The 144,179-nt window shown below is 37.3% G+C and overlaps 1 non-coding gene across 1 annotated transcript; it reads left to right on the top strand.

Moving 5' to 3' along the window:
* The first annotated feature begins 119,794 nt into the window (after positions 1-119,794).
* On the top strand, positions 119,795-119,866 carry TRNAS-GGA (transfer RNA serine (anticodon GGA)). Its single transcript has one exon. It is a non-coding gene; the product is annotated as a tRNA-Ser (tRNA).
* Positions 119,867-144,179: the final 24,313 nt, after the last annotated feature.

Here is a 144,179-nt window from a genome sequence, read left to right as displayed (position 1 = left end):
GATTACCCAGACAGGAATACTAGAAGGGTTTGCCATTTCCCACTTGCACGGAATTTTCCCAACCCAGGGGTCAAAATCGCTCCTTCTGTTTGACAAGTTAATTTTTTACCACTGAGACATGTAGGAAGCCCAGATATATGAATATGCATAACTAAATCACTTTGCTGTATACCTGAAACTAATACAATAATGTAAATCAACTATACTACAATATAAAATAAAAATATTAACAAAAAGAAAAGAAAATAGCCACGAATGTTAGACTATGATTTTTGGAACTCAAGAAGACTTGAAGCCTGAACACTTTGTAGATTCTTCACCAATTAATTGGACAATAATCAAATGATCATGGACCTGTGAAATCTGTAATCCATTTTTTGAAGTCAAATTGCTTGTAGAGAGCAAGGTCTCACCGAAAAATATTTGTCAGGGACCATACATACACTGGAAGCAGCCTTGACTGAAAATTATGGTGATAGGTAGGCCCAGTCATCCCACCATATCTTAGGACAAATATAAAGGCAATTCTAGCTTGAGAACTCTACACAGGCTTAGTGAGACACCTACTAAACTATATCACAACCAATCTTATCCATCTGCACAAACCTGCTTCCTTCCCTCTCCTCTTCCCTTCCTTTAAAACAGGGGTGTTGGTCACAAGCCCATTCGCTATCTGATAAATCTCCAGGATGCCAATCTGGGTCAGAATCTGCTTCCTAAACCACCTAACCTGTGATGACACATTCTCATCTTGTTCAACAAGGGTCTGAAAGAAAACTGAGTTTTCATAATTTGTGGAGGCTTTGAAGTTAGAACACTTATTTGGATTAGAAAGCATGTGCATATTATTGAATTTTACTTCTGAGATTTTGGTGTTTCAGACTGCACTAGTTTATACAGACAGAAAGGCCTTTGACAGTTTACTAAAATGAATGTTCTTTCTTAAGTCTGTTTCCAAGGACCTCCTGAAATGGTATGAAACAAGAAAAGTTGAAGAAAGCTAAAATTATAAACATATAAAAAAGAAAAGAATATGAACTGAATCCAGAAATTTTCAAAGATTAATTCATAGTAATCGTTACATTTACCATAGAAATGAAAGATTAGATCAATATATGAGCCAATTAATGTAATCCACATTAACAGAAAAAAGAAAATATATGACCAACTTAATGGATGTAGAAACAAACATACATGATAAAATGCAACATCTAATCACAATAAAGACACTTGAAAACTAGGAGCAAAAAAAATGTAGCAAAACTCATGGAAAATATTAATTTTATTGGTATATTATTATCAACTTTTCTCCTGGGATCAGGAAAGAGACACGATGTCATTAATACTATTTTTATTATATGTGCAATAGATTAAAGCAAAGTTATCAGAATTAAAAGGAGCAAAAAAAAAAAAAACTGTTATTCTTTTCAAACAGCATAATTATATATGCAGAAAATCCAAAAGAAAGTAAAATAAAATTATTAAAGTTGACAAATAATCTTAAGATGGCTGGATATGAGGCAAATATAAAATAGAAATAAATTGCATTTCTCTTCACCAGAAGCAATGGAAATTAAGCATTTTTAGTAGATTACTTAAAAGTAGCAGAAAAATATCAACATTAATACAATCATTTTGGAAAACTGCTTGGCAAAATCCACCAAAAGAATCACATGTTCTTAATAGTACTATTCATAATAGCCCCAAAATGGAAATCTCACAAATGTCCATCAATAGCTCATTTCAGTTCAGTCACTCAGTCGTGTCCGACACTTTGCCACCTCAAGGAATGCAGCACGTTAGGCTTCTCTGTCCATCACGAACTCCTGGAGCTTACTTAAACTCATGTCCATAGAGTTGGTGATGCCATCCAACCATCTCATCCTCTGTTGTCTACTTCTCCTCCTGCCCTCAATCTTTCCCAGCATCAGGGTCTTTTCCAATGAATCAGCTCTTCACATCAGGTGGCCAAAGTATTGAAGTTTCAGCTTCAGCATCAGTCCTTCCAATGAACACCCAGGACTGATCTCCTTTAGGATGGACTGGCTGGATCTCCTCGCAGTCCAAGGGACTCTGAAGTCTTCTCCAACACCACAGTTCAAAAGCATCAATTCTTCGGCACTCAGCTTTCTTTATAGTCCAGCTCTCACATCCATACATGACCACAGGAAAAACCATAGCATTGACAAGATGGACCTTTGTTGGCGAGGTAATGACTCTGCTTTTTAATATGCTGTCTAGGTTGGTCATAGGTTTTCTTCCAAGTAGCAATTGTCTTTTAATTTCATGGTTGCAGTCACCATCTGAAGTGATTTTGGAATCCCCCAAAATAGTCTCTCAGTGTCGCCATTGTTTCCCCATCTGCCATGAGGTGATGGGACCAGATGCCATGATCTTAGTTTTCTGAATGTTGAATTTTAAGTCAAGTTCTTCACTCTTCTCTTTCAAGAGGCTCTTTAGTTCTTCACTTTCTGCCATAAGCGTGGTATCATCTGCATATCTTAGATTATTGATATTTCTCCTGGCAATCTTGATTCCAGCTTGTGCTTCATCCAGCCTGGCATTTCACCTGATGTATTCTGCATATAAGTTAAATAAGCAGGGTGACAATATACAGCCTTGACGTACTCCTTTTCCTATTTGGAACCAGTCTGTTGTTCCATGTCCAGTTCTAACTGTTGTTTCTTGACCTGCATACAAATTTCTCAGGAGGCAGGTCAGGTGGTCTAGTGTTCCCATCTCTTTAAGAATTTTCCACAGTTTCTTGTGATCCACAGTCAAAGGCTTTGGCATAGTCAATAAAGCAGAAGTAGATGCTTTTCTGGAAATCTAAAATGTTGATGTTTTCTCTTGCCATCTCCAGTTTGACTACTTCTAATTTGCCTTGATTCATGGGCCTAACATTCCAAGTTCCTATGCGATATTATTCTTACAGCATCAGACTTTACTTCCATCACCAGTCACATCCACAACTGGGTGTTGTTTTTCTTTGGCTCCATCTCTTCATTCTTTCTGGAGTTATTTCTCCACTGATCTTCAGTAGCATACTGGGCACCTGCTGACCTTGGGAGTTCATCTTTCAGTTTTCTATCTTCTTGCTTTTTCATACTGTTCATGGGGTTCTCAAGCCAAGAATACTGAAGTGGTTTGCCATTCTCTTTTCCAGTGGGCCACATTTTGTCAGAACTCTCCACCATGACCGATCTATCTTGGATGGCCCTACATGGCATGGCTCATAATTTCATTGAGTTAGACAAGACTGTGGTCCATGTGATCAGTTTGATTAGTGTTCTGTGATTGTGGTTTTCATTCTGTTGGCCCTTTGATGGATAAGGATAAGAAGCTTATGGAAGCTTCCTGATGGGAGAGACTGACTAAGGGGGAAACTGGGTGTTGTTCTGATGGGTGGGGCCATGCTCAGTAAATCTTTAATCCAATTTTCTGTTGATGGGCAGGGCTGTGTTCCCTCCTGGTTTTTTGACCTGAGGCCAGACTATCATGGAGGTAGTGAAGATAATGGGACCTCCTTCAAAAAGTCTTATGGGTGCACTGCTGCACCGAGTGCCCCAACATCCCTCGACTCTGCCAGAGACTCCTCAACACTCATGGGCAAGAATGGGTCAGTCTCTTTTTTCATCACTGCTCCTTTCTTCTGGGTCCTGGTACGCACAAGGTTTTGTTTGTGCCCTCCAAGAGTCAGTTTCCCCAGTCCTGTGTAAGTTCTGGTGACTCTATGGTGGTGTTAATGGCGACCTCCTCCAAGATGGTTTATGCCATACCCAGGTCTGCTGCACCCAGAGCCCCTGCCCCTGTGGCAGGCCACTGCTGAACCATACCTCCGCAGGAGACACTCAAACACAGTTCTGGCTCGGTCTATGTGGGGTCTCTGGGTCCTGGTGCACACAAGATTTATTTGAGCCTTCTGAGTGTCTCTGGTGGATATGGGGTTTAATTCTAAATGCAATTACACTCCATCTACCATCTTGCTGGGCTTCTCCTTTGCCCTTGGATGTGTGCTTGTGGTGTCTTTTTGTGGTGGGATTCAACATTTTCCTGTCGATGGTTGTTCATCAGCGAGTTGTAATTTTGGGGTTCTCACAGGAGAAGATGAGTGCACGTCCTTCTAATCTGCAATCTTCCTCCGCCATGTAATATTTAACTTATATTAAACCCAAATTCGTCTGCACTCCCCAAGGAGGCAGATGGGCACAAGTGGTCGCTGCTGGTACCAAAGCTCTGGTTCCTCATGGAGTCCAGTCGAAGGAAGGAAGTCCACTCTGGGTCATTTTGTCAGTCACCATAACTATTGACTAAAAAAAGATGTACAACTTGAGAGTTGTGAGTTAAGTTTTATTTGGTGCAAAATGAGGACTGCAGCCAGGGAGGCAGCATCTCAGATAGCTCTGAGAGACTGCTCCAAAGTCAGTCAATATATAAAATTATTTTATCCATCAATAGTAGGATGGATAAAATAATTCATGTGTTCACAAAATGCAATGTATATAGTGATAAGAAAGAGTGAATAAAATATTCACTCTTCCAAATTTTTTATAAATTTCAAAAATACAATGTTGATCAAAATAAATTAGCTATAAAAGAATATTTTCTGAATGATTCACATTATTTAAAGTTCAAAAGTAGATTGGAAGAGGAGAGTAGAGTGGCTTCTGGGATGTTAATAGTATTCTATTTCTTGACCTGGTGCTGGTTACAAGAATATTTTGTGAAAATATATTGAACTGTTCACTAATAATTTATGTGCTTTTTTCTGATATTATATTCATATATAAGCTATAATAGTAGATGGGCAAAATTTCTTTAAGAAAATTATATAAAACATGGATTAAAAAATAAAATTATAAAGATGTTATAAAGATGCCATTCTCTGCAACTAATATACAGATTAAATATAATCTCAATTTTGTGGAAATGGACAGTGTCTCTAAAATTTATGAGGAAGTGCAAGGGGTCAAGAACAATAAGGACAATCTTGAATAAGAAAACATGGTATAAGAACTTTTGCTACTGGATGTCAAGATTTAAAAAACTATAGTAATTAAATATGTAAGCTATTTATTTTTGAATGTTCAAATAAATGAATAGAATACAACAGAGAGCACAGAAACATCATCATTCTATGACACTGTAGAATTACAGAAAAATGATGTCTTATTAAAAATATTGCTAGAAAATAAAATGTTCACTTGAGAAAAAATAAAACAAAAACCATTCTAGGTGAGTTTTAAAAATAAAGATAAAATAAAACCAATAATATTTACAGAAGATAAAAACGGAACAAAATTACATAATCTTATGACATAGAATCACTTTTAAATTGTTGATATAAAAACTAATTATTGAGAAAAATTTAAATATTGGACTATACTAAAGTTCAAAATAATAAAACTAGAAGTAGAAATTAAAAATTTCCATCAATAAAATAGCTCATAGGAAATACATGGAATAAAAGAAGACAACATACACTACTTAGCAACAAAGGAATTCTATTTAAAATATATAAAGAAATTTTAAAAATAAAAAACAAAACTACAGACAACTCAATAGAAAAATGGGCAAAACATCTGAATATGCATTTCACAAAAGTGGCCATAGTTTGCTTATATCTGATTAATCAAATAAAAATGGAGACAGTAGGATATCATTTAATATACAAGAAAATGGCTAAAATAAAAATATCATATGTTAGCAAGAATGTAGACAACTGGGAACTTTCAGATAGTTTATAAGAGCATAAATATATGATTTTGAAAAACTATTAAGTATTATAAATTAAATCTGAAGATCTTCCTAGCAATTCCACTCTTTGGTACATCCTAAAGAAATGTATTTCCATGTGTGACATATACAGATCAATATATTTAAGTATCCTGTGAATTTTAGGAGGGGAGGATAGGTGAAGTATATTTAGTGTATATGTACATATATAATTCTCTATATTCTGTTACCATTGACTGAAAATCACCCTACTTCTCATTACCCTGGTAATTAATCTTCACTGAAGTCCAGCTACTTCAAATTTATTTGACTTTGTAAGGGCCTTAGAAGCCCATAGCTGGGTCCAAGCATCCCCCATAATTAAAAAATACTGAATGCATGACACCACAGTTACTTGTGAGCATGGGCTGATTAGTCATTAGTCCATTGTGATGTCTTTATTTAAGAGGAAGGAATGGGCAGTTTTAGGTGAGATGGCTCAGAAGTAAGAATCAGATCTTTGATAAAGTTTCACTAATAGAAACCCCCATAGATCATGGGCCCAGTGCAAGAGGAGGTGCACCAAGTTGGTTGATGGTTTCACATGGTCTGGTGATGAACCTTGTGATCTATTGGATATGATATGCATGTTGACAAGGACTTATTTAATAAAATGTACTATGTACAGTTAACAATTATATGCACATGTAATATCAATAATATTATGTACACACTTATAAGCATGGGGTAAATAATTAAACGTACAATTATGCATGTGATATATTATGCATGGTATAATATATATGTAGTTGTAATGTGGAGATACAGGTTTGCAAGTACATAGGGGGTTGGTGAAATTGGGCTACCTTAATAACTGATACAGTACTTAAAAATCTTGTAAATGTACTATAACAAAATTCCAGGGAATCATTTAAGTAGGATTTCAGCTTTGAGTGCTGAGAGTGGAGCTATAGCTTCTTCCTTGGGTCTTAGGGAGATTTATTATTCTCCTTTTCTGATTTACAAGACCAGGGTAACAAATATGCCACAAAAACTCTTCATTTTAGGATACTATTTCTGATGGTACTAGTTACTGGTATTAGTAATAGAATTAGGAAAAAATATAGGGTTGATGCTAATTGTCTGATGATAATGAAGGGGTGTTCTAATGGTTGCCTTCCAATTCATATTAATGTTGATAGGTCTACTACTAGAACTCAGAATAGACATTGGCAAAGGTGTTGGAATGTCATGATTCCTTGTTTAGATGTATGGAGTAATGGTATTTAGTATTAAGATTAGGATAGAAAAGATTAGGGATAAAGCCCCTCCTAGTTTACTAGAAATTGATCAGAGGATTGCATATGCAAATAGGAAATATCATTCTGGGGTAGTACGGGGTGGTGTATTGAAGGGATTTTTCAGGGTCTCCTAACAAGTCAGGTGAAAACAGGACTAAACATTATTAATATTGAAACTAGTAATAAGGCACCTAAATATCTAATTGTGTAATATGGATGAAATGGGATCTTTTCTATGTCAGATGAAATTCTTGTTGGATTACTAGATCCTGTTTCCTGGAAAAACAATAGGTGGAGCAGCTAGTGCTGCAACAATAAATGGAAGGATAAAGTGAAAGGCTAAGAATCATGTGAGAGTTGCTTTATCTACTGAAAATCCACCTCAGATTCACTCAATAAGTTCTGTACAAACATATGGGATTGCTGAAAGGAGATTAAGTCATTACTGTTGCTTGTTCCTCAGAATGATATTTGTCCTTAAGGCAGTAGGTAACCCGTAAGTGCTGTGGCCATGACTAAATAATAGAATAACTTCAGTGTTTCATGTTTCTAAGAAGTCATATGACCCACAGTATAGGCCACATCACACATGGATGAATAGGCAGATAAAGAATATGGAAGCCTCATTTGCATTATGTATTGGATAATTCACCCATAATTTATGTCTCAGCAGATGTGTGTGACTGATAAGAAGGTGGTTATCATATCTGGTGTACAATGTATCACTAGGAACAAGCCTGTTAAGATTTTCAGAATTAAACAAATACCTAGCAGAAAACCAAATTTCCATCATGATGACATGTTTGATGGAGCTGGGAGATCAATAACTATGTTGTCAATAAATTTTATTAGGGGTGTGATTTCAGAATGTTGGTCACTAGTGTTGTAGTTGAATAATAATAGTTTTTCAAGTCATGAGTCATGGTTAGAGTCCATGTAAGAATAATGATAACACATTATTTTAAGCATTATTTTTGTGATTGGTTTTGTGTAATTTTTTCAAAACCTTCAACTGTTTATGGTGGGCTTGGGCTAATTGTAAGTGGTGGTGTTGGTTGTGGTACTGTATTAAATTTTGGTGGATCATTTCTAGGTTTAATAGTATTTTTAATTTATTTATGGGGGATATTAGTGCTGTTTAGTTATGCAATATCTATGGCTACTGAGCATTACCCTGATGTTGGGGTCTCTAATAAGACTGCACTGGTGGCATTTCTTTCTGGTTTAATTATGGAATTTTTTCTAGTTTTTAATGCTTTAAAGGATGAGAACGTGGAGATTATGTTTACATTTAATGGTTTAGGGGATTGAGTAATTTAGGATATGGGGGATTCTGTATATTTTAGTGAAGAGGCTAAAGGGACTGTGGTGCTATATAATTATGGTACTTGATTTGTGATTGTCACTGGCTGGTCATTGTTAATTGGTGTTATGGTTATTATGGAGATTATTCATGGAAATGAAATAGAATCATGCTAAGGAGCAGGGTGATGAAGAATTAAAGGGAATATAATTTAATTAAGCTTTTCTGATCTGATACTAACATAGACATTTTTAATTGAATAAGGAAAGTGGTTTTTGGTAAAATGTTTTCTAATCAGATTAAGGAGGATGGTGATTTTTGGCTTGTTGATTTATGTAAGGCACTAGACAGTGAATAATAATGGGAAAATATCCTAAGAGACTGGAGAATTTGAATATACTTGATACATAACTGAATTTTAGATTTTATGTAATGCTATTGATTTCAAGTGCTAGAGTGAAGCCTAGAATGATTACAAGAAGGACAGTTAACTTTCAGTAGTAAGGTATAGTTATTTACGGAATTGTTGTTGGAGGAATATTCTTGGAAATAAAACCAGTGAAAATGCTTCAAATTTTAACAGGCATTTAACAGAATTAATAAGAAAGGAATTGTTTTCATTAATTATAGCTAAGGCAGAGAATTGGGGTTGTCCTAGCAGTGTAAAGAAGATAGTGCAGGTACTGTACAGGGTTGTGAGGGAGGTGACAATTAGAGTTATTAAAAGGGCTCAGCATTGGTATAAGACATGTTGGCAGTTTCAATGATTAGGTCTTTAAAATAAAATCCAGTGAGGAAAGGTATCCCTGTAGATGCTAGACTGCCAATGATGAGGGCGTTGTGGTAAAGTGCATTGTTTAAATAGACCCATTTTTCGGAAGTCTTGCTCATTGTTCAGACATTGATCCAGAGCATATGAATAAGATAGCTTTAAAGAAGTCATAAGTACAAATAAGAAGGAATGCTAGGTAAGGTTGGTTAATGCCAATTGTTACTATCATGAGGCCTAGTTGACTAGAGGTAGAAAAGGCAATTTTTTTTTTAATCATTTTGGGTAATAGCACATATTGTTATAAACAGTATTGTAATGGCTCCTAAACATAATTGTTTGAATAAGGTGGTTATTTTCTGTCAAAGGATTAAAGCAAACAAGTAAAATGATACCTTCTCCCACTATTGTGCTTGAGTGGAGCAGGGCTGAGATAGAAATAGGGCCTTCTATTGCTGAAGACAATCATGCTGCTGCTGCTGCTAAGTCGCTTCAGTTGTGTCTGACTCTGCGCAACCCCACAGATGGCAGCCCACCAGGCTCCCCCATCCCTGGGATTCTCCAGGCAAGAACACTGGAGTGGGTTGCCATTTCCTTCTACAATGCATGAAAGTGAAAAATCAAAGTGAAGTCTCTCAGTTGTGTCAGACTCTTAGCGACCTCATGGACTGCAGCCTACCAGGGTCCTTCGTCCATGGGATTTTCAAGGCAAGAGAACTGGAGTGGGGTGCCATTGCCTTCTCCAGAAGACAGTCATGGGTGAAGGCCAAATTGGGCAAATTTTCCAGTTGTGGCTAGTATGAGTCCTATTAGAGGTAAATTTGAATTATTTAAATTGAGTATAAAAATTTGTTGTAAACCCCATGCATTTAAGCTGAATAGGAATCATGCTATTGCTGTAATAAATCCAATCTCCAATATGGTTATATAAGATTACCTGTAGGGCAGCAGCTCATCTATATAGTCATCTGATAAGTAGGAAAGATGTAATTCTTACTCCTCATCTGATGTGGGAGAACTGGTCTTGATCCCTGGGTCAGGAAGTTTCCCTGGAGAAGGGAATGGCTACTCAATCCAGTATTCTTGCCTGGAGAATCCCATGGACAGTGGGGCCTGATTGGCTACACAGTCCAGGGGGTCACAAAGAGTCAGACACAACTGAGCAACAAACACTTACTCTTCTGATGAAGAGTTGGAAGAGGTTGTTAGCAGTAACAAGAATTAATACTGCAATGAGGAAAAGGAAAAGACATTTAAAAATCAGTTGATATTAGCATCTGAATGCATGTATCATATTGAAAATTCTATGATCATGTGACAAATAGTTACAAATATTATTGTGAAATAATCTATTTTGAAGCTGAATGATAATTTACGAGTTTGAGCAGTAATTCAGTGTCAGTTTGAGACAATTATTTCGTGGCCCGTATAAAATCAATATTGGGCTTCCCTGGTGGATCAGTGGTAAAGCTGCCTGCCAATACAGGAGACGGAGTTCTATCCTTGGGTCAAGAAAATTCCCTGGAGAAGGAAATGGCAAGCCACTCCAGTATTCTTGCCTGGGAAATTCCATGGACAGAAGAGCCTGGTGGGCTACAGTCCATGGGATGGCAAAGGAGTCAAATGTGACTTAGCAACTAAACAACACATGAATAAATATTATTATTGAAATTAGACCCTTAATGAAGGCATTATGAAATAGTTTTTACATGTGACTTATATGTTAGTTACTTTACTTATATGTTAGTTTTATAGATATTGGTGCTTGTTATTATAATTGGTATAATTAATATAAATAGGGGCTTCCTGGGTGGCATGGCCAGTGTGAAAGCGGAGAATGAGTTTATTACTTTTATTTGGAGTTGCACTGGTTTTTTTGTTTCCTAAGACCAATGGATAACTATCATCCTTTAAAAGTTTGAAAAAACCATGTTGTTAGACATGGGAGCATTAGTTAGCTTTCTTGATACATTTTCAGTAAATAAGAAGGGTATAATCTCCTGTTACTAGATTCAGACTCTAGTTTTTTTTTTTTTAACTACATTTACAGTATAAAGGGCCTAAAATAAATTTGAGGTTTAATGATAGGAGTAGGAGGGATAAGATGTGGAGTGATATGAAGGCGTTTTCTTATGTAAAGGATGGTGAAATATTGATATGGTGTGTCTATTTACCTCTGAGTTATAGTTAGTATGTATAGGGAGTATAAGGCAGCAATTACTATATTAATTCCTATTAGAATAATTATGATGTTTGATTATCAGAAGGATGATATTACTACAAATAATCCTCTGATTAAATTAATAGTTGGGGGCAGGGCTAAGTTTGTCAGGCTTGCTAGTAATCATCAGGTTGCTATTAATGGGAGAAATGTTTGTAGGTCTCAGGCTAGAATTATTGTTCAGCTATGAATTCATTTGTAATTTGAATTTGCCAGGAGGAATAATATAGATGATGTAAGGCTATGAGCAATTATTAGAGCAGTAGCCTCTGTGTAGATTCAAGGTGTTTGGAAAAGGATAGCTACAATAACAAGTGCTATATGGCTGACAGAAGAATATGTGATGAGTGATTTTAGGTCTGTTTGAACTAGTTATGATTATGCCTTATAAGGATAATATAATAAAAGGATATCCTATAAAGTCCGTTAGTGGATTTAGTATTATTGTAAATCATAATATGCCATAGCCTTTAAGTTTCAGTAATAACGGCTAGAAGTACTATGGAACCTGCAGTAGGGGCTTCTTACAAGTGCTTTAGGTAATTGAAGATGAAGACCGTATAGTGGTATTTTTACTATAAAGGTATTTTACACTATTACATATGCTGCCAATTCCTGGGACTCTCCAGGCAAGAACACTAGAGTCGTTTGCCATTTCCTTCTCCAAAAGGAACTACAGAAAGAAAGAAAGTGAAGTCACTCAGTCATGTCTGACTCTTTGCAACCCCATGGACTGTAGCCTACCAGGCTCCTCCCTCCATGGAATTTCCCAGGCAAGAGTACTGGAGTGGGTTACCATTTCCTTCTCCAAATCATACAAAAACATTGGGTCAGGAGTTGGATATTATTTGGGTTCAGGAGATCAGTGGAGAAATAACTCCAGAATGAAGGGATAGAGCCAAAGCAAAAACAATACCCAGCTGTGGATGTGATTGGTGATAGAAGCAAGGTCCGATGCTGTAAAGAGCAATATTGCATAGGAACCTGGAATGTCAGGTCCATGAATCAAGGCAAATTGGAAGTGCTCAAACAAGAGATAGCAAGAGAGAATGTCGACATTCTAGGAATCAGCAAACTGAAATGGACTAGAATGGGTGAATTTAACTCAGATGACCATTTTATCTACTACTGTGGGTAGGAATCCCTTAGAAGAAATGGAGTGGCCATCATGGTCAACAAAGGAGTCCAAAATGCAGTACTTGGATGCAATCTCAAAAACGACAGAATGATCTCTGTTCGTTTCCAAGGCAAACCATTCAATATCACAGTAATCCAAGTCTATGCCCCAACCAATAACGCTGAAGAAGCTGAAGTTGAACGGTTCTATGAAGACCTACAAGACCTTTTAGAACTAACACCCAAAAAAGATGTCCTTTTCATTATAGGTGACTGGAATGCAAAAGTAGGAAGTCAAGAAACACCTGGAGTAACAGGCAAATTTGGCCTTGGAATACGGAATGAAGCAGGGCAAAGACTAATAGAGTTTTGCCAAGAAAATGCACTGGTCATAGCAAACACCCTCTTCCAATAATGCAAGAGAAGACTCTACACATGGACATCACCAGATGGTCAACACCGAAATCCAATTGATTATATTCTTTGCAGCCAAAGATGGAGAAACTCTATCCAGTCAGCAAAAACAAGACCAGGAGCTGACTGTGGCTCAGACCATGAACTCCTTATTGCCAAAATCAGACTTAAATTGAAGAAAGTAGGGAAAGTAGACCATTCAGGTATGACCTAAACCAAATCCCTTATGATTATACAGTGGAAGTGAGAAATAGATTTAAGGGCCTAGATCTGATAGCTAGAGTGCCTGATGAACTACGGAATGAGGTTCGTGACATTGTACAGGAGACAGGGATCAAGACCATCCCCATGGAAAAGAAATGCAAAAAAGCAAAATGGCTGTCTGGGGAGGCCTTACAAATAGCTGTGAAAAGAAGAGAAGTGAAAAGAAAAGGAGGAAAGGAAAGATATAAGCATCTGAATGCAGAGTTCCAAAGAATAGCAAGAAGAGATAAGAAAGCCTTCTTCGGTGATCAACGCAAAGAAATAGAGGAAAACAACAGAATGGGAAAGACTAGAGATCTCTTCAAGAAAATCAGAGATACCAAGGGAACATTTCATGCAAAGATGGACTCGATAAAGGACAGAAATGGTATGGACCTAACAGAAGCAGAAGATATTAAGAAGAGACGGCAAGAATACACAGAAGAACTGTACAAAAAAGATCTTCACGACCCAGATAATCATGATGGTGTTATCACTGACCTAGAGCCAGACATCCTGGAATGTGAAGTCAAATGAGCCTTAGAAAGCATCACTACGAACAAAGCTAGTGCAGGTGATGGAATTCCAGTTGAGCTATTCCAAATCCTGAAAGATGATGCTGTGAAAGTGCTGCACTCAATATGCCAGCAAATTTGGAAAACTCAGCAGTGGCCATAGGACTGGAAAAGGTCAGTTTTCATTCCAATCCCAAAGAAAGGCAATGCCAAAGAATGCTCAAACTACCACACAATTGCACTCATCTCACACGCTAGTAAAGTGATGCTCAAAATTTTCCAAGCCAGGCTTCAGCAATATGTGAACCGTGAACTTCCTGATGTTCAAGCTGGTTTTATAAAAGGCAGAGGAACCAGAGATCAAATTGCCAACATCTGCAGGATCATGGTAAAAGCAAGAGAGTTCCAGAAAAACATCTATTTCTGCTTTATTGACTATGCCAAAGCCTTTGACTTTGTGGATCACAATAAACTGTGGAAAATTCTGAAAGAGATGGGAATACCAGACCACCTGTTCTGCCTCTTGAGAAATTTGTATGCAGGTCAGGAAGCAACAGTTAGAACTGGACGTGGAACAACAGACTGGTTCCGAATAGGAAAAGGAGTACCTCAAGGCTGTATATTGTCACCTTCCTTATTTAACTTATATACAGAGTACATCATGAGAAATGCTGGACTGGAAGAAACACAAGCTGGAATCCAGATTGCCGGGAGAAATATCAATAACCTCAGATATGCAGATGACGCCACCCTTATGGCAGAAAGTGAAGAGGAACTAAAAAGCTTCTTGATGAAAGTGAAAATAGAGAGTGAAAAAGTTGGCTTAAAGCTCAACATTCAGAAAACGAAGATCATGGCATCTGGGCCCATCATTTCATAGGAAATAGATGGGGAAACAGTGGAAACAGTGTCAGACTTTATTTTTCTGGGCTCCAAAATCACTGCAGATGGTGGTTGCAGCCATGAAATTAAAAGATGCTTACTCCTTGGAAGGAAAGTTATGACCAACCTAGATAGCATATTCAAAAGCAGACACATTACTTTGTCAACAAAGGTTCGTCTAGTCAAAGCTATGGTTTTTTCTGTGGTCATGTATGGATGTGAGAGTTGGACTGTGAGGAAGGCTGAGCGCCGAAGAATTGATGCTTTTGAACTGTGGTGTTGGAAAAGACTCTTGAGAGTCCCTTGGACTGCAAGGAAATCCAACCAGTCCATTCTGAAGGAGATCAGTCCTGGGATTTCTTTGGAAGGAATGATGCTAAAGCTGAAACTCCAGTACTTTGGCCACCTCCTGCGAAGAGTTGACTCATTGGAAAAGACTCTGATGCTGGGAGGGATTGGGGGCAAGAGGAGAAGGGGACAACAGAGGATGAGATGGCTGGATGGCATTACTGATTTGATGGACGTGAGTCTCAGTGAACTCCGGGAGTTGGTGTTGGACAGGGAGGCCTGGTGTGCTGCAATTCATGGGGTCGCAAAGAGTCGGACACGACTGAGAGACTGATCTGATCTGATGATCTGATATGATTGAAGTATCAGGAAATAGAGCGATTCTGTGATATGCTGGATATAGACTAGTTTTACTAAAAGGGGGAGGGATACAAGTGTATAAAGTAAGAAATAATGCATTAAGGCATTCTGTTTGATTACCTCATTGGGTAACAATGTAAGTGTTTGACTTGTGTTGCTTTAAATAAAATGTAGAAAAGAACTAATTCTATAGCAGTAAATGTTATAATTAGAAATAATTGTAGTATGATTAATATAGTAATATATAATTTTTTCAGGTTAATTATTCTTTTAATACATGATATTGTCTAGCTATTAATATAAGAGGTAACAATCATGTTGTTAAAATTAGTAGTGGTGTTGATAAGAAGTCAAAGAAAAAAATTAATGAAATATTAAGATGATTAGTGTTAAATTGGTTAAGGAGGAGTAGGTTTGTAAGGCTAATTAGTAAGCTGTAAGTTGTATTGATATAACATTATACTATTTTTTGAGAATCAAGTTAGGGGTATTAGTATAACTGTGGGAATAATAATTTTTAGCATTAAATTTAGGTTTTATATATAGTCAATGTCATATGTATTTGATAGTATTACTAGGAGAGACAACCCAACTGCTGCTTTGCAGGCTGAAAATACTAATAATACAATTGGCCTTATGCTAGTTAAAGTGTGTGTTTAAGATTATTAAGGTTGTTATAATGGATAGTGATAATATCATGCCTTCTAAGCATCATAAAGATGATATTAAATAAGATCAATATATTAATAGTCCTATAAGGGAAAATGTAAATGCTATGATAATATTTATATATACTGAAGCCACTTGGTAATTATGCATTTAATCATAATCTAATGAGTCAAAATCATCTGTCTTGAACTAAATACTATATTTGGCTCATTTTAGTCCTTTTTGAGTTCATTTGTAGGCTCGGCTTACTGTAATAATAATATTAGAAATAGGGCTATAATGAGTATAGTGTTTAAATTATTTGTGATGATCAAGGGAGTGGTAAGAGGAGTGCAATTTCTAAATCAAAAAGAAGCAATGTAATGGCTACTTAAAATTATTTTACAGAGAAAGGAAGATGAGCTGATCCTATAGGGTCAAATATGCACTCATAAAGGCTTGTTTTTTTCTGAATAAACATTTAGTTGAGGGAGTCAGAAGGCAATAAATACAAGTAATATAGCTAGAATTATATTTGTTAATAGGGTTAATATCAGGTTGATTATCCTTTTTCACGTTTTACCAAAACTAATTGATTAGAAATCAGTTGTACTGTGTGTGCGCTTAGTCACTCAGTTATATGTGACTCTTTGTGACCCATGGATTGTAGCCCACTAGGCTCTTCTGTCCATGGGATTCTCCGAGCAAAAATACTAGAGTGGGTTGCTCTGCCTTTCTCCAGGGGATCTTCCTGACCCAGAGATCAAACCCAGGTCTCTGGGATTACAGGCAGATTCTTTACCATCTGAGCCATCAGGGAAGCCACCATCAATTATACTACTTAATACTAGAAGAAAACAAGCCTCATCAATACATTAAGTATATAGATAAGAATGTGCCTCATCATAAAATTCTTATTAACTCCAAAATAAAAGTAACTCAATTTCTGCTAATATTAGAAAGCACAAATAAATGAGGTGGAATCATACAGTGAAATAGTATGCAGCAATGAAAATAAGCGAAAAACAGCTACATGAAGAAACATGAATGAATCTCATAAACATAATGCTAATGAAAAGAGTTTCAACACAAAAGAATACCAATGGTGAGATTTCATTTACACAATAGGATACAAGATAAACGCAATGTGTAATATCCATATTTATTTGAAAAAATTATATAGAAATTCAAGTAAAGTGTAATCAAAGATATCAGGAGGTTTTTTACCTTTGGCAGAGACAGAAACTAGTGAATGAGGGGAGGCATGAAGATGGAACTGAGTGTTTATGCTGCTAGTAAGATTTTTTTTTCCACTATTTTAAATACTCCCAGGAAAAGATATGTTAATCAGAAAATAGGGTTGTCACATACTGTGCAATCACTAACTCTAAGATACTCCTCATAGAAGCCACACAGACAAGGCGCCTTCTGATGTTATGTAGACAAATCACCCTACCAGAAAGTCCAGATAAACAAAATAGCCTTTTCTCTCTTGAATATTGATTTAATCTCACAATTCCCTTTTATCATAGTCCTGGCATGACTAAAACGTTTGTAAGAGCTCAAATTACTTGAACAGCAATAGATCTCAATAGGATTCTACTCACCACTTATATTTAGTTATATTTTCTATCTTGGAAAAAAAAATTGTGTGACGTTTTAATCCAGTCACCAAGCAAACATAAGAGAATTCACAATTTATGTGGGTAATTCTGTGTTGTTTTGACAGTTCTCTCAAGTTTCTTATCATGTCCCATGTAGAGTTTACTATACAGTATACTGGAAAATTGAGTTAGCATTTTCTTCTCCATGACCACCTAATCTAAGATGATGACTTGCATTTATTTACTACTTTTTTCAACATCTTATAGGGTAAATTTTAAACACATAGCTAAATTGAAAGGATTTTATATTAAACATTCGTGTGCCTACCTTCTATACTCTTATCATTAACGTTCTATATAATTTGCTTTATCACTTAGTTATCTACCTATCTGTCTCTTTATCCAACCATCAATTCACCTAATCATGTGATTATTATTTTTAGGAGCTCAATCATTTATCACAAGGTAAAACCACAATGAAAGCAGCACTCAAGTTAAAAAACAAAATTTAGAATAACAAAAAATAAATAAATAAAAAACAAAAATAGAAACAAAATTTATCCAACAACAATTCCCATCTTTTATGTTTTCAGTCCTTGGGAAAGTAAATGATCCTAAAAGGAGGATTTTTTTTTTTTTTTAATCCAGGTTCAATTTTAAAGAAATTAGCTCACTTTACCATCCTTCCTTGTTATCTTCTTTTTTGGTAGGTTTATCTACAGGTTGAAAATAAAGAAAGATAGGATTTCACACAAAAAATTTGCACATATAGCTTCTTCGTAAGTACTAGTACTTTCCTAGTACTTTCTCTAACATATATTAGAATTTCTTAACACTTTCAAAACCTAAGAGGTTAAAAAATTTTAAATCAACAAATACACTAGACTGTGTCAGTAAACAAGTTAGAACTGTGTCACAAGAGATGTTTACTAACGTAAGTTTTCTAAACATGTGCAATTTAGAGCACATATTTGTCATTATCAAGTAAAACAGTTTGCACTGAACAAATACAACCTGATGTTTTTTAATGTATGATTTTTCTGAGTTCCCCTTAGACATGATTGCAGCAAACTGCACAGTGAAGAAAGCTTTCCATTTTTCACTATGCAGTGATTTGACTTCTCACATTTCGGTTGGAATGAAAATTAGATTCAAAGACAGCTTTGTACCTGATAACTCTGACAAGGTGTGAAATGCTAAGCTTTATATGGCTGTAATGAACATATGCAAGTTTTTTTTTCCTGTCTTTTGTCTGAAGGCTTCATGCTGTCTATCCTGGAGTAAAAAATTTCTTTCTAATATTGTATATCAGCTATCTTGCCTATAATGCCCACATTTTCCAAATGCCAGCTATATGGGGGAAATGCCAGTTTGTTTAGGGCTTCTTAGTCCTTAGATATTTGATTAGGAGAGTGAAAAAGTTGGCCTAAAGCTCAACATTCAGAAAACGAAGATCATGGCATCCGGTCCCATCACTTCATGGGAAATAGATGGGGAAACAGTGGAAACAGTGTCAGACTTTATTTTTCTGGGCTCCAAAATCACTGCAGATGGTGACTGCAGCCATGAAATTAAAAGACGCTTACTCCTTGGAAGGAAAGTTATGACCAACCTAGATAGCATATTCAAAAGCAGAGACGTTACTTTGCCAACAAAGGTGGCAGCCATGTCTTGCAGCCATGATTACTCTTTTGGGCTCCAAAATCACTGCAGATGGTGATTGCAGCCATGATTACTCCTTGGAAGGAAAGTTATGACCAACCTAGATGACATATTCAAAAGCAGAGACATTACTTTGCCAACAAAGGTCCGTCTAATCAAAGCTATGGTTTTTCCAGTAGTCATGTATGGATGTGAAAGTTGGACTATAAAGAAAGCTGAGTGCCAAAGAATTGATGCTTTTGAACTGTGGTGTTGGAGAAGACTCTTGAGAGTCCTTTGGACAGCAAGGAGATCCAACCAGTCCATCCTAAAGGAGATCAGTCCTGGGTGTTCATTGGAAGCACTGATGTTGAAGCTGAAAGTCCAGTACTTTGGCCACCTGATGTGAAGAGCTGACTCACTGGAAAAGACCCTGATGCTGGGAAAGATTGAGGGCAGGAGGAGAAGGGGACGACAGAGGATGAGATGGTTGGATGGCATCACCGACTCAATGGACATGGGTTTGGGTGGACTCCAGGAGTAGGTGATGGGCATGGAGGCCTGGTGTGCTGCGGTTCATGTGGTTATAAAGAGTCGGACACGACTGAGCGACTGAACTGAACTGAACTGATGTGGAAATATTACTATTTATGATTATTGACACTTTATATACACTAAAATTCAGGTTTTAAAGTAAATATGATTTCAACTTTATGGTGAATTTAAGACAGTAAAGTAAGGTCTATAGCTCTCTGCATGTAGGAAGAAGTGAAGAAGTGAAATGAAGTCATTCAGTTGTGTCCAACTCTTTGTGACCCCATGGACTGTAGCCCACCAGACTCCTCCATCCATGGGATTCTCCAGGCAAGAATACTGCAGTGGGTTGCCATTTCCTTCTCCAGGGGATCTTCCCGACCCAGGGATCAAACCCCGGTCTCCCGCATTGCGCGCAGACGCTTTATCCTCTGAGCCACCAGGGAAGCCCTGAAGAAATGTAGGAAGCATGTAGGAAGACAATTATGATTATGTGGCCAACAAAGGCTGGTATTTATTTTCAAGAGAAAAATGAAGCCCTGGAGATGTGGACACAGACAGCTTAGAGACATGGACAGACAAATTCCAGTTTTGGGACAAACTTTAAATTCCAAATCAAAAGAATAAATTAAATTTCTATTGGGTGATACAAGGTCAATATACAAAAATCAATTTATTTCTACATGCTAGCAATGAACAATTTGAAAATGAAATTGAGGGAAAAAATCCCATTTAAAATAGCATTAAAAAGAACAAAATACTTAGAAATAAATTTAACCAAAGAAGTGTAAGATTTTTACACTGAAAATAGTATTGAAAGAAATTAAAGAAAATGTAAATAAATGTAAAAACATTCTTTATTCATGCCTTGTAACACAATATTGTTATCATGGCAACATTCCTTGTTTTAGTTTTCATTTTGTTGCTATAAAAATTTACTTCACTTCAGTAGTTTAGAACAACAGAAATAAATTCTCCTATAGTTCTAGAGGTCATAAATCCCAAAAGAACATCAAGAACATGGGTCTTATGGGCTAAAATCAGAATGTTGGCAGAGATGGTGCCTCTGGAGGCTCCTGTGGAGAATCCCTTCCTTGTCTCTGGAGCCACATAAGACTGACTGCATTCTTCAGTTTGTGGCCACATCATCTCAATCTCTGCTTCCTAGGGTCAAGTCTCCCCCTGGGTCCCTCTTATAAGGACACTTAGGATTATGTTGCGCTCACCTCTTGTAATTCTTAACTGAGCCAAACCTGCAAAATGTAAAAGCTGATTCTGAAACTTATTTGGAGATACAAGGAACTCAGGATAACCAAAACAATCTTGAAAAAGAACCAATTTGGGGGATGCATATCTCCCAATTTCAGAAGTACAGAGCTTCAATCAGGATGGTGTAGTACTGTCATAGACATATAGATCAATCGAATAAAACTGAGATTCCATAAATAAATCTGTACATTAGTACACACTGAATTTCAGCAAAGAGGTCATGACCATTCACTGGGAGAAGAAGTCTTTTTAACAAAGGATGGGAATATAAGGATGTACACATGCAAAAGGATGAAATTGGACTCTTTATTTCATGTGATATTAAAAAATTACCACAAAATGGATTAAAAAATAAATTCAAGAGCTAAAACTGTTTGTGTGCAATTTTTTGTGATTTGGGGCTGGGAAATGTTTTCTTAGATATGACACCATAAGCACAAGTAACCACAGAAAAATTTGATAAATTGGACTTCATCAAAGTTAAAAACTTCTGGTCATCAATAGATGCTATGAGAAAAGTGAAGAGTCACCAAAAGGAAGAAAATATTTGAAATCATGAGAATCTGGTATCCAGGATATATAAAGTAACCATACAGTCCAAAAATATAGAGACAAATAGCCTAAGTTAAAAAGAGATAAAGGATTTGAAGAGACATTTCTCCTAAAAAATGAATAAATAGCCAATAAGCCCATGAGAACATACCCAATACCATTAATCATTAAGGGCATGCAAATCAAAATGACAATAAGACATCACTTCATGTCTACTGGGGTAGATTTGATAAAAATTTTAAAAGGAAAATAAGTGTTGTTGAGAATGTGGAGAATTTAGCACCTTCATATACTGCTGGTGGGAGTGTAAAACGCTGTAACTGCTGTGGAAAAGTTCGTTTTAAAAAATTTAAACATAGAATTATCACATGACCCAACAATTCCACTCCTAGTTATATACCCAACAGAACTAAAAACATATGCTCAAACAGTATTTATAGCAGAATTACTCATAAGAGCCAAAATATGGAAACAATCTAAAGGTCCATCAGCTGATGAATGTCTAAACAAAGTATGGCATACACATGCAATGGAATGTTATTCATCCATAAAAAGGAATAAAGTACTAACACATGCTACAGAATGGATGAACCTTGAAAACATTAGGCCATGTAAAGAAAGCCAAAAACAAAATGCCATATAACATATCCAAAACTGGTAAATCCACCGAGAAAGAAAATAAATGAGTGGTTGATAGGAACTGGGGAGAAGGAGGATGGGAAATGACTGGTAATGGGTATGGAATTTCTTTTTAGGGTGATGAAAATATTCTGGAATTAAATAATGGTGATGGTTGAACAGCATTGTGAAATACTAAAAACTACTGAATTCTTAAAAATTAATCAATCCTGAATATTCATTGGAAGGACTGTTGCTGAAGCTAACTCCTGTATTTTGGCCACCTGATGTGAAAAGGCAACTGATTAGAAAAGACCATGAAGTTGGGAAAGATTGACGGCAAAAGGAGAAGGGTGCATCAGAGGATGAGATGGTTAGGATGAAATTCAACAGAAATTTGAGCAAACTCTGGGAAATGGTGGAGGACAGAGGAGCCTGGAGTGCTGCAGTCCATGGGATCACAAAGAGTCAGACATGACTTAGCAACTGAACAACAACAGAAAAAAAAAAAAAAAAGCAGTATACTTTATAGATACATTATAGATAGAAGGATAGAATTTAGAGATTATCTTGACACAGGAAACAAATAATCTCTCTAGTCTCATAATTTGAAGGATGTTAATAATTTGTTGTTTTACTCTGCATGACTCTTTGAGAAAAGATCAGAGATATTGAATATTCAGAGTTTAATCCATTATGTGTTCTAAAGGATGGTAAAGGTATCTTGTGTTTTCATTTAACAGGATAGGAAATTGATGTCTCTGATATTAAGTCTGTGTGTCCAAACTGAGTGTTAACATGTGACACAGTAGGAAGGGGCATGGAATGGCTGATATAGAATAATGTAGTTATGTGTTATGGACTGAATGCTTATCACCCCTCAAAATTCATATATTCAAACCCTAATCCCCAATGTGGTATTATTTGCAAGTGGAACCTTTTGGAAGTAATCAGGTTTAGATACGGTCTTGAGGATGGAGCCTCTGTGATAGAATTAGTATTCTATAAGAAAAGAAAAAGAGATCACAACTCTCTCTTTCTCTCTACCATGTGGCTACACTGTTAGAAGGCAGTGGTTTGAAAGCCATCAAGGTCCTTACCAGGAACTAATGTATCCACACCTTGATCTTGGACTTACCGGCCTCCAGAATGTGAGAAATGTCTGTGTTTAAGTCACTCAGTCCATGGGATTGTGTTATAGTGACCTGAGCTGACTAAAACATCATGGAATGAGGTAGGAAAAGGAGAATGGGACAAGAGGAGGTCAGGGAATAAGAGATATATTTGCTTAATAAAACAGAAAGCAGATCAGAGATAGATTTTATAAAAGGGCTCATGTAATATTATTTTAGTTCTTTGATTTTTTAATTAAAGATACTTCCATGGATCAAAAACTAGACTGTAGATGGACCATAACAACATTGCTCTGTTGATCAAAGTCTCTAATTCTTTTTAAAAACAAAGCTATAGTAGAATAGATATGTCTATCAGTTTTTATTTATGCAAAAGTCATAGATTATTGTTTTAATTTTATATATTATGATTAACTATGTGCACAAAATTTATAACATCTTTTAGGAAAATACAATGAAGCTGGAAAAGAAAAGGATCTGTTGAATTATTTCAACTTGAAATGGTTGTTTAATTTTTATTTGTTTGTAATGAACTAGGTCATTCAGAATGAGAGTTCAGGGTGAGTAAGAAGTAAAGATTGGTGATTAATGAGACATAAAATGAAAATATAGGACAGAACAAGAACCTTTTAATGATAAGTGATATGACCCAGTGTGATAAGATGAATTCTCTCTGTATACTTGAGAATCAATGCCCCTTCTATAATGAGCTATACAAAACATCACCCTACCCACCAGTTTTACCGAGTGTCATTTTGCTATTTCCGAGTCTCCTTCAGCGGCATATCATTGTACAGGCTAGCAAAGAACAGCAATAAACTCCAATGACTCAGTAAACAAATAGAACAATATGTTACTGCTGCTGCTACTGCTGCTAAGTCGCTTCAGTCGTGTCCGACTCTGTGCAACCCCATAGACGGCAGCCCACCAGGCTCCCCCGTCCCTGGGATTCTCCAGGCAAGAACACTGGAGTGGGTTGCCATTTCCTTCTCCAATGCATAAAAGTGAAAAGTGAAAGTGAAGTCGCTCAGTCGTGTCCACTCCTAGCGACCCCATGGACTGTTACTAGGCCTTTGCAAATAGTAAACTTTCAAACGAAGTGAAGGGAAAGTCACTCAGTCATGTCTGACTCTTTGTGACCCTATGGACTGCAGCTCACCAGGCTTCTCTGTCCATGGAATTCTCCAGGCAAGAATACTGGAGTGGGAAGCCATTCCTTTCACCAAGGGACTCTTCCCAACCCAGGGATCAAATCTGGGTCTCCTTCATTGCAGGCAGCTTTTTCACCATCTGAGCCACCAGGGAAGCCCAATCTGACTCCTTCTCTAAATATATACTACTTTACCCTCATGTCAACTACATTGTTTTCTAGTCTTCAAAGGGAGCATGTCTTTTCAGCTTTAGTTCAAAGTTCCATGAAGCACTGCTTAGGAGTTTGCCCTAGATTTGGCTTTTAAACTCATAGCTGTGTGAACATGGGATAAGTGATTTATCTTCCCAAGCCGTATTTACTCATCTGTAAAATGTAAACCTGGAGAAGGAAATGGCAACCCACTCCAGTATTTTCGCCTGGAAAATCCCATGGGCAGAGGAGCCTGGCAAACTACAGTCCATGGAGTCGCAAAAGAGTTGCACAGACAAAATGTAAACAATAATGTTTGCTTTGGAAGCAAAGACTTGTAAAGATTAAATAGTATCTAGACAGCATATTACTCTTGCCTGGAAAATCCCATTTAGGAGGAGCCTGGTGGGCTGCAGTCCATGGGCTCGCTAAGAGTCGGACACGACTGAATGACTTCACTTTCACTTTTTACTTTCATGCATTGGAGAAGGAAATGGCAACCCACTCCAGTGTTCTTGCCTGGAGAATCCCAGGGACGGGGGAGCCTGGTGGGCTGCTGTCTATGGGGTCACACAGAGTCGGACACGACTGAAGTGACTTAGCAGTAGTAGCAGCAGCATGGTTTTTCTAGCAGTCATGAATGTATGTGAGAATTGAACCATAAAAAAGACTAAACACTGAAAAATTGATGCTTTTGAATTGTGGTGCTGGAGAAGATTCTTGAGTGTCCATTGGACTGCAAGGAGATCAAACCAGTCAATCCTAAAAGTGAATCAACCCTGAATATTCATTGGAAGGATTGATGCTGGAACTGAGGGTCCAATAACTTGGCCACCTGATGCGAAGAGCCAATACACTGGAAAAGACCCTGATGCTGGGAAAAATTGAAGGCAAAAGGAGAAAAGGGTGGCAGAGGATGAGACGGTTGGATAGCATCACCGACTCAATGGAGATGAACTTCAGCAAACTCCAGGAGATAGAGGAGGACAGATAAGCCTGGCATGCTGCAGTTCATGGGGTCACCAAGATCAGACATGACTTGGTGACTGAACAACAACAACAAATGGAGTCCTTCATACAAGACCTGAAAGAGTAAGCACTCTATTAATGATATTACCCAGCTAGTATTTCTTTAATTCTGAGGTTTCATAACCAAAAATCATATTTCTTTTTATCCTTATGCATTAAACCTAGCTAACTTTCCTATGTTGTTCTCACCATGAGCTTTCATAAACAACTTAAGTCTTTTTCTTTTCCAGTAACAGCTGTAATCTCTCAAATTCTTTCCACTCACCTTCTGAACTTTAGTCTCTGCCTTTGAATGTGTACTGATATCTCATTTCCTTCTCTCCTTCTAATTCAGTTCAGTCGCTCAGTCATGTCCAACTCTTTGTGACCCCATGGACTGCAGCATGGCAGGATTCCCTGTCCATCACCAACTCCCAGAGTTTACCCAAACTCATGTCCATCGAGTCAGTGATGCCATCCAACCATCTCATCCTCTGTTGGCCCCTTCTCCTCCTGCCTTCAATCTTTCCCAGAATTAGGGTCTTTTCAAATGAATAGGTTCTTCACATCATGTAGCCAAAGTATTGGAGTTTCAGCTTCACCATCAGTCCTTCCAATGAATATTCAGGACTGATTTCCTTTAGGATGGACTGGTTGGATCTCCTTGCAGTCCAAGGGACTCTCGAGAGTCTTCTCCAACACAGCAGTTCAAAAGCATCAATTCTTTGGTGCTCAGCTTTATTTACAGTCCAACTCTCACATCCATACATGACCACTGGAAAAACCATAGCTTTGACTAGACAGACTTTTGTTGGCAAAGTGATGTCTCTGCTTTTGAATATGCTGTCTAGGTTGATCATAACTTTCCTTCCAAGGAGTGTCTTTTAATTTCATGGCTGCAGTCACCATCTGCAGTGATTTTGGAGCCCAGAAAAATAAAGTCTAACACTGTTTCCACTGTTTCCCCATCTATTTGCCATGAAGTGATGGGACCAGATGCCATGTCTCAGTTTTCTGAATGTTGAGTTTTAAGCCAACTCTTTCACTCTCCTCTTTCACTTTCATCAAGAGGCTCTTTAGTACTTCTTTTTTCCCTTACAATAAAGTCTGATCTTCAGGCTTTACATGTAAGAAGGACTCAAGGATTGGGGCAGATTCTTTTCAAATTGAAAAAAAAAAAAAAAAAAGCAGCCATGTACCTTGGAATACTTGTGCTTAATTTTTGGACAGGAGAAACTAGAAGCCTAGCAATGGGACTCTAGGAAGTGCTGAGGAGGGTATCTCCAGACAGGAACTGTCAAGGCCTCACCCTCCTTGCTGATGTCAGTTGTTGCCTGCTCACACAGTCATCCATGCCACAAACATGACTCCTCAGAAATTGGCTTTTTATCAAAGTCTGATAAAAGGAATCTTCAAACTCCAAATTAGGATTTTAATTTCACTGAAATGTAGATTCTGTGTCAAATACTGGTATTATTTATGTACTATTGCTTTTCTAGCGAATTCCTTAAATTTCAATGCTTAATCACTACCTGAAGTTATGTATTGAAAAGGCAGATTCCCAGGTTATTTGTTCTGATCATAATAGCAAGTGAATTTAATGGAGATAGTTCACGCCCCACACTTCAAGAAACGCTGCCTACAAAATGGAGAGACAGTTCACACCTTAAGGAAAGAAAGTAAAACCCATGAAGATGCACTAATCCATAAGCAGAATATGCTATATAACCAATTAATGCATTTGCAAAAATAAAATACCTTTTGCTCTACCTTAAAAAATTTTACTCTGTATCTTGAGCATTTAATTTTCACTTAAATAAAGTAAAATAAAGCAATTCTTTGCTTAACTAAAGGAATGCATTCTTGGCTGTGCTCAGAATGAAAATGCTATAATTAGAAGTGAATTCTCTCTGAGAAATGATATAAAATCTGGGGATGCATACTTTTTTTTTTTCTTTAATGAATTACAACCCACTGGTGGCTTTGCTCTTATTAGCCTTAGGAAATGGTCGGCTTTTGCCAAGATTTTCAGAGAAAACTCTGAGAGATGGATTCTCAAGACATCCGAAGAAAATATCATTAACCACTCAGAAACTTCAGGCAATAGGCAAAGTCCACTAAAAGGGGAAAGTTTTCCCTAGGAAGAATCTCATTATAGTGTTTCATGTAGGGGCTTCAAGGAAGAAAGAGCTAGGTGGCAAAATGATTTTATGGAAGTTCATTAAAAAAGGATTCTGTCTATAATGAAATGGGGATATATGACCCATGGAAGGACGAGAAGCAGGAGCTGAAGAATAGATGATGGCAAAGAGGAAACAAAATAAAAACAAAACTATGATGACAACCTCAAGCAACCAGTAATGTCTCTGGAAATTGAGAGAATGAGATAATCAGGAATAATGAGAAAAAGATAGGACAAAACATTTAAATCATGTTTTTATTTAACTCCTTTCTCCCCTGCCCTGCCAGCCCACATACTCCAGAATAGGTCATGTTTCCATTAAATAATTAGTTAATTGTTGAGATGTACAACCTAATTTTAGAGAGTTTAAACTCCCATGCTTCTTTAATTGTATTATTTTTTATTTTATTATTTGCTTTTTTTTCATGGAATAAGGCATTTTATTTTAAATATAGCAGTGTGTGCATAATAAATCAGTTAATTTCTTTCTGTTTTTGCTTTAAAATCCAAAATAGACATACAGATGGCTAAAAAGTACATGAAAAGATGCTCAACATCTCTAATTATTAGATAAATGCAAATCCAAACTACAATGAGGTATCACCTCAGACCATCAGAATGGTCATCATGCTGGAGAGGGTATGGAGAAAAGGGAACCCTCCTACACTGTTGGTGGGAATGTAAATTGGTACAGCCATGATGGAGAACAGTATGGAGATTCTTTAAAAACCAAAAACTTGAACTATAATGCTGTGCTGTGCTGTACTGTGCTTAGTCACTCAGTCATGTCTGACTCTTTGCAACTCCATAGACTGTAACCAACAGGCTCCTCTATCCATTGGGATTCTCCAGGCAAGAATACTGGAGTGGGTTGCCATGCCCTCCTCAAGGGGATCTTCCCAACCCAAGAATTGAACAGGGGTCTCCTGCATGCAAGAACTTTAACAACTGAGATATTAGGGAAACCCTGATCTACCATCAGTTCAGTTCAGTTCAGCCACTCAGTCATGTCCAACTCTTTGCGACCCCATGAACCATAGCACGCCAGGCCTCCATGTCCATAACCAACTCCTGGAGTTTACCCAAACTCATGTCCATTGATCGGTGATGCCAACCAACCATCTCATCCTCTGTTGTCCCCTTCTCCTCCCGCCCTCAATCTTTCCCAGCATCAGGGTCTTTTCCAATGAGTCAGCTCTTTGCATCAGGTGGCCAAAGTATTGCAGTTTCAGCTTCAGCATCAGCCCTTCCAATGAACACCCAGGACCGATCTCCTTTAGGATGAACTGGTTGGATCTCCTTGCAGTCCAAGGGACTCTCAAGAGTTGTCTCCAACACCACAGTTCAAAAGCATCAATTCTTCTGTGCTCAGCTTTCTTTATAGTCCAACTCTCACATCCATACATGACCACTTGAAAACCCATAGCCTTGACTAGACGGATCTTTGTTGGCAAAGTAATGTCTCTGCTTTTTAATATGTCATCTAGGTTGGTCATAACTTTCCTTCCAAGGAGTAAATGTCTTTTAATTTCATGGCTGCAATCACCATCTGCAGTGATTTTGGAGCCCATAAAAATAGTCAGCCACTGTTTCCACTGTTTCCCCATCTATTTGCCATGAAGTGATGGGACCGGATGCCATATCTCAGTTTTCTGAATGTTGAGTTTTAAGCCAACTTTTTCACTCTCCTCTTTGACTTTCATCAAGAGGCTCTTTAGTTCTTCTTCACTTTCTGCCATAAGGGTGGTGTCATCTGCATATCTGAGGTTATTGATATTTCTCCCAGCAATCTTGATTCCAGCTTGTGCTTCCTCCAGCCCAGCATTTCTCATATTGTACTCTGCATATAAGTTAAATAAGCAGGGTAACAATATACAGCCTTGACATACTCCTTTTCCTATTTGGAACCAGTCTGTTGTTCCATGTCCAGTTCTAACTGCTGCTTCCTGACCTGCATACAGGTTTCTCAAGAGGCAGGTCAGGTGGTCTGGTCTTCCCATCTCTTTCAGAATTTTCCACAGTTTATTGTGGTCCACAAAGTCAAAGGCTTTGGCATAGTCAATGAACCACATGACCCAGCAATTCCACTCCAGGCATACCCAGAGAAAACAATACCTCCAAAAGCTATATACACCCTAATGTTCATTGAAACACTACTTACAACAGACAGGACATGGAAGAAATCTAAATGTCCATCAGTAGAGGAATGGATAAAGAAGATGTGGTACATATATGTAATTGAATATTATTCAACCAAAAAAAAAAAGAATGCCACTTGCAGCAACGTGAATGGACCTGCTGCTGCTGCTGCTGCTAAATCGCTTCAGTCGTGTCCGACTCTGTGTGACCCCATAGACGGTAGCCCACCAGGCTCCCCCATCCCTGGGATTCTCCAGGCAAGAACACAGGAGTGGGTTGCCATTTCCTTCTCCAATGATGAAAGTGAAAAGCGAAAGTGAAGTCGCTCAGTCGTGTCCGACTCTTAGCGACCCCACAGACTGCAGCCTACCAGGCTCCTCCGTCCATGGGATTTTCCAGGCAAGAGTACTTGAGTGGGGTGCCATTGCTTTCTCCGTGCCATTACAGATAGTCAAACTGAGTGAAGTCAGACACACACAAAAAACAAATATCATATGATATTGCTTGTATGTGGAATCTAAAAAAAGGTTACAAATGAACTCATTTACAACACATAAATAGAGTTACAGATGCAGAAAACAAACTTACAGTTACTGGGGGATAAAGGGGGGAAGGATAAATTGAGAGACTGGGATTGACGTTTCATATTACTATATATGAGGTAGATAATGAATATGAAACGTCAATCCCAGCTCAGGGAACTCTACCCAATACTCTGTAGTGACCTATATGGGAAAAATCTAAAAAAAAAAGAGTGGACATATGTATATGTATAACTGATTCACTTTGCTATACACCTAAAACTAACACAACATGGTAAATCAACTATATGACAATAAAACTAAAAATAAATAAATGAAATATAACAGAACCACTGAAAATTTGACTTTTCAAATAGCACTCTTTTACTGTCAATATTTCCATATAAAATCTTAAATTATCAACCTGGCTTTTATTTTCATCTGTCTTTCAAATCCCCCTAATGTTAGCTAATATTCTTTTTCTAAACAATATTAATATTTATATTTTTTGTTAAGTTCTACCCTTATGCATTTTTAACATATATTTCACAACCTCAGTCCTTCTAAAAACTAATTTTTAATTTTGGTATTTTTCATCTTTGATTCACTTAGCTTTCTTCTCTTCATTGGAATACCTTGCTCTTTCCTTCATTTTTCTTATCTCTATTCCCTTTTTCCCTCTTTCCCTCCTTCTCTTTTTCCCTTCCTTCCTTCTCCCTTCTCTCCCACCCTTCCTTCCTCCTTTCCTTCCTTCCTCCTTTCCCCTTTTGTCCATTCTTATGGACATTCTTTTCTTCCTTTTTCTTTCTTTTTTTCTCCTATCTTTTCCCTTTCTCTTTAAGGTTCCCTGGGAAATTTCTATTCATCCCTTTCTGTACCCATAAAGAGCTCAGTTAATTCACAGGACTTCCAAATAATCATTTCTACTTTGACACTTCACATCTCACATGTCTCTAGGCTTATCATCTTCAGTTTATCATTAAAAAGTTGTCTTCATTTTTCTATCTAATCAAAGTCTGGTGAGGTGAGGTGTTAGTCTCTCAGTCATGTCGTACTCTTTGCGAGCCCACTAGGCTCCTCTGTCCATGGAAATCTCTAGGCAAGAATAATGGAGCGGGTTGCCATTCCCTTCCAGCAGATCTTCTCAATTCAGGGATCAACCTGGGTCTCCTGCACCGCAGGCAGATACTTTACCACTGAGCCACCAGGGAAGCCCCAAAGTCTAAAAATGAGTCAAATACAAGTTTTAATCTGTGCATAAAATAATTATAACATTCCACTCTTTCCCCATTCTGATTTTGGCATCACCATTATCCAGATTTTTAATATCTAAAGTCTTGGTCATCTTTACATGTTTTATTTCTTCCATGAATGAAATACTTCACTAACAAGTATACTGACTTTTAAAAATTTTGAGTGTCATTGCTATCTCCATTACTTTTCTGTTTTTGGATTTATGACTAAATCTCTAATTCTTATCAGTTCACACTAAGCCATCATATGACATTTTTTTTTTTCTGATTTCTTTGCATGTAAGAGTGACAAGTCCAAAAACCAAGTATTATGAAGACACACGGAAGTAAATGAGACTATCAAGAGAAGAGCTGATTAAGGGAAATGATATTACTTCTCTTTTCACTCCCAACTGTGGCATCCCATGGCACCTACTTTTCTTTCTTAGGTTCCTGCTTTTACTATATTTATATTTTTCTCTAGTATTACTTAATTTTCCTAACCTACCAGAAAACAAAAAAGAAAGACGACAGTATTGTGAGGTATTGTCAAATGATGGTTTCTACAAACATCACTAAAACAACCTACTGATAAGACAAAGTTGGGTTCATTGCTTACCAATGCAGGGAAGGCACAACCCTGACAGTCTTACTAGTGTACCAGAGGTAAAGAGCAAACACTTGGCTTTTTGAAGTCTGGTTTAAAATCTTCTAATCCAGGGATGTGGTTTATATTGAGTAGAAATGATAAAACAGTAATTTAGGATTTATAGATAGGAAAAGAATACAGTTTTGAGTCAAGGAGTTTCAAGAATTAGGATATAAACTATCTTTCAAAACTTTCTCTTAAATAATTGATTTTTTCAAAAAATTCCTTAGAAGAATAACAAATCACTTGTAGCTTTCATCTTCCAAGGCAAGAGTTTCCTAGGATAATAAAGATGTCGAACTTTTTTCATAAAGAAATTCCTTGTCTTCATAGAGAAGAATTTAAAGCATACAAGGTTTTAACACTTATACTACAACTGCAAAAATAAAATTTTATGAGAAAAATAGAGTATAAAACCTTTTACTTCTTGGAAACATGTACTTCTGCTTTTTTTCCAAACTCAAGAAACCTGTGTTTTTAGTAGTTTCACTTTAGAGAAAAATCACAAATCTAAATCAAAGTCACAAGCTCAAATGCCTAGATGGGCCAGGACCAAAACATCAGTGGGTCAGAATGTGGGTTCCCAAGGACTGTGAAACCAAGAAGTTGGTAAGAACTGGAGGAACCAAGAATTTGAAAGCTTTCTCCATTTAAAAGCATTTATATCCAAATCAAAACATTTTAAACCATGTCATAGTTGAACAGAATCTATCTTCAGGCCACCATTTTGCAATCTTTCTACAGTCAAAAAGACTGTGAAGATTTATCAGATGTTTCATGTCTATTAGAAAATCGGGAAAATGCTTGAAAGTGTCCATTCAGCCATTTGGCTCAGACGGTAAAGAATCTACTTGCACTTCAGGAGACCTAGGTTCAATTACTGGGTTGGGAAGACCCGTTGGAGAAGAGAAAGGCAACTCACTCCAGTATTCTTGCTTGGAGAATCCCATGCTCAGAGGAGCCTGGCATGCTATAGTCTGTGGGGTCTAAAAGAGTCAGACACAACTAGTGACTAACACTTTCATCCAGCTGTTTAGCATCAGATATGTGCAGCCCCAAAGTGTAGATAGAGCCTTATGACTAACCCCATCCAGTTCATGGAAAGGATTAAGTATCTCAAAGTTCTATAGTGACATGGAGAAGCATAATGCTAATCCTGGCTGTTCAGACCAACATGAGAGGATAAAAAGCTACAACTAACTTGGGACAACTTCAGCTCTTTTGATTATGGAAGAGACTCTTTCTTTAGTAAAGCAAACAAAATTTGACAAGTGCTTTTATTTTCATATATTTTCGTTTGTTTTTCAACATTGATAAGTATTTAAAAGCATTTAAAAGCCTGTCGTTTTTCACAAAATCATTATCCTTCACTGGAGTTTTGAAAGAAGAAAAGTAATTGAGGGAAAAAAATGCTGGCAATCCTTGTCACTAGACTGATGAAGTCAGCTATTATTCTCCAGCATGACTCCTGGAGTGACTACTTAAATGATCATTTGGTTCTTGGTGTCAATGAGTTTTCATATCTGGCTCTTTTGGTGTATGCAGCTTCAGAAATTATATATGACATGTTGATTATATTCTGTAGCAGGAAATGCTGTAGTGATCTACTTTGCCCAAAGCTCAGTCTCATTTCCATCAGCAAGAAAAATCTCTCAGAGCCTTTTAAAGGACAAGCTGCCAGCCAAAACCCCAAACACAATTAAATTGTGGCATAAAAAATATAGTACACCCAATTAAACCAGGATAGTTAGTGAAGGTAATTTGTCAGTCATGTGAATGCCCTTTGTCTCTGATCACTCTGTTTGTTTATGGGCTGATCTAGAAAATCATACAATTCATACTTCTGTTAAGAAACTCAATCACTGGGCTCCATGTGGTTTAAAGTGTTTTAGTATTTCATTTAAGATAATCTGTTTCAGGCTAAGTCATTCCTTCAGGTATATCTGCCAGTTGAGCAGTCTGCATCTTTTGGACACCACTACCTTAGCATTTAGACAACCTAGACAGCATATTAAAAAACAGAGACATTACTTTGCCAACAAAGGTCCATCTAGTCAAGGCTATGGTTTTTACCAGTGGTCATGTATGGATGTGAGAGTTGGACTGTGAAGAAAGCTGAGCACAGAAGAATTGATGCTTTTGAACTGCGGTGTTGGAGAAGACTCTTGAGAGTCCCTTGGACTACAAGGAGATCCACCCAGTCCATCCTAAAGGAGTTCAGTCCTGGGTGTTCATTGGAAGGACTGATATTGATGCTGAAACTGCAATACTTTGGCCACCTGATGCGAAGAGCTGACTCATTTGAAAAGACCCTGATGCTGGGAAAGATTGAGGGCGGGAGGAGAAGGGGACGACAGAGGCCGAGATGGTTAGATGGCATCACTGACTCGATAGACGTGGGTTTGGGTGGACTCCAGGAGTTGGTGATGGACAGGGAGGCCTGGTGTGCTGCAGTTCATGGGGTCGCAAAGAGTCAGACATGACTGAGTGACTGAACTGAACTGAACCTTAGCATTTAGGTGGCATAGTGGTAAAGAATCTGATTACCAGTGCAGGAAAGGCAAGAGACGCAGGTTCAACCCCTGAGTCAGGAAGATCCCCTGGAGTAGGAAATGGCAACCCACTGCAGGACTGTTGCCTGGAAAATTCCATGGACAGAGAAGCCTGGTTGGCTACACTCCATGGGGTGGCAAAGAGTTGGACATGACTGCATGACTGAGCAAGCATCTTAGCATTTGCCACTGGCCTCCTTGAAATGTGGAAAGAGCAATATGCGCATCCTCCATAATGACAATGAAAGTCACATAATTGATTCATCACTATTCATTTCCAGAAGAAAAGGTAACTGTCACTGAACTCTAATCACACAGCACGACACGAGCTAACCTTTAAGTGTAGAGGGCAGTAGAAAGGTGGGTAAGGGTTGGCAGCTGTCATTCTAAGCCAAGGAAAATCTCTTAGAGATGCATACATTCTCTAATCTGACTGCTTTCAGAAGGCTGCCTGGTGTCTCCTGACTAATGTACAAAGGAAGCAGAGACACTCCTTCTTCATGATGCTCCCCTAAATTGATCTGTCATCTGAAGTCACTTCTGTTTCATACTGGGTCTCCTCACAGTGCTGGCTACGGTATCCATAACATAAAGTCACTTCAGTCTGTTGAACGCATTCCTCACTTAACTGCTTTTTGGTGATACAAAGGATCCATATGTTTCAGACAATTTAGAGCCAGGTGGAAGCATTTTATCATTGAAAAGAAATTGTAGTGAATAAGAAGTGAACCAGGGGATCTTGGTGTTCTATCATTTATGAATAGGTCAGAACAACAACAACACAAAAAATGCATACACAATTGTTAGGAAACTGAGGGAGATAAGATGATTTTCTATTATTTTTATTTATTTATACATTTATGTGCTAGATATTTCTTTTGGACCACAGGTCTGAAACTAATCTATTTTACTTTTATTTTTTATTTGACCAACTTTATTGAAATGTACATACTGTAAAAGGCGCCCATTAAGTATTCCTACCTTTAGAATATTTGTAGATACATATGTTCATTACCACAGTCAAAGGGTGTTGTCACTTCTAAACAAAACTCCTCTACTCTTTAGATGTCATTGCTAATCTTCCTATCCTCCTCTAGTCTCCAGCCTTGGAAAGTCACTAATCTTTCTAGTTCCTTGTCCTGGTCTTTCAAATGAAAAGAATTAGATAATATATGGTCTTTTGAAAAGCTCAGCATAATTTTTTCAAAGGATAACTGTGAATCAATATTTTCTTTAACATCAGAATAACATACTACTGATCGGATAAAACGTTGTTTACTCATTCATCTGTTAATATACATTTAAATGTTACTGCCTTTTGGCTACTATGATTTATATTACTATAAAATTCATGCATAAATTTTGGTCAAACACGTGTTTTAATTTTCTTGGACTAAATGCCCCCGAGGAGTGGGAATGAGGGTCATATGATAATTCTAGGTTTACTATTTGGTGATAGCCTAGACCTCATTCCAGAGTGGCTTTTCCATTTTGTATTCATTCCACCCTGTATGAAAGTTTAAATTTTTACATAAATCTTTGATAAAATGTACTATTTTTGATTTAAAAACTTGAATTTTTATTTTCTACCTCATTTTTATTTTGGTCATCGTAATTGTTATCAAGTGGTATCTCATTGTAGTTTTGATTTGCAGCTCCTCGATGGAACTAATCTATAATAGATCTAACCTAGAATAATGTAAGTTTTAGAAGTTAGAGAGTTGATCTATCAACTAACAGTTTACAGCACACATCAATGGAGGAATCCAGTGCTGTCATCCTAGAGAAGTACACAACTGGCCTACCCTGGAATCTCCGGCTTGGTCCCTTTACCCCTACCATACTTCCCAAACTCCACTATTCTGAAGACCAAGGATCTTTGTTCTCTCAATACCAAGCCTAGTGTCTGGCCCAAAGTAGTTTTTCTGAAAGAAACCAGAGAGGAAAAATTCTTAACTGTAATAAAAATCATGAAGTTAAAATTATGAAAGTGAATTATCAGTTTAATTATGGCATGACTGAAAATCAAATTCCTATTAAAACAGATATTGCATTGAAAAATAACCACTCAATTCAGATATCTCAAAGTATAATTTGGGAATTATCTGCATCAGATTTCCCTTAGTGTCCCCATTTCAGCCTTACTGAAGTTGAACATCTAGGATTAGGCCTTGGTAATTTAAATGTTTAATACAATTCATAGATGGTTCATATTACTTCATATTCACACTGAAGTTGGAAAAAAAAAAAAAAAAACTACTGTTGTTAAGGCTCTAGCAAGGATCTTCAAATAATTTCTAGTGGGATGCTTCTTTTGTCTTACCTAAATAACTAGAGGTAGGTCAAAATTTTTTGGTACTCCCTGATGGCTCAGACATTAAAGAATCCGCCTGCAACACAGGAGACCCAGGTTCAACCCCTGGATAGGGAAGATCCCCTGGAGAAGGGAATGGCTATTCACTCCAATATTCTTGCCTGGAGAATTCCATGGACAGTGGAGCCTGGTAGGCTGTAGTCAGTGGGGTTGCAAAGAATCAGACATGACTGAGCAATTAACAACACATAGGCAGGTCACAGTAATACTGAGTGCCTGTGTTGACAGGGAAATCTCAACCAGCTAGAATCAGGAATGTCCACGGGAGTCACAAAGAGATGGACAAAACTTGGCAACTGAACAATAATAGCAACAACAAAAGGGAGCAGATAAAAGAGTTGTCCGGTTGTCTCCCTGTCTGGGCCTGATATTCTAGTGAGCCATAGAAATTTGGACATAGCACTAACCCTCATCTGTAAGAGTTGCTATCTTCCCTATTATTTCAAACAGAGGTTTTTCTCAGAGGGAACTTATTTTTCCTTTTTTTTTTTTTCCAAATCAACAACAACAAACTTATTTCTTACTGGCAGTTAGACTTTGTAATCAGTTAAGTTCAGTTCAGTTGCTCAGTCGTGTCCGACACTTTGTGACCCCATGGACTGCAGCATGCCAGGCCTCCCTGTCCATCACCAATTCCTGGAGTTTACTCAAACTCACGTCCATTGAGTCGATGATGCCATCAAACCATCTCATCCTCTGTCATCCCCTTCTCCCGCTTTCAATCTTTCCCAGCATCAGGGTCTTTTCAAGTGAGTCAGCTCTTCGTATCAGGTGGCCAAAGTATTGGAGTTTCAGCTTCAACATCAGTCCTTCCAATGAATACTCAGGACTGATTTCCTTTAGAATGGACTGGGTGGATCTCTGTGCAGTCCAAGGGACTCTCAGAGACTTCTCCAACACCACAGTTCAAAAGCATCAATACTTCACTGCTTAGCTTTCTCTATAGTCCAACTCTCAAATCCATACATGACTACTGGAAAAACCATAGCCTTGACCAGATGTACCTTTGTTGGCAAAGAAATGTCTCTGCTTTTTTTTTTTTTTTTTACTATTGAATATCTTTGTGTGGAATCTCAGAATTATGCATAAGGTGCATAAGGGTATGTCCCACTCAGACATTCTCTGTACTGTGTAATGGCTCATAAGAGCAAGAAATGCATCTGACTCAGTAATATTTAAAGAGTGAATTTATAAATACAAGAAGTGCTTTCTTGTATCGTACAACATGAAGAATATAGCCAATATTTCATAATAACTGTAAATGGAAAGTAACCTTTAAAATTGTATAATTTTTTTAAATAAAAGAAAATAATCTTAATCACTAGAGTCAGAGAAGTTAAAAAATTTTAATTCTTTTATTAAAAAAATGTAGTGCTTTCTGCCTTTTCCCACCGCAACTCCATTTCTGCAACCACAAATTTGGAGGTACATACACAATGAATAGCAGAGTTATGGAAGAAAGGAGAGAAGCCTGCTTTACAGCTGGTGAGCTTTATGCTGTCTAGTTTGGTCATAACTTTCCTTCCAAGGAGTATCTTTTAATTTCATGGCTGCAGTCACCACCTGCAGTGATTTTAGAGCCCCCCAAAATACAGTCTCACTGTTTCCATTGTTTCCCCATCTATTTGCCATGAAGTGATGGGACCAGATGCCATGATCTTCATTTTCTGAATGTGGAGCTTTAAGCCAATTTTTCACTCTCTTTCACTTTCATCAAGAGGCTTTTAAAGTCTTCTTCACTTTCTGCCATAAGGGTGGTTTCATCTGCATATGTAGACTTTGTATTATAGATTTCAATTTATTTCATAGTCTGTGTTAAAGGAGTAATTAAATTAAAATATGAGTCACTCTAAAGGTAAGCCTGTACAAAGTCTGAAAATACATAGTGTTTTTAAAAATTGTGGTATTTATTCATTTAGTCATGTGTACTTTTCTAACATATTTTAAGTTTCATTGAGTATAATTGACACAATAAACAGCACATATACAAGTATACAATTTGATAAATTTTTACATTGCTATACACCCATGAAACCATCAGCACAATCAAGGTAGTGAACACAGCCATCAACCTGCAAAATTTTCTTGTGTATTTTTGTAATTTTTCCCTTCTCTTCTTCACTCATTCCAGCCTACCTCCACTTCCATAACTTCATTCACTCATAAGCTTTCTGTCACTATAGAGTAGTTTATCTATAGTTTTTCATAAATGAAAGCATATAGTATGTTCCTTTTGTTGTCTGGCTTCTTTCACTCAACATAATTATTTTGATATCCATCCACTATATGTCAATGGCTTATTCCTTTTTATAAGTGAGCAGTATCCCATGGTATAAATATACCACCATTTGCTTAAATATTCATCTCTTGATAAATTTGGTTTTCAGTTTTTGCCTATTACAAATAAAGCTGTTATGAACATTTATGTACATCTTTAAGTGAGTATTTTGTTTCTTTTCTCTTGGGTAAATCCCATGTTGTTTTTAGTTGCTAAGTCATGTCCAACTCTTTTGCAACCCCATGGACTGTAGCCTGCCAGGGTCCACCATCCATGGGATTTCTCAAGCAAGTATACTGGAATGGGCGGCCATTTCCTTCTCCAGGTGATCTTCCTGGATCATGGATCAAACCCACATCTGCTTTAGCAGGCGGATTCTTTCCCATTGAGAGACCTGAGAAGCCCTAGTCTGGATCCCTAGCCTGGATCAAATGGTAGATGTATATTTACTATTATAAGAAGCTGTCAAATTATTTCTTCAAAGTGATTTTACGGGAGCATTGTATGAGAGTTTTAGTTTTCCCACATCCTCACCAACATTTGAAACAATCTTATCTTCTAATTTTAGTTATTTTAATAGTTGTATAGCAATATCATATCATGACTTTCATTTGCATTTTCTTCATTAATGGTATTGAGCATCTTTTCATTTGCTTATTTCTTATCTATGTATCTTATTTGGTGAGGTATCTGTTCAAATCTTTTTTCTATTTATTTACTGGGTGTCTCATTTTCCTATTAAGATTTGAGAATTTAAGCATTTTGAATAAAATCCTTTATCAGATATGTGTCTTGAAAACATTTCTCCTATACTGCAGCTGTCTCCTCATTGTCCTAACAGTATTTTTTGGAAGCAATAATTTTAGTTTTGAGGACACCCTTTTTATTAATATTTTCTTTTGGGGGCTGATATACTATTTGTCAATATTTTCGTTTGGGGGCCATACTTTTGGTGTTATATCTAAGAAATTGCTTGCATCGCCAAAAGTCACCTATATTTCCTCTGTTTTCCTCTAGTTTGTGTTTTTGTCTATAATTATTTTTAACGGTGTCTCTTTTGTTTTGTTTTGGTATATTATATAAGTTATGAACCAAAAAAAAGATGACTTCTTCAGAGTGCTGTCTCAATGTCCACATTTCCTAATTAGAACCGGCGGTATTGTTATGATGAAGAACATTAACAAAAATCTCTATGCGGTGACAGAGGCCGAATCCAAACCACAACAATGGAGCTTATGAAGGCAGGGACAGAGGAACACAGGCTGACAGCTGTATAAGCTCTTTCAAGTCATAGTTTCTCCTTCTTTTACACTCCTACTGAGAGACAGACTTTCTACATTCTCTTGCCCTGACCCTATGGAAGTATTTGGAGAAGTCTGAGAACCAGGATTTGGAAGAATGTGCACAGAATTGCTCCTTGGCACTCATTATTAATATACATTTTTTTTTTAATCTTCTACACTTCTGAAACAGAAACAGCTCCCCATTCTCATCTCTTGTCCTTTTATCTCCTCAGTCTGCCAATCTTCACAATGAGAAAATCATGGGGAAAAAAGCCAGTAATCAGGGCCAGGGGTATTAGTATATGTGTTTGTGATATGAAACAAAGAGAGGGCATGAAATACTTCCTACCACAATTATGAAAATAAACCTAGCAATCTATAAATTATTTCTGACTTTATTTTAAAATATTTAACTTTGCACCGGTATTCAGCTGCAGTTTCTATGCATAAACATTCAGCCAAAATAGCATTTTCATTAACAAGATTGACTGCTAATGGGAAAATGTTCATACTACATCATTAAATAAAAAAATTTAGTTTTGCAAAACAACATGTAGTGTTATAAGACTGCTCTGTTAAATTTTGTGTATATTAAAGGACTGAAAATAAATATACAGAAATGATAAAAATATATCTCCTGGATGTAAGAAAGTAATCTTCAAAATTAGTTCTTTGTATTTTCCCATTATTTAAACATATTTTTATAACAAATATTTTCTTTTATAAAATTACATTATGTAAAGTAACTAAATAGCCTTAAAAATCATACTGGAAAACCATAGGCATTTATGTAACCAGAAGTCTATGAAAACCTGCTAAGCTGAGAATTTTCTCTAATAAAATGAATGCTACTCATATCAGCAAAGTCGAGCAACTGTGGGCTAGTAACAATGATATAAAAAACAGAATGCTAAAAACATATCCATTAAAACACTGAATTCTACAATGGATAGATTCAACATTTATTGCTTGTTATTTGGATTGCCCAGTTCACTTTAGGTCCCTTTTAGAATTCCAAAGGATTGCCACAGGAGGACAAGTGCTCCTGCATCATTATTTAATACGCCTCTGTCTTCACATGTTTGAGTCTGTAAAACAATTTTGTTCTATGATACCGAAGATAAACTTCTGAAGTTGAACAAAAGGATTCACTTGTCTCACCAGAAATTCAAAGTCATTATGAAATAGAAATCTCACTTTCCCTCAATAATAGAGTAGCCATGAATCACAGTGTCATGCTGGCTGGATCATAATCTAACACTTCATGCTTCAGACAATAACTTGATTTGTCAAGAGAATATCCCTGTGAGGGCTGCCAATAGTATTGGTGCCTACTGAAGAGGATATAATTAAGCCTTTGGTGAACTAATTTCATTTTCTTTAAGAACTTGAAGTGCATAAATGTAAAACATAAAATAGAGAAATAAAAGGTGCTAAAAAAACTTTCGGAGAAGGCAATGGCACCTGACTCCAGTATTCTTGCCTGGAAAATCCCATGGACAGAGGAGCCTGGTAGGCTACAGTCCATGGGGTCTCAAAGAGTCGGACACAACTGAGCGACTTCACTTCCACTTTTCACTTTCATGCATTGGAGAAGGAAATGGCAACCCACTCCAGTGTTCTTGCCTGGAGAATCCCTGGGACAGTGGAGCCTGGCGGGCTGCCGTCTATGGGGTCGCACAGAGTTGGATACAACTGAAGCGACTTAGCAGCAGCAGCAGTAGCAAAGAAACCTTGCTTTGCCCAAATCTGTTTTTCACCTCTCTGATCTGATAAAGGATGTTTCATGGTGGTGGTGGTTTAGTTGGTAAGTCATGTACGACTCTTGTGACCCCATGGACTGTAGTCTGCCTGACTCCTCAGTCCATGGGATTCTCCAGGCATTAATACTTAAGAACATTCAAAACATCCTTTCCTCAAATAGCCCACGTTTACAGCATATCTGTTTGTTTCTACTAACTAAGTACCATCAGGCTTTCTCCAGGTATACCAGTTTCTTCCAAATTAACTGCAGAAAAGCTCAGTGCATCATGTTTGTTATCTGCTTCTATTATGGCTTGAGGACAGAGAAATTGATTCTGATTCACTTTACCACTCACTGTGAGAAGTTTGGAGTAAAGGTATTTGTCGATTAGGGTAATTTCTTAGAAGCTTGTTATTTGCTAGGGAATACATTCATTACCCAACTGGAAGTATAAGGAGCTGAAACAGCCTTATTTTTAGTTAAAGTAAAAATTTTATGTTGAGACAGGTGAGTAGCAGATTAATAGTAATCTTAATCATTCCTATATTGGGATAAACTCTGAAGTTGCATGAGGCAAGTGTTCTATTATGACAAAGAAATAACCTCTACATCAAAAATTCTCTTCATCTTTGACCTTTAAGCACCTTTCATAACTAAGTATAATTCCTTTCAAAATACAGGGAATAGAGCTCATTATGTATGTCTTGGTCTTATATGCCTTGGTCACGGGCATTATATTAGTTGGGATATTAAGAGGGCTACAGGGATTATCTTGAGTTCTTCCCCAAACTGATAACCAATAAGATTTATCAGTTTGTAACTCCCTAAATCCTGGGCCCATCCTGGTGGGAGGTACAGGCTAAAATGCATGTCAAAGCCTATATCAAGAGTAGGGTGGAGAGTAGCCCATGCATAGAAGCTCTGGCAGCATGGTAGGCAAAGCTGGATAGCTTAGTAGGTAAGAGGACAAAGAATGTAACTGAAATGTTTTTAAATTGTCACTTTATGATGAGAGCCTAACCAGATGGTCACTTTCACCACTTTCAGGCTCCAGAGGTTCCAATCAGTCAGGGCTAGTAAACAGAGCAAACCAAGGTTGAATTTGTTCATAAAAAAGGGCACAACAAAGTGAATTTAATGTATACATTCTCACTTGGCCTTACTGGCTATTTTTTTCTTTTTGCCCTGTCTGCCAATATTCCCAAATTCCTAGAGTTTTCAAACTATGAGGTTCTCTCATTCCAAGAGGAAATATTACCCCATAATCCACATGTGCATGTGCTTGCTGTTTCATCTGAGAATCATTGAAATTTTCAAAAGCAACAAATGGAGAAAAAAAATGAATTCAGACTTGTAGCATCTGGGTTTTGGAGAATTTGGGGGGCAAAGGATCTTTCTCAGACTTGCACTCATGATACATGAGGATTTTTCTTGTTTCCTCCATGCATGAGGTCAGATGTAACACCCTCACTGATTCTCTGTCGTGGTATAGTCTAAAAGCTAAATCAAGTTTTGGGAGACCAGGAGTGTAATACATAGAGAAAAATAAGCTAGTGGTTTTCTCTGTCATTGGTCCAGAATGTCAGAATAAATGGGAATCCTTTCAAAGTTCCCTTTCTAGTAATAGAATACCAGACTAATAGTGTTTTTAAGCAAATAGTGATTTGTTTCTCTAACAACAAGGAGTTCAGAGGCAGTTTCAGGCATTATTTAAGCAACTCAAATGCACATATAAGTAGATCTTTCATTGTCATCCTTCTTCTTCTAACATCACCTCTTTTTGTTTTTCCTTAATCACAGACCAGTCCTGGAGGCTTACAAATTAGCCCTAACCATTTCCTACATTTTTATATTTGTCTCTCTCTTCCTGTATCAGCAAGATACTAATCAATAATGCTAGATTTACCCCCCATCCCCCTGAGGGACTAACAAAGTAAACAGGAAGGAGAAGCAGTGGTAAATCATAATTAACTGACTGAACATGGGCTGCTTCTCATTGTAGCTGGGGCTCCTTGGTCAGTGTATATTGTTGGGAATGGGTTTTTGGAGTCTACAGCACCCTCTTAGGTAAATAGTAAATGGAGCATTATTATTCTAGCCCAGTGAATCCCTTTGGCCACTCTTACTTAGCAGAGTAAAGAATAGCAGGTATATAGGCTTATCCCCTAGACTTTCCTTAGTCTCTCTATGCAAGAACCTAGTTTTGAAAGATGCTTATAAATGAATGAACTATTTTCAAGTGTGAAAACCTGAACCTTCAGATGAAAAAAATATATATCTGTTCAGGAAGTGTATCTAGACTGATTTAAAGAGGAAGGCACCTCCTCTTTATCTGGGCAATTCCTTTCATTAACTTTGGATCTAGACTGCTGTAGTTTCTGTATTTCTCAGGTATGTCTCACTGGAAACTTGTCTTACTTATTTGTGATCCCAGCATCAGACACTCTTCCTCACAAACTACTTTCCACTCCTATTCCAACTAGATTTCCATAAATTTTGAAGTTTTAGGATTTTGAAGCTTTAAAAAACATAACCTTTTTACTGTTTCCATGACAGCTCACCCCAGCTCTTCTATGATTTCTCAGGTTTTATGATTCTCCACGCCCTTAAATACTGGCTTTATCAGAGATTTCTCTTTTTCTTACCAAACTTTACACATATTCTGATTTTCTCTTTAAATTATCTTGACCCATCCAACCACAAACTCTCTGTTGGTCCACTGCATCCAAATTTCTATCTCTAGCCAACTTTTTTCTCCTGATATGGGGAATGCTATTGATAATTTCCTTGTATACATCCCAGACCAAAAGATCCATCAGTAGGTTGTTTTCAAAGTTTCAAAATGTAACTGATGGCAACCTACACTAAAAATATGTTTAACGTCATTAGCTGTTAGGCATGTGCATATCAAAACACAATGAGTTATCACTACACACCTATCAGAATTGCTTGAGGAAAAAATAAGTGCTGGTGTGGATGTAAAGAAACTGGGTCATTTGCACCTTGCAGGTGGGAATGTAAAATGGCATATCCACGCTAGAAAATGGTTTGAAAGTTTTTTTAAAGCATGTAAATACAGTATGACCTAGATTGCCCTCTTGGGAATTTATCCCAGAAAAATGAAAAATTATATTCACACAGAAACTTACAGATGAATGCTCATAGTAATTTTAATCTGTTCTTGCCTTGAGAATCCCAGGGACGGGGGAGCCTTGTGGGCTGCCGTCTATGGGGTTGCACAGAGTCGGACACGACTGAAGCGACTTAGCTGCAGCAGCAGCGATTTTAATCATAATAGCCACAAACTGAAAATGACCCAGACGACCTTTAATAGGTGAGCTGTTAAAGAAACTGGTACATCCATATCAAGGAATAATACTTAGCAATAAAAAAGTATGAAATATTGACATATGCAAAATCTTGGGCAAATTTCTAGGAAGTTAATTATAGTAAGTGGAAAAATAACAATTCCAAAAGGTATGACTATACTTATATAACATTCTTAAAATGACTAAATTTTAGAAAGAGAGAGCATATTAGAGGTTCGCAGAAGTTGGGAGCTGGGTGAGGTGGGGAGAGGTGGGTTGGTATGGCTTAATAAAATGGCCAGATGAGGAATCTTTTGGGACTGGAAACATTGAATGTATCAATGTCAATATCATGGTTGTGATATTGCAGTTTTACAAGATGTAACTGTTAGGTCAAACTATGTACAGGATGTGTGGAACCTCTCTGAATTATTTCTTATAACTATGTGTGAATCTATAATAATTTCAAAAATTTAAATATAATGAATATTTTAATCATATTTGTTTCAGGTAGTACTTAATAAATTATAAGAGCAAAATAAAAAGAAACTTTAGTTTCTAGAATTAGAAAATTGCTCTTAAAAATTAAGTTTCAAGAAAATTACATTCTTAAATTCCTAATGAGTTGAGAAAGAATGGATAGAGGTCAGATGATTCTGGGACAATATGTGAAAATTTTAGGGGAAAAATGTTAAGGTTCAATTCCATCCTTATGCCATTCATCAAAATTAATTCCATAGGATCTACGGAAATAAACTGGAAAGAAAAAGAAAAAAAAAACTAAGTTTCATAGTGTAACAGCATCCTTCCTTCTAAATTTTTAATTAAACTTTGCATTAATCATATTCTAAAAGACTTAATTTTCCCTACCTTGCTAAGACAAAATTTGTGTGATTCTTCTTTCCTGTCAGAAATTCTACATATAATCAATTCATTTGGGGTAAATCATGTCCTTTGAACCATAAAGCAAAAAACGTAGGAAATGTTCTTAAAAGGCACTTTAAATATTTCAAAGATGTCTGATTCTAAACAGATACCATTTAATTTGTATTTTTACTGACTTCACACACCTCAGATAAATGTACTTTTTTGAAAAACGTTGCTTTTTTGAGTTGATACTATCGAATATTTATAATTGAGAAAGGGACAAAGCCACAGATAGAATCCTAGAAAGTACCAAAAGTAAGGAAATGAGAAGAAGCCAGTTAAAGGGGGAAGGCAGAAGAACTGAGAAAGATTACTATGAAGTGCAAGGGGAAACATACTCTGTATTCAGTATAATTTCTTCAAATATGTCTTCCCCTTAACTGATTCTCTTTTCAACTTTATTTACACTGCTCTTAAAATTATTCATTGAACTTATTTTTAAATTATGTTTAAATAAATAAATTATATGAACAAGTATACAAATTGAAAGTGAGCCAAGCCATGTAACCACCACCCAAATCAAGAAATATATCACTAGAACCGCAGAGACCTTCAATGTGCTCTGCCCAAATCACTAAGCATGCTCTTACCAAAGTTAAATAAAATTCTGACCTTTGTGACCACAGATTATTTGTGCTTGTTTTTATACATTATTTAAATGGAACTTTAACATATTTTTTAAATGAAATTATCTTCCCCACAATATATTCTTCGCTTTAAGTGTTTCCTATTTTAGCCTCTGAAGAAGGAAATGGCAACCCACTCCAGTGTTCTTGCCTGGAGAATCCCAGGGACGGGGGAGCCTGGTGGGCTGCCGTCTATGGGGTCACAAAGAGTCGGACACGACTGAAGTGGCTTAGCAGCAGCAGCAGCATTTTAGCCTTCTAAATTAGAATGCTTAAAGTCCTCTTCTTCTCCCTCTCCTATTCCCTTATTTCATCAAGTATTATCTCTAGTATTAGTTACCCAGACATTTTTCAAATTTCTGCTTGACTCTTGATTACTATTGGCACTGAGGCTATTAAAAACTTTTTTGGAAATCAATAGTAAACACCCAAACTGTCTCCTGGCCCTTAATAGTACCCTCTCTTGCTTAAAATTTTCTCGCTACTTCTTGCAACATAGTCTTTCTAAAATATAAATATCATCAAACATATTTAAGAGCAACTCAGATCTTTGTTTCATCTTCAGGAAAAAACAAATGTCCAATAATTTCAACTGGTTTACAGATGCCTTGAAGATCTGTCTCTGGGATATTTTTTCATGTGTACTCTGCCTATAAGTCTTGGCATGCATTGTACTCCAGGTATGTGGTATTATTTGCAATCTCCAAAACATACTCTTTCACACACCTCTAAGTATTTGCATATTCTCTGCCTTCCCAGGATGCTTTCCTACCTCTTTATCCTCACTATCCCTCATCTCACCCTCAGTGACAATTAGTAACTGTATGACACTCTTCGCAGTGTAATCTACAACTGCTTATATGTAACACTTTTAGCATAATGAACAATTATTTCTAGGCATGTCTTTCTGTTCCACAAATTGAGGGGTTTTTCTACTTTTCCCTATATTCTCCATGTTTAGAAAAATATACAATAAAGTAATAGGTCTAATTGAATGAAGAACAGTAAATAAAAAAAAGAGAAAAATAACAAAAGTCAAGTAATTAATATTCTCTAGAAGCATCAAGGAAGGAAGGAGATGCCCTTATACAAAAGGGACTTTTAAGCTCAGTCTTCAAGAATGTGTATAATTTAGGTAGGCAAATATTGATCACTCATTACCCAGAGCAGTAATACTTCTTTGGAAAAGGTGTACCTGGTGGATCTCAAGCACTTAGAAAGGGTTCAGAGAACTTCAGAAAATAAACTACTTCACCGGGTCTGACCAAGACCCAGACACTCTGACACAGACACTGTCTCCTGGATGTATTTTGAAAAACTAGAAATCATGAAATAAGCATTGGCCTGGGATTTGAACAGTCCTAGGTCATATCCCTGCTGCTTGTAGAATTTGTTAGGTACTCTCATGCATTATCTGTATGATAGGGGTAACACATTCCTTTTCAAGTGGATTAATGAGAGCATCACAGGAAGCAATGTTTATTAAGTACCTCGCACAATATTTGGCAAATAGTCAGTGCCCCAGAATTTTGTTTCCCTTTTCTGTTCACTCAATGTACGATTGTGATATTTTCCTATTTATACATTAACTGTATGTTGCATACTGTATATTGAACTAGGCTGAGAGGGTAGAGGTGCAATACTGTGTATGTTAACTATGTAGCAAACTGTGGAGGATACTGTAACCCCAGCCAGGGCTGAGTATCAGCAGTAAATCCTGCCATATGAAGTGTGTTCTGTTGACCTCTGAGATTCCCAGGAGGCTCAGTATGGCCTGGATTGCTGACACAGGCATGATGAGAACTGTGCTGCTCAGTGCAAAACAGCTAGCTTACTTCTGATTTTGCACAGATTCAGAGCACCACATTCATTTCATCTGATTTGTGCTTAAAAGAGGTAAAGGGAAACAAATATCTGAAAACAAAACCCAAATGCTAAGTCAGCCAGTTTTGAAGCTCCAGTCAAGATCGCACATAAATGAATCTATTTTTGCTAGACAGCTTCTATTCCTGTGCCTTTCAGCAACATTGTATAAGCAGTAGTGTAGAAACAGCTATATCTTACACTGTGAGGACAGAGGGACTCATAAAAGCAATGGGATGACCATGATTTAGCTGCTCAATACATCCATTGCTTGAAAAAAAAAAAATACTAGTTTAGTCACTACATGTTTTCCTCTGTATAATGACACTTACATTCATATATTTGACACATACTTTTTAAGCATCTACTAAGTGCAAGACACATAGTGTTTGTAGTATGCTAGAGATTCAGTGGAAAACAACACAGATGTCGCCTGTGATCACAAAGCTTAGTGTTGATCAATCAATTCAGTTCAGTCGCTCAGTCATGTCCAACTCTTTGCAACTCTGTGGACTCCAGCATGCCAGGCCTCCCTGTCCATCACCAACTCCTGGAGGTTACTCAAACCCATGTCCACTGAGTTGGTGATGCCATCCAACCATCTCATCCTCTGTTGTCCCCTTCTCCTCCCATCTTCAATCTTTCCCAGCACTCAGGGTCTTTTCAAATGAGTCAATTCTTCACATCAGGTGGCCAAAGTATTGGAGTTTCAGCTTCAGCATCAGTCCTTCCAATGAATATTCAGGACTGATTTCCTTTAAGATAGACAGGTTGGACCTCCTTGCAGTCCAAGGGACTCTCAAGGGTCTTCTCCAACACCACAGTTCAAAAGCATCAATTCTTCCATGCTCAGCTTACTTTGTAGCTCAACTGTCACATCCATTCATGACTACTGGAAAAACCATAGCCTTAACTACATGGACTTTGTTGGCAAAGTAACATCTCTGCTTTTTAATACACGGTCTAGGTTGATCATACATTTTCTTCCAAGGAGCAAGCATCTTTTAATTTCATGGCTGCAGTCACCATCTGCAGTGATTTTGGAGCCCAGAAAAATAAAGTCTCTCACTGTTTCCATTGTTTCCCCATCTATTTGCCATGAAGTGATGGGACCAGATGCCATGATCTTCGTTTTCTGAATGTTGAGCTTTAAGCCAACTTTTTCATTCTCCACTTTCACTTTCATCAAGAGGCTCTTTAGTTCCTCTTCACTTTCTGCCATAAGGGTGGCATCATCTGCATATCTGAGGTTATTGATATTTCTCCTGGCAATCTCGATTCCAGCTTGTGCTTCATCCAGTCCAGCATTTCTCATGATGTACTCTGCATATAAGTTAAATAATTAGAGTGACAGTATACAGCCTTGACGTACTCCTTTCCCGACTTGGAACCAGTCTGTGTTCCACGTACAGTTCTAACTGTTGCTTCTTGACCTGCATACAAATTTCTCAGGAGGCAGGTCAGGTGGTCTGGTATTTCTATCTCTTTAAGAATTTTCTAGTTTTTTGTGATCCACACAGTCAAAGGTTTTGGCATAGTCAATAAAGCAGAAGTAGATTTTTTTCTGGAACTCTCTTGCTTTTTTGATGATCCAATGGCTGTCAGCAATTTGATCACTGGTTCTTCTGCCTTTTCTAAATCTAGCTTGAACATCTGGAAGTTCATGGCTGTAACTTGGCTTAGATAATTTTGAGCATTACTTTGCTAGCATGTGAGATGAGTGCAATTGTGCATTTTGCACTAAATACCACAAAATATTTCACTAATATATTTTTACATACATACTAATACATTTTACATACATATTTTACATACATACCAATACATTTACATACATATTTTACATACATACTAATACATTTTTCATAACTTACATGCACTAATACATTTCAATTTGTACTAAAGACCACAAAATATTTCAGTGTATAGCACTAATAGACTCAAATTTGTTAAATTAAGTGACTGAGTCTATAAACATTAGACTGCTGCCTGCAGTGAGCAGGTCTTCAGAGTAACTAAGCCAATATAAAGACAACCTATTCTTTTTACACAAAACTTTGGATGGATGGGATAATAAGGAATATATCCCTTTTTTTAATGTCTTTGGAGAAGTGTAGCTAAACTATAATTATAAGCTAGTGTAACTTAAGTAGGTATCTTGATAGTTTTGAAGACATACTTCATCCTGGTTCAGTTCTTGGTGTCATCCAATAAATGACTCTGATATCATCCTCCAGGAGTCACAGTCTTCACATCTAACAAGAACCACAGATTTCAAAGATGGAAACCTGGACTGTGAACTTGTCCTGTTTGGGGACATGGGTTATATACTTGGAAGACCTATAAGTGATGTCACTGCACCCTTATGTACCTTCTACATCTGAAATCTTTCTTTTTTGAGAGACTAAATTAAAATGCTCAGTCAAATGGTTCTACATAGGAATATTAATGAAAAATTAGCTATGACTTTGTATTCTAATGGAGAAACCCAAGGAAGCTGCAGTGTAGCAGCTCTTTTGATAATGTATGAAAGTGAGTAGTTCTAGAGCATCAGTCTTCAATCTTTGGTATGCAGGTTCTCATACACAGAACTCTGGTGAGGCTCAACTGACTTTAAGGTAAGTGGTCTTAAAACCATACTTTAAGAAATGCTCTTCTACAGTAACACAATAACAGTGAGAGACTTTAATACCCCACTCACACCTATGGATAGTTCAACCAAACAGAAAATTAGCAAGAAAACACAGACTTTAAATGGTAGAATGGACCAGTTAGAACTAATTGATATCTATAGGACATTTCACCCCAAAACAATGAATTTTACCTTTTTCTCAAGTGCACATGGAACATTCTCCAGGATATATCACATCCTGGGCCATAAATCTAGCCTTGGTAAACTAAAAATAATTGAAATCATTTCAAGCATCTTTTCTGATCACAATGTGGTAAGATTAGATGTCAACTACAGGGAGGAAAAAAACTAATAAAGATACATACATATAAAGGCTAAACAACATGCTTCTGAATAAACAAGTCAAAGAAGAAATCAAAAAAGAAATTGAAATATACGTACAAACAGATGAAGATGAAAACACGACAACTCAAAACCTATGTGATTTAGTAAAAGCAATGCTAAGGGGAAGGCTCATAGCAATACAAGCTTACCTCCAGAAATAAGAGAAAAATAAAATAAATAACCTAACTTTACACCTAAAGCAACTAGAAAAAGAAGAAATGAAGAACCCCAGGGTTAATAGAAGGAAAGAAATCATAAAATTTAGGGCTGAAATAAATGAAAAAGAAACAAAGGAGACTATAGCAAAAATCAACAAAACTAAAAGCTGGTTCTTTGAGAAGATAAATAAAATAGACAAACCATTATCCAGACTCATCAAGAAAAAAAAGAGAAAAGAATCAAATCAACAAAATTGGAAATGAAAAGGGAGAAATCACTACAAACAACACAGAAATACAAAGGATCATGAGACTACTATCAGCAACTATATGACAATAAAATGGACAACTTGGAAGAAATGGACAAATTCTTAGAAAAGTATAACCTTCCAAAACTGAACCAGGAATAGAAAATCTTAACAGACCCATCACAAGCACAGAAATAAAACTGTAATCAAAAATCTTCCAACAAACAAAAGACCAGGGCCAGTTGGCTTCCCAGGTGAATTCTACTAAAAATTTAGAGAAATAAAATTGCAGAATTTGTAAACTGCCAAACTCATTCTATGAGGCCACCATCACCCTAATACCAAAACCAGACAAAGATGCCCCCCAAAAAGAAAACTACAGGCCGATATCACTGATGAACATAGATGCAAAAATCCCCATCAAAATTCTAGCAATGGAAACATGCCATAATCTTATATTTCATTAATGCAGCCAGTCACATTGAATGGGTTCATATGACTGTAAGAGATGTTTCCCTATCCATCTCTTCCACCCAACCCACTCAAAATATAGGCATTGGCCCTGTGGGAAAATTCAGCACTTGGTGACAATACTTGTCTCTTTAGCATGATGTGAAGGGCTCATCCATGTGTCAGAAGACCTTCCTTCCAAGGCTGCTTCCCCATCACTCTGCTGCCCTTGCCTTTTCAAATAGGGTGGGCTTTCTTTTTCAAATTGCTGATTTGATTTCTGTCAAACTCATGGACTGTCCAGAGTCAGGGCTGTCCATAGGAGTGAGTGCTCCAGCCTGGGGGTTAGGTGAGGGATTGGAGAGTTCAGTAGTTCAGACACCCCTGAAGGTCAGGCATGGGTCTGGCAAGCCTTGAAGGGTGGTGGTCCTGAAGCACACTGATGGGATGCAAGATTTCCAGGGATTGAATGTGATAAAGAATAGTCTTTCCTGAATGATAATTACCCCTATGGTATTGATAGATTCCTTAAAGGTTTATGAAATTACAGGCCCTAGGATTTCTACATTTGATTTGTGCCATCAAGACTCCATAATGTTTTCGCATATACATGAGTGGGATATATATATGTAGCCACTGGAACCTTGTGAGAACCAAGTAATGTATCTTGAAATGAAAAGAGGAGCTCTGTGCAGCAAATCTTCTAAATGACACCACAAGTGTGTTGGAATGACAGCACTGACTTCCTTCTCAACTTAAAAGGGGGAACCACAGATGCATTTTCTCTTCTTGAAAGGATGAAAGAAGAACCGAAATTTGCATCACTACAGAAAGAATGATAATGATCACACTACATTAAATGTACAATGTATTTCTCATTAAAACACTTAAAAATTAAAAAAAAAAAATCTAGCAAACAGAATCCAACAGCATATTAAAAAGAGCATACATCATGACCAAGTGGGCTTTATCCGAGGGATGCAAAGATTCTTCAGTATTCACAAATTAATCGATGTTATACACCACATTAACAAATTGAAAGATAAAAACCATATGATTATTTCGATAGATGCAGAGAAAGCCTTTGACAAAATTCAACATCCATTTATGATTAAAAAAAAAAAAAACCCTCTAGAAAGCAGGCATAGAAGGAAAATACCTCAACATAATAAAAGCCATATATGATAAACCCACAGAAAACATTATCCTCAATGGTGAAGAACTGAAAGATTTTAAAGTCAGGAACTAAAAAAGGGTGCCCATTCTCACCACTACTATTCAACATAGTTTTGGAAGTTTTAACCACAACAATCAGAGAAGAAAAAGAAATAAAAGGAATCCAGATTGAAAAGGAAGAAGTAAACTCTCACTGTTTGCAGATGACATGATTGTCTACATAGAAAACCCTAAAGATACCACCAGAAAATTACTAGAGCTAATCAATGAATATAGTAAAGTTTCAGGATATAAAATTAACACACAGAAATCCCTTGCATTCCTATACACTAACAATGAGAAAACAGAAAGAGAAATTAAGGAACGAATCCCATTCACCATTGCAATGAAAATAATAGAATACTTAGGAATAAATCTACCTAGAGAAACAAAAGACCTATATATAGAAAATTATAAAACACTGGTGAAAGAAATCAAAGATGACACAGACATATGGGAGAAATATACCATGTTCACGGATCAGAAGAATCAATATAGCAAAAATGAGTATACTACCCAAAGCAATCTATAGATTCAATGCAATCCCTATCAAGCTACCAACGGTATTTTTCACAGTACTAGAACAAATAATTTCACAATTTATATGGAAATACAAAAAACCTTGAATAACCAAAGCAATCTTGAGAAAGAGAATGGAACTGGAGGAATCAACCTGCCTGACTTCAGGCTCTACTACAAAGCCACAGTCATCAAGACAGTATGGTACGGGCACAAAGACAAAATATAGATCAATGGAACAAAATAGAAAGCACAGAGGTAAATTCACACACCTATGGACAACTTATCTTTGACAAAGGAGGCAAGAATACACAATGGAGAAAAGACAATCTCTTTAACAAGTGGTGCTGGGAAAACTGGTCAACCACTTGTAAAAGAAGTGTTAGAACACTTTCTAACACCATACACAAAAATAAACTCAAAATGGATTAAAGATCTCAACGTAAGACCAGAAACTATAAAACTCCTAGAGGAAAACATAAGCAAAACACTCTCTGACATAAATCACAGCAGGATCCTCTATGACTCATCTCCCAGAGTAATGGAAATAAAAGCAACAATAAACAAGTGGAACCTAATTAAACTTAAAAACTGCAAAACTAAAGAAACTACAAGCAAGGTGAAAAGACAGCCTCAGAATGGGAGAAAATAATAGCAAACAAAGTAACTGACAAAGAATTTATCTCAAAAATATACAAGCAGCTCATTCAGCTCAATACCAGAAAAATAAAGGACCCAATCAAAAAATGGACCAAAGAACTAAACAGACATTTCTCCAAAGAAGACATACAGATGGCTAACAAGCACATGAAAAGATTTTAAACATCACTCATTATCAGAGAAATGCAAGTCAAAACCACAATGAGATACCATCTCACAGCGGTCAGAATAGTTGCTATCAAAAAGTCTACAAACAATAAATGCTGGAGAGGGTGCAGAGAAAAGGTAACCCTCCTACAGTCTTGGTAAGAATGCAAACTAGTATGCCACTATGGAGAACAGTGTGGAGATTCCTTAAAAAACTGGAAATAGAACAGCCATATGACCCAGCAATCCCACTGCTGAGCATACACACTGAGGAAACCAGAATTGAAAGAGACACGTTTACATCTACTCCAATGTTCGTCACAACACTGTTTACCATAGCTAGGACATGGAAGCAACCTAGACGTCCATCGGCAGACGAATGGAAAAGAAAGCAGTGGTACATATGCACAATGGACTATTACTCAGCTATTAAAATGAATGTATTGAATCAGTTCTAATGAGATGGATGAAACTGGAGCCTATTATACAGAGTGAATTAAGTCAGAAAGAAAAACACCAATACAGTATACTAATGCATATATATGGAATTTAGAAAGATGGTAATGATGACCCTATATGTGAGAGAGCAAAAGAGACACAGATGTAAAGAACAGATTTCTGGACTCTGTGGGAGAAGGCGAGGGTGGGATGATTTGAAAGAATAGCATTGAAACATGTATATTACCATATGTGAAATAGATCACCAGTCCAAGTTCAATGCATGAAGCAGGGTACTCAAAGCCAGTTCAATGGGACAACCCTGAGAGATGGGATGGGAAGGGAGGTGGGAGGGGGTTCACGATGGGGGACACATGTATAACCATGGTTGATTCATATCAATGTATGGCAAAAACCACTTCAATATTGTAAAGTAATTAGCCTCCAAATAAAATAAATAAATTAACTTTAAAAAATGCTGTCTAAAAGACAGTAGACAAACTAGGTTGCTGCATCTATGTAAAAATTATTCAGGCCTAGATTATAGTGATGTGGGAAAGGGAGTTGGGATAAAGCTGGAATCCTTTCTTTCTTTTTTTTGGTGTTTGTTACCTTAGACTCTACTTTTGAGGCAACAAAATATCATGCCACTCAGAACAGATATTTAGCAGAAAAATATTCTCTCCCTCTCAGTCTCTTTCAGCTTTGAGAGCCTGCATTTTATCATTTAGACAAATAACATCGGAGAATTCTATAATACAAGGTAACAACATAATGCAACTAAATGACATGGTAACAACTCCCTTAACATGTATTTGTAGGATCACTTATATCTATGTTCAGCTGCGGTGGGGGCTGTGGAAGCCACTCAAGTCACAGAAAAACTTCTCAGTTTACAAAATGGCAACAAATTATGAGTGAACTACAAATTCTTAAGAAATATACATTACCACAAAAATAAGAAATTAGCTTATTTTGTAATGAAAGTATTTTTATTCATCAACTAGAGAGAAGTTGACTGTCCATGACAGTCAGCAGCAGCAGTTGACTGTCCATGACAGTCAGCAGCAGCAGCTGACTGTCATGGAGAAGGAAATGGCAACCCACTCCAGTGTTCTTGCCTGGAGAATGCCAGGGAATGGGGAGCCTGGTGGGCTGCCATCTATGGGATCGCACAGAGTCGGACATGACTGAAGCAACTTAGCGGCAGAGAGAATTCAATAGCTTCTTGTATTTCTCTCGGCAGTAAAATTTTCACTTTGAGAAGACCTTGAGGAAGTTGGTAAGTTATAGAACAGAGCAAAAAGTAAAAGTGAGACTTTATAACTTCAGTCTTTTCTTTGTGGTGAGATGCGCTACGAGGGCTCCCTTAAACATAAATCTGATGTTTATCTCCATAAGAGGGGATCTTTTTTCCTAGAGACTGGAATTCCTCTGTGTCCCCAGAGGACTGGCCATTTGGGCATCCCAAGGAGGCTGGTCCAGGGGAGAGGGGGATAACAGAATGACCCATGGGCCCTTTGTTAGACTATCCCTTCAGGAAGCAGTCCCTTCTGAAGCCACTGGAGTCTTAGTGACTGGCAGTGTCATGTGTGAAGAAGGGCAGTGTTCAAGTCTGGAGAACTTGGTTCTTGACCCAGAGCTGCCTTGTACAACTTTAACCTACCTAGGTAACCATCCTGCACCTCATTTTCTTCAACTTGAAATTAAAGCAATTAAGCTAGATGAGAGCTCAAGCCTTCCATCTCTGCCATTATCCTGACATTTAAAGCTAAAGTTTAAATATGGGAAATCAGAGTAATCAAGAATCACAATATATATTGTTATAATAAAAGCCTCAAATTCCTGTGTAATCTTGTCTCTGCCTACCCAGGCAGCTCATTTCTAGACATTCTCTTCTTGCTCCATATATTATCCATACTCCAATTATTTTCCCAGCATAAAGTCTCTTCATATTCTATTGCCTTCTCTGTAAGATCCTGCAGAGTCCTTAGCTTGGCTGTTCTCTACAGTCTAGCAAAATGTCACTTTCTCAGGGAGGCTTTTCCTGACTCTCCCAATCTAAATTAGATTCTCAGTAAGCATGACTTTCTATAACAATTCCTTTCCTTTACACCATTATTGAAGTGTGTCATGTATATCTGAAAGTGAAAATGTTGGTTCCTCAGTGTTGTTCAGCTTTTTGCAACCCCATGGACAGTAGCCCACCAGGATCATCTGTCCATGGAATTCTTTAGGCAAGAATACTGGAGTGGGTAGCAATTCCCTTCTCCAAGGGATCTTCCTGACCCAAGGATCAAACCCAGGTCTCCTGCATTTATGGCAGATTGTTCACCATCTGAGCCACTCAGAAATTATTAAATATTTTTTTTTCTTGAGAAGACTGCTCCAGAAGGAAAGAGATGGTATTATCAATACTGGCACTTGAAACATAGTAAGTTATCTAAATAGATGTCAAGTGAATGAATGAATGAATAGATCAATGAGCCACTGCAATTCCATTCCCCATTCCAACATCTTCATCAAAATACACTCACCTTCCATCAATGAATGAGATGTGCACCTACATGTCTTTTATCTCTGCTCATTTGGGTGGTCTGTGATCTCACTTCCTTTGATGACCTCCCTGTAATTTATGTATAACAAGTTGGAATTTTAAAAAAAGGAGATATACCTCTTCTATATTCTCCTTATGTATTTCATGGACAAACCAGATTCCCTGTTGTATTAACTTCTCATTGATGCTGTAATAGGTTATGAACTTGCTGGCTTCAGTTCAGTCGCTCAGTCGTGTCCAACTCTTTGTGACCCCATGGACTGCAGCACACGGGGCCTCCCTGTCTGTCACCAACTCCCGGAGCTTGGTCAAACTTATGTCCGTGGAGTTGGTGATCCCACCCAATCATCTCATCCTCCATCGTCCCCTTCTCCTCCTTCCTTCAATCTTTCCCAGCATCAGGGTCTTTTCAAATGAGTCAATTCTTCACATCAGGTGGCCAAAGTATTGGAGTTTCAGCTTCCAGTACTTGCTGAACTTAACACAGACTTGCTGACTTAACACAGCCTTATTATTGTGTACTTCTGGTGCTCAGCAAATCCAAAATGGATCTCAATGGGCTACAGTCAAAATGTCAGCAGAGGTGCTTTCATTCTGGAGGCTCTCTGTAAGAATTGTTTCCTTTCTCTTTCCCTATTTCCAGAAGCTGCCTATATTCCTGGGTTCAAGGCCCTCTTCCTCAATCTTCAAAGCTAGCAAAAGCAGGTTGAACCCTTCTCATCAACTCATTCTGACTTCTATTTCTTTAGTTACATTCCATGTAAGGTAACATTCAGCAGTTTCAAGGGGTGAGGGATGAGGTGGCTTTGTTCTATATACCACGCCTGCACTTTCTCCCATCTACCACAATATTCATACCTGACTGAACATTCCAAAGACTTACTTCTTCTCCTTTTCCCTTTCTATCTCATAAGATTTTCTCAAGAGTGTTACTACACCACAAAGGAGACTATGCATCACTCACTTGTAATTTACATATATAACTTTAATACTTTTAACTATTTGCTAAAAATCTATAAAGTACATTACATTTTGCATAATAACTTTGCTGAGGCACAAATTTTAATCACAAGATTTAGAAATAAGATTCTTAGTGAAAGAGTGAACTAGTCTCTACATTCAATGTTTACATTTTACATTTAATATGACTCTGGAACAATTATTGTAATGTTACATGACAAAAATTATATTCTGTAATGTAACCATATTTGCAGCATTCCAGAAAGTCTATTATTATTTGTGAATATCAAAGATGTAGTTAACAAAAATATAATTATCAATGTCTAATAAGTACCAGAAATACCAAATCTTACGAGTTATAATCCACATTTCACCTTATCATTTATTATCACAGCAACTCTGCTGGAGAAACTTTACAGGCAAGAAACAGAGATTCAGAGATCACCTGTACTTTACCAAATGTCAAACACCTAATAAAGGATAGATTCAGGACTTGAAAAATTTTGGTATAACAGTCAAGTTATTTCCATGACTTCAAATCTCCAAGTGTATGTTTGTGGTTTCCTTTTGTTGCTGCTGCTGCTAAGTCACTTCAGTTGTGTTCGATTCTGTGCAACCCCATAGACGGAAGCCCACCAGGCTCCCCTGTCCCTGGGATTCTCCAGGCAAGAACACTGGAGTGGGTTGCCATTTCCTTCTCCAATGCATGAAAGTGAAAAGTGAAAGTGAAGTTGCTCAGTCGTGTCCGATTCTTAGCGACCCCATGGACTGTGGCCCACCAGGCTCCTCCATCCATGGGATTTTCCAGGCAAGAGTACTGGAGTGGGGTGCCATTGCCTTCTCTGTTCCTTTTGTTAACCTGTCATATAAAAGAGTTGCAGTTTCCAGGTGGTGGAAGCTGTCAGCTCAGCAGATCAGGCCCTAATTAAAGCCTATTGTATGTTACACACTCTTTCTCTGGAGACCCAGATAAAGATCTCAGGCAACTTTAAAACCTGCCCATATGGGACAGGGTTTCCCAAGAGATGCTAGTGGTAAAGAACTAGCAGGTGGTCCTTTACCACTTGCCAATGCAGGAAACATAAGAGACAAGAGAAATGGGTTTGATCCCTGAGTTGGGAAGATCCCCTGGAGAAGGGAATGGCAACCTGCTCCGGTATTCTTGCCTAGAGAATCCCATGGACAAAGGAGCCTGGCAGGCTACAGTCTATGGGGTCACAAAGAGTTGGACTCGACTGAAGTGACTTATCAGGCACATACATGGAACAACCGGAACCTATTTTTTAAATTTTTAATGGCATTTATTATTTTCTTTCTAATTTTACAAACAATACATGTTCATAGTAGACAACTAGAAATACAAAAAAGGATAAAGTAAAAATTAACAATCACTCATAATCTCCACCCCCTGAAGGTAACCATCATTAGCATTTTGATGTATTTCTATCCAGGGTATACACTTTTAAAAATTGAAATGTAACGGAGCTACATCACTATGTTAGTTCTAGTTAATATAAATGACTATGATATGTTAAAACAATTTGTTTAGAAATGTATAAACTCATTGAGTACAGGATCCTTGTCTATCTTATTCTGATTGGAAACTTATAGGAAAAAATCTCACATCTTTGCCAAAAGGCTTTTACTCAGGACATCAAGATGAAGGGAGAGCGGGATATAGGAAATAGATCCAATGCTATTTGAACTTTAGTTTACAGTTAAGAATAAAAGCATTGTGGCAGGAGGGGGGAAGGTATCTTTTTAGCATAAAATGTAGGGCAGTTACCTGAGTAGGAAGATAAGTTCAGGGTCAAAGAATTGCAGAATCTAATTAGCAATGATACCTGCAACACCCGAAATAACTGGTGAAAATCAACCTACTTTAAGTAACACTGACCATGGCAACATCTGACATTTCACCGTTTCCATGAAAGCCAAAGGAGTACATCAAAGCTGTATACTGTCACCCTGCTTATTTAATTTATATGCAGAGTACATCGTGCTAAATGTTGGGCTGGATGAAACAGAAGCTGGAATCAAGATGGCTAGGAGAAATATCAATAACCTCAGATATGCAGATGACACCACTCTTATGGCAGAAAGTGAAGAGGAACTAAAGAGCTTCTTGGTGAAAGTGAAAGAGGAGAGTGAAAAAGCTGGCTTAAAACTCAACATTCAGAAAACTAAGATCATGGCATCCTGTCCCATCACTTTATTGCAAATAGATGGGGAAATAATGGAAACAGTGAGAGACTTTATTTTCTTGGGCTCCAAAATCACTGTAGATGGTGACTGCAGCCATGAAATTAAAAGATGCTTACTCCTTGGAAGAAAAGCAATGACCAACCTAGACAGCATATTAAAAAGTAGGGACATTACTTTTTACAAAGGTCCAACTAGTCAAAGCTATGGTTTTTCCAGTAATCTTGTATAGATGTGAGAGTTGGACCACAAAAGAAAGCTGAGCGCCAAAGAACTGATGCTTTGGAACTGTGGTGTTGGAGAAGACTCTTGAGAGTCCCTTGGACTGCAAGGAGATCCACCCAGTCCATCCTAAAGGAGTTCAGTCCTGAATATTCATTGGCCAATACTTTGGCCATTTAATGCAAATAACTGACTCATTGAAAAAGATCCTAATGCTGGGAAAGATTGAAGGCAGGAGGAGAAGGGGACAACAGAGGATGAGATGGTTGGATGGCATCACTGACTCGATGGACATGATTTTAAGCAAGCTTTGGGAGTTGGTGAAGGACAGGGAAGCCTGGTGTGCTGAAGTCCATGAGGTTGTAAAGAGTTGGACATGAATGAGTGACTGAACTGAACTGAACTGAACTGAATTGATGAAAGCCAAGCAATATACTAAATTCACTTATGAAGTTTTCCGCACTTCTAGCTAGTACCCCAATTAATTATTAAAATATAATTTTCAAAAGGTTTAAAAATAACCATCATTATAAGTAAAAAATGAACACATATCAAAGATTTTAAGTAATGGAAAAAAGCAGCAAGAGATCAGTTCCAAATACATTCAAGGAAAAGTAAGAATTGTAAAGATAAGACTGCGCTGTTGAACACAAAGTTACTGTCAAACAGGGCACTAAACTGTTAAATTGGAGTTAGTTTTTCCACTGGTAAACTATTTTCACCTCTGTTGGATGAAAATGTTTACATTAACCTCTACGCCTGGATCAGGGTTTCTTAGATTGACTGGCACTATTGGCTCGTTGTTGTAAGGGGCTGTCCTGAACACTGAAGAGCATTCCTAGCCATTAGCTCACCTCCTCCCAGTTATTACAATAAAAAATGCCTCTGATGTTGTTATCTGCCTCCTGAGGGGCATGTAGAATTATTTCTATAAAGTTCAAGACTATCAAAATTTATCTAAAATTTCAAAATAGGTAAAAGAGATCACTGGGTCTTCTTTCAGTGTAGCCCTGTGTTTATTACCCTTGAGTTTTTTTTTTTTTTTGACAGGATTATTTTACTTAAATAGGCAGTTATTCACAATCAGGAACACTTTCTGGATTACTTTTTGTATTGCAAGCCCACACTATTGACTTTCTATTCAACTCTTCTTCTTAGTATGTTTTATCATTAGCTGAATAGGTAAAAAAAATATTAATTTGCCTATATATTTGCAAGTAATACCCATTTTTCAAAGGATGCAATATATTGTGAGCAGCCATTTTAAGTTTTCTTTTTATATTTTAAATCTGTTTTGTTTTTTATCCTTTTCTAGACATTTTAGTCAGAATGTACCGAAGTTAGGCAAGGACTGTAATTAAATGCAGTATTAGCTGTTCACTTCTCACTTACAGGTGGCACCATTTTCCTATAGAACTATGTCCACTCCAAATTTTCCCTGCTGTGTACAGAAAAAAGGTAATTACTTTATGACTTTGGTGATGATAACAACAATGAAGACACAGGTCAATCATTCCTTGCTGAAAACTCTTGATATGATACATATTAATGAACACTCCCAGTGAGGTTTTGGTCGACATCCCATAATCAAAAACTTTAATATTTCTACAGCTAAACAAATGGACATACACATCAAAAGGGAATTAAAAAATCTACCAAAAAACTCACACCATCTTAGATCAGGCTTTGCTATCAAATGAGTTTGTGACAACTTTATGAAAAATACTTTGATTTTGAGAGATTTCAGGTATCATAAATGTAAATTAGGGATTATGGATCTAGAATAATAATAACAACAACATAATAACAGCAACAACAGTATCTGATATTTAAGTGTATTCACCAAGAAGCAGGCCCTGTGTTGTATTACATGTGATTAGATCAGTCAACCTCCCATAACCTTACCCTATGAGGTAATTTTATTATCATCCCTATTACACTGATGAAGTTTGAAGAGTTAGGCACTAGTTCAAGGTCATACAAGACTTAGACCTAGAATATCTGATCAACAGTTCAGGCTCTGAAGTATGTAGGATTACATGCTGAAACCTAAAAATGCCAGCCTCATTTAGTACTCAGCCTTTCCTTTTTGCTCTGCTTGGAGTCTACCAACCATGGGTCAAGAACAACATTTTAGTGAGTGATGGGCATTATCCATTCCTCTACCTTTCCTAGATATTTTCAAGCAAATATGACTTAAAGGAGTACAACTGACTCATTCTACTCAGGTTTACAGGATTTCTTTGCCAGTTTATTCAACTTATCCTGAAGTTTCCTATCAAGAATTTCTTATGCACAAATACACTCAGTATGAATATAGAGAAAAGCTGGTAGTCAGTATTTCAGCTGTTTTCAAATGCATTTATCCTGCTGATACAGGCTCAGGGAGAATTATAATCCACATGACACTTTCATGAAATGCTTCCCAAATGATTTTATTAAACATTTTCTGTGCAAAAAGTCAGCTGAAGGACTGACCCAAAGATAAGCCAAATACATATCTACAAATACATATCTTGTCTGTCACTTTGTTCATAATTTTCCAGTGCTATTCAAATCAGCTAAGACATATTTTGTATTCTCAGTAAGCAATGCATCAGCATTAAGACTACAGAATTATGAGTTCATCATGTAATTTTACCTCTTTATTCCCCTTTCAGTTCAGTTCAGTTGCTTAGTCGTGTCTGACTCTTTGTGACCCCATGAATCGCAGCACGCCAGGCCTCCCTGTCCATCACCAATTCCTGGAGTTCACTCAGACTCACGTCCATCAAGTCAGTGATGCCATCCAGCCATCTCATCCTCTGTCGTCCCCTTCTCCTCCTGCCCCCAATCCCTCCCAGCATCAGAGTCTTTTCCAATGAGTCAACTCTTCGCATGAGGTGGCCAAAGTACTGGAGTTTCAGCTTTAGCACCATTCCTTCCAAAGAAATCTCAGGGCTGATCTTCAGAATGGACTGGTTGGATCTCCTTGCAGTCCAAGGGACTCTCAAGAGTCTTCTCCAGCACCACAGTTCAAAAGCATCAATTCTTCAGCGCTCAGCCTTCTTCACAGTCCAACTCTCACATCCATACATGACCACAGGAAAAACCATAGCCTTGACTATTCCCCTTTAGTCCTCACTTTTAGAATGATGAAATAGTCCTGTGCCTTGTAAGCATACATCTAAATGTGGTTCTCTGTAAGCCAGTAAGAGAACTGAGCCATGTTGGCACCCTGATTTTAGATTTCCATCCCCAAAAACTCTGCATCTTAAAATCCAGGTGAGAGACTGCTACATGCCACACAGGTATTGCCATGTTGACACATCTTCATCAGTTCTGCCTTTGGGGAAAGGTTTAACCAAGGACAAGATCAGCTTGGGGACTGTGAAGATACTCTGTGTCTGGCCTTACAGGAGAGCATATCAGACTGGAAACCCTGTCCCTGGAGGTTTGGAATCAAGAGGTGCAGAGGGAAGTAAGACAGAAAACAAGCTCCATAGGACCATGAGGATTCCAGAAAGTCCTCACGCTGAGGAGGGTCACCATTCTTTGACCAAACAAACCAAAGGATGCCTATTACATACTGACTTATAACAGGAACATGGGAAAACATCTTCTAACTGCATTATTCCTGGCCTTGAAAAGGAGGGCAAAGGACCTAGTACTAAAAGGGTGGGCTTCCCTGGTGGCTCACTGATAAAGAATCTGCCTGAAATGCAGGTTTGAACCCTGCGTCAGGAAGATCCCTTGGAGCAAGAAATGGCAACCCACTCTAGTATTCTTGCCTAGGAAATCCCATGGACAGAGGAGCCTAGCGGGCTATAGTCTATGGGGTCACAAAAGAGTTGGACACAACTTAGTAACTAAACAACAACAATTGAAAGAGCATCTGTAAAAAGTTTGCATTAGAGGACTTTCAAATTAATCTTCATTTCAAAGAAATTTTATTTCTTTCAATTAGAGGCATTAATGAAAACTAATAGCTATGAAAATGAAAAATAATGGGTTACTATCGCATAGTATATCTTTTTGTCGTCCCTTTACTTTTACCCTATCTATATCTTTGGTATATAACATGTGTTTCCTATAGACAGAATATATTGTTATTGTTTATTTGCTAATCATGTCTGACTCTTGCCACCTCATGGACTACAGCCCGGCAGGCTCTACTGTCCATGGGATTTTCCAGGCAAGAATACTGGAGTGGGTTGCCATGACAGAATATGTTGGTTCTTATTTTTAATCCAGTATGGCAAACACCTCATAAAATTAGAAATAGCCATTTTAAAATAGCCTTATTGAGATATAATTCATGTAGGTATTGTTTATCCTCTTAAAGTGTACAGTTCAATAGTTTTTAGTATATTTACAAAGTTGTACAGCAGTAAATAATATCTAAATCCAGGACATTTTCAGCCCCCCAAGAGGAAACCCCAGACCCCTACCCCCAGCCCATGTTAATCAATAATCCACCTTCTGTTTATATGCCCATTCTTATTTTAAATATTTCAGAAGTTGTTTTCAAACACCTTGAGCTAGACAGCCTGTGTTCTGATGATAGATCTGTCTTTGGGTATGGTAGTGATGACTGATCAAGATATTTTCTGAGCTTCAGTCTACTCTTTAAATCTACTCTTTAAATTGATGAAACTCAGAGATTTCTGCTTCTTATCACAACATGATAACAGGAAACTATACTCACCTTTTCACCTCAAAAAATTATAACACTAGTAAAAATATATGAAACAATAATTTTCAGACTTTGGGAAGCAAATGGCAGAAGACTATGATTTCTAATAGAAGAAGCACACATAAATAAGGTGAAACCTGTATTTTCCTGCATTCAGCTTAATGTCTGAATGCAGATCCCCATAGGAAGTATGGGATAGGGGAACCCAAACTATGCTCAGCATCCTTGTTAAGTACAGAAGAAAGAGATCAGAAGTCAGGCAAGGTTGTTCAAATTCATGGGGGAAATGTACTAGAACGGAACACAAGAGAGATAGCACTGGAGATCTGCAGAGGGTCCCCTCATGTCTTTGGCTGAGTATAGAGTTGTGCATGTGTAGAAAGAAATTACCCAAAGTCATTGAAAGAACCACTGAAAGGCAAAGGTTTAAACAATATTTGGAGCTCATACAGGTGAAGAATAATTCATGTTTTCATCACAAAGAATGAAAAGATCTCATAAAATAAGTAATGATGGATGGAGCTCTTTGAAGAGTATTATATGACTCAGCATTTCCACTTCTAGCTATATATTTAAGAAATATAACATAAGCCCACTCAAAGACATGTATGCAAATGTTTCTAATAATATTATTCTTAATAGCCAGAAACAATGATTGGAAAATATTGAGGTAAAATGGAAAAATATTGGATTGGGAGTTAAAAGAGCCAAATTTGATTTCTACTTTTTGAGTTACAGCATGTTAGTTCTATTTGAACTAGTTTCCTCATCAATAAAACAGAAAATAAATATTATACAGGATTATTATGATGACTAAGTAAAATAATCTTTTAAAATCAAAGAGATTAGATTGGAAATGTATCCATGTATTATCGCATTAGGTAATTAACACACTTAGCTCTTTGACCTCTTAAAAAAAGTCTAAACTTCAAATCAGAACTGATACATCATTTTACAGCACAATATAAATAGTGTTCAACTAAGATAATTACTAACTTTGGTCTCTGTTTAAGCCAAATTCAAGTCAATATTCAAAGTTTGGGAAGATATAGATAGTATTCAGCTAATATAGTTACTATGTTTGGTTTCTGTTTAAGTCAAATTCAAGTCAATTATCAAAGTTTGGGAACATATAGTTATGGATTTCTTATTTATTAATATCTCTGGAGGAATCCTCTAGTTTCCATGTTCCTTAATCATTAAATCTTTAGTTTCATGTAACTGCTTTCTTTGTTTTATGTTTCATCAGCTTCTGTGTTTTATAAAATATTCTTATTAATTATTTTATATATCTAGGTTTCACTATCTTTAAATCAAATAAAAATCACTAAAATATGTCTTTCACAATTAATAACATAGCTTTGACTTCTCATAAACCTTAAGCTGCAGACATTTCCATGAATACTACAAATAAGTTCAAAGGCTCAACCTCTGAGAATCTAAACCTAAAAAGTTAGTAGAATAAAATAGGACTAATTTAATTTTAGTAATTACCTGGATATCCAAGACTCCGATTCTTCTCTTCTAGCTTTTTTTGCTGTTCTTGTTACTTCTACTAAATTCTATTTCTGTCCTTGTTAACTTTTAATCACAAGTCTAATTTACTGCTGTTTAGCTTTTCTAAGTACTTGACATAAAAGTCACTTACAATAGACTGTGACTTCAAAACTTTCCCAGACTATAAAAATTCCTAGTGGTGTCATTACTCAATATTTATGAAGTATCTACTTGACTTTTTCCCTTCTGGGATACTCAGTTTCCAGATATTCTAACTGATGACTGTACATTCAATATTATGACCTTTCTCCCTCTCTCTATTTCCTTCATTTACTATCTGGCTTCTATCCTTTCTCAGGGTTTGAACATGTGTACTTGTAATTTTCTTAGTTGTATCAAGAATGCTTGCCAAAATCGGTACAAATCCATTTAAAGTGAGATCTTTGGCTAGACTATTAATTCTTTATGTATTTAATCACATTACCCTGTAGAAATATCATGAATTTGAAAGCTAGACATTTTCTCAATCAAATCTGAGTTCTTCCAGCTCCAAACTGTATGATTTGTGTAAATGACTTATTTTCAAGCCTGTCTCCTTATTTGCACATCAAGAATCATAATAAGTCTTATGGGGAGTGAAAAATGATGGATGCAATTTGATTATTACAGAAACAAGCAAGGATGAGGTACTCAGTAGTTTTCATGAAACCTCTCAATACCTGAGAGAGGTACACCACCCTGCCTCCCACACCCACCGCTAAACAGAATATCTGTTGTGGCTTTGGGTCACTGAATCTGGTCACAGCTCTGACAAGTCTCACTTCAGGAACTCTCTCTAGAGATCCAGAATGGCATGCCATTAACAGACTAAGGGAGGAGTGATTATTCTGGCAGGGGTCTTTACACACATATGATACCACTTTACAGGACAATATATTCCATTTGCTTCTTTCACATCTAATATAACATCTAGCAACATAGTGTGATTCATAGGGAACATCACAATTCTGGTTAAGACAGCAACTTGATAATGCCTTTCTCACCTCCAGAAACTTATGTAAATTATAAAGAGACTGAAAGGAAAACAATTAAGAAAATTTTAAGATCCCCAAAATTTCCCCTTAAAAAGAAACTCAGCAAAATATTGGCAGAACCCCATTGACAAAGCCTCTTATTCCAGGCCTGAAAAACTTGGAAGCCTTATTCATCCCTAGGAAGCACGTTAAAGATTTATATCATTTGAGAGTTCTTATTTATCTTTTTTTGTCTCTTACTGCCATTTAATTTTTTAACTTTTTATTTTATATTGGAATATATCCTGATTTTGAAGTCACTACCTCAAGAATATATATATCTTCCTGATATAGACATTTCCCTATTATGTGAGCACCAGTACCAGAAAGAAATCTAGACACATCCATAGCATAACCAGTTAGAATCTATACCACAGAGACCCATGTTAACCAATAGCTAGCTTTGGCATAGTGGTATCTTTCAATGCAGGAAAGTAAAATTCCACAACCTAAACAGCCAAAAGATATAGTCCAAGCTGCTTATCAAGATTCTAAATAAATAAAAACTTTAAGCTGTAGTATCCTAAATGGCTTACATAAATCTACATAAAATAAACAAAAACCAGTATTGACCTCAGCTATACCTCCAAGAGTTCCAGCTGAACAAATCTAATAAACCATTAGTGTCCATTTTAGAAAATTAAGGGGCTTTGTCCTTAAAATTCTGTTTTGACTTTTTCACTTTGCCTGGGCCTTAATCTAGATAAAGTAAGATGCATTGAGAATTGTACAGAATCCATCTTGACCCACAAAGAGGATATCTAGGGCAATTCTGCCACTTATTACAAGCTTAATCAGTGAGGTTGACCTGAAGACCTTCCAGAGCTGAGCCTGATTCCCTTAGAGGAAGCAAATTTTCAGGAACACACAGCGTACCCCTGGAAAGAAAGTGTTATTTATAACTAACCTGGGATGTGCAGGTGGGCAGGGCTCCCAATGTGACCTCACCACTGGTTGAAGGCCCTGAAAGAGAAAGTGAAGTTGCTCAGTCATGTCCAACTCTGTGCAACCCCATGGACTGTATAGCCTACCACACTCCTCCATCCAGGGGATTTTCCAGGCAAGAATGCTGGAGTGGGTTGCCATTTCCTTCTCCAGAGGATCTTCCCGACCCAGGGATTGAACCCGAGTCTCCAGCATTGTAGGCAGATGCTTTACCCTCTGAGCCACTAGGGAAACCCACTGAAGGCCCTAGGAATCCCAAATCAGTTCCAATTGTTGAGTCTTATCCTCATTTTTGAAGGGACCACCTTAGGTAGTCAGTTTAAATCTGTCCTGTTAGTTCATCCTACCAGGGGTTGGAGAGGCGACATTTGTTTCCCCCAGAGAATGACTATGTTTGGGGGAGGAATCATTAGGAGGTATTTTGCATGGGCAGTAAAGAAAAGAGGGTCATCCTTGTTACTTCCAATAGACTTCCTCAGTAAGGTTAAGGGAACTGGTGATCAAATCATGACCAAAGCCATCTGGAGGGGGACAGCAGATCCAGCAATCAGTTATATTTAAGGTACTTGCTAAATTTGGGAGAGCCTCACCAGGGCTCTTTCCTTAGGGAGGAAGGCTTTAGGGCATTTCTGAAAGACAAAGATTATCAATGCCTCTCCTCTCTCTGTATTTGTATTTCTAGTGGTCCTTAGGTTTCCCTCACCACACCCTCACTCAACGCCAGGTCAGTGTTTTCCTTATAACACCAAAAATCAGTGTGTCCCATTCCAGTAGCTTTATCTTCATCTGTTTTTAACAGTCATATCCCCTACTATTCAGAAGGGTCACTAAGAATGTAAAGTAGGATATAATGAAAATTTGCTAAAAGATCCTTAATATAAATCTGCTATCAACTGAAAAATAAAATATAGATTTAATGACATTGGAAGTGTTGACATCATAAGATTAGTAAAATGAAAAAGATACAGTTTATTTAATTTAATCCTAACTAGAAAAAATAAAAATCATAACAAAAAGATTGGAGAATATATTAAAATTTAATAATAGTAAATTATGTTAATTTTATTTTGTAGCTTTAAAGTTCTACGTTATTATTCTTTTAACCTATGTGTTATGTATGCTATATATGTGTTTACCTCAGGAGGGAAAACAAAAAATGCTATTCTAAAAATTCAAATGAAATGGGTGGAAAGTCCTATGCATTGTGCTGTGCTCAGATGCTCAGTCATGTCCGACAATTTGCAATGCCATGTACTGTAGGTCACCAGGCTCCTTGGCCCATGGAATTCTCCTGGCAAGAAAACTGCGGTGGGGTGTCATTTCCTTCTCCAGGGCATCTTCCTGATGCAAAGATCGAACCCGCATTTCTTGTCTCTTATGTCTCCTGCATTGGCAGGTGGATTGTTTACCACTGGTATCACCTGGGAAGCCCGGAAAGTCCTGTAATTTTCCATAAACAACATGGAAATAAAACTATTTTAACTTATTTCCCAAATGCTTCTACCTTTAATTTTAATACTTCTTTCTTTCATTTCCTTTTTATAATTCTAAAAGTTTTGCATGATCATTTTCATAGGAAACACCACTGAAGGGTAAAGAGAAGAAAGGTGTAGGCAAGTAGAGACCTCAGGCTGAAATACAGGTTTGATATCTGTGAAAGGAGAGCCCAGGAAGGAATACCAGGGGCCAAGAGTTTCAGGCTGAAGCACAGTTAAGATGTTCAGGCTGATAGGAGGTATTAAGTCAATGCTGACCATTAGAGGAGGGCCCCCTGCTGTAGGAATGAACACCACTGGTTATCTTCAAGTGCTCAGTCATGAACCGGGGACAGGATGGATGAATCTGGCCCATGTTGGATTCAGGGAGGGACACTGGTCTCCTATACTCTCCTCAGCAGTATTCTGGGTAGCACATTCCCAAGGTCTTGTAGTGTGTGTGAGCCTAGCCTTCACTACACTGTCAAAGATGTTCTGAAAAAATTTCCTTACAATGTAAAATTTCTCCTGAAATGCCGCTGTCACCCGTACCATTGTGAACCACCTTTCTCTTAAAACTAGCAGAAAAGAATAAACTTTAGTAACTTTCTTTCATCTGTGAATTTGGCAATGAAAAGGAGCTTTGGAGTGAGACAGACCTAAGGCTGATTCTAGTTTTGCTACTTATGTACTATATGATATTTAACATCTCATGTAGATTCTCATTTTCCTCGAGAAAAGTCCTTGCTGCAACAGTATGATAGGAACATTCAAGCATAGTTTCTCAAGGAGGGGAGATCTTTGTAGGAACTTCCCACATGTGCAGTTGTACTTATATTATTAGAAAGCACATAGGGTAGACAGATATTTGATTCCCAATGTGCCAATTAGGATCTTCCAAAAATTTGGGATTGGGTCACACATGTCAGTGTCTAATACCACTTGAACTTGGAAGAAAAACAAATTTATAACCAATACTGGCACTGCAGTGCGGTCAGCTTTCATTTTGTGTACATCAAATCACACGCTAAAAGAGAGCAGCCTGAATACTGAGGCAAAAGCAAGAGATAATTAGGAAGTGATACAGAAAGACACAACAGATGAAGAATATCTGCCTCCATGCCAGATATTCCCATTTCCTGGTATCAGTCCTGGTGTGACTAGGGCATACTTTCTTGCTCTTAAAATAAATTCCCTTTAATACATAAGTAAGTTTAAATGGATTACTGTTGCTTTTTACCGAAAGAGCTTTTAATCAAATAGACAGAGTCCTGATTAATAGATGGTTTCCAGAATAAATGCATTTCCTTTAGCCTTAGCTTTCCTGAAGTCAGCTATTTTCTAAAACCCATTTTTCCATTTTTTCTTGAACTTTCATTTAGCTGGCTTGAGACAGATTATATTAACTGATTATAGCTATGTTTGGTGGTATGACCAGGACTCTTATGCCCTTATTTCCTTAAGTGTGGAGTTTAAGTATGAAGTAGAATTAAAAAAAAATTAAAATGTACACCTGAGATTGCATCATTAAGTGATAAACTCCTGAAACTTGCAAAAAAGAATCATCAGCTTCAGCCTCTTTGTTAAGAGTCAGTGTAATGGTTAACTGAAGAATCTGACTTCAGAAATGATCAAACAGTACAAAGGCATCCTCTATTCAGCAAAGGTAATTTAATTAAATACTGTTCCTAAAATATAATATTGATTACTGAATACTGAATATATTGTCTTTTAAATTTTAGAAAACTCCATGAAGTCATGATGATATTGTGAGCCACGTAATACAGTTGACTGTAATCAGGTCAATGCAATATTGCCAATAAGTATGACAAATGGAGCCATCAACCTAGTGAACAAACTTACATCCTTCATACATAAAGCTGTAGCCACCATGTCTACATTATCAGAAGTATATCTTTGTTTTGTTTTCCAGCAGGGGAGATGGCTTTGTGCTCTTTCATTGTGACTAGAACCAGTTTTTGTCAAAAGGATTGCTGGTATTGCAATGCAGTCTTGCTAAATAGCAAATTCCCACTGTGTTGCAGTCATCTTCACTGCTTATCAAGGCATGAGACATCCTTTCCTTTAAATTAGACATCTTACATATGAAAGACATCTGTATGCATCCATTCTGTTAAAAGTATCTTCTTCCATCCCTATATTTGCAAAGCAACTCATTATTTATTTTATTCCATCTCTCATCACAGTTTGCCTCATATTTGGGTTAACATATGTATCTCCTTAATTATGTGCTTTTGAAAATCTACTCCTATGTCTTACTCAACTTTGTAACACCCACAGAATGAATCAGTGCTTATACATTGTAAATAATATAAAATTAGTCATTTAATTAAAAAAATAAAATAATTAACTGATAATATTGATATCCCTTTAAAAGAAGGGATTAAAGCACTTGGAACTTTGAGGACCTTAAGTCAAGAGATTCTATTTATTTACATAAAAAGCCCAGTACAACTTGCTAAATATATCTAGATTCATAAAAATATAGTTATTTTTTAATCACAAAACTTCTGAAAATATTAGACAAAAAAAACATGACCTGAGCAGACTTTATACACACTGATAAGTGGGTCAAATGTGCAGAGTTGACCATAAAGCAAGTCAAAGTCTCTTCATATTAAATATGACTTGAAGTACAATAATATTTGAAATATATAAAAAGAATCTGATCAGTTCTCCTGACAAGGTGGATTATACCTCAAAGATAATGAGAGGAACATGTTTAAATGTCACAGGAGAAGAAGCTACACCACAGATTTAAAAGCTTTTTAATGCTCAGAATCTGATCAAAGTAATTATAGCTTGGTAATTCAGAGAATGAGAGATATTTACCTCTCAGAGTAAAATGAGATATTTGAAAAATACAAATTCCATATGAGAAACATTTGATAATATCAAAATATCTTGACATTTACTAAGAAAGGAAGCTTAGCACAGAACAAATTTCCTTTCAGTCAGAAATACTTGATTTTATACTCATTTTATTGTTATGTTGTCAAAGAATTTAAATTATACTATGAACACATACAGGGACTCACTTTGGATTGCAGAACTTTATCTCTTCATTGCAATAATAGAGGCAGGAATGAGATAGAGAAGGACTAAGAGCATAAGCTGTCAGGAACGTTGTTTCATTGAGATAGGCTAAGGGGGACAGTTTATATAAGTATGTTAAAAAAAAATCCAAAAAAAATTAATTGAAGGAAGCTCTTTGTTCTTGTGATAGTAAAAAAGGAAAGATCTTTTTGGAGGTGAAGCCTAAGACTATAAAAGTACCTCTATACATCAATATTTTCTATATATAATTGTTTAAAAATAAATGATTTATTTAGTGATGAGCAGAGCAAAGACTAATAGAGTTTTGGCAAGAAAATGCACTGGTCATAGCAAACACCGTCTTCCAACAACACAAGAGAAGACTCTACACATGGACATCACCAGATGGTCAACAGCAAAATCAGATTGATTATATTCTTTGCAGCCAAAGATGGAGAAGCTCTATACAGTCAACAAAAACAAGACCAGGAGCTGACTGTGGCTCAGATCATGAACCCCTTATTGCCAAATTCAGACTTAAATTGAAGAAAGTAGGGAAAACCACTAGACCATTCAGGTATGACCTAAATCAAATCCCTTATGAGTATACAGTGGAAATGAGAAATAGATTTAAGGGATTAGATCTGATAGACAGAGTGCCTGATGAATGGAGGTTCGTGACATTGTACAGGACACAGGGATCAAGACCATCTCTATGGAAAAGAAATGCAAAAAAGCAAAATGGCTGTCTGGGGAAGCCTTACAAATAGCTGTGAAAAGAAGAGAAGTGAAAAGCAAAGGAGTAAAGGAAAGATAGAAGCATCTGAATGCAGAGTTCCAAAGAATAGCAAGAAGGGATAAGAAAGCCTTCTTCAGCGATCAATGCAAAGAAATAGAGGCAAACAACAGAACGGGAAAGACTAGAGATCTCTTCAAGAAAATTAGAGATACCAAGGGAACATTTCATGCAAAGATGGGCTTAATAAAGGACAGAAATGGTATAGACCTAACAGAAACAGAAGATATTAAGAAGAGGTGGCAGGAATACACAGAAGAACTGTACAAAAAAGATCTTCATGAACAAGATAATCACGATGGTGTGATCACTCATCTAGAGCCAGACATCCTGGAATGTGAAGTCAAGTGTGCCTTAGAAAACATCACTACGAACAAAGCTAGAGCAGGAGATGGAATTCCAGTTGAGCTATTCCAAATCCTGAAAGATGATGCTGTGAAAGTGCTGCACTCAATATGCCAGCAAATTTGGAAAACTCAGCAGTGGCCACAGGACTGGAAAAGGTCAGTTTTCATTCGAATCCCAAAGAAAGGCAATGTCAAAGAATGCTCAAACTACCACACAATTGCACTCATCTCACACGCTAGTAAAGTAATGCTCAAAATTCTCCAAGCCAGGCTTCAGCAATACGTGAACCATGAACTTCCAGATGTTCAAGCTGGTTTTAGAAAAGGCAGAGGAACCAGAGATCAAATTGCCAACATCCACTGGATCATGGAAAAAGCAAGAGAGTTCCAGAAAAACATCTATTTCTGCTTTTTTGACTATGCCAAAGCCTTTGACTGTGTGGATCACAATAAACTGTGGAAAATTCTGAAAGAGATGGGAATACCAGACCACCTGACCTGCCTCTTGAGAAATTGGTATGCAGGTCAGGAAGCAACAGTTAGAACTGGACATGGAACAACAGACTGATTTCAAATAGGAAAAGGAGTACGTCAAGGCTGTATATTGTCACTCTGCTCATTTAAGTTATATGCAGAGTATATCATGAGAAACGTTGGGCTGGAAGAAGCACAAGCTGGAATCAAGATTGCTGGAAGAAATATCAATAACCTCAGATATGCAGATGACACCACCCTTATGGTAGAAAGTGAAGAGGAACTAAAAAGCCTTTGGATGAAAGTGAAAGTGGAGAGTGAAAAAGTTGGCTTAAAGCTCAACATTCAGAAAATGAAGATCATGGCATCTGGTCCCATCACTTCATGGGAAATAGATGGGGAAACAGTGTCAGAATTTATTTTGGGGGGCTCCAAAATCACTGCAGATGTTGACTGCAGCCATGAAATTAAAAGACACTTACTCCTTGGAAGAAAAGTTATGACCAACCTAGATACCATATTGAAAAGCAGAGACATTACTTTGCCAATAAAGTCCATCTAGTCAAGGCTATGGTTCTTCCAGTGGTCATGTATGGATGTGAAAGCTGGACTGTGAAGAAAGCTGAGCTCCAAAGAATTGATGCTTTTGAACTGTGGTGTTGGAGAAGACTCTTGAGAATCACTTGGACTGCAAGGAGATCCAACCAGTCCATTCTGAAGGAGATCAGCCCTGGGATTTCTTTGGAAGGAATGATGCTAAAGCTGAAACTCCAATACTTTGGCCATGCGAAGAGTTGACTCATTGGAAAAGACTCTGATGCTGGGAGGGATTGGGGGCAGGAGGAGAAGGGACAATAGAGGATGATATGGCTGGATGGCATCACTGACTCGATGGATGTGAGTCTGAGTGAACTCCGGGAGTTGGTGATGGACAGGGAGGCCTGGCGTGCTGTGATTCATGGGGTCACAAAGAGTTGGACACGACTCAGCAACCGAACTAACTAATAACAAAGAAAGCTGAGCGCTGAAGAATTGATGCTTTTGAACTGTGGTGTTGGAGAAGCCTCTTGAGAGTCCCTCGAACTCCAGGAGATCCAAACAGTGCATCCTAAAGCAGATTAGTCCTGGGTGTTCATTGGAAGGACTGATGTTGAAGCTAAAACTCTAATACTTTGGCCACCTGATGTGAAGAGCTGACTCATCTGAAAAAACCCTGATGCTGGGAAAGATTGAAGGCAGAGGAGAAGGGGACGGTAGAGGATGAGATGGTTGGATGGCATCACTGACTCAATGGACATGAGTTTGAGTGGACTCCAGGAGTTGGTGATGGACAGTGAGGCCTGGTTTGCTGTGGCCCATGGGGTCACAAAGAGTCAGAGATGACTGAGCGACTGAACTGAACTGAACTTAATAACAAACAAACTGGTATAGAATTAACACAAATACAGAGTAAGAAAAAAAGATGATAAACAATAGCAGAATCTTTTTTAAAAAAAGAATGTTGAAGAGAAACATTTTCATGAAGCACATAAAAATTTTAAGCAACTATTTCACCATTAACTATCTTAAGTATCTTCATAAAGAAACTGCTTCATGAAAAAGAACTGTAAGTAATAAAAAAAATCAGTTTAGTATATGGAGAAATATAAACTGACATAAAGCAGGAAAAAAGTGAAAATTTTAATTTTAAAAGGAAGACAAAATTTAAGGACAACAAACAGGATACTATACTCTGTAGGAAATGTCTGGTGTAAAATATGAGAAGTGGTCAAAATAAAATGGAAATAAAGATTTTTAAAAGGCTAGACAATAAAAGAGAAATTAAAAAAAAAAACACTAAAAAGCAAATTAAAACAATGTAACAAAACAGGTATTTAAGGATAATATTTTTAAAGTTTCCTTTAAAAAAACAACAAAAAAGACAATATTCAAATTTAAAATAATGTCTCAGGAAAAATCAACACAATATTTAACACTATGACATTTCCTGGTAGGCTCCAATTATAAACAATGAATATAAAGGAATTAAAAAAAAAAAAAAAAAACAACCTCTGGTCAAATGTAGAGTTTAAATCATTTTTTAGGTAAAAATATATCAGATAAAAGATACCTGACCTCAGACTTCCCCCCAGCAACATTCAGTGCCAGAAAATTATGAGGAGATAGCCACAGAATGGGTTTCCCTGTGGGTCAGAGGTAAAGAATCCCTCTGCAATGCAGGAGTCTTGGGTTTGATCCTTGGGTCAGGAAGGTCCCCTGGAGAAGGAAATGGCAACCCATTCAGAATTCTTGCCTGGGGAATCCTATGGACAGAGGAGCCTGGCAGGCTACTGTGTATGGGGTCACAAGACTCCGGTACAACTTAGAGACTAACCCACCACTACCAGCCACAAAATGCTTAAGAAAAGACAGTGTAAACCAAGGATTTTACTCAGTTAAGCCAATATTCAGGTAGCTAGACTGAAGACAAACTGTTTGTTTGGTTTTTTTTGCCACAAGTCAGGGAATGTTTTATTTTGAGTTCGTCCTTCAGGAAATTATTTAAGAATGACCTTCAGAAAACTAATAAATGACTTTGAAAACTAGTGGAAAAGGATTGATGGTGGGCATAAGTTGTATTTTAACTTCAAAACAGAGAGTAAAATAAAGATTAGAATGAAGAGATAGAATTAAAATTTTAAATAAAAATATAAAAGGGTGTAGGATAAAAGTGTTATATGCCTGGACACTACAGAAATTATATAGCCAACCAATATTTAGGAAGGGATAAGGTGGAACATGGTGTAGGCTCCTTATTATCACTTCTATAGTGTTTCTGAACCAAGGTGACAAATCATATATGAGAATTTTACACAAAATTTATAGTACCAAAGTAAAATTGGTTTATAGAAGTAAAATTGGTTTATAGAAGATATGAGAAAGAAAAGTTTATAAATGTTATCACCCATTATAACAGGGAAGCAATAGCTATAGTTTAAACAAATGCATTAATTGACACTTAATAATATATTATAAAAATCTTTCCACATCACCTAGAGAGAATCTACATCTGTTATTTATTGGATGAAGAGCGTTTATCTTTATGAATATTTAAAAAATAAATAATCCATACTATTGGGTATGTAGATGTTCCAAAAATATTAATTTTTAAGAGAAATAGTGCTATGAACTTTAAAGGTATGTTTTTATGTATTTGTGTTTTACTTTTCCAGTTTAACTCTAAGTAATATAATTCTTGGGTCAATAGATTGACAAATTTTGTAGCTTTTGTAATTTATTGCCAAAGGAAAAAGAAATGGTGTATCTTTTTGCTTTAGATTTCACATATAAGTGATATCATATATTTCTTTCTCTGTCTGGCTTACTCCACTTAGTATGATAATCTCTAGGTTCATCCATGTTGCTGCAAATGCAATTATTTCATTGTTTTATTATGGTTTAGTAATATTCCACTGTCTGTATGTATCACATTTTCTTTATCTATTCATATATTGATGGACACCTAGCTTGCTTCTGTCTTGCTTATTGTAATAGTGCTGCAATGAACATTGGGGTGAATGTGTCTTTTTGAATTATAGTTTTCTCATGATATATGCCCAGGAGTGGGATTGCAGGATCATATGGTAACTCTACTTTTAGCTCTTTAAGGAAACTTCATACTGTTCTCCAGAGTGGCTGTACCAATTTACATTCCTACCAGCTGCGTAAGAGGATTCCTTTTTCTCCATCTGTGATTTATTTTTGTCTTCTTTTCTGCTTTCTCTAATTTTACTAGGGAATTTTGCATAACTACATTTCTCTCCTCTTTTAGCATATAATCTATACTTCTCTTTTAAATATTTTTCATGGTTTCTCTGGAAGTGAAAGTGTTCGTTACTTACTCATGTCTCACTTTTTGCGGCCCCATGGACTGTAGCCCACCAGGCTCCTCTGTCCATGGAATTCTCCAGGCAAGAATACTAGAGTGGGTTGCCAATGCCTTCTCCAGGGGATCTTCCAAACCCAGGTCTCCTGCATTGTAGGCAGATTCTTTAACATCTGAGCCAATTTGAAATATATATTTACAACATATCCATGTCCACTTTCAAATAACACTATACCACTTCATGGGGAGTGTAGGTAACTTAAAGTATTCCCAATTCTTTCCTTTTTCCTTTATTGCATTTCTGTTGTTCATTTTACTCATCTATAAGTTGTAATCACCTTATACACTGTTGTAAATATCATTTAAACAAACTATTCAAATGTTAGATCAATTGTAAATTTAAAAAGACAAGATTTGATTTTACTTCTATTTATTGCTTCTCTAATACTCTTCTTTTTCATGTAGATTTGAGTTTCTGATATATCATTTTCCTTTTCTTCTAAGATCTTAGTTTAATATTTCTTGCTACACAGGTCTACTTGTGACAAATATGCTCAACTTTGGTCTGCACAAGTATTCCTCTCCTATGTTTGAAGGATAATTTCACTGAATACAGAGTATTTTGGTATTTAAAAAAAAATTTAATAGTAACTATGAGTGGACTCATTGGAAAAGAGTCTAATGTTGGGAGGGATTGGAGGCGGGAGGAGAAGGGGACGTCAGAGGATGAGATGGCTGGAGGGCATCACTGACTCGATGGACGTAAGTCTGAGTGAACTCCCGGAGTTGGTGATGGACAGGGAGGCCTGGCGTGCTGCGATTCATGGGGTCGCAAAGAGTCGGACACGACTAAGCGACTGAACTGAGCTGAATGTCACTCTGTTTTCTTGTTGGTTGCATAGTTTTTGTAAAGAAGTCCAATGGAATTATTTTCTTCATTCTTTCATAGGTAGGCTTTTCTTTGTTTTTTTATTTTTATTGGTTTTTAGTCTCTGGTTTCTTTCAAAATTTTCTCTTTGTTTGATTTCCTGGTTTGGATATGATATTCCTAGATGTAGTTTTTAGTATTTTACTTGCTAGGTGATTTCTGAGCTTCTTGGATGGGTGGGTTGGTGTCTGAAGTTAATTGGAAAACAAGTAGTCATTATTACTTAAATTTCTTCTGTTATTCCATTGTCTTTTTTTTTACTCCTTCTGGCATTCCCATTTTGTGTATACTACACCTTTTGTAATTGTCCCAAGGTTCTTGAATATTGTTTAGTATTTAGTTTTTTCATTCTTTTTTTCAGTTTCTCTTGACGTATCTTCAAGCTTATGATCCTTTCCTCAGCTGTGTTCAGTCTACTTATGATACCATCAAAGGAAAACTTCATTTCCATCACAACATTTTTGTTCTAGCATTTCCTTTGATTTTTAATTAGAGTTTCCATTCATCTAATTACATCTCCAATCTCCTCTTGTGTGGTGTCCTCTTTTTTCCATTAGAGCCCTTAGTACAGTAATCATAGTTAATTTCCTGTTTTGATAATTTCAAAATTTCTGCCATATCTGAGTCTGTGCTTTGTTTGTGTGATTGTGTTGCTGTGTTGTTTGCTTAGTTCCTTCAGACTCTGTTTGTTGTTGTTACCTTCTAGTACGCCTGGTGAATTTTCATTGTAATCTAGTCATGCATTAGGCAAAAGGAACTGAGATGGACAAGTCTTCAGTGTGAAGTTTATGTTCATCAGTCTAGGAGGGAGGGAGGCTCTGTTTACTTCTCACTGTGGTTGCCCTGTCAGAGGTTAAAATGGACTCCAGTACTTGGTTATGATCCCTCCTGTTGTCTTTAAGTTTCATTAGAGACTTCTTAAATAGGTTCTGAGGACTGTAGTTCTTTTAACTGTTAATTTCCTTACAAATATTTTTATTTCCATCATTTCTTTTTGATGTTCTTCATAGAATTACCATCTCTCTTCTTATGTTATCAATTTGCTTTTGCATATTATCTACTTTTCAGTTCAGTTCAGTAGCTCAGTTGTGTCCAACTCTTTATGACTCTATGGACTGCAGCACGCCAGGCCTCCCTGTCTATTATCAACTCCTGGAGTTTACTCAAACTCATGTCCATTGAGTTGGAGATGCCATCCAACCATCTCATTCTGTCATACCTTTCTCCACCCACCTTCAATCTTTCTCAGCATCAGGGTCTTTTCCAATGAGTCAGTTCTTCACATCAGGTGGCCTAAGTATTGGAGTTTCAGCTTCAGCATCAGTCCTTCCAGTGGACACAGAGGATTGATCTCTTTTAGGATGGACTGGTTGGATCTCCCTGCAGTCCTCGGGCCTCTCAAGAGTCTTCTCCAGCACCCAGTTCAAAAACATCAATGCTTCAGTGCTCAGCTTTCTTTATAGTCCAACTCTCACATCCATATATGACTACTGGAAAAACCAAAGCCTTGACTACACAGACCTTTTTTGGCAAAGTAATGTCTATGCTTTTTAATATGTTGTCTCATAGCTTTTCTTCCAAGGAGTAAGTGTCTTTTAATTTCATTACTGCAGTCACCGTCTGCAGTGATTTTTGGAGCCCCCAAAAATAAAGTCAGCCACTATTTCCACTGTTTCCTAATCTATTTGCCATGAAGCGATGGGACAAGAGGCCACAATCTTAGTTTTCTGAATATTGAGCTTTAAGCCAACCTTTTCACTCTCCTCTTTCACTTTCTTCAAGAGGCTCTTTAGTTCTTCGCTTTCTGCCATAAGGGTTGTGTCATCTGCATATCTGAGGTTACTGCTATTTCTCCCAGCAATCTTGATTCCAGCTTGTGCTTTATACAGCCCAGTGTTTCTCATGATGTACTCTGCATATAAGTTAAATCAGCAGGGTGACAATATACAGGTGATGTACGCCTTTCCTGATTTAGAATAAGTCTATTGTTCCATGTCCAGTTCTAACTATTGCTTCCTGACCTGCATACAGACTTCCCAAGAGGCAGGTCAGGTGATCTGGCATTCCCATCTCTTTCAGAATTTTCCACAGTTTATTGTGATACACAGACAAAGGCTTTGGCATAGTCAATTAAGCAGAAATAGATGTTTTCCTGGAACTCTCTTGCTTTTTCAATAATCAAACAGATGTTGGCAATTTGATCTCTGGTTCCTCTGCCTTTCCTAAAACCAGCTTCAACATCTGAAAGTTCATGGTTCATGTACTGTTGAAGACTGGCTTGGAGAATTTTGAGCATTACTTTGCTAGCGTGTGCGATGAATGCAATTATGCAGAGGTTTGAGCATTCTTTTCCATTGCTTTTCTTTAGGATTGGAATGAAAACTGACCTTTCCAGTCCTGTGGCCACTGCTGAGTTTTCCAAATTTGCTGGCATATTGAGTGTGGCACTTTCACAGCAACATCACAGCTAGGATTTGACATAGCTCAATTGGAATTCCAACACCTCCACTAGCTTTGTCCATAGTGATGCTTTCTAAGGCCCACTTGACTTTGTATTCCAGGATTTCTGGCTCTAGGTGAGTGGTCATACCATCATGATTATCTGGGTCATGAAGATCTTTTTTGTACAGTTCTTCTGTATATTCTTGCCACCTCTTATTAGTATCTTCTGCTTCTGTTAGATCCATGCCACTTCCGTCCTTTCTTGTGTCCATCTTTGCATGAAATATTCCCTTGGTATCTCTAATTTTCTTGAAGAGATCTGTAGTCTTTCCCATTCTATTGTTTTCCTCTATTTTTTGCACTGATCACTGAGGAAGGCTTTCTTATCTCTCCTTGCTATTCTTTGGAACTCTGCATTCAAATGCGTATATCTTTCCTTTTCTCATTTGCTTTTTGCTTCTCTTCTTTTCACAGCCTTTGGTAAGGCCTCCCCAGACAACCATTTTATTTTTTTGCATTTCTTTTTCTTGAGGATGGTCTTGATCCCTGTCTCCTGTACCATGTCACAAACCTCTGTCCATAGTTCTTCAGGCATTCTGTCTATCAGATCTAATCTCTTGAATCTATTTCTCACATCCACTGTATAATCGTCAGGGATTTGACTTAGGTCATAACTGAATGATCTAGTGGTTTTCCCTACTTTCTTCAATTTAAGTCTGAACTTTCCAGTAAAGAGATCAATCACAGAAAACTAACCAATCTAATCAAATGGATCACAGTCTTGTCTAATTCAATGAAACTATGAGCCACGCCATGTAGGGCCACCCAAGATGGACGGGTCATGGTGGAGAGTTCTGACAAAATGTGGTCCACTGGAAAATGGAATGGCAAACCTCTTCATATTCTTGGCTTGAGAACCCCATGAACAGTATGAAAAAGCAAAAAGATAGGTCACTGAAAGATGAATTCCCCAGGTCAGTAGGTGCCCAAAATGCTACTGGAGATCAGTGGAGATCCAGTTATTTCTGGAGAAATAACTCCAGAAAGAATGAAGAGACAGAGCCAAAGCAAAAACAACACCCAGTTGTGGATATGACTGGTGATAGAAGCAAAATCCAATGTTGTAAAGAGCAATATTGCATAGGAACCTGGAATGTTAGGTCCGTGAATCAAGGCAAATTGGAAGTGGTCAAATAGGAGATGGCCAGAGTGAACATTTACATTTTAGGAATCAGTGAACTAAAATGGACTGGAATGGGTGAATTTAACTCAGATGACCATTATATCTACTCCTGTGGGTAAAAATCCCTTAGAATAAATATAGTAGCCATCATAGTCAACAAAAGAGTCCCAAATGCAGTCAGTTCAGTTCAGTTCAGTCGCTCAGTTGTGTCCAACTCTTTGTGACACCATGAACTGAAGCATGCCAGGCCGTCCACCCAAATCCATGTTCATTGAGTTGGTGATGCCATTCAACCATCTCATCCTCTGTCTTCGCCTTCTCCTCCTGCCTTCAATCTTTCCCAGCATCAGGGTCTTTTCAAATGAGTCAGCTCTTCGCATCAGGTGGCCAAATTATTGAAGTTTCAGCTTCAACATCAGTCCTTCCATTGAACACCCAGGACTGATCTCCTTTAGGATGGACTGGTTGGATCTCCTTGCAGTCCAAGGGACTCTCAAGAGTCTTCTCCAGCACCACAGTTCAAAGGCATCAATTCTTCAGTGCTCAGCTTTCTTCACAGTCCAACTCTCACATCCATACATGACCACTGGAAAAACCAGTCTAGCCTTGACTAGACAGACCTGTGTTGACAAAGTAATGTCTCTGCTTTTTAATATGCTGTCTAGGTTGGTCATAACTTTCCTTTCAAGGTGTAAACATCTTTTAATTTCATGGCTGCAACCATCTGCAGTGATTTTGGAGCCCAGAAAAGTAAAGTCAGCCACTGTTTCCACTGTTTCCCCATCTATTTGCCAAAATGCAATACTTGGATGCAATCTTAAAAATGACAGAATGGTCTCTGTTCGTTTCCAAGGAAAACCATGTAATATCACAGTAATCCAAGACTATGCCCCGACCAGTAATGCTGAAGAAGCTGAAGTTGAATAGTTCTATGAAGAGCTACAAGACCTTCTAGAACTACCACCCAAAAAAGATGGGGATAGGAATGCAAAAGTAGGAAGTCAAGAAACACCTGGAGTAACAGCAAATTTGGGCTTGGAGTACAGAATGAAGCAGGGCAAAGGCTAGTAGAGTTTTGCCAAGAGAATGCACTGGTCATAGAAAACATCCTCTTCCTAAAACACAAGAGAAGACCCTACACATGGACATCACCAAATGATCAATACCAAAATCAGATTGATTATTCTTTGCAGCCAAAGATGGAGAATTCTATACGGTCAGCAAAAACAAGATTGGGAGCTGACTGTGGCTCAGATCATGAACTCCTTATTGCCAATTTCAGACTTTTCAGTTAATGACTATAAAAATTGGTATGTTTGGGGGCTTTTTTGTTCCTTTTGTTTTTTAAATGTCATATGTTAAAATTTGCAATATCTTTGTTTTATCTGAGTTTGATTCTGAAATTTTCTTTGTTCCTTGTGGTTTTATCCTTAGCTTTTCTTTTGATATGGTTTGTAATTTTTTTTGTTGAAAGCTGGACATGTCATATTGGATAATAGGAACTGAGTTAAATAGGTCTTTAGTCTGAAGATTTATGTTAATCTGGTTAGAACACGGATCGTGTTTATTGATTAGACTGGAGATTACAAATTTCCTCATGTTCTATCTTTGTCTCTATTTTCACATGTATTTCTCCATTGATATAGCTATTCCGCTCCCCGCCGCCCACCCCGCCACCCCTTAAATAAGACAGACAGTAAGACTGAAGAGGGCTTAAATTGAAGGAATGCCCATCTTCTAGGTGGGATAAATCTCTGGTGAAGTATTGTTCCAATGGAGAGCAGGTCTTTGTTATGGAGGATACTGTGGGCCCATTTAGCAATGATTACTCTTCCCCTTATACTGTCAGGAGCCAGAAGAAACTCTCTAAAATCTTAAACATGAGACTTTGATAGGGTTTTTAGAATTAAAGGCCCTGAAAGTATGGGCTCCTCTAAAGCCTGCAGCACCCAGAAATTTCTCACTCTCATGCAATTAGTCTCAGTCTCCAGTAATTTGTCAAAATAACCATTTAAATGTTCCTTAACAGTTTGTGGTTCTAGTGACTTCAAGGAAGCAGATCTTGGCTCTGCTTCTGGATCTGCCTATCTCTTCAGATTTCAGCATCATGCTTTGTCCCACACTGTATGTTCTCTGATGGGTCAAAACAAAGTTAATTTGTAGTTTGTTCCATTTTTTTTCTTACTATAAGGAGAGGGATGACAACTTCCAAACTACCTGTTGGGCTGAAACTGGAAGTTCATACTTACTTTTGTATTTTACACAGATTATAATTCCTACTAGCTTTGAAATGGTGAGATGTTCTGTCCCTCTTTTTCAGGTAATGAGTAATGATAGAATTGAGGGCTAAATAAAGAAAACATTTTCTACAAAGTCCTACAGACAATTAAAGTGTAAGTGGATCTGAGTAATTTTCTTGTTCTTTTTCCTATCACATGCTGCCTCCCTTGACGTCCTATAGATAACCATGGAATTTATTGTTCCTTAATGAGATCTGCAAATAACTTTTGTCTTTTAATCATAGAAACATATATGCCATATTTCTCCCTACTTAGTAGAACCTTAAAGTTATGGTATTAATTTGGAATGTGGACAAAACAACGAAAAAAAAGCAAAGAAACTTTTAAAAATAATTTTTATTATAATCACTGAAACTCCCTTTTGAATGTTATCATTTAATGGCATGTAAGCAGAATTTTGATACTTTAACATCATTTGTGACTTTTTATATTCTGCAAATTGCCTTGAACTTATAACATCATATTAAAATATATTTTAAAGATGCTAAAATTCATGAGTAAACAAAGTTAAAATAGAAAATTATTAAGTTAGATATCTCATCTCAACCAGTGGATATTTAAAGGAAATAATTAAATGAACAAAGATCTGAAATTTGGAGACCTGGTCTCAGGTCCATATCTCTGGTGTTTCATGTCTCAGCTTTGGTCAGATTTGTTGGTGGACTTAGTTCAGTCACACTCCAAGACTATTCTGAACCTTAAAATGAAGAGAGATGTATGTGCTTGAGGGAACTGGCTTTCTATGAATGGCTTCTTAATACCTCTGGCATGTTGTTGTTACTCTATTATTTAGATCTTCTTGTAATTTTCTAGTTACTTGGTTCCAGTTTCTGATTATTTGGGTTTGTGTGTGTGTGTGCCTGGAATCTTTCCTTAAACTCCAACATCTAGCCTCTAACCAGGCTCTGTTCCTTCCCTCACAGCATCAATTTACAATTCTCACCTAAACTGATTTTTCATGGGCTGAACAGCACTACATGCTGCCTGTTGGTGCGTTAATAGCTTTCTAGCTACTTTCTAAAATAGCTCAGCTTTTGATATCCTTGCTCCACCCCAAATCTGGTATGGCACTAGGAAAGTTATTTGCTTTGTTAAAGTTATTTGATATGTCTCTCCAAGTCTACATGTTTAGAGGCAATTTATGAAAGTATCACTACATAGGTAAGCATAAGTTACTTCCTGCACAATATACTTTCAGAGAGTTTTTATTTTAAGAATACTATCAGCAAAAAGAAAAAAAAAAAGGAAGAATGGATAAGAAAAAAACAAAAAGATTACCTAATTGCTATCAGTACAAACCTAATGCTTCTTTGCTGTTTTGTACATGGTGATATCTTTATGGGAACTCTGGTACTTAGATCAAGCTAGTGTATTCTAGTTACCTTGCTGAGCAACAAAAAACATCTTTCACAAAGGAAGGAGGGAGTATATAAAGTTTTCAAAGAACACAAAAAACATATTAAATCAAGACTGGATTCAAATCTTGGACTTGCCACTTCCTAGCTGTGTGACATTAGATAATATACTTAAATTTTCTGAGGCAGTAAAAAGTGTATGATACTTATCTCATACGCTTATGCTGCAAATTAAGTTTAATGTATTAGTAAGTGTTCAATCAATGATATACGATACTATTGTGATTTTATTACATAGGGGCAAAAATCAATTATTTCACTACCCAGAAGCTCCAAATGAGCAGTATATACCCTCAAATAGGAACGTTGTGAGAAAATATGAAAGGATTTTTTTTATGACAAGCATAAATGAGTGACTGGTTTATTTTTCATCAAGGTTGAGGAGTTCTACAGAGTGAGGCGTTCTACATTTTTCAAATAGAGAAGTAAATTATCAAAAGACTCAGTTTGTTTGACCACCCGCGACTGCTATTAAGCACATTGTTTACTGCATGGCAGTGGAACACTGTAGCAAACACTTTGGGTACCTTTCTAGCAAGTATTCCTCAGTTCTTCTTTGACGTCAGAATTTAAATTTCGTGAATCTTGATTATTCTAGAGCAATTATGACAGTTCCATATTCCTTGAAGGAATTAATAGACTTTAGTTTTTAGAGAAGTTTTAGGTTTACCAAAAACTAAACAAATAATAAAGAAATTTATCATATACGCCCTCTGTCTCCTACTCAGTTTCCCCTATTATCAATACTTTGTATTGATGTAGTGCGTTCATCACCATCGATGAACCCATATTGATATATTGTTATTAACTAATAATAATAATAATTTTCATTAGAGTTTACTCTTGTGTTGTATAGTTCCACGGTTTTGATGAATGTCTAATATCATTTATCCACTATTGCATGCCATACAGAATAGTTTCACGGCCTTAAGCATGCCCTTTTCTACACCTATTCACTCCTCATTTTCTTCCAGAACTATGGTTTTGCCTTTTCCAGAATTCCAATATAGTTGAATTCATACAGTATGTAGGCTTTTCTGACTGGCTTTTTTCCCTTATTAAAGTGCATTAGAGATTCTCCCATGCTTCTTGGTGGTTTGATACCTCATTTTCTTTTATTTTTGAATACTATTTCATTCTATGGATTCACCACAATTTGTTTATCCATCTGCCTTTTAAAGAACATGTTGATTATTTACTGTGTTACAACTATGAATATAGATACTATGAATATAACTGTTATAAACAGTTGTGTGTAGATACTCATTCAATTCATTTGGATAAATTGCTAGGAATTCAATTCCTAGGTTGGGTAGTTAAGCCTATTTAGCCTTGTGAAAAAACAACAAACTAATTTCAGAAGTTGTTACACCATTCTGCAAGTCCACCAGCAATAGATGAGAGTTTCTGTCACTATATGACCTCTCCAGCATGTGATATCAATGTTTCGGATTTCAGTCATTCTAATGGTATGTAGTAGCATCACATTGTTGTTTTAACTTGCAATTTCTTAATGGCATATGACAGTAAGCATCTTTTCACATGTTTATTTACTACTTATTTAGCTTCTTTGGTGAGGTGTCAGTTTAGAACATGTCCTTATTTTGTTAAAGTATTTTATTAAGGTATGATTGACATATTAAAAGCTCTACATAAAAGTGCAGACTCAGATGGCTTCACTGGTGAATTCTACTAAACATTTAAGAAGAATTAATACCAATACTTCTCAAACTCTTTCAAAAAATAGAAGAGGAGAGACCATTACAAACTTGTTTTATGAGCCCAGTATTACTCTAACTAAAACCAGACAAGAATGCCACAAGAAAAGAAAATTACAAGCAATATCCTGGATAAACAGAGGCTCAAAAATCCTTAATAATATATTATAAAACTGAATCAAGCAATATATTAAAAGGATAATACATCATGATCATGTTGGATTTATTTCAGGCATGCAAGAATGGCTTGATATCCACAAATCAATCAATGTGATACACAACTGTAACAAAATGAAGGATAAAAATCATATAATCATCTCAAAGAAAGGAAAAGTATTTGAAAAAATTCAACATTCATTTATGATTAAAAACTCATAACAAAATAGGTATAATGGGAACTTACCCCAACATAATAAAGGCCATTTATGACAAGTCCATAGCAAACATCACACTTAGCAGTGAAAGGCTAAAATCTTTTCTTCTAAGACTGGGAACAAGACAAGAATGATGACTTTGCCACTTCCACTCAACATAGTACTTGAAATTACCACCAGAGGAATAAAGCAAGGCAAAAAGTATCCAAATCAAAAACAAAAGAAGTACAGCTGCCTCTGTGTGCACATGATATAATTATATGCACAGAAAACTCTAAGGATTCCACACATACACACACAAAACTGTAGGAACTAAAAAAAAATTCCATTTAGTTCCAGGATACAAAATCAACATAGAAAAATCAGTTGTGCTTTAGCACACTAACAATGCATCATCTGAAAAAGAAAATAAGAATAAATTCCATTTATAAATGCATCAAAAGGAATTAAGTACTTAGTTATAAACTTAATTAAGGAAGTGAAAGATCTCTACAATGAAAACTATAAAGCAATGATGAAAGAAATTGAAAAAGGTACAAATAAATGCAAAAGCATTACACACTCATGGATTAGAATAATGAAAAGTGTTAAAATATCCATATTACCCAAACAATGCACATTAAATGCAATCTCTATCAAAATCCTAGTTTGTTTTTTTCTCACAGAAATAAAACAAAAAGTCCTAAAATTTGTATGGTATCACAAAAGACTCCAAATAGTCGAGACAATATTGTGAAAGAATAGCAAAGCTGGAGGAATGGTGCTTCCTGATTTAAAACTAGAAAGTACTAGTAAGGAAAACAGTATGATACTGGCATAAAACAAACATATAGATCGATGGAACAGAATAGAGGAACCAGAAATAAACCCATGTATATTTGGTCAATTAGTTTATGACAAGTAGCCAAGAATTTACAGTGGGGAAAGGAAAGTCTCTTCAATAAATGGTGTTGGGAAAACTACAATCACATGTAAAAGAATTAAGCTGGACCACTATCTTATATGATACACACACACAAAAAACCTCAAAATACATTAAAGACTTTAACCTAAGATGTGAAACCATAAAACTCCTAGAAGAAATAGGTGGCAAGCACTTCAACACAAGTCTTGGTTATGATTTCTTTAGAATTGACACCCTAGAGCCAAGGCAACAAAAGTAAAACTAAACCAGAGTACATCAAACTAAAAAGCATCTGCATAGCAAAGGAAACCATCAACAAAATGAAAAGGAAACCTGCAGAATGGGTGAACATATTTGAAAATCATAGATCTGATAAGGAGTTTATTTTCAAAATATATAAAGAACTTTTACAATTCAACAGCAAAAATGCAAACAATCTGAATTTTAAATGGGAAAAGGATCTGAGAAGACATTTTTTCTCTTTTTCCAAAGAAGTCATACTGGTAACCAACATATACATGAAAAGGTGCTAAACATTACTAATCATCATGGAAATATAAATACAAACCACTGTGAGAAATTATGTTAAACCTGTTAGAATGGCTCATATCACAAAGACAAGAGAGAAAACCTGTTGGTCAGGATATGAAGAACTTGTTGGTGGAAATGTAGGCAGGTTCAACGACTATGGAGAACAGTATTGAGGTTCTTCAAATTCAGAACTACCATATAATCCAGCAATTCCATTTATAGTATATTCATCTAAAAAAACCAAAAACACTAACTCAAAAAGATGCTATACCCTATGTTCACTGTAGCATTATTTATAATAATCAAAATATGGAGGCAACTTAAGTGTCCATTGAATAATTAATAAATAGAGAAAGTGTGGTATATAATAAACAATGTGATATTAGTAAGCCATAAAAAAGGAGGAATCTTGGCATCTGTGACAATGTGGATGGACCCTGAATGCATTGTGCTAAGTAAAATAAGTCAGTCAGGGAAAGACAAATATCGTATAATCCCATTTGTATGTGGAATCTGAAGAAACACACACACACAAAACACCTGAAGTCATAGATCCAAGAACAGACCTGAAGAAGAAGGGCCAAAAGATCAACAGTAAGAACGAGGCAGTGCAGTAAGTGCGCTGTATTTCCTGCTTTCACCGAAACTATGGGATTGCTATTTTTCCTTTCATTTTTACTTTTGACCACAAAGCTTAATTTCTCATTTCCCTACAATAAGTATTTTCATGTAAGAGTAGGGTCATTTTTGGATAGAAGAAAGGATTGAAAGTTTTCAAGATAGTTATTAGAAGCCAGTTTATTTCAAGTCTAACCGATTGGTCTGTGTTACATGGTTGCATATTCCTGGGTTAATTTACAGCCTCTGTAGCCATTTGTGAGGAGTGCTATATCCTTAAACTTGTATTTATCAGTGAAAACATAACAGCAACAACAAAACAAGCAGAGAGGCAGTTGGGGAGGGACAAAATGGAGGGGGCATTTAGAAGTACGAATTTCCAGTTTTAAAATAAATAAGTCATGGGGATGTGATGTACAGCATGTTGACTATATTTAGGAATACTGTCTTGTATATCTGAAAGTTTCTAAGTGAGAAGAAAGCTTTCATCATGAGAAAAAAATTCTGTAACTATGAATGTGATAAACATTAACTAGATTTTTGTGATCATTTTTCAGTATCATTATGTTATATACTGAGAGTAATATAAAGTTATATGTCAATTATACCTCAACAAAAATAAAGAATTAAGTTGTAAAAATATGAAGTTACTCCATACAAATAGTTTAAAAATATGATTCTGAATCTGAACCTTTGGGTAGGTCTTATATAGTCTCTGAACGAAAAAAAAAAAAAAAGGAAACTGATGAAGAAAAAGGAATAAAAAAAATAGATCCTGAAGCAATGCTCAAGGCACTGATTTCAAAATTATAATAGAAACATAAATGGACCTTTTCTTCTCTTTCTTAATTATAGTCACTGAATGATTTAAGCATGTCAAAGGAAAACATATGGAGAAGTATCCTAGACTAAATGTGATCCAACTCTCAGAAGTTTTGAAGGTTAAATGGTGCCATTATTCCTTCTTAATTGTGCACAAGTGCACCAAAATGTCACTTTTCCTCCACTACTTTCCATACTCTTTATTTCTTTTATCTATTCTTTCACTTGCTGTCTTAGTAAATTGGCAGCTTTCAGGAGTCCTAGTGAAATTCTTATATCATTACTTGTTCTTATTCTTAATGTCTTCTGGCATCTGCCATGTTAGATTACATGAGAATGGAAGAAATACTTCCCTGAATGGTTTAAAAATCTATCCTAAATGCATCATTGTATATTTTCTTTTACATTTTTACTTTCCTTTCACTGTTTTTTTTTTTTTTTTCTGCCAGAGCTGTGGATTCATCCATATGGCATCTTCTTAAGCAGGCAGCCAATTTTCCTATACTATTGTCTAATTTACAAGTTCTGTGGCTTTTGTTTTTTGATATGCTTACACTTCTGAAATCTTATATTTTGGGAGATCCCATTTTTCAATTCCTAATATCAATCCCATTGAAGAATATATTGTTTACAGATAAAAAAAATAGGGCTGCAAACAAGAAAGTATAATTGGATTTGGCCAAAGAAGATATTCATGATGGTGTGATCACTCACCTAGGGCCAGGATCCTGGAATGTGAAGTCCAGTGGGCCTTAGGAAGCACCACTATGAACGAAGCCAGTGGAGGAATTCCAGTTGAGCTATTTCAAATCCTAAAAGATGATGCTGTGAAAGTGTTGCACTTGCCAGCAAATTTGGAAAACTGAGCAGTGGCTACAAGATTGGAAAAGGTCAGATTTCATTCCAATCCCAAAGAAAGGCAATGTCAAAGAATGCTCAAACTACTGCAAGATTGCACTCATCTCACATGCTAGCAAAGTAATGCTCAGAATTCTCCAAGCCAGCTTCAACAATATGTGAACTGTGAACTTCCAGATGTTCAAGTTGGTTTAGAATTGGCAGAGGAACCAGAGATAAAATTGCCAACATCCACTGGAATGCAAAAGTAGGAAGTCAAGAAACACCTGAAGTAACAGGCAAATTTGGCCTTGGAATATGGAATGAAGCAGGGCAAAGACTAATAGAGTTTTTACAAGAAAATGCACTGGTCATAACAAACACCCTCTTCCAACAATACAAGAGAAGACTCTATACATGGACATCACCAGAGGTTCAACACCGAAATCAGATTGATTATATTCTTTGCAGCCAAAGATGAAGAAGCTCTATACAGTCAGCAAAAACAAGACCAAGAGCTGACTGTGGCTCAGACCATGAAATCCTTATTGCCAAATTTAGACTTAAATTGAAGAAAGTAGGGAAAACCACTAGACCATTCAGGTATTACCTAAATCAAACCCCTTATGATTATACAGTGGAAGTGAGAAATAGATTTAAGGGCCTAGATCTGATAGATAGAGTGCCTGATGAACTATGGAATGAGGTCTGTGACATTGTACAGGAGACAGGGATCAAGACCATCCTCATGGAAAAAATGCAAAAAAGCAAAATGGCTGTCTGGGGAGGCCTTACAAATAGCTGTGAAAAGAAGAGAAGTGAAAAGCAAAGGAGAAAAGGAAAGATATAAACATCTGAATGCAGAGTTCCAAAGAATAGCAAGAAGAGATAAGAAAGCCTTCTTCAGCGATCAATGCAAAGAAATTGAGGAAAACAACAGAATGGGAAAGACTAGGGATCTCTTTAAGAAAATCAGAGATACCAAAGGAACATTTCATGCAAAGATGGGCTCAATAAAGGACAGAAATGGTATGGACCTAACAAGCAGAAGATATTAAGAAGAGATGGCAAGAATACACAGAATTGTACAAAAAAGATCTTCACGACCCAGATAATCACAATGGTGTGATCACTCACCTAGAGCTAGATATCCTGGAATGTGAAGTCAAGTGGGCCTTAGAAAGCATTATTATGAACAAAGCTAGTGCAGGTGATGGAATTCCAGTTGAGCTATTCCAAATCCTGAAAGATGATGCTGTGAAAGTGCTGCACTCAATATGCCAGCACATTTGGAGAACTCAGCAATGGCCACAGGACTGGAAAAGGTCAGTTTTCATTCGAATCCCAAAGAAAGGCAATGCCAAAGAATGCTCAAACTACTGCACAATTGCACTCATCTCACACGCTAGTAAAGTAATGCTCAAAATTCTCCAAGCCAGGCTTCAGGAATATGTGAACCGTAAACTTCCTGATGTTCAAGCTGGTTTTAGAAAAGGCAGAGGAACCAGAGATCAAATTGCCAACATCCGCTGGATCATAGAAAAAGCAAGAAAGTTCCAGAAAAACATCTATTTCTGCTTTATTGACTATGCCAAAGCCTTTGACTGTGTGGATCACAATAAACTGTGGAAAATTCTGAAAGAGATGGGAATACCAGACCACCTGTTCTGCCTCTTGAGAAATATGTATGCAGGTCAGGAAGCAACAGTTAGAACTGGACATGGAACAACAGACTGGTTCCAAATAGGAAAAGGAGTTCCTCAAGGCTGTATATTGTCACCCTGTTTATTTAACTTCTATGCAGAGTACATCATGAGAAATGCTGGACTGGAAGAAACACAAGCTGGAATCAAGATTGCCGAGAGAAATACCAATAACCTCAGATATGCAGATGACACCACCCTTATGGCAGAAAGTGAAGAGGAACTAAAAAGCCTCTTGATGAAAGTGAAAGTGGAGAGTGAAAAAGTTGGCTTAAAGCTCATGATTCAGAAAACGAAGATCATGGCATCCAGTCCCATCACTTCATGGGAAATAGATGGGGAAACAGTGGAAACCGTGTCAGACTTTATTTTTCTGGGCTCCAAAATCACTACAGATGGTGACTGCAGCCATGAAATTAAAAGACGCTTACTCCTTGGAAGGAACGTTATGACCAACCTAGATAGCATATTCAAAAGCAGAGATATTACTTTGCCAACAAAGGTTCGTCTAGTCAAGGCTATGGTTTTTCCTGTAGTCATGGATGTGAGAGTTGGACTGTGAAGAAGGCTGAGCGCCAAAGAATTGATGCTTTTGAACTGTGGTGTTGGAGAAGACTCTTGAGAGTCCCTTGGACTGCAAGGAGATCCAACCATCCATTCTGAAGATCAGCCCTGGGATTTCCTTGGTAGGAATGATGCTAAAGCTGAAACTCCAGTACTTTGGCCACCTCATGGGAAGAGTTGATTCATTGGAAAAGACTCTGATGCTGGGAGGGATTGGGGGCAAGAGGAGAAGGGGACACCAGAGGATGAGATGGCTGGATGGCATCACTGACTCGATGGACGTGAGTCTCGGTGAACTCCGGGAGTTGGTGATGGACAGGGAGGCCTGGCGTGCTGTGATTCATGGGGTTGCAAAGAGTCGGACATGACTGAGTGACTGATCTGATCTGATCTGACTCGATCTTTGAAAAAGCAAGAGAGTTTCAGAAAAACACCTATTTCTGTGTTATTGACTAAGCCAAAGCCTTCAACTGTGTGGATCACAACAAAATATGGAAAATTCATTAAGAGCAGGGAATACCAGACCACCTGACCTGCCTCTTGAGAAATCTCTATGCAGGTAGGAAGCAACAGTTAGAACTGGACTGGAATAGTCTGGAACAACATACTGGTTCCAAATAGAAAAAGGAGTACATCAAGGCTGTATATTGTCACCCTGCTTATTTAATTTATATGCAGAGTACATCATGAGAAATGTTGGGCTGGATAAAGCTCAAGCTGGAATCAACATTGCTGGGAGAAATATCAATAACCTCAGATATTCAGATGACACCACCCTTATGGCAGAAAGTGAAGAAGAACTAAAGAGCCTCTTGATGAAAGTGAAAGAGGAGAGTGAAAAATTTGTCTTAAAGCTCAATATTCAGAAAACTAAGATCATGGCATCCGGTCCCATCACTGCATGGCAAATGGATGGAGAAACAGTGGAAACATTGACAGACTTTATTTTGGGGGGCTCCAAATCACTGCAGATGGTGACTGCAGCTATGAAAGTAAAAGATGCTTGCTCTTTGGAAGGAAAATTCTGACCAACCTAGACAGATTATTAAAAAGCAGAGTCATTACTTTGCCAACAAAGGTCCATCTTATCAAGGCTATGGTTTTCTAGTAGTCACATATGGATGTGAGAGTTGGACTATAAAGAAATCTGAGTGCCAAAGAATTGAATTTTTTGAACTGTGATATTGGAGAAGACTCTTGGGAGTCCCTTGGACTGCAAGGAGATCCAACCAGTCCGTCCTAAAGGAGATCAGTCCTGAATGTTCATTGGAAGGACTGATGTTGAAGCTGAAACTCCAATACTTTGGCCACCTGATGTGAAGAACTGACTGATTTGAAAAAACCCTGATGTTGGGAAAGATTGAAGGCAGGAGCAGAAGGGGACGACAGAGGATGAGATGGTTGGATGGCATCACTGATTCAATGGACATGAGTTTATGTGAACTCCAGGAGTTGTTGATAGACAGGGAAGCCTGGTGTGCTGCGTCGATGGGGTCTCAAAGAGTCGGACACGACTGAGCAACTGAATTGAACTGAACAGAAAGGAGATATAAAAAGGAATGATTGATGCCTTCTCTGACAGTTAAATGATAATTATATTTCAGAAATCATTATGAACCTAGGCTGAGTAATGTCCTCAAACTATCCTTTGACCTAATTTTCTCTATAAAATGGAAAGAGCATGACAATAGATAGACATGGGTTCAATTTAAACTCTGTGTCTTAAATTGCATCAACCACACATAAAATTTGCAAAGATTTAATATAAGGTAGTTTAGTTGATTTTGAACAAACTAACAAAAAAACTAATTTTTAAAAGTGTGATGTACATTGGATGTGGTAAAGGAGTTGCATTAGAGGATTCTTATGAAGATAATTTTCAATAAAGATGTTGATATACAGTTAATATCTCCCCCTCACCCCAGCTCATCCTAAGCACACACATACACACTCAGGCAAGAGGTGGGAACAGGTACTTTCTTTGACCATTCAGAGAGTTTGATATGTATCCCAAGTAGTTATAAGACACACTAGGTTGTTGTCTTGCTCCTGCCTAGGAAATCTGCAGCCCGAGGATAAGCTAGCTAGCAGCTTTCATGACAATGTGAAGGAGAGTTGCTGATGTGTTAAGATAAGCCTATGGAACCTAGAGTTGGCATAACTTATAATAAATTAAATGACTGAATTCCTAATTGCCGAGGAAGGAGTAAGTGACCTTTATAATAGAGTGCACTTGCCCAGATTTAGGAACTTGTTGGTGAGCAAATGACACGTATAAGTGGTGGAAATGATCTCCATGGAAGTGTCAAACCAAAAAAGAAAAAGAACACTAAGCATCTCCCAGGCCATAGTGCAGAAAGCCAATTGAAAACAGTACCAGTCAAAAATGAATTCTCTTACATCTTTTAACTCCCCTCCCTCAACCTGTTCTCTGTTATCTTGAAGGGGTATCTTCAAGGTTGTAGATATAAGGTGAGGGAGGAACTGAACAAGAGATGAGACGGCCACAGCCCCTTCCTTGAAGTAATTGGTTGTAGCCAGAGAAGATGGAAATTCGCTTTACCTTTGATCAAGTTGGAAGCTTTCATGATTATACAGGAATGGACATTTTTAATTAATAAACTGTTTGTGAAACAAATTGACCTGGACTGGCCAAATAAATCTCACTTTTTTTTCCTTTAAGTGAAAGCCAAAATTTAAAAGTAAATAATATTTGCAAGTCTCTAGTACAGATAACTAAGCTCTTAGGATCTGGGTGTAAATAGGAACGGAGAATGTTTCTCAAATTTATAAAGAAATAAATCAAAATTGAGACAGAGAGGGAAGGTGAACAAAGGAGAATTAGAAAAGAAGATATAATGACTGGTTAAAAAACATGAAGCACACAGTAATATCTGTTGAAGTGTCAGAAATTTTTCAATGGTTTCAATTCTTAATTATTTCCTATATCCCATTCAATGGTGCATTAAAATACAAACATCGGTATTTCATGTTTTTGCATTTATAATCATGCCTCTGCCACACAGATTCACACCTGCATATCCAATCTTCTTATGCAAATAACTTGGTAGAGCTATATTTTAAACCTCTAGTTCCTAAACTGAACTCTATTTTTCACTGACTCCAGATACCTGAAGCACCAAAATTTGGTAGTTGAGAAGGAAAAGGGACCAACAGAGATCTAAACTTGAAGAAAGTCTTGACTGCAAAAAATGCTTCAGTTCCAGTTCATACCTCATTGAAGAACAGATTTACAAAACCTATGAATTAAAACCAAGAACAACAAAATATGCAATAAAAAATAGCCTACCTTATTGTAAACAGAATGGCATCCCTATGTTGCTAAACTAAGCTGGATCTGAGAGTAGGCTCTGTCACTTACTAGCTTTGCATCCCAAGAGAGTGATTATCAAACTGAGGTGCATACCAGTCATGTAGGAATCTAGTTAAAATGCAGATTGTGACTCAGTGGGTTTATGGTGGTTCCTGAGATACTGCATTTCTAACCTGATACAAAGAACTGACACATTAGAAAAGATTCTGATTGAAGGGAAAGATGGAAGGCAGGAGGAGAAGGGAATGACAGAGGATGAGATGATTGGATGGCATCACCAACTCGATGGACATGAGTTTGAGCAAGCTCTGGGAGTTGGTGATGGACAGGGAATCCCAGTGTGCTGCAGTCCACGGGGTCGCAAAGAGCTGGACACGACTGAGCAACTGAACTGACTGACTAACCAGGGTATGCTCATGCTACTGGCCCAAGGCAAGTTCCTAGGACAAGCCACACAAGGTTGCCACAGCTGTTTCTAGACTTTAGGGAAGATATCATAACTCCTCCTATATTGATGAAATGGTTATCCGTTTAATATCTTTCTACAATCTTTAATGTGGTTTTCCTTGCGACTGGTTTATTTAAGTCTCATTTTTTCTCAAACATGAGAGAAAGTTTTGACAGTTAAATTAGAAATTTCTGTAAAATACTCCTAGTAATTGTGCAATTAGGGTACTTCAAGTTTCCCATCAGTATTAAAGGGTTAATAAACATTGCAGAGTTTCAGTGTGACTAAGGCCCTCACCTTGGACTATTAGTAAAATGACCTTGAGGCAACCAGCTGTCTCTTAGACAAAAATGCCTTATAAGGCCTGAAATAATGACACCACATGTTTCACCCCAAATCTGCATTTCAAAACCAGCAAAACGCAGCTGTCTGTCAGCCTGTCTGAAATCATTCAGCTTGAATCGAAACGTGTTTTTACGCTTTTCACCACAAATTTTAACAGTGACAAATGCAGGGATGGCTTCTTTAACCTAATGAAACTCTGAGAGATCTCCACCCCCTCCTCTCAAATGTTTCCTGAAACAAGATGTACAATGTCTGTGTCACAGAGGATGTCATGGCTCATTTGTCATCTAACCTTACACTTCTGAGCAGCCTGGTAAAGACAAGGGAAAGGACTAGTTCTCTCAAGGTGGTAAATTCCAATGCTTTGAACATAAGAATCATTGTCTTAACTCGACTTAAGGTGTTTTCAGCTTTTCCATTTCAAAGCAAATCTTTAACGGCTATATTAATAATCATGAAGGCATGTCTTTCTTGAGAAATGAACCAATATGCATTTTGTCACATCTAAATTCATTGGCTTCTCTTTAATATTAATGTCTCTAAATTTGTTTATTGACTGTCACTTAAGCATACTTTTTTAAGCTAAAGAAAGGCTATTAATAATATAATTCATGTATGAAATGTTTAATATTTAACACTATCTCCTGGCTGCTCCCAATCTAATATATTAATACAGACGGATCATTATGCTAAAGGAATGCCTCGCAATGTTACAAAATGTTATGGACCCAAAGGGGCAATGTCTAGTTAATTACTAAAGAGGAATCTCCATCTGGTAGATTCTGTCTTCCCTGGTTTATTCTCTGATAGGTCTCCAGATGATCTCTGAAACAGCCTCCTTAGGCACGCAAAGGTTTCAGAGGTTATTAGTAGTAATTGTGTTGCACAACTGAGGGAATTTTGTTTAGCGTGATGAAAGCAGCAATGCCATTATTAGTTGATTAGTGTGAACAATCTTTGACAAACTGCAGCACCAACTATGATTCCAACTGGTGGCAGCTCATTATTCTGATTGCTATTTGATTTGCAGTATTATCGACTACAAAGTGAGCGACATGGACCAGGGAAGAAAGGCAGTAATTGGAAGATGTTTTTATGACCAATAGGAGACATGAAGATTTCATTGTTTAAGAAAATGAATCTGCTGTTAAGCAAATTTTGGAGTTAGATTTGGAAGTCAGAAGTCCAGTAAAGTGATGCATAAGTCTTATTCTCACAGGCATTTTTGTTAAATCAAATGTAAGGTATTAAGGCATTGTGGTTTTAGTATTTGTCTAGGGACAATATCATTTGCAAGGCAAAACAAAAACACACACAAAAAATGGAAATACGAGAGGAGTATGTTAGTTGCTAAGTCATCTATGACTCTTTGCAACTCCGTGGACTGTAGCCCACCAGGCTCCTCTGTCCAAGGAGAAGAATCCCTCCTCCAGGCAAGAATACTGGAGTGGGTTGCCATTTCTTTCTCCACTGAGAGGAGGAGAAACTGCTAAGAGAAGTTTGGAAAGTAAAACTAGAGCAGTCTATGACAAAAAAAAACTTCCTAGGTGAACAAACACTACAACCTTAGAAGAAGCTAAACAGAAACATCTTATGTTAAATTTAAAAGACAAATATTTTCTGGTGAACTCCAATGGCAATATCATAAAAAATAAGTGATTTTTTTCTATTTTGAGGCTTTTCAGTTGCTTCAAGTGATATTACATGATACTTATAACATATAAAGATCATAGATATAAAAAAATATATATATCCAAAGCCTGTCAAAGAAAAATTGCATCACACAGAATTAAATAGGCAAGAAAATTCTATTCAAGACTTGCAGGAGGGGTCAAGACTACTGCAATGAGAGAGTTTGAAGTCAATTCTATTGAAATAAAAGGCAGAAGAATTCCTAGATGATGGAGTGAGCTGTGGGAAAAGCACTGGACGTGTTAGGGGAGGATGGTCAATGTGATTAGGCACCTGAGTTTGCTATTTGGACTTTATAAAAGTTAGGCTTCTACTCTCTCTTACAGAGACTGACAGACAGGGTCTCTGTCTCCCTTAATGATGACATTTCAAAGGGATGGTTCCAAGGTCTCTAAAAAAATCATTCCTGTTTATAAAACCAGTAAAAACTAGGAGAATTTACTTTCTAAGCAGGCAAAGAAAGAATTTATAATTGCAAATATTCTAAGGGAAATGCTCTAAGAAAGAAGAGAGTTCTGGGGCCTATATAATAAAGAAGAAACTTGCCTGAAGTTTAGTCAATCTGAGGGGAATGTTAAGGTCATCTTGATTAAATCCCTCTTTTTAGACACATTGGCCATTAAACTTTTGGAGAACGTTCTTGGCTTCCCTGGTGGTTCAAACAGTTAAGAATCTGCCTGCAATGCAGGAGACGTGGGTTTGATCCCTGGGTCAGGAAGATCTCCTGGAGAAAAGAATGGTTACACATTCTAGTATTCTTGCCTGGAGAATTCCATGGACAGAGGAACCTGGAGAGCTACGGTCCATGGGGTCACAAAGAGTTGGACATGACTGAGCAGCTAACATATATAAGTTCACTTTGGATATGCAGTGTAGATAGATCCAAATATAGTTTTTTAAAAAACTAAACTGGATTATATCCTAGTTGTTATTTTTGAAACTATTTTATTTGACAATATATCATGGAAATATGACTATTGTAAATGATACATACACAACATTCTTTTTAGTGATTTCATTGTATTCAATCCTTTGGGGCCATAATTTCATCAACTTATTTCTAATGGCTAAACCTTAGCTTCTCCCATCCTTCCTCCAAGTCTCCCATTAAAAGTAAATAACTGTGTGTTTGTGCTCGCTCAGTGGTGCCTGACTCTGTGACTCCTTGGACTGTAACCTGCCAGACTCCTCTGTCCATGGGATTATTCAGGCAAGAATACTGGAGTGGGTTACCATTTCCTTCTCCATTAAATTTTACATAACTATAAAGCTGCGCTTCTTGAAATAAAACTGCTTTCATTACTTTGCACTTCAAAATTCTGCAAAGAAAAACAATTACCAAATACTTATTATTTTTCTGAAACATGACTGTATCACAGGGCAAATGCATTGTTTTTAGCTAATTATTTAATTATTTTAACATTTTTTTCTTAGTTTACTCTTGATTTTGATATTGATGATAAGGGTTTTCAAAAATGAATCACTGTAATAGGATATTTAACTAATTTAAGATTCGTGCATCTATTTACACCTTTATTTTCAAAGGAATATTTGAAATTCTAAGTTAATTTGCTATGGCTACATTGTACCTGCAATCATATTGACAGACCTGCTAAGCCTGATCCCTGCTGTGAGATGTACTCTATAAAATTCCAGAAGATTCGTGAAATACACATACATTAATTCTAATAATAGGTTTAAAGGAGAGGGTGGTGTTTTTTTTTTGTTTTTTTTTTGCTTGCTTTGTTTTTTCAGCAGTAGATAATGTAAATAAAATATTCTGGGAATTTTTTTTTTTTCCAAAATAGTGCAAGGTCAATATTGGCTTTTTAAATAACTCTATTTCTAGCCTCCTGCGTGTTTTCTCCTATACTGTAGATATAAAGCAGTTGCTCTTGGACACTTAGAAGATATCTTTTATGTTCTCAGGATAGTAGGGGCATCAAGCTTAGGTGATGAAATTCAACATGTCTATGTGTGGCCCCCGTGTTACAGAACTTCCAACTATAATTGGGCATTGTTGATTTTTCTCTACTGCTATTTCCTTCGTTTTTATGATCCACCTAATTCTAAGTTTCTTCCATGGGTCATTCTTCTAAGGACGGTCTCTTAAACTTTGATGTTCCTCACATTTTTATCCTTTTCACTGTACATTTTATCTCAGAAAAATCATACCTACTTCTGTGTTCCTGATTTTCAAAACTTTATTTCCAACTTAGTTTTCTTTCTGAGCTTTAATAATCTAATTGTTATTGAACATCTCTTCTGGATTGTCACATTTATACCAAAAACTCAATCGATCATTTCCCCCTTCATTCTTACATTTCCGTTTTCCTATCTCATTGAATCATTCAACCAACTACCCCCTTACCTAGCCAAAATATAAGCCTTAACATTTCCTCTACCTTACTCTGTGCATTTCATTAGCCACTGAGTTTTATATCCTTTATCTCTTGATTCACCCTTTCCATTCATGGTACTATTACCATAATTGTATCTACATTATTCTTTGCCCAAATTCCTGTAATAGCCTCTTAACTGTTATTCCTCCTTGTTTCATCATCAATCCCCCATACTGCATACAAAGTGATTTTTCATGATCTAAAATGATCATGGCTCTCCTCTGCTTAAAACTTCTTAATGGTTGTCAAAGCCTTGAGATAAATTATAATATGGAATACAAAGCGCCCAAACCACGTAAAGTTTCATCTTTTACCACTCCTATTCTTTATAGAACACTTCTTTTCTAACCATCCTGAATGAGTTCACTTTTTGGACATGCCCTGTTTTCTCTTTTCTGTTAAGTACTGCATTCTCTAACCACTTCCTCTCTGTGGCAAGCTTTTATTTTCTTTCTGGGCTCTTTCTCTGATTCCTTAGGATGAATTATAAATTACAGTTCAGTTCAGTTCAGTAGCTCAGTCATGTCCAACTCTTTGCAACCCCATGGACTGCAGCACGCCAGGCCTCCCTGTCCATCACCAACTCCCAGGGTTTACTCAAACTCATGTCCATTGAGTCAGTGATTGCCATCCAACCATCTCATCCTCTGTTGCCCCCTTCTCCTCCCGCCTTCAATCTTTCCCAGCACCAGGGTCTTTTCAAATGAGTCAGTTTTTCATATCAGGTGGCCAAAGTATTGGAGCTTCAGCTTCAGCATCAGTCCTTCCAATGAATATTCAGGACTGATTTCCTTTTGAATTAACTGGTTTGATCTCCTTGCAGCCTGAGAGACTCCCAAGAATTTTCTCCACACCACAGTTCAAAAACATCAATTCTTTGGCACTCAGCTTTCTTTATGGTCCAACCCTCACATCCATACATGATTACTGGAAAAACCATAGCTTTGACTAGATGGACCTTAGTAGGCAAAGTGAAGTCTCTGCTTTTTAATATGCTGTCTAGGTTTGTCATGCTCCTCCTATATTCTCTCAGATCCTCATTCACTGGTCCTTATATACTTTAGTACACTGTTTCTGTATACTTACTGATAGCCCCTGCCACAAGATACGAATTTACCACTGAACATCTCACCTAGCTCCCTTCTTACTTGGCACATTATAGAGAATCCATATTTGTTGAATAAGTGAACATATGAATTAATATTAAATCATTTTATATTTATATAATTTATATAAGAATATATAATTTATATAATTACATATAATTATATACAATTTATGTAATATTAATCATTTTGACTTATATATCTTCTCTCTCTGAACTTTCCTAGCAATTGCTATATGCATTGTATTTTACTTTAAATTTGCTATTTATAAAATGAATCTATAATCTCTCATATCATTTCTGCAAAGTCACATCTCAGAAGAATGTAATTTTATTGAGTTGTGTGAATTTTTGCAAACAGATTTTTTCCCAATCTATGTAAAAATTAATAAAATTCCACAGGGAACACAAAAGGTCAAGCCCTGATCACATATTACTAATCACAGCATCTTCTGATGTTTCTAGAATATAAATATATAGATGAACACTGCCTTCTTGCTCTTAGTATTCTTGAGAGGATGTGAAAAAAATTCTGCACAATCATGTCTGGGAAGCCAACTAAAATAAATCCTTTTTAGAAGGCCCGACATGGCAGAATAAATACAGGAGATTTCTATAGTTGCTCTTTTGTTTATATAATGCTTATCTATTTAGGTACATAAAAGCTGAAATTTGAATTTAAATTTTTATTAATGGAAGATATGGAGTAGCAGACATGATGGACAGTGACCTGATATGGAAGTGGTCAAACAGGAGATGGCAAGAGTGAACATCGACATTCTAGGAATCATCGAACTAAAATGGACTGGAATAGGTGAACTTAACTCAGATGACCATTATATCTACTACTTTGGGCAAGAATCTTTTAGAAGAAATGGAGTAGCCATCATGGTCAACAAAAGAGTCCAAAATGCAATACTTGGATGCAATCTCAAAAATGAAAGGATGATCTCTATTTGTTTCCAAGGCAAACCATTCAATATCACAGTAATCCAAGTCTCGGAGAAAGCAATGGCAACCCACTCCAGTACTCTTGCCTGGAAAATCCCATGGATGGAGGGGCCTGGTAGGCTGCAGTCCATGGGGTCACTAGGAGTCAGACACAACTGAGCGACTTCACTTTCACTTTTCACTTTCATGCATTGGAGAAGGAAATGGCAACCCACTCCAGTGTTCTTGCCTGGAGAATCCCAGGGACAGAGAGCCTGGTGAGCTGCCATCTATGGGGTCGCACAGAGTCGGATACGACTGAAGCGACTTAGCAGTAGCAGCAATCCAAGTCTATGCCCCAACCAGTAATGCTGAAGAGGCTGACGTTGAACAGTTCTATGAAGACCTCCTAGATCTTTTAGAACTAACACCCAAAAAAGATATCCTTTTCATTATAGGGGACTGGAATGCAAAGTAGAAAGTCAAGAAACACCTGGAATGACAGACAAATTTGGCCTTGGAATACAGAATGAAGCAGGGCAAAGGCCAATAGAGTTTTGCCAAGAGAACGCACTGCTCATAGCAAACATCCTCTTCCAACACACAAGAGAAGGCTCTACACATGGACATCACCAGATGGTGAACACTGAAATCCGATTGATTATATTCTTTGCAGCCAAAGATGAAGAGGCTCTATACAGTCAGCAAAAACAAGACCGGGAGCTGACTGTGGCTCAGGTCATGAATTCCTTATTGCCAAATTCAGACTTAAGTTGAAGAAAGTAGGGACAACCACTAGACCATTCAGGTATGACCTAAATCAAATCCCTTGTGATTATACAGTGGAAGTGAGAAATAGATTTAAGGGACTAGATCTGATAGATAGATGAACTATGAACGATGAACTGATGAACTATGGAATGAGGTTCATAACATTGTACAGGAGACAGGGATCAAGACCATCCCCATGGAAAAGAAATGCAAAAAAAGCAAAATGGCTGTCTGGGGAGGTTCTACAAATAGTTGTGAAAAGAAGAGAAGCAAAAAGCAAAGGAGAAAAGGAAAGATATAAGCATCTGAATGAAGATTTCCAAGGAATAGCAAGGAGTGATAAGAAAGCCTTCTTCAGCAGTCAATGCAAAGAAATAGAGGGAAACAACAGAATGGGAAAGACTAGAGATCTCTTCAAGAAAATTAGAGATACCAAGGGAAAATTTCATGCAAAGCTAGGCTTGATAAAGGACAGAAATGGTATGGACCTAACAGAAGCAGAAGATAATAAGAAGAGGTGGCGAGAATACATAGAACAACTGTACAAAAAAGATCTTCACGACCAAGATAATCACGATGGTGTGATCACTCACCTAGAGCCAGACATGCTGAAATGTGAAGTCAGGTGGGCCTTAGAAAGCATCACCACGAACAAAGCTAGTTGATGTGATGGAATTCCAGTTGAGCTATTTCAAATCCTGAAAGATGATGCTGTGAAAGTGTTGCACTCAATATGCCAGCAAATTTGGAAAACCCAGCAGTGGCCACAGGACTGGAAAAGGTCAGTTTTCATTCCAATCCCAAAGAAAGGCAATGCCAAAGAATGCTCAAACTACCACACAACTGCACTCATCTCACACGCTAGTAAAGTAATGCTCAAAATTCTCCAAGCCAGGCTTCAGCAATACGTGAACCGTGAACTTCCAGACGTTCATGCTGGTTTTAGAAGAGGCAGAGGAACGAGAGATTAAATTGCCAACATCCACTGGATCATCAAAAAAGCAAGAGAGTTCCAGAAAAACATCTATTTCTGCTTCATTGACTATCCCAAAGCCTTTGTCTGTGTATCACAATAAACTGTGGAAAATTCTGAAAGAGATGGGAAGACCAGACCACTTGACCTGCCTCTTGAGAAACCTGTATGCAGGTCAGGAAGCAACAGTTAGAACTGGACATGGACCAACAGACTGGTTCCAAATAGGAAAAGGAGTACATCAAGGCTGTATATTGTCACCCTGCTTATTTAACTTATATGCAGAGTACATCATGAGAAACACTGGGCTGGAAGAAGCACAAGCTGGAATCAAGATTGCCAGGAGAAATATCAATAACCTCAGATATGCAGATGACACCACCCTTATGGCAGAAAGTGAAGAGGGCTAAAGAGCCTCCTGATGAAAGTGAAAGAAGAGAGTGAACAGGTTGACTTAAAGCTCAATATTCAGAAAACTAAGATCATGGCATCCGGTTCCATCCCTTCATGGGAAATAGATGGGGAAACAGACTTTATTTTTTTGGGCTCCAAAATCATTGCAGATGGTGATTGCAGCCATGAAATTAAAAGACGCTTACTCCTTGGAAAGAAAGTTATGACCAACCTAGCTGCTACTGCTGCTGCTAAGTCGCTTCAGTCGTGTCCGACTCTGTGCGACCCCAGAGACTGTGGCCCACCAGGCTTCCCCATCCCTGGGATTCTCCAGGCAAGAACACTGGAGTGGCTTGCCATTTCCTTCTCCAATGCATGAAAGTGAAAAGTGAAAGTGACGTCGCTCAGTCGTGTCTGACTCCTAGCGACCCATGGGCTGCACCCTACCAGGCTCCTCATCCATGGGATTTTCCAGGCAAGAGTACTGGAGTGGGGTGCCATTGCCTTCTCCGTGACCAACCTAGATAGCATATTAAAAAGCAGAGATATTACTGTGCCAACAAAGGTCTGTCTAGTCAAGTCTATGGTTTTTCCAGTGGTCATGTATGGATGTTAGAGGTGGACTGTGAAGAAAGCTGAGCGCCAAAGAATTGATGCTTTTGAACTGTGGTGTTGGAGGAGACTCTTGAGAGTCCCTTGGACTGCAACGAGATCCATTCAGTCCATTTTAATGGAGATCAGTCCTGCATGTTCATTGGAAGGACTGATGCTAAAGCTGAAACTCCAATACTTTGGCCACCACAACTCATAAAGATTAAGAGCTGACTCACTGGAAAAGACTCTGATGCTGGGAGGGATTCGGGGCAGGAGGAGAAGGGGACGACAGAGGATGAGATGGTTGGATGGCATCACCGACTCTATTGACATGAGTCTGAGTGAACTCCAGGAGTTGGTGATGGACAGGGAGGCCTGGTGTGCTGCGATTCATGGGGTCGCAGAGTTGGACATGACTGAGCAACTGATCTGAACTCACCTGACCTGATATGAATTTCAAGTGACTGATTAAATACACAGAAAGTAGTTTATTCCACAAATGCAATCTATTTTGAAGATACATATGGTTCCTCTAAAGTATTAGAGAGGAATACTGAGGTTTGATTTAAGATAATGAGTCAATTTTCAAGCACCAAATCTCTGATCTGAGTGTAAGATCAGATTAGCTGTTATATTTTAAAGAACCAGGAAGAAATTAGTCATAAAGAGAAGGCAGTTGTTCTTCTTTGGTGCATTGCTCATTTTAACCAAATATTTATAAAAGAGTGCTTGACCCAATGCTTCTCTTAATCCATATCTGTGACTTAAATGCTTCAAAACAATGGATCAAATGAAGCCCCATTGAAAACATAATTTGCAGCAATATGTCTTTTGGGTATAAAATACACTTTGGTTTTATAGAAGCAAGGATTTAGGAGTCAGGATAAAAACAAAAGGAAATAATTAAACTGGAACAGTATAGCACATTGGACAAAACCATAAATATTATTTATGATAATGATAAATACTAGTTCTCTATATACATAAAACATATGTATAAATACTACATATGTAATTATCTTCTACTAGTCTGGGGCTTTTTTAAGGCAAATAGTGGAAATCTTTTCTACTTAGTTCAGTTCCTACTTGCTCAAGGTCCAAGTAAGTGAATCAGTAAATAAGTACTCTTAAGATTATGCTAATATAAATAAAAGAAAAAAGGGTAATATATTTATAATTAGATATGAAAAGAAGAGGGGGTATCTTTAGCTTATCCTTATTAACACAAATTTATCCTTTCAAAAAAAGCATCATGTGGTATCATTACATAGTCGATGCATGACTGCCTTCATGGGCGATGAAGGAAGTATAGAAATCCCCACATTTTAAATAATTGGGTGAAAAATAAATTATACTTTTTATTCAGTATCAAATAGATTTCTCACTAATACTTTCCTTAATTCAATCACAAATGAAAAACACTGTAGTGCAATAGATGTAGTGCAATAGTAGTGTGCACGCTCAGTTGTGTCCAACTCTATGTGACTCCATGTAGTGTAGTCTGCCAGGCTCCTCTGCCCATGGAATTTTCCAGGCAAGAATACTGGAATGGGTTGCCATTTCCTTCTCCATGGGATCTTTCTGACGCAGGGATAGAACACACGTCTCCTGAGTCTCCTGCATTGGCAGGTAGATTCTTTACCACTGAGCCAATTGTGAAGCCCAGAAGAGTAGTAACTGAATGCAACATATAAATCAGTAGAGCTTAGTCCGAGGCTTAGCATACTGTTGCATGGTCCAGGCTTAGTCTCTATGGTTAAGAGAAAGGCAAAATTGAAAATATCCCTTTCTCAAACAATAGCAAGCAAAAAGATTATATTATGCATATCTATCTCAACTCTTATTTTTATGGCTATCTTTTATGGACCAAATAACCCCATCACCATTAATGTTATTATGGTAAAATTCTGGTAACTAAATATTACTACACAGAAATGAAGGCTTCAGCCATGGTGTTATACATTTAAAAATTGCCTACAGTGTCAGGTATTGATCAACTGAGAACAATATATTCCCAGCATAATGATCACACTTTGAAGGCTTGTAGTTCAAGTGATGTTTCTGTCATTTCAAATTTCCAACTTCAACCATGCAGGATAACAAATCACATTCCCAATATCATGTCCCAGAGAAATAATTGGATTGCTCTTTACCTCTTGAATCAGAAGGAACACTATTGAGCACTTCTTGTGAATGGAAATCACTTCCATTGAACTTGTGACCTCTCACTCATTCCTCATTATCTTTCCAAGTAAGATCACTCAGGATACTTTCTGAAAAATGAATGTTATAGGCTTTGTCATACAGAAGACTGGCTGTATGACAAAGATTTTAACTGATTGGTATATAAAGTGTAGTGTATATGAAAAGTTTGTAGGGAGAGGAAGAATTCACAGTGTTCAGCCCATTTTCAAAGTTCACAACTCATAAAAATTAAGAATTATTTATTTGAAGATATTTTTTAGAATTCCAAGACTTTGGGCATTGCTTGAATAATAGAGAAGAAAATGATGCAAGAAATTTTATCTATTTTTCTGTTGAGTACTTGCAATATGTTATGTTAGGCGTTATACTTAACAATGTCTCTTATTAATATAACAGCAATATAGCAATATACAAAATGCAATATACTGGAGAAGGGAATGACTACGCACCCCAGTATTTTTACCTGGAGAATTCCATAGACAGAGGAGCTGGAGGCTACAGTCCACGGGGTCACAAAGAGTTGCAGACGACTGAGCAATTAACACTTTCAATATACAATAGATGCTGTTATTCTTATTTTACACCTATAGATATGAGGCACAGACAGGTCAGGTAATTTGCCCAATGCCATGCAACTTGTATGATGAGGTCAAGACTCAAATCCATATTTTCTTTATATTAAATTATATGCTGTTTGCATTATGCAATACAGCCAAACCCTGAGGTTGGTTATGTCCAGAGAAGACTAATAAGGTCTCAGAATATATCTTTAGGTAAGTCTCCATCTTATTTCAGTAACTTCCTTTTTAGGTCCCTTGTAACCAAAGGAAACAAACTGCTGCCCATGTGTATCTAACACATTGAATAGCTTCTATGTTTTACTTCCAAGTGAGATTGTGTTTTAAGTTTGACTATTGATTTTCTTTAAAGGCAAATAATAGCATCAAACCAGTTTTTCTTCTTCCAGGGAGTGAGGCTTTGGGGGAATAAAGAGCCGGCACTATACATAGACTATATCAAAGGGGACACATAAAAGTTGATATTTTCTTTTTATTACTTGAGAAAAGTACATAGTGGCAATTAAAGTGCCTGAGTCTCTGAGCTCAAATCTATTTATTGTGGCTGATAATGGGCACAATGAGAAGATGTGCTCTATTCCAAGACTAGAGAAGGCTTTAATAGCCTTTTAAGTGAAAACAAATAGTAAGAAAAAGCAGGCAAGAGAGTTCCTCTTTGGCGGTGCAGGGGATGTACAAATTCCATTATTTGCTAATAGGATTTGTGCTACTCCCCCTCATCACTTTGAAAACTGTGTGCAGCTTCCCACATCTCTCTTAGATGTTGGTCTCCTGGGTGGCTGTCAGCAGGACATCCATCTGTTTCATAGCTTCTCTTTAAACAGAGTCAAGATCACATAAAATGCTATTGGGTATTTACAGTCCTTATTAAAATAACAAAATAAATACTAAGTAATTATTATATATGCTTCAAACTAGTTCTATGGGTTAACTACCAACTTGGAAAGTTGCCTGTGAATTGTTACTTTGAACAATTGGGTAAAAACAAAGTTTTATTTGGGCAATCTTCACATTCCTGGATTCCATGACATCTGCCAATGCTGCCTCCTCTTTACCTGTGATACTGAACATGACCCTGATGGTGGGAAAGTGGAAACTGTGATGGACTGGATAGACATGGCCAGTAGACAGAGGAAAGCAATCTGAAAGAGGTGGTCTGTTAGCTTCTGCCTATCACATATATTTGCAAGGATGGCGGCTACTTCACCAGGAAGATATCACAGGACTGGCTGTAACTTGAAGTAAAAACAACCAATAATTCTGTCAGCAGGCATGGGTTACATGTTACTGTCAGCTTTGTATCCATCTAGTACTCAGTGATTTTCAATTGTGGCTACACATTAGAATTACTGGGAGATAGTTTTAAAGTACTGAGTTCGGGCCACACTCAGACCAATACAACCAGAATCTCGGGGGATGGAATCCAGGAATCAGTATTTTAGGGTTTCCTCAGATGACTCCAATGAGCATCCAAGACCTACAGACACTAAACCAAGCCTCAACTGTCAGCAGCACCAGTGTGAACATACTTTCTTATGTACAATTTTAGAAAGAAAACTGGGTACATGTAGTTTAGTCTCAGAATGATACTGTATTCAAGAAAAACAGACCAATAGCCAGAAGTCATTAAAAAGAAATTTTAATATTTGTGTATGTATAAAAATTATTAAGGAGAAATTAAGTAGTTTCTTTAAAAAAAAACCTGTTACATCTTTCCTCTCCTATGTATTCTCTCACATTCCAAAACTTTTTCATCTGTGTTTTCAAACACTTACTAACATCTTCCCTTCTACCATTGCTACCATCAGCCTTTCTAGTATTCTATTTTCTTTCTGCCTCTTTCATATTCATTCCTCACCATTTCCTTCTGCTTAGTATTTTATTAAGTAGATTGACAACAGTAGTATGAAGGACTCTTTCCTCTCTTGGAGGGATACAAAATGGGAAAACTTGAGCTGACGGTTCTAGGTTAGTTTGGTGAGCTGGACTGAAAGCCAACTGTAATACTCCCATATTACCATTGCTGGTGTTTCCTCCTGTATTTTGTCAATCTTCAAGCCTTTCTTTTCAAAAGTTATGATGTCTAATCCTGTTCCCTAAGAGAGTCCTCCTTCTGTTCTGTTTTCCCCTCCCAGGAGCCTCTAGAGAGGCTTGCAGGAGCTTTAAGATGAAACCTCCTGATTCTATCTCAGTCCCTCCACAAATCTTAAGTCTGAAAATATGATTTCCTGGGAAGCAAATAGTGCAGCACTAGTGTTAAAACTCCTGACTGTTGAACTTAACCTAAGCTCTGTGTCCTGGAAAATCAGCCACGGTTGAGAAATTCCCCCACAGTGTAGAGGCAATGGCACCCCACTCCAGTACTCTTGCCAGGAAAATCCCATGGACGGAGGAGCCTGGTAGGCTGCAGTCCATGGGGTCGTGAAGAGTCAGAGATGACTGAGCTACTTCCCTTTCACTTTTCACTTTCATGCATTGAAGAAGGAAATGGCAACCCACTCCGGTGTTCTTGCCTGGAGAATCCCAGGGACGGGGGAGCCTGGTGGGCTGCCATCTATGGGGTCACACTGAGTCGGACACAACTGGAGTGACTTAGCAGCAGCAGTAGAGTTCTGAGATACATCTAGCCCAAAGGACCACCTTGCCCTCATGTATCCAGACATAAGACTAGTCTTCCACACTTCAGAGGAGACTCAGTGTCCACTCTCCCTCAGGACTCCCTTGTTAACTTCCTCTATAATTTCTACACCCTTTTTTTTTTTTTTCCTTTCAGAGGTTCCGTGCATCAATGAATACTTCCTGACTTCAGTAGTGTGAATGAACTCATCCTCCTATTTGTCTGCTGAATTTTGTCTTTCACTTACCTTAATCCTATAAAAGTCTCTTGTGAGACAATGAAAAGGTACATGGGGGCAATGAGTAACTCCATGTACCATTTTTGACACAGTGAAGCAAGAATAAGGATATATTTTAAGTAAACTTTTAAGTTTGGAAAAATTGTAGACGTACATATGAAGATGTGCAAAGATTATACAGTGTTCCTATATACCCCTTACCTACTTTATACCATTGTTCACATCTTATATTAATATTTTTCAAAGCTAAGAAACTGACATTGGCATAGCACTGCTAACTAAACTCCAGACTGTTTAGATTTTACCAGTTTTCCATTGAGAAATAGACTGCCATGGCAGACATTCTCCACAGAAGGACCTGATGACAGTTTGACCACACACACAAAACAATGAATGCAGACCGTAATTTAAAGGCCTCCCCTTCTCTGATCTCTCCAACAAATAACAACACTGCTTTCTGCCTGGAGGTTTTTCTCTAAACTACAGAGCAGAGAGGTGAAGTTTAAGAAAAGTCTAGTGGCTGCATTTTGTAAAAGAAACAGTCTCGCCAGAGGAAGAAGCTGGAATCTGGGCCAGAAAAGGCAACTAGAATTTGTAGGTCAAAGTTACAAGAAAGAAAGGAGCTCTTAAAATCTGCATGGAGGTTTCGGTCAGGTCCTGACCAAACCTTCTCCAGTAAATATCTGTTCTGATCTTTCTGCTATACAATACCTGAAAAAAGGAGCATCATACATTCTCGTCAGTTTCAGACCTACATATAATGTGAAGATAAATCCAATCCAGTGACAGATGAGACCTAATTTATTTTATTTTCATTTTAATCCAAAATTATTTTGCAGATATCTGTTATGGTATTATTATGGTGATTTTTTAACCTATCTATATAACAGTCTTTCTTTGTCTCATATAGTAGTGCTCTCCCCACAAACACTACTTTATCTAAAATTAATATTGATGAGTAAGTGTTAATATTTCTCTATATGCACTGATTTATTTCAATATCTATTCAGCCCCATGTCATTTTTTTCAAATATGTTATTGTTGATTCTGTTCTATTATTTAAGCTTTTTTTTTTTAATCTTATGAAGAATGACAGTTTTTGTGTTTGTTCTCTTTTAATATTTTTCCTCCTATCTTCTCTCATTATTTCTTGAATCTTAGAGAATTTTAATGGCTAAGCATTTCACTGGTCTGATTTTCAGCTCAATTCTTTTTCTATTCACTCCAAAGTAAATTTTAATTTTGTTTTGAAATTTGGGTTTTCCTATGGCACTATATTCTTATCAAGTCTCTTCTTTTGTGTCTCTACTTTCATCTTAGATTTTCCTTTCATAAATGTCTGCATTTTTTAGAAGCCACATCTTGTTGCCCTCAATTGAATATATAAATGATAAAATAAAAACAAGGTTATTGTAATCCATTCCTATTTTAAATACTGTATTTTATCTGTGAGTTTTAAAGATGTTTCTTTCACTAGAGTTAATTTTACATATCACATAACATTTTGTTTCTCCACTTCTCTATTAGCTTTCTAGGGCTGCTGCAACAAAGTAAAACAAACAGTGGTTTAAAACTACAGAATTTCTTTTCCTTTTCTCAAAGATACAGAGATTAGAAATCCAAAATCAGGGTAATACTACCTCTGAGCCTAATTAGAATCCCTCCTTGTCTCTTCCTAGCTTCCGGTGGGGGCTGACAATCCTTGGCTTTCAGTTGCTTCTCTCTGATTTCTACCTCTGTCACCACATGGGGTTCTCCTCCTGTGTCTTTGTCTGTCTTGTGTTGTCTTCTTATAACCACACAGTCATTTGGGTTAAGGGCTCACACTACTCCCCCACGATGTCATCTTAACATCTGCCATGGCATTATTTACAAATATGCTTTTATTCAGGGTGAAGATTTCAACATATCTTTTTGGAGAAACACAATTCAACCCATAATGACTGCTAAATAAGGAAATATTTATCCATACATGGTTTTGCTAAGAGACAGGATAAGCAACATGTCCTTGGATCTGGTCACAGGTCACTTAGAATAGTTGCCAGACTGTTTCAACAGAAACGAAGCACTAGGTTCATGTCCTTTCATGTATGCAGCAAATCAGTGAAATTCTATGCAGCATAAGCTAATAAACAGAAAACTTCGTGTATATGTCATATTATAAAATGCTTAATATCCAAACACCTCATGTAATGGATTTTTATGCTTAAAATACTGACAATGAATAACTTCATTGCTTGATGTTGCAAGAATTTTCCAAATCTTTGCCTGGAAGACAAGTTGATTAGAATAGCTTGTTCCTAGCTCAGTATTCAGCACCTCACAGGCATTCATCCAGTGCAGCTCTTCTTGATTGAGCTGGTTTTTTCCTGCCTTTTTCTCTCTGAACTGATGGAATATAGATGTGACTATTCACTCCAGAAAGCATGATTTGTAGAGCTATTCCCCTACGTTTCTCTATAACACCTGATATGTCAGTAGTATCTCTGGCACGCAGTATGTGATCACAAGTCCATATTCTTTAAGGCCCTGTTTTTTCCCCTGTGAAGTTCAGCCTTTTAATTCACACAGGGACATATTGGGAAGAGAAGGGTATCTCTAGATATTTACAAAAAAAGCCTTTCTGAGTTTTCTTAGATACTTTGGTGAGATTTTTACTACAAAACAAATGTTTTAAATAAGAACTTCTTCGACTTACAATGAAGTAACATCCAAACAAATTCATAGTTAAGTTGAAAACTCCGTAAGTCTAAAATTCATTTAATACACCTAATTTACTAAATATCTTTATCCCAACTCAGGGATCAAACCCAGGTCTCCTGCATTGTAGACAGAAGCTTTACCATCTGAGCCACCAGGGTAGGATAAAATTCATTTAATACACCTAATTTACTCAATATCATAGCTTAGCCTAGCCTGACTTAAATATGCTCAGAACACTTTTATATTAGCCTACAGTTGGGCAAAATCATCTAACCGAAAACCTATTTTATAATAAAGTACTGAGTGTGTGTGGGTGTGCTCAGTTGGGTCTGACTCTTTGTGACCCCATGGACTGTAGCCTGCCAGACTCCTCTGTTGTGGGATTTTCCAGGTAAGTACAATGAAGTGGGTTGCCATCTCCTTCTCCAGGGGATCTGCCCGACCTAGAAATTAAACCCGCATCTCCTGTGTTTCCTCAATTTGTAGGTGGATTCGTTACCACTGTGCCACCTGAGATGCCCCCAAAGTATTGAATATGTCATGTAATTTATTGAATACTGTCCTGAAAGGTAAAAACAGAACGGCTGTTTGGGAACAGAACAGTTGTAAGTGTATTGGTTGTTTGCTCTCCTGGTTGTGTGGCTGATCGGGAGCTGTGTCTCACTGCTGCTGCCCAGCATCGCAAGAGAGTGTCACACTGTACTGTATATCACGAGTCCAGGAAAAGATTAAAATTCAAACTTCAGACTATGGTTTCTACTGAGTACATACCACATTCATACCATTGTAAAGTTGAAAACTTGTAAGTTGAAACATTAAGTCAGGGACATCTGCGAGTGTGCATGTGTATGTGTGTGTGTGTACTATGTGTGTGTATATATATATATATATATATATATATTCCACTTTATATACAATTATATATAGTTTACATATGATTTTATAAATGATTTTAAATTTAAAATATGAAATTATCATTATCTCATATAAGACAGTTATACATATCTGAAGATTTATTAAGAGCTCTATTTAAATATGAAATGTCTTTTTTTTTTTTTCAAAAATGTCTCATTGGATTTAAGAGACTTGACAGGCCAATTACCAACACTAGTGGTTTCTTTTTCAAGATGTTCAACAGAATTCAGTTTCTGAACAAGAAGTTTAGATAATTCATGTAGCTTCTTACCGTATTAGTAAGTAGTTTTACTACCTACTAGTCAAAAGTATGTATTAACTCTCCTAAGGTGGTTTTGATATACTTTTTTATTCTCCAGCTTATTAAAAGGAACTGGATTTCAAACTACTAGATGAGAAGACTACTTGTAATACTCATTGGTTAACATAAGACTTTGATTCACTATGGCTTTTATGATTGCTAACAGCTATATCACTGCTTCTTTAACATTTCAGAAAACAATCATGTGAGAACACTAATATCTGGTTGAAGAATCTGGTTTGTGACTTGGCTTTGATAGTTACAAGCTGGGTGAACTTGAGAGGAAACAAATCCTATAAATTGGATTTCCTTTTGGTGAAGAAGCTTAATAATACCATCCAGAACTGTTGAAAACATAAAAATGATATGGTGTACATGCAAACTCTTTGTAAATGAGAAGCTAAATGTTGGGAATTTTTATTATTATTATTCTAATGATGATGGTTATCACACAACTACAATTTAGTAAAAACAAAAACTTTTGACACATAAATATATGCTAAATAAACTTAGTTTCCATGAATTTCTTTGACAAGGCTTCCCTGGTAGCTCAGTGGGAAAGAATCTACCTACAATGCAGAAACCAGTGGGTTCCATTGATCCCTGGGTTAGGAAGATGCCCTGGAAAAGGAAACAGCATCCCACTTCAGTAATCTTGCCTGGAAAATCCCAGGGACAGAGAAGCCTGGCGGGTTATAGTCCCTGGGGTCATAAAGAGATCAGACGCAAATGAGCAAGAACGCAAGCACGAGTGAATTTCTTCCCTGGTGGCTCAGGGGTTAAAGCGTCTGCCTGGAATGCAGGAGACCCGGGTTCGATCCCTGGGTCGGGAAGATCCCCTGGAGAAGGAAATGGCAATCCACTCCAGTACTCTTGCCTGGAAAATCCCATGGAGGGAGGAGCCTGGTAGGCTACAGTTCATGGGGTCGCAGAGTTGGACACGACTGAGCGACTTCACTTCACTTCATACAATCAAAGGTTCTAGTTCCACTCAGGATGGAGTAACTACATTCTTCTCTGTCTTTCCCAAAGAATGCTTCTCAAAACCCTGGACATGAAATAATTATATCTGGACTCTGAAGAATATTTAGTACAATATCTATTGGAAAATGAAAGGAGAACTTAAACTGTCCCATTTCTTGCTCTAGGCTCTCATCCTATATTCAAAGTCAGTATGTAACCCAGAACTCTTTATTGGATGCAGACAGAAAGAGTACCAAAAGAAGCTAAACTTTCTGCTCTGAATAACAGGAAAGAGGGAAGCTTAAAGGCTAGAACAAATGGAAAAAGTCTCCTGGAATTTTTGTTATTCTCTTTCACTCTAGCCTCGAGGAATTTTTGATCAGCAGCAGCAAAATGATAGCAGTTCAACTGGACAAGAATCCACAACTCTGAGAGACAGTATGTTTTCTGCGACCACAAGAACTGTGATCCTGAGAGCATGAGAAGAATCCACGCTGCTGCTTTCCCCCGCTCTCTCCACACACACACACACACACACACACACACACACTATCTTTTCTTGGCCCTAGAGGAAAGACCGGAGAAGGCAATGGCACCCCACTCCAGTACCCTTGCCAGGAAAATCCCATGGATGGAGGAGCCTGGTAGGCTGCAGTCCATGGGGTCACTAAGAGTCAGACACGACTGAGCGACTTGACTTTCACTTTTCACTTTCCTGCATTGGAGAAGGAAATGGCAACCCACTCCAGTGTTCTTGCCTGGAGAATCCCAGGGACGGGGGAGCCTGGTGGGCTGCCGTCTATGGAGTCACACAGAGTCGGACACGACTGAAGTGACTTAGCAGCAGCAGCAGAGGAAAGACAGTGCTAGAATTTATGTGACTGGGTAGAGAAACTAATGGTCCAGTTTTATAGCCTGAAGACCAAGAAATGAGACCCTGGGAACTGGTTAAGTATCGGAGAAATGGCTAAGAGTAAGGCGCTCAGGAAAGAGATACCATAATGCTGTGTATAAACATTTGGGCTCACTCTCAAGTTTCATGCACATGTTTATGAAGTAAACAGCATATCAAACTCTTTGAGAATAAAACTAATATGCTCATGCCACCCAGATTCCAGACAAGTCATCAAACGATACACATGTGGTAGAGATGTAAACAATATGACAAGCACATAGACAAACTGACAGAATGTGTGTGAGAACTTAACTGGATTGATTTACAACTGAAATCAATCATTCCCTGCAGTAATTAAATGACATCAAGAATATTTTAACATAATATTCAAATACAGAATGCAATCCAAACTTATGTGACAAATAACTAGAACATAATTAATAACTCTCAAAGAAAAGACAATAGAGGTATACCTTGACATGACTCAGCTGTTGTAATTATCAAACAGATTTTAAGGCAGCTCTTATAATCATGCTCAACAAGTAAGAAAGAATACACTTGAATGAAAAGAGATAGTGAAAGTGAAGTTTCTCAGTCGTGTCCGACTCTTTGCAACCCCAAGGGCTGTAGCCCACCAGGCTCCTCCATCCGTGGGATTTTCCAGGCAAGAATATTGGAGTGGGTTGCCATTTCCTTCTCCAGGGGATCTTCTTGACTCAGGGATCAAACCCAGGTTTCCCACATTGTGGGCAGGCTCTTTACCATCTGAGCCAACAGTCTTGAGAAATAAATGATACTGTCAAATGTAAATTTTAACTGAAAAGTGATGCTAGGAAAGATTGACAGCAGAAGAAGGGGATGACAGAGGATGAGATGGTTGGATGGCATCACCGACTCAATGGACATGAGTTTGAGTAAACCCCAGGAGTTGGTGATGGACAGAGAGGCCTGGCATGCTGCAGTCCATGAGGTCATAAAGAATGAGTGACTGAACTGAACTGAACTGAAGGAATACCAAGGGCTTCCCGTGTGGCACAGTAGTAAAGAATCCACCTGCCAATGCAGAAGACTCAGGAGGCATGGGTTTGATTCCTGGGTCTGGAAGATTCCCTGGAGAAGGAAATGGCAACCCACTTCAGTATTCTTGCCTGGGAAATCCCATGGAGAGAGAAGCCTGGAGGGTTACAGTCCATGGGGTCACAAAAGAGTCTGACATAACTGAGCCACTAAACAAAACAACAAGGAATACTAAAGGAAGTTCTTCTGATGAAAGCAAAATAAATCCAGAAGTATTTAGAATTTACTGTCATAAAAACAACAGGAATTGTAAACATCTGGATAAGTAAAATAAATTGTTCTCTTTTCTTAATTTTGTTGCAATATGTGTTATGGTTAGAAGCAAAATAATCTAACATTGTCTTGTGAAGTTTGATAATATGATACTAAGGGGGACAGGATATCAGACCACTTACATGGTAGTAAAGTTTCTATGTTGCATTTGAAATGGTAAAATATCAAGTAAACTGAAAATCTAGGTATGTTTAATTTCTTTAGCAACTAGCAAAAGCATAATACAAAAGATATAGTCAACATTACAATGGGTAAAATGGGCTACTAAAATGGAATACCAGAAATGTTCACTTAATATGAAAGAGAATGGAAAGGGGTAGTCATGTCATGGAAGAAAAACAAAAGGAAAACAAACAGAAAGCAAACAACACGATGGTATGCCTACAGAAAAATATATCAATAATTATAGTAAATTCAAATGATATAGTAACATCAAAAGACAAAGCTTATTTGAATGGGTTTTAAAAAAAAGGATACAAGACCCAACTATATGCTATCAATAAGAAATTTATTTGAAGTACAATAATATAGGTAGATTAAAAGTAAAAGAATGGTAAAAAAAATAATCACATACAAATATTGATCTATTTATCATATGTAATAGCTCTCTTTATTCATGGTAACTTTCCTTGTTCTCAATATATTCATTCTACCTTTAAAACGCTAACATTTTTTATAGGTAAGCTTGCAATAAATCCTTTACATTATTGTTTGTAAAACTAAATCTTTTCTTTGCAACTTTGAAAGATTTTCTGTTGGGTATAGAATATTCAGTTAATAGATTTTGTTTATTTGTTTTGACTTTGTACTTCAACATTTTGAATAAATCCCTCCAGTATCAGTAGAACTGTGTAGTTTGATGAGAAATCTTCTATATTCTTATTTCCATTCCTTTGTGTGTGACATCCTTTTTCTTTCAATATTTTCTCTTTGTCTTTAATTTTCAGCAGGTCGATTGTCATATGCCTAGGTGGGTTTTTTGTTGTTGTTTCATATTTATCTTGTTCCATATTCCTTGAGCTTCTATATCTACATCTACACAATACCTTCATAGTAACATGTAAATTAGTGTTTAATTGAAAAAAACTGATTATTGTATCCTAACCAAGTTGACATACAGACCTATCACCTATTTGGTATTTCACTTTATCCATCTCTTTAATTGGAATATTTAGCATATTAATCTTAATTATTTTAAATTATCTGTCTTATAATTCCAAATCTACATCCTCAGTTTAGTTCTGTTAATTTCTTTCTTGTTTGACAATATGTTGTTTATAACTTTCTTTTTTCGTATGCCTTGTAATAGATTTTTTATAGTTGGACATCTTGTGTAGTGCCCTAGAGACTGAAGTGAACTGAAATAAATAGTTTTCTTTTTCCTTATTGGATTGTAAGTGGGCTTACATTCCTTCTGCTAAGCTATTCTTATGGGAATTGAGTCAATCTAGTTAGGTGTTGGTATGTATTTGGGATTTGTTGTTACTATGGTTTCCTTCAGCATAGTACAGGGTTCAAATTATACCCTATTTCTAGGGTAGGAGTTGGTTTGCCAGTGGTTTTATCTCAGTATTTGCTCATCCTCATCTTTAGGTCTTTCCTTTGTATTGTGCTTCAGTCAAAAATAGTCTTTACCTGCTCTTGGACTTTGTCTAGCAGAAAACTATTGTGTCTTATCACTTGATGTTTCTTAGCTTGGTGGTGGAGTGTAGAAAAGATGTGTCCACTGTTATTCTGATTTAGCCTAAGTCTCAGGGGACCACTAGATTCCTGATTCCCAGGGGTGAGTTATTTTCAGTGGTTCTGTCCCATCTTCAGCTATAGTTTTTGAATGAAATATTGGGCAAAAGTAGCCTTAGTTCTTGTTTCTCTGATTTTATGGGGAAGATGTTTATTAAAGTATAATTACATTAATTTTAAAATAACTAAAACATGTTTAAAAACTGAGACATATTCTATGAAAAAATCTTTTAACAAAGGATCTTGATTTGTAAGTTTGAAATGGGCTAAAGAAATGATGCTGAGGCAGAATACAATTAAATTAAAATTAGTTTCTGGTTAATATAACACAGATTCTATTTTTTATGTTAACTGTTAATAACTCTTAAACTTTACTCTGACTTCTTAGCCTCTGTCCCACAACTGAGGGAGCAAATAAGAAATACTTTGGCATTGGAGGGAGAGTCAAGCCCTGAAAGCCCCTTGTCAAACTGCTTAGGAGTCCTTACCCTGGCCCCACTCCAAAATCACAATAAATACCTCTCACCAGTCTTCTTTCTTTGTCCTGTCAAGCTGTTTTTGTACCTCTTTGGAGGTTTACACTGTTTTTCCCAGAAAAGTCTCAATTGTGTAATTATAACCTCTTGGTGTGTGTATAGTGTCATCAGTCTCAATATTCAAACCAAATTATGGGAGTGAGTCCATTCTGATATTTCAATGCAGCCAACCAGCTAATTTTCACATGTATATAAGTCTACATTATCAACAGGAGTTTTGGAACATTTGCAAGTAGCTCATATTTTTGTATGCAAATATTGTTTAGAGTATAAATGTAGGAGTATTTATATAAAGAAATTGAAATGACTTTTAACATTTTAGTTTTTTAAAGTATGGTTGATTTTTAATATTAGTTTGAGGTGTACAACATACAGTATTTTTAGATTGTACTCCATTTCATGCTGTTATAAAATATTGAGTAATTCCTTGTGATATACAATATATCCTTGTATCTTATATATTTTATATAGTAGTTTGTAATTCTGAAGCCCCCTTCCTTATCTTGCCCCAGTCCTTTTCTACACTGGCAACCACTCGTTTGTTCTCTATATCTGTGAGTCTGCCTCTGTTTTGTTATATTAATTCATTTGTTTTATTTTCAGATTCCATACATAATTGATAGCATACAATATTTGCCTTTCTCTATGACATTTCACTAGGTATAATACACTCCAGTTTCATCCATTGTTGCAAATTTCATTTTTTTAATGGCTGAGTAATATTCTAGCATGGGTTTATGCCTGTGTGTGTATCACATCTTATTTATGTATTCATCTTTTAATGGTCACTTGGGTGGTTTCCATGTGGTGGCTATTGTAAATAATGCTGCTATCAACATTGGGGTGCACATATCTTTTTGAGTTAGTGTTACTGTTTTCTTCAGATATATATCTGGAAGTAGAATTGCTGGATCATGTCGTAGATCTATATTTAGTTTTCTGAGGAACCTCTGTACTGTTTTCCATAGTAGCTGCACCAATTTAAATTCCTGCCAACAATGTACTAGGGCTCCCTTTTCTTCACATTCTCTCCAATATTTGTTCTTTGTGATGTTTTCGATGATAACCATTCTGACAGATGTGAGATGATATCTCACTGTGGCTTGGATGTTCATATCTCTGATGATTAGTGATGCTGAGCATCTTTCCACATGCCTCATAGCCATTTGTATGTCTTCTTTGAAAAAAAAAAAAATGTCTGTTTAGGTTTCCTGAAATGGGTTGTTTGGATTTTTGTAATATTGAATTTTATGAGCTGTTTATATATTTTGGATATTAACCCCTTATCAGTCATATCATTCACAAATATTTTCTCCCATTCAGTAGGTTATCTTTTCATTTTGTGGATGATTTCCTTTGCTGTACAAAAGCTTTTATGTTTAATTAGGTTCTATTTTTTTTTTTCTTTTGCCTTAGGAGACATATCAAAAAAAATATTGCTACAATTTATATCAAAGAGTGATCTCTATGCTTTCTCCTAGACATTTTACAGTCTCTGGTCTGACATTTAGGTCTTCAATCTTTTTTGAGTTTATCTTTTTTGTATATGATGTGAGAAAACATTCAAATTTCATTTTTTTACATATAGCTGTTTAGCACCACTTTTGAAGAGACTATTTTTTCCCCATTGCATATTCTTGCCTCCTTTGTTGTAGATGTTATTGCTGTGTTCTTGTTTAATCGCTAAATCTTGTCCAACTCTTTTGTAATCCCATGGACTGTAACCTTCCAGGATTCTCTGTCCATAGTATTTCCCAAACAAGAATACTGGAGTGGGTTGCCATGACCTCCTCCAGTGGATCTTCCCAACCCAAGGATCAAACCTGTGTCTCCAGCATTGGTGGGCAGATCCTTTATCACTGAGCCACCGGGGAAGATCAATTGACCACAGACTCACACTTGTTCTTGTTCTTGAAAATTTCTGATCTGGAGACTCAGAGATAATTAAGGTGAACAAATCATACTTATTTGTAACTATGAGCTTCTAAGGCCATAAGATTATGCACTTGATGTTAAGCTCTAGTGTCAGGAGGCATTAGATGGAATACTCAAGTAATGATAATAGGAGAGGAGTTTAATAGAGGGTATATTTGCAAAGTCATAGGCAATAGGTAAAGAGAAAAGAAGAGGCTACTACTTGTGCTACTGGTTAGTAACAGTGAAGGCCAATATAACTCTTATACCTGAAGGATAGAGGGAGAGAAAGTGAAAGTGTTAGTTGCTCAGTCATGTCCAACTCTTTGTGATCCCACCAGGCTCCTCTGTCCATGGAATTTTCCAGGCAAGAATACTGGAGAGGGTTGCCCTTTCCTTCTCCAGGGGATCTTTCCGACCCAGGAACTGAACCTGGGTCTGCTGCATTGCAGGCATATTCTTTACCATCTGAGCCACCAGGAAGCTCCAAAGTGAGAGAGGATGACCACAATTTGAGACAGACATGTGTACACATGTACACAGTGTACACACTATGAGATTTTTTTGATGGGGACACACAACCAGCATAAGGTGACCATAAAGGCAAGGAGCCAAGAGGACAAATATGCTGGTATCACTCTCCCCTCTTAGCTCAGGCACATGACCCTCCCTTTATTCTCCTTGACAAAATCCATTTGGAAGCCCAGAGACAAAAGAAAGATTAATGTCATCCATATAAGTCAGCATTGAGCTGAGTGAAGGGGAAATACAAAGGAGATCTGAGGGTGCAAAAGAAACATATCCAGAACACCACACCTTCTTTATGCTTAATGTAATATTGTAAATCTACTTCCAAAATTACTGTTATTCTTCCTTTGCACAAAAAAGACATACTTCAGTCTTACTATACATAGACATAATAATATCTTTCACATTCCTAACAACTTTTGTAAAGTGTCTTTTATTAATTAATCTTTAACATATCCAGGTGTATCAAGTATCTATTTCCTTTAGCTGCTATTGCTGATTATTATTGTTGTTGCATGGCATCATGGCATCCGGTCCCATCACTTCATGGGAAATAGATGGGGAAACAGTGGAAACAGTGTCAGACTTTATTTTTCTGGGCTCCAAAATCACTGCAGATGGTGACTGCAGCCATGAAATTAAAAGACGCTTACTCCTTGGAAGGAAAGTTATGACCAACCTAGATAGCATATTCAAAAGCAGAGACATTACTTTGCCAACAAAGGTTCGTCTAGTCAAGGCTATGGTTTTTCCTGTGGTCATGTATGGATGTGAAAGTTGAACTGTGAAGAAGGCTGAGCGCCGAAGAATTGATGCTGTTGAACTGTGGTGTTGGAGAAGACTCTTGAGAGTCCCTTGGACTGCAAGGAGATCCAACCAGTCTGTTCTGAAGGAGATCAGCCCTGGGATTTCTTTGGAAGGAATGATGCTAAAGCTGAACCTCCAGTACTTTGGGCACCTCATGCGAAGAGTTGACTCATTGGAAAAGACTCTGATGCTGGGAGGGATTGGCGGCAGGAGGAGAAGGGAACAACAGAGGATGAGATGGCCGGATGGCATCACTGACTCGATGGACATGAGTCTGAGTGAACTCCGGGAGTTGGTGACGGACAGGGAGGCCTGGCGTGCTGCAATTCATGGGATCGCAAAAAGTCGGACACGACTGAGCGACTGATCTGATCTGATCTGATTGTTGCTGCTGTCCTGTGTGTGTGCTTAGGGTTAATCATCCACTCATTGTGTGGAATAATAACAGTAACTCTGGAGGTGATCCATTATTGTCCTGAGAGTCCTGAGATATGGTTTTATTTTTTTTTTGTTCAGTTTTGAACTCTGGATAGTAGTGTCCACATGCTGAGTGGCTTCAGCCATGTCTGACTCTTTGTGACCCTATGAACTGTAGCCCTCCAGGCTCCTCTATCCACAGGATTCTCCATGCAAGAATATTGGAGTGGGTTCCATTTCCTACTCTAGTTGTGTCCATAAGTTCAGTTCAGTCACTCAGTCGTGTCTGACTCCTTGCATTCCCATGAATCACAGCACGCCAGGCCTCCCTGTCCATCACCAAATCCCGGAGTTTACCCAAACTCACGTCCATCGAGTCGGTGATGTCATCTAGCCATCTCATCCTCTGTCATCCCCTTCTCCTCCTGCTCCCAATCCCTCCCAGCATCAGGGTCTTTTCCAATGAGTCAACTCTTTGCATGAGGTGGCTAAAGTATTGGAGTTTCAGCTTCAGCAACAGTCCTTCCAAAGAACACCCAGGACTGATCTTTAGGATGGACTGGTTGGATCTCCTTGCAGTCCAAGGGACTCTCAAGAGTCTTCTCCAACACCACAGTTCAAAAGCATCAATTCTTCAGCACTCAGCTTTCCTCACAGTCCAACTCTCACATCCATACATGACCACTGGAAAAACCATAGCCTTGACTAGATGGACGTTTGTTGACACAAATGTCTCTGCTTTTGAATATGCTATCTAGGTTGGTCATAACTTTCCTTCCAAGGAGTAAGTGTCTTTTAATTTTATGGCTGCAATCACCATCTGGAGCGACTTTGGAGCCCTCCCAAAAAAAAAGTCTGACACTGTTTCCCCATCTATTTCCCATGAAGTGATGGGACCAGATGCCATGATCTTAGTTTTCTGAATGTTGAGCTTTAAGCCAACTATTTCACTCTCCTCTTTCACTTTCATCAAGAGGCTTTTGAGTTCCTCTTCACTTTCTGCCATAAGGGTGGTGTCATCTGCATATCTGAGGTTATTGATATTTCTCCGGGCAATCTTGATTCCAGCTTGTGCTTCTTCCAGCCCAACGTTTCTCATGATGTACTCTGCATATAAGTTAAATAAGCAGGGTGACAACATGCATCCTTGACGTACTCCTTTTCCTATTTGGAACAAGTCTGTTGTTCCATGTCCAGGTCTAACTGTTACTTCCTGACCTGCATTCAGGTTTCTCAAGATGCAGGTCAGGTGATCTGGTATGCCCATTTCTTTCAGAATTTTCCAGTTGTGTCGATAGCACACTACAAAAGTTATAATGTTTTCAATTTGCCTCATGTCCAATGAAGAGTGATTTCATCATTTCTGCCATGATTTTATAATATTAAAATATTAAGAAGGACATGTACTTGAAATAATTCTAACAAAATTTTAATCTTTCCTTTGCTAGTCAAAATTGATACTTTTATAATAAAAGCTTTAAAACAATTTTAAATGAATAAAGACTAGAGTAGAAATCTGTATCCATAGGCTATGAAGAGAACATGATTGACAGTGTTCTTTAATTTTCCCTTAAAATAAAGTATTCCACTTTACTTAATAGCTTCACAAACATTTTCAGGGCTAAAGTAAAGCAACCTTAGCTTTACTTATCTTTCTCGTCTTTAGAATCTCATCCAGATTCTGCTCAGTTGTAAAATTATTGTTTTATACTCTGATATTCTCCAACATATAATAAAGTATTCTTGCTAATGAAGATTCCGATCAACTGCTGGCAGAAAAAGTTCTTTTTTTCCTATCTCATCCATCATAATGAGCCAATGTTATGGTGCAAGATATGTATTAGACGACAGAAAATGGGAAGATTTCCTAAGTTCATATTTCATAAGTTCAGTTCAGTTCAGTTGCTCAGTTGTGTCCTACTCTTTGCAAACTCAAGGACTGCGCACGCCAGGCTTCCCCGTCCATCACCTCCTCCTGGAGCTTGCTCAAACTCATGTCCATCAATTCGGTGATGCCATCCAATCATCTCAATCTCTGTCGTCCCCTTCTCTTCCTCCCTTCAGTCTTTACCAGTATCAGGGTCTTTTCTGATGAGTCAGCTTTTACATCAGGTGGCCAAAGTATTGGAGCTTCAGCTTCAACATCAATCCTTGTAGGGTTGACTAAACAAAATATGACTCACTAATTAAAAAAAATTTAAAACACTACTGAGCCCAAGAAAATATAGATGTTGTTCTTATTTGGACTGAAGGCTGCTTTACATGTAGTTTAGTAGAAAGGGACTGTTATAAAATACACATGTACATTTTTGTCTTTTATTTGAAATACACTCTGTGACATACTGGTGTTGCCGCATCCCTTGGTGAATATCAAGTGTTAAAGTGCTAGATTAAGATAAGAGGTGATTTGAATGTATTGATTGCCTTCATTATAGATATTAAGAGTTCACTGGATACAACAGAAAAAAATATTTTAAGAGAATAATGTTTCTTAGAAACCATGTGCCATTACTGTATTTGGTAGTTTATATTCACAAAACTATGATGCACTATTAGCTCCATTGATGGTTGAGAAAACTGAAGTACAGCATCTCTTGTAAGATATCAAAGAACATGTAAGTCAGAAACTCAGATTTCTCTGACTCTTAATTCAGTGTCTTTTCAATATAACTGACCACCACACTAGCACTTAGTACAAACTATGTTCTTATTAAAAAAAAAAAAAAAACTCCACATGGTTTGGATTTAGAGAATAATTCTGAGGTGAAACATGGGCTTTGAATATGGTAAGAATAGTTAATGGGCATAAATAAACAGCAAGACTATTAGATCCAAGATAATTAAGGTGAACTATCCAGTTCGTCTATGGGCAGAGAATGTGTTGAGAAGATGTGATAGAACTATTGAAATACACGGAGATATTGGGTGTTGAAGTAAAGGAGAAGGAAAAATATAGTGAAGGTGAAGCATTATGCACCTCTATTCTTGGACTTCTACAGTGTGTGTGGAATAATCTTGAGATTTGGAGGCAGAAGATCATGCTCAAGGAAAGTACTCCTGCCTTACTGGAGGACATGTTGTCCTGAGCCTCAGTGTAATAGGAATGATACTCATTTCATAAGTCAACTCTAGGCATATTTTAATGCTGTTTAAATTTAATGGTTAATAAATGTTATTTCTTAATGCCTATGTATAATTGCATGATTATAGAATTAAGTTTTACAATTTATCTTTGCTTAAGATATGTCCTCATTTTTCATATATTGCATTTGATGCAAAACAAAAACAATAACAAACCCACAAAGAATACTCCTATTGCCGCATTAAGTCTTTAAAAAATAGCCAAGTCGGCCTATAACATATCACCCAAAGACCACAAGAATTTTGTTAACATTGAGAATCTAGAAATGTGACTTAAAAGACTCCATTGTACATTTCCATTAGATGAAACTCTCTTTGAATACTCTCAGATAGAGCAATGTCCATTAAAATCGAAAATCAGACTCTATTACTCTCACACTAAATAGGCATGTGGGTGGGAGGAAAGTGAGAGAACACATATTTTTGTGAACTAAGCTTCATTATCTACTTTTTTAAAGCCCTAAAATTCAGAAGAACCACAAAAGGACCTGAATCTATCATTAAAAAAAAAAAAAAAACCAACTTCCTTCTATTATTCAAAAGACATTAGGATTTGCTACCAGTGGTAAAAGTTGAAATGGGAAAACTTCACTAATAACATTATAATAAGAAAGAACCTCTCCTTCCACTGAAAAGAATCCTACGGTGAAAGGAACTTAAGAGAGTTAAAATTGTTCTAAGGCTCAAACGTTTTAACCTCTTAGGAGGAATATTCCTAAAAGATCAAAACATTCTTCATTTCCTAGAATAACTGAAGATTAAAAAAAAAAAAAAGCAATACCAATCGGCTAAAAATGTCTTTTGTCTTTCCAAAGATTCCAAAATATATGTTTATCGTTACCCTCATATGCATTTACTTATTATTTACAATGATTCACTATATAGACTCATAAAACTATTTTTAAAAGATTATTTAGAGGAGCAATGAATTTCCATGGGATACACTTAAATCACTAAGGAAGAAATATTTTACATTTGAAAAAGAAATATAGTAATTAGGTCACTGGAGGGAAAAGTATTTGAAAATGAATGTCTTTTATAAAGACTTACCATTTGCAATCCTGTTCAAAACTCTACATATAATGGTTCCAAAAATGATAGCATGTACATGAAGAGTAGAAACTACAATTATCTTTTAAACTGTAACCTGCTCTTAGAGTATCAAGAACAAAGCCAGTTTCACAGTTGCAACTTGGGCAGTCACAAAGCACCCTGTCCTTAGGAAGGCCTTGTATTTGGTTTGACTCTCTGCCATTGCTGTCTTAAAATTGTTTAGGATTTTTGCACAAAAGACATCATATTTTCATTTCACACTTGGCCTCACAAATTATTTACCTGATCCTTATTTTTAAGTGAGTTACTGTTGATCCCCCTTCAACCAGCAATGCAGTCCCTCTTCTACAGGGTCTCCATCTCTTTATCACAGAACCACTACCATTCAAAAAACATTCTGAAAACTACAACTTGATGCTACTTTTTGAAGTAATTAAAAGTTTAAAAGACCTTATAAATTTACCACTAATATTGAAGTAGAAAAACTCCCACACCATTGCTGGAATCCCAGTAAATCTTATTTTTGAGATCAAGATAGTATGATATCCAGAGAATAAAGAGGTTATTGAAAAGTATTATTAAGTTTCCTACTATATAAGTACATAAATTTAAACATTTCTTATGCATATGTCTTATTACATAACCAGATTTTATTGTGAATTTTCTATACATATCAGAGCCACCAAGGGTGTTTACTGATAATGCAGAAATCTGGGTTTTGTTCCCTCAATTTTTAATTCAATAGCATTGGAATAGAGAGGACAGCACTCCATACAGTAAGTACCTCAAGTAAATGCAACCCTAGGTGAAATCCAGCAATTACTATTCTGCTTTGTTTACTTAATGATATAACTGTTTTTTGTGTATAATAGTATTCAAAATTGTTTAAAAACATATTATTCCATGATGAGGGAATGCTATAATTTATTTTTTAAATTATATTCAGTATATCTGGAATATTAAAAACAATCAATTCAAAACCATTGTAAACTATAAGATAGCCCAGTGAAGTAGCTAAATAAATGTTCTTCATTTAGACATATAATAATCTGTTAATGGGTAAATGATAAAGTGATAAAAATATAAATTACATAGAAATAAACATTAAAACATTTGTCAAACTTATCTGAGAAAACATTCAAAATCAAAGTTTCCAAATACTACTGACAGGTATAACATAATATCAGCATGATTTAAAAGATCTAAAACATTCTTAATAATAATAGTAAATACCTTTAAAATGTCAATTCAGGCAACTCACTGAAGAAAATGTATGGTCATGTTATTATAATATACATGTAGATAAGATATGGTGAGAAGGTACTTATCTCTGTAACATTATTCCCCCAAATAAAAAATCCACAGTTTAATCATGAAGAAACATCAATTGAAAGACATTTTATAAAATACCTGAAAGACATTTTATAAAAGTGTGTCCTGTGTGACTCCACTGATAGAAGACTCTTGGAAGTTTCTATCTGGATTCCTGTGGATTTCACATCATGTGCTTTGCCCTTTGTTAATTTTGCTTTATAGCCTTTCACTGTAATAAATCCTAACTGTGAGTACAAAAACAAGAATAAAAATTGTCAAGATCATGGAAAGGAAAGAAAACCTGAAATTCTAAATCTGAATTTCCTATTTTGTTTCATTAATTTATTTGTCTTTACACCAATGAATTATTCTCTTGATTATTTTAGCTCTATAAAAAGAATTGAGTTAAATAATATGAGTACTTGAATTTTATTGTTCTATTTCAAAGTTATCTTGGATATTCTTTTTCATTTCCACAAAAATTATGAATAAACTTGTCAATTTCTATAGAGTCTGCTGATATTTTAATTGGGATTGCAATGAGCCTATATATCAGTTTGGAGAGTTGATTACTTAATACATTAAAGATTCTGATTGACATGGCATAACACTCAAGTTATTTAGATTCTCTTTAACTTCAATCAGCAAAGTTTTGTAATTTTATTGCATGCTTTCTATATCTTGTTCTCAAATGTATCCCATATTTTTGTATCTTTATGCTATTCTAAATATTACTGCTCTTCTATTTTCAATTGCCAATTATTTGTCACTAGTATGTAATAATACAATTAATTTTTGTGTGTTGGTCTTGAATTTTTCAACTTTGTACCTTCTCCTTCCTAAACTATCCAGCTATAATCTATGGGACATTCTCATAAAAATCAAGTTATCTTGAAATCATTCAGTCAGTCAGTTCAGTCACTCAGTCGTGTCTGACTCTTTGCAACCCCATGAATCGCAGCAAGTCAGGCCTCCCTGTCCATCACCAACTCCTGGGAGTCTACCCAAACCCATGTCCATCAAGTCAATGATGCCATCCAACCATCTCATCCTCTGTCGTCCCCTTTTCCTCCTGCCCTCAATCTTTCCCAGCATCAGAATCTTTTCCAATGAATCAGCTCCTCGAATCAGGTGGCCAGAGGATTGGAGTTTCAGTTTCAATATCAGTCCTTCCAATGAACACCCAGGACTGATTCCCTTTAGGATAGACTGGTTGGATCTCCTTGCAGTCCAAGGGACTTTCAAAAGTCTTCTCCAACACCACAGTTCAAAAGCATCAATTCTTCTGTGCTCAGCTTTCTTCACGGTCCAACTCTCACATCCACACATGACCACTGGAAACACCATAGCCTTGACTAGATGAACCTTTGTTGGCAAAGTTATGTCTCTGCTTTTAATATGCTGTCTAGGTTGGTCATAACTTTCCTCTTGAAATAAAGACAGTTATACTTATTTTCTAATCTTTTTATGCTAGCTTTTTCCTTCCTTACTCTACTGACTACAACTTAGGGACAATATTGACTAGAAGTAGCAATAATGAACACCCTTGCCTTGTCCCTGATCTTAGTGGAAAAGAATTAAATCTTTCAGTACTACGTTAGATGTTTAGGTGTAGGTTATTGGTAGATGTCCTTTATCAGATTGAGGAAATTCCTATAAAGAATTGTGAAGGGTCTGAGATTTTACTCTATTTTCAAGTTAATGACTTTAGCCTGCTGGAATTTAACAGGTACTGGCAGAAAGCATAAGATTAATATTTGTCTCATAATAAATTAGGAAATTGTCCCTTCTCTTCTAATTCTAACAAAGTTTGCCTAGGACAGGTACTGCTACTTCCTCTTATTTGATGCTTAAGATTATGTGTAATTACTCCCCAAAATATATAAGCTGCATGCATGGTCACACAGGCAATTAAATAAAAATGTGACTGAAAAAACACTTTTGCATTTTAAAGTCTTTGACAGTGGCACTAATTTTTATATTTCCTTCAGAAGTGATGTTACATTACTATCATGTTACTATCATAGCAAGCAGTGAGCACCAGAAATATGAATTTGCCCTTTCCTACATAATAGCTCTTATTTCATGGATCAGTGTGAGGATTTTGCCAATTACTATGCAGATCAATAAAACAAGAGAGAGATCAGTTCATTTCTACCATATACACCCAAAATGAGTAAATAAGCACAGATATTTCTATGGTACCAACTAGACTTACACTAAGGTAAATTCTGGCCAAGACACTTTCTATTATCTAATATCTAAATACTATAGTGACCATGGTGGCAAAATGGGATGGATAAGAACCAGCTTTCATGTGAAGTCTTAGTGACCTTCTGAAAACCTGAAATTTTTCCTTTTTCCTGTGCACACACCCTGGTAAATGACCACAGATCACGCAAGCTTGGGAGAAGAGTTATACCACACATTTGTGCCTGCATCACAAAGGGACAAGTTTCTTCCTTAATCAAGTAACTGTGGGTCTGCAAACTGAGTAAGGGGCTGTGAATCACCACTCCTGTGATGAACTTGAATTAGGGTTCTTCTAATACAATTTAGAATTTATTTGTTTATATAAGTCAAGGCTGACTCTCTATTTCATTCATAGGGTTCTTTCACTTGATCAAATGATGATTCACCAACACTGTAGCCTGAGCATTAACACTCCACATGCGATTCAGTTAATCACTTGAGAATACTGGGCCCACCTGTGCTTAAGTGCTACCACCCATCCTCTATTACTCTTGATCTAATTATTCCTACTATATTTGGAAAAGCCAATTACATACTGGCATTGTCCATGATCATCTCTGGCCTTGAGAGGAAAGGCTCCAAAAATGTTTTATGGATGCTTATTTTTTGTTTGTTTTTTAATGCCTTCATGAAGGGAGCATTCTTTAGACTTTCCTAAGGTTACAAGATGACTGAACACATAAGAGCTCCACTTCAAGATTCGCATCTTCTTGAGTTTTCAAAACTTTTCTCTAGATTACACGTGACAGGTACCACCATCTCCCTTCCCTTAAAAGTTGGTCACATTTAAGGCCAAGGCCACAGTAAGATGCTTGAGCCAACAGTATAAATCACAAATTCTATGGAGTACACTCATACCACTAAAATAGGCTTAAGTCAACTTTCCATTTTGTCATCTCATACTAACCCCTTTAAAACCTTTTCCATACTTGCTCCCTCAGTTCTTACAGATACAAATCATCCAGATTCTGCACTATTTCAGTATCTCTGTTATGTCCTCTTTGATGAAACACATACTTCATTATGGCTCTACTAGAAGACTATTTCAGAGAAGGCAATGGCACCCCACTCCAGTACTCTTGCCTGGAAAATCCCATGGATGGAGGAGCCTGATAGGCTACAGTCCATGGGGTCTCGAAGAGTCAGACACGACTGAGCGACTTCACTTTCACTTTTCACTTTCATGCATTGGAGAAGGAAATAGCAACCCACTTCAGTGTTCTTGCCTGGAGAATCCCAGGGACAGGGGAGCGTAGTGGGCGGCCGTCTATGGGGTCGCACAGAGTCAGACACGACTGAAGCGATGCAGCAGCAGCAGAAGCAGCAGAACACTATTTATCATGAGTGTGTGTCCTGAAGATAATCTAAATCTCCTTATGAATCCTGATCCTCACTTATAATTCTTGAAAAATGTGTGAAAGAAGAACTGCTTTCACACATAAGGAAGATTTTGCAGTAATTTTTGGTTTAAAATTCTCAACAACTCTGGGAGGCCAAATTTGTTACCATCCCAATCTCAGGATCCCACTATTTCCTGTTTGCCTTATTTTAGCATGAGAGACCTGGCAAGGTTGGGATTTAAATAATTTTACAACACTATATCTTGTACAATCAAGTTCTGGATCTGATCCTGAGCCATGTCTACCTTGCAGCTATAAAGGATAAGGGATTCCTTTAGCAATAACCTAGAGGCATTCTGATTCTCCACCAGTGAAGATTTGGGTTGGGTGTGAAAAGTGAAAGTGAAAGTGGCTCAGTCGTGTCAGACTCTTTGTGACTCCATGGACTATACAGTCCAGGGAAATCTCCAGGCCAGAATACAAGAGTGGGTAGCTGTTGGGAGCCGCATTAGGCATTACTGACAAAAATGGAGGCACGGCCCCAACCCCCTCTCCTCATCCCGCAGGCATGGTCCCGGGATGAAGGAGTTAGGTCTTGTGATTCATTCTTTCCTTTCTTCCTTTGAGTTGGCTGGAAAGAATGTTAAGGTGCTTATTGTTCTTGAGAGAAGCATGAGAAAGCACAAAGCCTTCTGCAGAAAATAATCTATAAAGTAACCATTGACATTTGTTCAAGGATCTTTACAAAGAATGTTCCAGGATGAGCACGTAGGCCACAGCTTGAGGCAATGGAAAGGATTGTTATCTGAGACCTGTTTGTGAGGGAAATATTTATGGCAAAAGAAGTTTGCTGAGCTTAGGATTTAGGAATAATTAAGAATAGCTAGAAGTTAAAAGTTTAAGGATTGTTGTAGTGTTAGCATATTTTACTATAGCTTATAGAGATTAGGAATTTTAGAGACATTAATAGCTAGAAGCCTTTTTAGGAGATAGTGAGCTTAAGATACTAGAGGCAAACAGGATTTAGAAAGATAAGAAATAAACTGAGGAATGTGGTATGCAGCCCAGACATAAGCATAAGTTACTATGTAATCACAAGTTAAGTATAGGACACATAAGAGGAAGTAGATAATAGATAGTACTGAGAGAATTGCTGAAGCAGGAGCTCTGTTTGAAGGGCAACAATGATTTCTGGAGACAATAAATCTGGGTGGGGGGGGACTGAAAATGTCAAACCTCTGACCTAATGCATTTGTCAATGTATAAAAGAAAACCTGAACCTTGAAATAAACATGTAGTCCCGCACCTTGAGTCAGAGGCTACATCATCCTCCACCGACACCGCTCATCCCTTCAGGCTGATTCCCTGGCTGCCTGAGCTGGACTTTGGCAGGCAGCCTTTCCCTTCTCCAGAGAATCTTCCCAACCCAGGGACTGAACCCAAGTCTCCCGCATTGCAGGTGGATTCTTTACCAGCTGAGCCACAAAAGAAGCCCAGGTTGGGTGTACAAGGCCTTAAACTTAGCGTTTTCATCTTGTTGGCTCTCCATGGTAGCGACTTAACCCAAACTGTTTTTATCATCATCATCATTAGTAAACACCATATCCTTTGAACAAAGCACCATATCCTTTGATTGCCCCATGCCTTTCTACACACCAGCACTTCATCCTCCACCAACATGTATGATTATTTGACTGTGATTCCACTCCATCCCCTAAAATGCCTCTGTTCCCTATGTGGTACTGTCTTCAGGAAAGTGATAAGTCCCCTACAGAGCAGCTGCACCAAGCTTCCCACATCATTAAATACCTCTTCACTGTCCAATATGTGGCAATTGGAACCAAAGAGCTACAGAATAAAAGGGTGTCTGGGAACTCCAATGATTAGGTTATCTGTGTGTGTGTGTGTGTGTGTGTGTGTGTGTGTGTGCGTGCACGAGCATGCTCAGTTGACAGTGTCTGACTCTTTGTGACCCATGGACTGTAGCCCTCCAGGCTCCTCTGTCCATGGAATTTTTCCAGGCAAGAATACTGGAGCGGGTTGCCATTTCCTACTCCAGAAGGATATCAGCAGCAATCAATATAAAATTGAGGGACAAAGTCCTGTCCTTATTTTAGAATTTTTACTCTCATTTTCTGCCTAAATAGTGGTATAACTCTAAGAGACAGTGGAATCTCAATAACAAATGCAAGGTGGAAGTTGGCAGTCTGATTTTATGAGTGATGACACAAAATTGTATATATTTTTATAGAGAATATGGCTTTAAAATGTAGAATATATTTAAACATTTTATATGTTATAATTAAGGAATGTTAAATTCACATTTTCTTGATGTTTTTGAGTTTCAGAAGCACCTCTAAGATTTGAAAACATTAGAAAATTAAGCATGCAGGACTGGTTAAAAACTTGTGATACCAGTGTGTGACTCCACCTCTCAGCTATAAAATGGGACTGCTTAGAAAGGAAATGTGACAACAGCAGAGGGAGTCAGTGGGTCCTGTTGGAAAGAAGCCAGAAACTGATCAGAAGATGATTTGGCTAGACTGAGGCAGCATCATCCACTACTGAACATGTTCCTTGTAGTTTCCTACGTTTTCCAGGTAAAAAGCATCAATATTTGACATTCTAAATAAGGGACCCCATTAAAAATGCATTAGCACTTAAGACTATGCCCATCCCTCCCTTACCAAGTCTAAAGTGGCAAAAACAACAGGTAACAAGTAGAATAAGTTTTTATCCAGAAGGAAAAAGGAAGCCTAATACATCCTTGTTCCTGACCACAAGCTTCCAAACCAAATTACAGTTAATTTTGTTGGGGGAGTGGGTGGGTGACAGTAATAATGGGTAAAGAATGTTATGAATCAGATGATGAAATAAAGCAATACTTATATTAATAGATCATTCTTTAGTTTTTAATACCTCAAAAACTTAACAACTAATTGAGAGTAACCAGAAACCATACTGCAATGGTTCTCAAAGTGTGGTCTTCAACCCTCCTCAGCAGCATCAGAATCATCTGGAAACTTGATAAAAATACAAATTCTCAGGTTCATTCCAGACCTATTAAATGAGAGGCTCTGCAGTAAGACCTAGAAATCTGGTTTTCACAAGCCCTCCAGAGGATTTCGATCAAGCCAAAGTCTCAGATCTGCTGCCACAGTGGGATATGCTTATGATTTCATCCAGGTGAGGGGAAGAAAAGTGAGCAGAACTTGTTTAATACACACTTTATTTGTGCATGACATCTTCAGGTCCACCAGGCTCAATTACTCAGTTACATAGAGCTGCTTGCTGATATTTCAATGTGTTAGATTTTTTTTTAAATGTTTTCTTTTGCTATTACATCCTGTTTTGCTTGTACTTCCTTTGCCTTAGTATCTGCCCTGTATTCTGATATTTTCTACATCTTTTGAATTTGTTCTCATTCTGATCATTTCTTCCTTGTGTTTAATGTCTGCCTTCTATTTTTCTAGTAACACTCCTCAGCATAAATTCAAGTATTATTTCATGATTCTAATCATTACAGGAATCATTTTATGGAAATCAACTTCTTTATTTCTGAATATTGAATATTCTTTTGATTTCAGAATGGAAATTCGTCTGCCTATATTAATTTTAGTATTAAATCTTTGAGCCTTTCCTAGGTTACACTGGTCATAAATGAAGTTCTTAAACCTATGACAAACCCAGATAGCATATCAAAAACAAAGACATCACTTTGCCAACAAAGGTCCGTATAGTCAAAGATATGTTTTTTTTTTCCAGTAGTCATGTACGGATGTGAGAGTTGGACCATAAAGAAAGCTGAGCACCATAGAATCTGATGCTTTTGAATTATGGTGCTTGTGAAGACTCTTGTGAGTCCCTGGGACAGCAAGGAGATCAAACCAGTCAATCCTAAAGGAAATCAACCCTGAATATTCATTGGAAGGCCCGATGTTGAAGGTGAAGCTCCAATGCTTTGGCCACCTAATGCAAAGAGATGACTCATTGGAAAAGACCCTGATTCTAGGAAAGATTGAAGGCTAAAGGACAAGAGGACAGCAGAGGATGAAATGGTTCGATGGCATGACCAACTCAATGGACATGAATTTGAGCAAACTCTAGAAGACAGTGAAGGACAGGGAACCTTGGCATGCTGCAGTCCATGGAGTCTTAAAGAGTTGGACAACTTAGTGACTGAAACAACAACAACAATGCACAAATTTTTCTTCTCCTTATTCATACTGTACAAACCTTCTGGTCAGATACTATTTTCTGCTTGCTCATATTTCCAACTAATATTTTTATAATCTTTAGAGGAAAATCTCTTTGGAATTGGCTTTGAAACCCACTTCATAGCTCAACTAATAGCCAAGGGCAGGTTTGGAGTTTGACGTAACATGACAGCCCATTTGGTATTAGGAAAGGTCAAAGCAAGGCATAGAAAGGCCTGAGAGAAAAGTGCAAAATGGCTTATTTGAAGAAGGCTGATAGCATGATGAATCTGTGTACAACTGTGCTGATGTCAGGTGGGCTAAAAGGATTTGGCAAAGGGCTCCCAAGACACCTGCTGTACCTTATAAAAGCTACCTCACAACAGCACTCCAAGAAAGAAAACAACCAACTTCCCTACAATCAAATGAGAGGAGCATTTTGGGGCAGAGCTTGATGAGAATCAATGTCATTACAGTTGGCTCTTCTAGGCCGCCGCCCCTAACCTTGGACATGGGGTAGCTCTTTTCAGCAGTGCTTCTGTGCCCTCCATTGCAGCCTCAAAAAGGCAAAATGGCTGTCTGAGGAGGCCTTACAAATAGCTGTGAAAAGAAGGGAAGCAAAAAGCAAAGGAGAAAAGGAAAGATATACGCATTTGAATGCAGAGTTCCAAAGAATAGCAAGGAGAGAAAAGAAAGCCTTCCTCGGTGATCAGTGCAAAGAAATAGAGGAAACAATAGAATAGGAAAAAACTAGAGATCTCTTCAAGAAAATTAGAGATACCAAGGGAACATTTCATGCAAATATGGCTCCATAAAGGACAGAAATGGTAGGGACCTGACAGAAGCAGAAGATATTAAGAAGAGGTGGCAAGAATACACAGAAAAACTGTACAAAAAAGATCTTCATGACCAAGATAATCATGATGGTGTGATCACTCACCTAGAGCCAGACATCCTGGAATGTGAAGTCAAGTGGGCCTTAGGAAGCATCACTATGAACAAAGCTAGTGGAGGTGATGGAATTCCAGTTGAGCTATTCCGAACCCTGAAAGATGATGCTGTGAAAGTGCTGCACTCAATATGCCAGCAATTTGGAAAACTCAGCAGTGGCCACAGGACTGGAAAAGGTTAGTTGTCATTCCAATCCCAAAGAAAGGCAATGCCAAATAATGCTCAAACTACCACACAGTTGCACTCATCTCACATGCTAGTGAAGTAATGCTCAAAATTCTCCAAGCCAGGCTTCAGCAATACATGAACCGTGAACTTACAGATGTTTAAGCTGGTTTTAGAAAAGGCAGAGGAACCAGACATCAAATTGCCAACATCTGCTGGATCATCAAAAATGCAAGAGAGTTGCAGAAAATCATATATTTCTTTATTGACTATGCCAAAGCCTTTGACTGTGTGGATCACAATAAACTGTGGAAAATTCTGAAAGAGATGGGAATACCAGACCACCTGACCTGCCTCTTGAGAAACCTGTATGCAGGTCAGGAAGCAACAGTTAGAACTGGACATGGAACAACAGACTGGTTCCAAATAGGAAAAGAAGTACGTCAAGGCTGTATATTGTCACCCTGCTTATTTAACTTATATGCAGAGTACATCATGAGAAACGCTGGGCTGGATGAAGCACAAGCTGGAATCAAGATTTCCAGGAGAAATATCAATAACCTCAGATATGCAGATGACACCACCCTTATGGCAGAAAGTGAAGAAGAACTGAAGAGCCCTTTGATGAAGGTGAAAGAGGAGGGTGAAAAAGTTGGCTTAAAGCTCAACATTCAGAAAACGAAGATCATGGCATCTGGTCCCATCATTTCATGGGAAATAGATGGGGAAACAGTGGAAACAGTGGCTGACTTTACTTTTCTGGGCTCCAAAATCATGGCAGATGGTGATTGCAGCCATGAAATTAAAAGATGCTTACTCCTTGGAAGGAAAGTTATGACCAACCCTGATAGCATATTAAAAAGCAGAGACATTACTTTGTCAACAATGTTCCGTCTAGTCAAGGCTATGGTTTTTCCAGTGGTCATGTATGGATGTGAGAGTTGGAATATAAAGAAAGCTGAGCACCAAAGAATTGATGCTTTTGAACTGTGGTGTTGGAGAAGACTCTTGAGAGTCCCTTGGACTCCAAGGAGATCCTATCAGTCCATCCTAAATGAAATCAGTCCTGGGTGTTCATTGGAAGGACTGATGTTGAAAATGAAACTCCAATATTTTGGCCACCTGATGCGAAGAGCTGACTCATTTGAAAAAGATTGAAGTTGGTAAAGATTGAAGGCAGGAAGAGAAGGGGACGACAGAGGAAGAGATGGTTAGATGGCATCACTGACTCAGTGGACATGAGTTTGGGTAAACTCTGCCAGTTGGTGATGGACAGGGAGGACTGGTGTGCTGCAGTTCATGGGGTCACAAAGAGTCGGAGATGACTGAGTGACTGAACTGAACTGAATAATTGGCTCGCTAATTCCCCAAGTGCAAGTTCAAGTTCGATCTGAAAGCCAGAAGCAACAGCAACATCAGATTAAAGGCACCAGGTAGTGGTTTCAACAGTTTAGTACACACTCTTAAAGCTAGGTTGTGAATTTCTGAAGTCATGCAACTATTGGGTTGACCAAAAATTTCATTTGGTGTTTTGCTAACATAAATGGAAGAATCCAAACTTTTTGGCCAACCCAGGACTTTTA

This window comes from Bos javanicus, chromosome 10, assembly GCF_032452875.1.
Source record: "Bos javanicus breed banteng chromosome 10, ARS-OSU_banteng_1.0, whole genome shotgun sequence".
Lineage (NCBI taxonomy): Eukaryota > Metazoa > Chordata > Mammalia > Artiodactyla > Bovidae > Bos > Bos javanicus.
Note: the sequence above shows the minus strand (reverse complement) of the source record. Positions and strands in the feature narration are given on the sequence as shown.